Source organism: Elaeis guineensis, chromosome 9, assembly GCF_000442705.2.
Source record: "Elaeis guineensis isolate ETL-2024a chromosome 9, EG11, whole genome shotgun sequence".
Taxonomy (NCBI): domain Eukaryota; kingdom Viridiplantae; phylum Streptophyta; class Magnoliopsida; order Arecales; family Arecaceae; genus Elaeis; species Elaeis guineensis.
This window is the reverse complement of record NC_026001.2, coordinates 31676731-31820909: the sequence shown is the minus strand read 5'-3', so window position 1 is coordinate 31820909 and position 144179 is coordinate 31676731. Positions and strand designations below refer to the sequence as shown.

Here is a 144179-nt window from a genome sequence, read left to right as displayed (position 1 = left end):
ATCTGATTTTATATTAGATCATATCTAAAATTAGATCATAATACATCTCATGTATTACTAAATCCAGATTTCAACTCTACATGCATATATGTTCATGTCATAATGAACCTTCACTCTGATATCATTTGAAGGGAAGCATGGTAGTTTTGTATATATATTTTTAAAATTTTATAGCAGAATATATATAGATTAAATAATTTAATCTACAATACATATATAGATCAAATCTAAAACTACCATATAGAAACTATGATATGAACTAATATGCTTATATGTAAATCTGAAATCTAAATTCAGCAAGTATGGATTATATCTATATGTAATTAGATCATATCTAAATATAAATTAAATTTAAAATTTCATATCTGAGTATGGATAGCAGATCAGTACATTCAAAATTCATGATAGTTGGTTCTTTATGATGCTCGATCACCGCACACATGTCCGGCCTCTACAGGTATCCACACGAAGCCCTTATACTGATCGATGACCCAAGAGTGCTAGCTCGTGAAGAAATCATGCTTTGGACGATCCAAGAGAAACATGAAGAAGATGAAGAATAAGGAGACCCTCTTCTTTTCTTTTTGGATCCATACATCAAATCTCTACGATAGAGATCAAGAGAAGAATCTTTTCTTCTCAAGTCTCCTACACACAAGAGAGAACCTTTCTCTCTTCCTTTCACACCTTTAAAAAGAACTTTTCTTCTCTAATTTTCTATGATAAAAATTAGATCTAATATAATTTTTATACTAAAAATAATATGGATTCTCATGTTCTAGAAAAATCCAAAAGAGAGATCCAAGTGTAGAATCGTTCTTCTCTCTTCTTCTCCCTTTTTCTCTCTGATCTAGAACTCTAGGAAGTCCCAAACATCAACTAGAATTTTTTGATATTTCTTCTCTAAATTTTCATGTTAAAAATTAGTTCAATTTGATTTTCACTCTAAAAAAAATAGAAAAAAAAATCTGAAAGAAGAACTCCTTCTTCTCCAAAGCTGCGCACAAGAAAGAAGACCCTTCTTCTTCCTTCTCTTTCTCTCATCGGGAAGAACCTTTCTTTTCCAATTTTCTACTATAAAACTAGTAAAGGAGCCTCTCTTTGATGCTTAAGAACCAGTAGCAAAAGCTCTAAAAAATCTCTTCCAAAGAGATATGGAGAAGAGGCCTGGCATGTCGGTGTTGGGGCGTCCAACTCTTGGACACCCCCTCTTTATTTTTTTTGCAACATGAAGAAGAGAGGGATGCCTCTTATCTCACGCATGAAAGAGAGAAGAATAGGGATGGTAAAATCGACCCGATCCGATTGGTATGCACCCTATCCAAACTCGATCAAACCCGAAAAATAGGGTTTGATCAGATTTGAGTTCGGGTTTGGGTAAAACACAAAAATTATAGCACGAGTATGGGTAGGGTATGGGTAGTACTATTTTCTATTCAAACTCGAATCCGAAGCCAATTCAAATCTACAGATATGAATAATATCTGAATCCATATCCGAATATATATGTTTATAATTCTATTTTGATAATTCTATTTTAGTTGATAATATGTATAAAATTATTTTGGTTATTTATATGTTCTATGTTGAATTGTAATTCTATTTTTATGTTTGATTTCTATAAATCTGAACTTATAAATTATATTTTATATTCAATTGATAATTTTGTATTGATTGATAATATATATATAATTATTTTGATTGTTTATTTTTTTTGAGTATGGGATAGGCATGGTGTGGGTATGGGTGGGTATGGGGAAATGGGTTATCCGTAGGTATCTCCAAATCCATTGGATATGGAGATGGTATCTCTTTTCTTATCCAATCAGATATCAGGTAGGGTTTGGGTATAGGATATTATATTTGAATTTGGGGATGGGTAGTACAATACCCGACCCAAACCCTACCCATTGTCATCCCTAGAGAAGAAGGGGTGCGCCATCTGATTTTGGGCATGAGGAATTCACGATGAAAGCTGTGGGGCATGAGGATTAAATAGATGGGTGGTTTAGGAGTTGGTTCATTCTTATTTCAAATAGGATTCAAGAATTTTGTTTCAATTCTAACTAACCCTTGGACCCAATCCTAACCAATTTAGGAATTAGTTATAACAAACTAACTAATTAGGTACTAGCTCAATTATGAAACTAATTAGATTCCAATCCAATTGAAAATTAGTTAGAATAAAATCTTATTAATCCAGAGATTATTTCTTAATGGATATCAGAAAAACTATTTGATAATAGAGCTTGATCCAATTAAGCCTATTATCCAACAAGATTTGATCCAATCAAAATCTATATAAAACTAATTGAATTCTATTCAACTTATAATTTCATTTGCATCCCTGAGATCAATTGAAATAAGTCTTGTTATCCAACAAAATGCATCCAAACTATCCAAAGCCAATCTAATTGAATTCAATTTAATTAGATCTGATCCAAACCCCATTGCTCAATCAAATTGAGCCAATTAACAATCATATTATTAATTAATTATTATTCTAATTTATTAACCATTAGTAAATAATTTATTGTAACTTTTGCACAGGATTAATTATCAATCAAATTAATAATTAAACCCTTCAACGATTCATAATCGTCGATCAGTTATTTGATCAGACAGGTACTTCTATGTATGTGACCTCATAGGTTCGAATCTAAGCTGGTAGCATAAGAAAAATTTTTGTACTAATCGATATTATGATCTAGCAATAATTTTCAATATCCAGATAGGCTGAATGTATGCCCAACAATACTCTAAAATTCATGTGGATATAATTATCATATACTTCATCCCTTTGACACTCGATCCTCAAGGACGACTTAGGGTTCAACTATCAACCCAAAAAGAGTAGTCCATATTGTGCCTCAACTTCAAAAATTTTGTGACTTTTCACTAGGACTACTTTGACCAAAATTTTGCTGAATTGAAATATAGTGATGTGTCATCTTCAATTTTACTTAAAGCAGTCAATCCCATCTTGACTCGCACTCAGACTTCACAAGTACTTGATGTACCCAGAAACTTTTCATCATCAAATTAAAAATTTGGATAGTCTGACACCAAAGCACAGTGAGTTACTTGCAAGTCATCGAGACAGCTTCAAGTCAGAGAAATACTTATATCCATATCCCATCAGAGTGACTCTGGACAGTAGAGTGCTCCAGAAGTGGTCACGCTCAGTAAAATATACTCCTACATATCATCCATGTACCATATCTATTCACAACATGCCTTGATTAAGAGGACAACCAACTAATATGGCACACAACGACCTACACTCGATACAATTATCGTTCTTGTAATAATTATATTATTTGATCGCAAGCAGGATTTAAGAACCACATAATAAATCCTTCTTTATCATTTTGAAGTAGCTCTAAGGACTTCATCATAACATTTGAGTTTTATTTAAGAAGATGTATTTCTTGTGATAAATTTATTGGATAACATTTATCATTTTATAATTTATATATATGTATGTAGCACAATCATCTATAACCTAGATGATTGGCTTTAAGACATATATTCTAACAACTTATTTATGAAGGGATCAAATGCAACCTCTCCAATTAAGGGCTCAGATTAGAAGATAAGGAACCAAGTATGAATGCAATTTAAATATCAAGGGTTCAGATTAAAAGATAACTCTTTATGAAGATCCAAGTGTGAACACTGCTTAAAGATCAAAGGCTAAGAAGCAAATCCTCTCAATCCAAGGGCTCTCAAGACATCACCCAACAAAACCCTGAAAGAGAAGGCTCCATCTCATCCAAAGCCTTTTTGATGTGCCACCCCAATCAACATTTCTCCATGTTAAAGACTCCTAATGCAAGAAAAGAATTCATGCACCCTTCTCCCTTCATGCTATCTCATGCACCTAGCGCCCCATTCTTAATTATTACATGCTAAACTCCTTGCCCTTTCTTTCTTTCATGTGATACCACAAAACCCTAGCTGCCCAAGCCCCTCACGCTTACATTCCTTCATGTATCACAACTCCTCACACCCCTCCTTTTCTCTCTTTTCTTTCTTACATGCTAAACCATAAAATTCTAGCCCCTCTCTCTATAAGGAAGCCTTAACGCCTCTTTCTCTTCTACTGAATGCAGTTGCTAGTTGACTTATTTGGGTCTCTAGCTTAGTAATGGATGTTGACTTCAAATCATTCTAGCACTTTCAGAACCTTCTCCTTAAAAGCTGAGCTATGACCAGTGGTAGACAGTTGAGAAGCATTTTAGAACTCATGATATGATCCGTGCTTATATATTGGGTCCTGATAGTTGGGTCTAGGTATAGCAGGGCCAACCACTGGTTGTGGTCTCCAGAAAAAATTTGGGTGGTTTCTCCAGTCGGGGTTATAAGTATTCAAATATACATCATTTCCTAATCTACGAGCTTGCTGGCTTGAGCTTGCTGGACTTGCTCATGCACAAACTCAAAAAATTGAGGTGCAATTGGGCATTCACTAATAAAATTGGTCAGGCTTGCACATAATGTACAAACATCTTGGATTAGATTAGGTGGAATCAGGGAGTGTTCAGTATTTAGAAGATGATCTAATTTTTGAGATAACTCATCTACCTTACTGTAGATATCCATAACATTTTCAATTTGATAGATTCTACCTCTTTTCTATTGAGGCATGTGTTGTTCTTCAGAGGGTGGAGACATGTGATGCAGGAAGTTCTCACTAAGTATTTCAAAGAGCTGTCAAGCTTTGTCCTCACTTTTTAGCATGAATGTCCTACCACACGATGCATTAACCATTTATCAGTATTTCTCCGATAGACCATCATAAAAATACTGAACAAGTTACCATTTGGGGATAGCATGGTGTGGGCATTTACGAATGAAGTCCCTTAACCTTTTCCATGTCTCATGAAAAAGTTCACCATCCAACAGAAAAAACTAGTGATAGCTTTTTTAATTTGATTTATTTTTCTAATTGAGAAGTATTTCTTGAGGAACTCTTTCTAAAGAAGGTCTCAAGTTGAAATAGTTATGGAATCTGAAGAGTTTAGCCAATGCTTGGCTTTGTCCTTAAGTGAGAAAGAGAACAGTTTAAACCTAAGGGCATCATCAGAGAAGTCTTAAAATTTTACTGTAGAATAAATCTCAAGAAATTCATCCAAATATTTGTATGAATCCTCATTCGACAGTCCATAAAATGATAGTAGCATTTGAATAATACTAGACTTGATTTCATATTATGCCACCTCCATAGGAGGAGGCTGGATATATGGTGAGTAAGTGTAAGATGGAGTAAAGTGCTCTCTCAATTATCGTGATGGGTCAGTCTCCTGGTTTCGATCCATGTTTTGGGTCTGTTGGTTCCAAGGATTCTTGCAATTTTAGGATCTAACGGTTGAATCTCGAATTTCAATGAGTGACGCTCAAGCATAAATTCTACAATTTATACCTTAGAGCAAACACAGACAATTTCAATTTTTTTTTAAGATTTTTAAATTTTAGGTTATCAAAAAAAAGGATGAAAGAAATTTTAAAGATGATAGCCTATTGAGTCCTAAATCTAAGAAGTAGATGCAAAAAATTTAAGTTAGGTTAGATATTTTTAGTTAGCAATCAAGTGGATCAATCAATCCGAGCTACAGGTTGTCCTAGTTCTAAATAGCTCCTAACTGTCAAGGTCACCTTTGAACACTTCAAATAAAAGACTAGCTACTCAACTGGTCAAGTAAGTGGAAGGTTGCTGGGAGTCCCCTGTTGCTTTTCTTAAACATCAATTAAAATTGGTCAGATAAACGAACGGAACCAATTAATGAATTACCTTCCTTCGAAATGTAATCCTTGAACCACTTTTCTAGACACCAGTTAAACTGATCAACTTTGCTCTGATCCAACTCTTAGAGTTGCTTGTCCTATTGACTCGAGAGTCTTTAGGGGCCAGCATCTAATTAACTTTAATTAAGAGGTTTAGGTTAATGCAAATCTAGGATGGTGATTTATGGGCTAAGAGAGGATGATGAAATCTCTATCTTATATTGTTTATGGGTTATGCCCTTAAGATATTTTATAAAAATATGTAATGCAAAAAGAGAGGATGTCCAATACAAGTAAAAAGCTTTTAGGATTTAATTAGTTTTTTCTATTTTAGTTAAGTGTTATGAGATGTCTTTATTTTTTTTTATGTTATATTATATAAAGTAAAAAAAATAAAAAATAGTTTTAAATTAGATTAATTAGGTGTGAGAAGATCTAGAGAATCTAAAAAATTAAATTAAGTTAGGAATATAAGGCAGCTAGATATCCTACAATTAAAGCAAGCAATCAAATCTACTATTCAAAGTAGTCAATTAAAAGACAAAATATTTTTTTTCTAGAAAATTTGTTAGAAAAGAAGTAAATTATTCTAAAAATAAAAGGCAAGTCTAAAATAGATAAGAAGTCAAATCTATATAAAAAATAAAAAATTATATTACTAGAAAGGCAGTAAAGTAATCTAAAGTAAGAAATAAAGATCTAGAAAGTAGTAAAATATAAATTTTTTTTATTTTATAGATTTTTTTTTATTTTTTTTCAAAGCAATCGCATCAAGATCTCCGATAATGATATCAAAATTTGATGCGTGTCATAGTACATCAAAATTAACTCTACTCACTTACTATATAAATAGGATGAGTCGGGATCGTATCCATAGAAATCTTAGTTGATTATTTTAAAAATATCAAAAAAAAATAATAGATTGAAAAAAACTAATGAAAAGATAAGATCATTGTAACAAAAAGATTTTTCATTAATCAAATAAAGCTTACACAAAAGAAAAGAGAAAGTTGCGATACAAGACAATCAATTCCAAGTTGAATCTTCTAGCTACGCCCGATGGTGGATGTGCCTCTTTGAATTCTTCATCTTCCTCCATACAGACAGCAGCAGGATAGCTGGAAAGCTTGATCTAAAAATTCTAAGAAAGAGAGGTAGATGGAGGTTTAAGAATATAGAAATGAAGGATAGTAGCACAAGGATTAGGACCTCTCCTAGATTTGATGGAAGGTGCGTTAGGGTTAGGACCTCCCCTAAACTTCTTAGGATGTGAAAAAGGAATCTATAGAGGAATATGATGGTGGCAAGAAAGAAGAAGATGGATTTTTAGGGTTAGTACCTCCTCTAGACTTATGAAAAAGAGAGGAAGAGGGAGAGAAAGGGAGCGGCAACTTGAAAAAAAACTTAGGCGTTGGCTTGATGGCGAAGAGAAGGAGATGTTGAGGCTTATTTATAAAGAAGAGGGCTAGGATTTTATGGTTTAGCATGTAAGAAAGGAAAGAGAGAAAAGGAGGGGCATGAGGAGTTATGGTGCATGAAAGAATGAAAGCATGAGGGGCTTGAGCAAGTAGGGTTTTATGGTATCACATGAAAGAAAGAAAAGGCAAGGAGTTTAGTGTGTAATAATTAAGAGAGGGGTACTAGGTGCGTGAGATAGCATGAAGGGAGAAGGGCACGTGAATTCTTTTCTTGCGTGAGGAGTCTTTAACATGGAGAAATGTTGGTTAGGGTGACACATCAAAAAGGCTTTGGATGAGGTGGAGCCTTCTCTTCTAGGGTTTTGTTGAGTGATGCCTTGATAGCCCTTAGATCGACAGGATTTTCTTCTTAGCCCTTGATCTTTAAGCTATGTTCACACTTGAATCTTCATAAAGAGTTATCTTTTAATCTGAATCCTTGATATTTAAGTCGTGTTCACACATGGTTCCTTATCTTCTAATCTGAGCTCTTGATTGGAGAGGTTGCATCTAATCCCTTCATGAATAAGTCGCATTCATACTGGAATAGGAGCTGGTTGTCTGGTTCACTCAAATCTGATCTGATTTGAGTCCAATTTGAATCATATGAACTCAAACTTCTAATTACCTATAAAATAGACTATAGAGTATTATATTTGTAATAAATAAATAGCAATTAAATAAAATTATGTGTCTCTAATGATTTAATTCAAGTGTTCATCAGACATGGCCCTTTCTCTCTCTTCTCCTTTACAGATATCCAAGAGTTGGATAAGTATTTCATCTCCATAGATGTCCAAGAGTTGGACATATTTTCTCCATCATGATCAGTCCAAGAGTTGGACGAAAAGGAAGAGAAAATAGATTGGATCTCTTATTCTTTCTTTCAAGATTTTCTTCTTTCTTTTAAGAAGAGAAAGAGAAAAGAAATCAAATTAGATCTGATTTCTTGATCTTCTTACGGATCTCTTTGATTCTCTTGAGAAGAGAATTAAAAGAGATCAAAGATTCGATAATCTAAGAAGTGATCTCTGTAAGAAAACTAGCACCCTGGTGAGATCAGGATCTCTTGATCAGATCAGCCTCGTGTGGATACTTATAGAAGCTGGACACTTATGCGGCTTCAAAAGAACCTTGAAGACATCCATAAATTATTAGATCGCAACTTCAACAAACCATAAAAATATCCACGGATCATCAGATCGTGGTGAACATCTATCCATGCAAAGGTAAAAATCAAATTTTTATTTTTACTTGAATCTTAATCTTATACATATGATGATGCTTAGGTTATGTTGAGTATAATCTCTATATATATGCTTGATTAGATTAGATCTAATTAGAGATTTGTTTTAACATCGTTTTGACATAAGGTTGGTCTGACATAATGAGGGTTATTATATTGTATGATTGTCCTAGAATGATGTTGAAAAATTTTTAAAATTTTTTTCAATGTATGTTTTAAATTTTTGAAATCTCTACATGCATACCGGATCGCCATGTGATGGCATTTCCTAACAGTGGTATCAAAGCCATCTCATAATTGCAACATTAAGATTATATTTTAATTCTAAAATTATTTTTAAATCTAAAATTATGAATAATTATGGAAAGGAGATAAAGTTTTAAATCTAAAAATTATTTTCAGATCTGAATATTTAAATGATTAAAATTTATGTGATGAATTTCATGATCTGAAAATCTATTTTTCGATCTAAAATTCATATTGTTTTATAGTCATGCATTGATTTCAAGATCTAAAAATTATTTTAAGATCCACAAGTCTGATTTCTTATATTCATGCATCCATAAATTCGGTATCTAATTTCTATGTGATGAGAATCCTATTAGATTTGAATTTATCTTTATTATATGTTCATGCATGAGATAATGTTCATAGATAGAGATTCATCTTGATGTGATCTGTGATGATATGGATGTTTTTCAAATTAGAGTAATTTGATTGAACATAGATTTTATAAATCAATCTTAGATCATCCTGATAAGGTTGCCTGGCATAATGAGGATCGTTATATGGTATTGTTATCCTAAGATGAAAATAGATTGATACATAAAACATCATAAAAAATTAGCATGAACATAAGGACTATGTGATAATCATGCATGTATTTTCATAGATACATGTGGTGATCTGCATGAATCACTACAAACCCTAAGAGTAGAGTGTAACATGGATACACTTTAGATAGTTGTAATCTCAATCTGTGGTAAGGAACCAAAAGCTAAGCCTAATTTGGAATAGGTTGACCTATTGGTATCGAAGGCAAATGCTTTGTATTAGAATTTCATGTGGGGTGCAGCTTATGTGTTTCAAAATTTTTTTTCTAAACAATATAGCAGAATTAAGATTAAAATACCTTCTTAATCTAGTACATGCATGTATAAAAATAAAATACACAAGGATCTACTTCATATGCTGAAATTAATAGATGTTGAATTTTATACTAAAATTGCATATATGATCAAATCACAACCTGATTCGCTTATCTTTTCTTTAAATCTAGATCTGAAAAAAGGTAGGTTCTTCTTTAGCCATGCAAGTGCTCGACCTCTATGGATATCCACTCAGGATCAATCTAGAACAGCCCTCTATAGTATTGATCTTTCTTCTCTAAGAATGATTATTCTATAAATCTGAACGAAGTCTGGATCGTGATCAACTCGTTGATCCTTTTTTTGATCTTTTTTTTTTCTTTTTTTGATCTTTTTTCTTTGATTTTGTAGCAACCAAGGTCTAGAAATTAGCAACCAAAAAGGTACCACCCAACTCCTTTAGGAATTGGAAGATGGAAGACACCCAACAAGCTTGGGCATTGAAATCATAAGGGAGGAAAGAGGGAGGCGTAGGGGCTGGTAGGAGGCTTGGAGCTTGCTGAAAATCTGATACTAAGACCCTTAGGGAAGGACCCTTTAAATAAAGGAAAAGTTTGAATCCTATTCAAAACCAAACAGCCCCTTAGTGTGAGTCTTACTTGTATTAGAAATCTTTATAGCCCTCTATTTTTTACCACGCCTAGGAGAACCATGTGTTGGTGCCCTCTAGCCCTCTCTCTCACACCCCAACTAGGGCTTAAGGGATGCCCTACCTTGGTCCATCATGTCACTAAATAAGTGGGTATGTCCAACTTGATCAAATCAAGTAGCATCCCAGCAATTCAATCAAGTAATTGATTAAGGGTTTGAATCCCTAATTCACATGATCCAAAACCTTAGGCACCCAATATTTAGAGCCCAATGAATCTAATTCATTTAGATTCTAAGCAGATGATAAGTCACATATTTTTATATTTATTATAGATATTTTTGATAATTTATGGTGCTAATATCTTCTAAAAAATCTAATTTCATAAATAAATTAGATTTTCTTATAAAATAAATAATTTTGAAAAATATAAAATTAGAGCATATTTATAAAAAATAGATATCAAGTTAATTGAGCAAAATTAAGCACCAAAATGATAAAAAATTAATAAAAAATTTAATATATATTTTTTTCAATTTTTCAGGCACAAAATCGAAGCAAAAATCAAGTCAAAATATCCTAAAAATCAAATTTTATAGCCTTCGATGCACAGTGGATTGGTCGTTCGATCCATGGATTCAAAGGCACAGTCCATAAGAAAGTATGCAGTCTTTAGCGTGGTCTACGATGGATGAAAGCATTTTCATGCGATCGAACGGTGGAGATTAATCCAAATACGAGATCGGACAGTCCAAAACACGTTACCATATCCAACGGTGGTGGCCCACTCCCAAAGTGCGATCCGATGGTCCAAATTGGTTTGAAACGAGATCCAATGGCTGCCGTTCGTTACCGGTTGAAAACTAATCAGATGAAGAAAATTCAGTGTGCGATCGAATGATCGAAATTCCATCCGATGGCTGATCCGATGATTGAAAATCCATCAAACGCCTGATCGGACGGCTGTTATCGTTCTCATCATGATAAGGATTTAAAGAGAGATTTTTGGGCTAATCTGGGCAGTCCAATGAAGATTCAACAGCCAGAATAAATTGATACAGATATAATATATTTTTTAAAGATTTTAGGACTCTTTTTGCTACCAGAAAAAGGTGAAAAATTCACCTATAATAAGGGTCCGAGAATAACAAAAAAAAGAAGAAAAAATCAGTGGAAATATAAAAAAAATAGAGAAAAAAATTAGATAGATTTAGAGATCCAAGGAAAAGAAGAAGAGAAGCCAGTTTGCTCTATGAAGTATGAAGAAAGAATGAGAGGTCATCAACCATCTTTCCAACGAGGCTGCACTGATCAACTTCAGATCTTTGTTACAGTTTTATTTTATTTTATTATTCTTTTTAAATTTTTTATACTTGAATTTTAATTTTAATTAATGTAAAATTTATTTTCTTACACTTTAAATTTATGTCTTTTATTTTTATTACAAGTAGTTGCTAGGATCTAGTTAGTAGATCTTAATATCAATTTATTTTATGCTCTTTAAATTTTTATTATTTATTTTTATAGTAAGTAGAAGCTAAGATCTAAATAGTAAATCTTAGTATCAAATTTATTTTTCACATTTTAATTTTTATTTTTTGACTTAAATTATTTTTTTCAAAATTTTATTTTTTATAAAATTAAAGATTTCAAATTAAAATCCTGTCTTCTCTGTGGATTCGATCTGACTCACTACTTTGTACGTGTTTTTAATTTTCATTGAAGTTAGAATTAATTTGATAAATACGGTGTCTTAACAATAACATCACGAGCTATCAGCAGATAATAAACTTGAATTAATTCTTATCACATAAGTAATTTAAGTATAAAGAGAAAATTAGGTTCAATCTTGTGCTAGCAAGATTATCCTGAACCTAATAGAATTTTTCTAAACCCAATTGAGACTTCATAAGCTCAATTGCTTAATCCAGATCTAATCTCTTTGTTGTGTGACCTTATAGGTTCAATTCTTTCTGATAGTGAGATATACCATGATTTCTATCATAGTATTATTGAAACTCTTTTCAATGGATCGAAATGATTCCACTCTAACTCAACGAGGATCGTCGATCCTGAGCAACCTTAGTGAGCTCTCACAATCCATCAGCGAACCTAGCAGTACATAGTGGCAAACCAACAGAACAAAAAAGAACTTCAAGGTATAGTTTTCATGTGATTCAGTCTCTTTATCGTGAGTCCAACTAGATGGTAGGTTATGGATAAATCGTCAAATCTCATCATCAGTTATATGATAGATTTGATTAGCTCAAGATCAATGGTGATTCTTATGAAAATTCTTTTCTATCAATCACACTGCTGTGGCCACAGTCTCACAGACGTAGCCTCTCAAATTTTATAGGACTTCTTCTTTCTATCCAGATTGATAGATTCTATCTAGATGTGCATCCTACTCCTATAGTAGACCAACTATCATCAACATCCACAACAAAGACTCAATGAGGTCATATTTATGTGTCAATCAAACTCCAACAGCCTCACTATGAGCAACCATGTCATTGTGGTCAAAGGACTACTTACATAACTATAGCATCGAGATGATCACTGATGATTGAGTAGAAATCTACGGATCTCTCACATGGTCACGCTCAGTACTAGTTGTTCTCTAACAATTATTCACACTTGTCGCTTAGTGTCTCTACACTATAGATCAGAGACTCATCTATCTCGAAGAAAATGATCTATGCACTGCTTTATTCGGATTGATCACCATTCTCATGATGATACTATGATCAAGAGCAATTTAGATATTAATTATATATGCCTCTAATTCTTAACACTTTGAGAATATGTATCGTAAGTATTAATTTCATGAACAATTCAAGGGCACATCACACTTGAATAAAAATAAACTTACCCTTTGATTAATCAAATCAATATTTTAAGTATAAAATTATACCTTAGAGTTATTACAATGTATCAACCATATTGGTTTTTAAGATATACATCCAACAATTTTCCACTTGGACTAAAGTCAATTGGCTATTAATCTAAGTACCATCTTCTCAAGGTGGACTTCATCTTTGGCTGGCTCAATTGCTTTATCAGTGGGTCTGTCATATTGTCTACGAAATCTACTCTTCGTATCTCAATATATTTTTTTTCGAGATAGTCGCATATAATATAAAATCGTCGTTCGATGTGCTTCGATTTCTGATGAGATCTCGACTCCTTAGTAAGTACTATGGCTCCATTATTGTCGCAATACAGTGGTATGGCATCTGATGTCATTACTCTAAACTCTGCGATGAACTTTTTAAACCAAAAGCCTTCTTTTGTAGCATCCAAAGCAGTGACATACTCAGCTTCTGTGGTCGAATCCACTGTGATGGGTTGCTTGAAGTTCTTCCAGTTGTCTGTGCCACCATTGCATACGAACACATATCCTGATATAGACTTTCTATCATCAGGATTAGATATGAAATCTGAATCAATGTGACCCTCGACTCGTAATACAGAACCTCCTCCAAAGATAAAGAACAAATCCTTAGTTCCTCTCAAGTACTTAAGGATGTTCTTCATAGCTATCTAGTGCGTCTCATCTGGATTTGACTGATACATGCTCGTGACACCCACAACAAGGGCAATATCAGGTCGAGTACATAACATGGCATACATGAGGCTCCCTATGGTCCAGGCATAAGGAATCTTACTCATGCATTGAACTTCTTTAGATGTAGTCGGACACATTGTCTTGGAAAGATGAATACCATGCCTAAGAGATAAAAGTCTTCTTTTAGAGTTTTCTATGCTGAACCTCTTTAATACTTTCTCTATATACAGCTTTTGTCACAGGCCTAGAATCCTTTTAGATTTATCCTTATAGACTTTTATTCTAACAATATAGAATGCTTCTCCTAGGTCTTTCATAGAGAATTTCTTAGACAACCATCTTTTGACCAAGGTCAGTATGGGAATATCATTCTCAATGAGGAGAATATCATCCATGTACAATACGAAGAATATTATTGTGCTCTCACTGATCCTTTTGTATACATAGGGTTTCTCTTCATTTTTGATGATACCAAATGATTTGATCGCATCATCAAAACAAATTTCTAACTTTAAAAAGCTTGCTTTAATTTATATATGGACCTTTGCAGCTTGTAGACTCGATGATCATCATCACCAGATGTAAATCCAAAGGCTACTCCATATAGATATCTATTTGAAAAAGTAATTTTCACATCCATCTGCCAAATTTTATAATCATAGAACGCTGCAACAGTAAGTAGTGTATGGATGGATTTGAGCATGGCTAAAGGTGAAAAGATTTTTTGATACGTAATACCTTCGCACTGACTATAACTTTTTGCCATGAGTCTAGCTTTATAGGTCTCTACCTTACCATCTGGATCTATTTTTCTTTTGTAGATCTATTTGCACCCAATAGGTACTATACCCTCAGGTGGATCCACTAAGATTCATACTTGGTTTGAGTATATTGAGTCAATTTCTGACTTCATTGCATCTAACCATTTTTCGGAATCGATGTCAAACATAGCTTCGTCAAATGTATTAGAATCATCTCCATGATCCTTATCTCCCATAAGGAATATTTTCTCTACTTCCTCCGTAAATATACCCATATACCTTTCAGGAGGATGGGAGACTCTACTAGTCTATGAGGTGGTGGAGGAACATCAACTACTGGCTCATAACAATATATTCCTAAGGATCTATAACACGTTGCTCTTCAGAAACCTTCTCTTCAAGCTCAATTAACCTCCCACTGCCTCTTTCTTTGATAAACTAGTTTTCTAAGAATTTAGCATGACAACTCACAATCATATTGTGATCTAGTGGAAGATAAAAATAGTATCCTATGATTTTTTTTGGATATCTAATGAAACGAGCTATAATAGATCTATCATCTAATTTGTCAGCCATCTATTTTCTGATATAGGTCGGACATCTCTAAGTCTTTAGATAACCTAGACTCGACTTCTTACCGTATCATATCTCATATGGTATGGTAGAAATAGATTTTGATGTAACCCTATTCAATAGGTATATTGCAATTAATAAGGTATATCTCCAGAGATATAAGGATAAATCAATGAAGCTCATCATAAATCTGACCATATCTAATAAGATCCTATTTCTCCTTTCAAATACCCCGTTGAGCTGAGGTGTATTTGAAGGAGTCCATTGAGAGACTATGTCATTATCCTTAAGATATCTTAAAAAATTTTAATTAAGATATTTACCTCCTCAATCAGATAGAAGAATCTTAATGAGTTTATCTATTTGTTTCTCTACTTCATTTCTAAATTTTTTAAACTTTTCAAAGACTTCAGATTTATGTCTCATCAGAAACACATACTCATACCATGATAGATCATCGATAAAGATGATGAAGTAGCTATAACTATCCCTGATCTACACATCAAATAGTCCACACACATCGGTGTGTAACAGGGCAAGTAGCTCAATGGTTCTTTCCTCATATCCTACAAAGGGTAACTTGATCATTTTTTCTCGAAGATAAGATTCACAAGTTGGGTATGACTCAAAAACAAAAGAGTCAAGGATCCCACCATTTTTCAAATTATTTATCATGTCCTCTCCAATATGGTCTAGTCTATGATGTCACAAGTACTTTTGGTTAATTTCATCTCTGGATCTCTTTTAACCTACGGCACTCACTACTTGCTCATTTATATTCACATTCGCATCAACATGCAAGTGATAAAAACTGTCAATCAAAAGACCACGTGCAATCAATTAATTTTATAAATAAATAAAATAAAAATCTTTATTGAAATTGAAATCAAAACCATTATGTGCTAGCATAGATATGAAATTAAATTCCAACTAGTTATAGGTATAAAATAGTAGTCTTTTAAATCTAATCTAAACCCTAATGATAATTGAAGAGGATAACTGCCAACGACTTCTGCAGTAACTTTTGCTCCATTATCGATCCGAAGGATCATATCACCTTTTCTCAACCTCTTACTTTTTATTAGACCCTACATTGTAGTATATATATAAACACTAGAACCAAAATCCAATATCCAACTAGAACTAGAAGAAATCATTAGGTTAGATTTAATTACGAGCATACTTGATATACCTTTCGAAGGTGTGTCACCCTTCTTGGTCTTCAGGTTCTCCAAGTAGAGTGGATAATTTCTTCTCCAATGGCCATCAGCATCCAGTGGAAACTCTTTTCCTTCGCTGCAGTCTTCTTCGAAATGTCCTTCTTTGGCTTGCTATCCTTCTTCTGTTTCTTCTTGGGTTTATTCTTTTTCTTCTAACCAGACTTTTTCTTGGATAAAGAAGTCCGCTTCATAGTGAGAACAGTGCTCCTTGAATTTTTCAAAGTTTTCTCAGTAGTGACAACATATTGACCAGTTTGGATACGGTGCAATCGAGTTTATTTATATAAAAATTTATAATAAATTGATTATATAACTTATAAGGGATTGAACGATCAAATCCATCTGTAATTCTTTTTACATATTTAGCTCAAGCTTCTCAAGCTCCTCTACATCTTTGATCATTGTCATACAATGTTCATAGACTAACTGCCCTTCGTGTATCTTTATATTGAAGAGTCTTTTGGATACTTCGAAGTGCGTTGTGCAACTCTGCTCATCATACAACTCTTGTAGGTGAGTGATCATAGCCTTGACAATGGATATATGCTCATACTGGCTTTGCAACTTGTTTGATATGGAAGTCAGTACATAGCACTTAACCCGACTGTTTTTATCCATCCATTTATCATATGCTGCTCTCTGCTCAATACTAGGATGGTTTGGTAACACTAGAGGATCCGGATCAAGTACATATCCTAATTTTTTAAAAGTCAAGACAATCTTAAAGTTTCTTGCCCAGTCTTTAAAATTGGTTCCGATCAAATGATTGGATTCAAGGATACAGGCTAGAGGGTTTGAAGATAATGTGGTTTAACTATAAGAGTAAAGATTCAAGTTAGATTTTTGTACTTTAAATTTTATATTTATTCTAGAGATTTGAAGAAGCAAACAAAACTTTCACTATTTTTTCGGATCCCTACACTCTCTGGGTGGAAAGTGAAAACTCAAACGCGACAACTAGATCTCTAATGGGTGCCACGGTCCCATCGATGTCATGCACCTCACCTGATAGATATTGATAACATGTACATCGATGCATGAATAACTCCTTGTCTAGATGCTTCTCTAAGCATGTTACAGCTACTTGGTCTCTAAGTCATGTGGGCTCATCTGACAAATATTGACCACACTCCTTAATTAAGCCCGACCTACTGTTCACTAGCAGGTACAAAGCTGTTATTGGATCCCTCACCTGATAGATATTGGTCCAGTCCTATCCGTACCTTGGAGCACCTTTTTGCTAATAGAGTGATTGCGTGTTTTTAGTGCAAGTAAACCACTATGAGCAGCCACAAACAATCAATACCAATAGCACGTCTGCCCATCTACAATGGTGGAAGATCTCTAAACTTAATATTTATGAAAAGATTTAAGTTTAGATCTTATCTAATCAGTCATCATATGACTGATCTAATTGACATGGGCTAATCTAAACTGCCAAGCAACCATATTGAAGACTCAATCTTCTAAATTGGTTAAATAAGTTGAGATCGATAGAGGTCCCCCCATTGCTTCCTTAGACATCAATAAATTGGCCAGATCAATGAACAAAATCAATTAAATAACCACCTTTTAATTACTTGTCTGAGACACCAATAGGTCAATTGGTCCAAATAGATCAACTCAAGCGAATCAGGCTCAAGCCATCGAGTAGGATTAGGTTCTTAGGTTAATCGGTTCTATATATAGGATTTAATCAATTTGATCAATAATAATTGTATGATCTAAGATTTAATTAACCTAATCCTAATTAACACTTGACTCGATTTGATCAATTACTTAATTGAATTAGACCCATTATGTCTAAATCAAAAATGCTAGATGTAATCTAATTACATGACCTAATTTTTTATTTATTCATGACCAAAATCCTTATGCACAAACATAAATTTTAGGTCATAAATTTAAATTTTAGATCTAAATTTTTTGCATAAAAGATAAGTTTTAAATCATGAAACTAATTTTTCAAATTTAATAGACAAGTATATATCTTTTATATATATATATATATATATAATATATATATATATATATATATATATATATATTATATATATATATATATAATTTAGATCTAAACAAAAATTCAGATCTTATCATGATATCATATATCTCATATACAAATCATTAATCAAATTTAAACTAATTTTTAAACCTAAATAGGCAATCATACATCTCATATCTTAGTTATAAATTAGGTCTTAAAAATTTTTAGATTTCATGCATACAAATATATATCATATATATGAACTAAAAAACTATCTTGAATAATTTTTTAGATTTATGCATGCCATCATAGATCCCATATATGAACTGAAAATTAGATCTAAAATAAATTTTAGATTCAAATTAAATATTTATATATCTCATGTATAAAAAAAAATCAGGTTTTGAAACTATTTTCAAAAACATACATATCAATTTCATGTATATGAAATCCATGGCTTTGATACTACTGTTGGAATTTCATGTGAGATGCATGCATGTGTGTTTCAAAAAAAATTTCTAAATAACATAATAAAATTAAAATTAAAATATTTTTTTAATCTAGTACATGCATGCATAAAAATAAAACACACAAAGATCTACTTCATATGCTAAAATTAACACATACTAAATTTTATACTAAAATTGAATATGTGATCAAATTACATATCTGATTCGCTAATCCTTTCTTTAAATCTGAATCTAGAAGAAGGTAGATTCTCTCTTAGCCGTACAAATATCCGACCTCTATGGGTATCCACTCAAGATCAGCCTGAAATAGCCCTTTATGGTATTGATTTTTCTTCTCTAAAAATGATCATCCTGTGAATCTGAACGAAGCCTGGATCGTGATCAACTCTTTGATTCTTTCCTTGATCTTTTTCCTCTATTCTTTTCTTAATCTTCTTCTCTTGATTTTGCAGCAACCAAAAAGGTGTCGCCCAACTCCTTTGGGCATTGGAAGATGGAGGATGCCCAACAAGCTTAGGCATTAGACCCAAGAAGGAGGAAAGAGGGAGGCATGGGGGCTAGTAAGAGGCTTGAAGCTTGCTGAAAATCTGATGCTAAGACCCTTAGGGAAGGATCCTTTAAATAGAGAAAAATTTAAATCCTATTCAAAATCAAACAGCCCCTTAATGTGAGTCCTACTCGCATTAAGAATTCTTGTAGCTTTCTATATTTGACCATGCTTAGGAGAACCATGGGGATACCAACACTTGGTGGCCTGCAGCCCTCTCTCTCACACACCAACTAAGGCTTAAGGGATGCCCTACCTTGGTCCATCATGCCACTAATAAAGTGGGCATGTCCAACTTGATCAAATCAAGTGGCACCCTATGCAATTCAATCAAGGAATTAATTTTGAACCCCTAACTCATATGATCCAAAATCCTAGACACCGAACATTTGAAGCCCAATAAATCTAATTCATTTAGGTTATAAGTAGATAATTAACTCAAATTAATTTTATCGCATAAGTAATTCAAGTATAAAGAGAAAATTGAAATCAACCTTGTACTAGCAAGATTACTTTGAATCCTATAGGGTTTCTCCAAATCCAATTGAAACTTTATAAGCTCAATTGCTTAATCCAAGTTTAATTCCTTTGTTGTATGATCCCATAGGTTCAATTCTATCTGATAGTAAGATATACCATGATCTCTATCATAGTATCCTTGAAACTCTTTTCAATAGATCGGAACGATTCTACTATAACTCAAAAAAGATCATTGATCCTGAACAATCCTAATGAGCTCTTACAATCCATCAGTGACACCTAGCAGTATGTACTGACAATCTAGCATAATGAAAAAGAACCTCAAAGTGTAGTTTTCGTGTGATTCAATCCTTTTATTGTGAGTCTCGACTAGATGGCAGGTCATGGATAAATCATCAAATCTCATCATCAGTTATATGATAGATTCGATTAGCTCAAGTCCAATTATGATTCTCATAGAAACTTTTTTCCATCAATCACATTACTATAGTCACAGACTCACAGACTTAGCCTTTCAAATCTCAGAAGACTTCTCTGCTCTATCACGATCGATAGATTTCATCTAGATGCATATCCTACTCCTGCAGTGGATCAACTATCGCCAACATCCACTATAAAAACTCAATAATGTCATATTTATGTATTAGTCAAACTTCAGCAGCCTCACTATGAGCAACCATGATATTGCAAGTCAAAAGATCATTCACACAATTAAGTATCGAAACGATCACTGACGATTGAGTAAAAATCTACGTAATCTCTTGTATGATCATGTTCAGTACTAATTATTCTCTAACAACTATCTGTACTTATTACTTAGTGTCTTTATACTATAAATATAGACTCATCTATTCTGAAGGAAGCAATCTGTGTGTCGATTTATCTAGATCGATCATCATCCTCATGATGATACTATGATCGAAAGCAATTTAGAAATTAATTATACATTCCTCTGATTCTCAACACTTTGAGAATATATATCATAAGTATTAATTTCATGGATGATTCAAGGATACATCACACTTGAATAAAAATAAACTTACTTTTTTATTGATCAAATAAATATTTTAAGTATAAAATTATGTCCTAGAGTTATTACAATGTATTAGCCATATTAGCTTCCAAGACATACATCTAATACTTTGAAAGGTGGTTAATTAATTAAGACCATTACATCAGCAGTGGGGAGCCTCCCACCAATCATCACTTATCTGACCAATTTGATTGACCAAATTCTAATTTGGGATGCTTGCTGAGTTCACCACGATTGTGTTACACCATGAGTCTGGTCTTGATGAGTCAAGATACGATCTTAATCATAGATCTAATATAATTATGGATTTACATGCAATGTAAATAAATAATTAAAACCTAAGAAGACCTAAATAAATCTTTTCAATTAGATATTAAGCCGAGCGATCTTTCACTGTTGTAGATGTACGGGTCCTTCCGGATATTAACTATTCTCGACTGGTCACGGTGGTTCAGTTGCATCAAAGAAGATGCAACCACTTTATAGCATGAGATGCTCTAGGGTAAAGATGGGATTGGACCCAATAACTATCAGGTGAGGGACCAATGATGGCTTTGCACCTACTGGTAAGCGGAGGGTCTGACTTAACTAAGAAATAAGGTCAATAACTGTCAAGTGAGACCTTAGGACTTAGAGATTGGAGATTGCTGCAACATGCTTGGAGAAGTATTGGGCAAGAGTTGTCCACTCATTGATTAACACATCTATAATAACTGTCAGATGAGGTGGTGTGTCAATCGATGGGACTGCAATACCTACTTAAAATCCTAATCATGAAAGATTTCTATTTCTCTACCTGAGGAGTGTATGAGATTCAAGAAAATAGTGAGAGGCATATTTATTTTAAAAGATCCTAGAACAAATATTAAAATCAAGTACGAAAATCTAACTAGAATCTTAACTCTTGATAGAATAAATTATCAACTTTAAATCCTTTAGCTTACATATTAGACCAATTTACTAACCAAATAAGTTATAAAGACTGGCTCAAAAATTTAAAATAGTTTTAGGTTTCGAAGGATTAAGCTTATATCATCTTCAAGATATCCCTATGTTACCAAACTGTCCAATAATTGATCAAAAGATAATCAGTTCATGATTATTATTTGACAATGATTAAGGACTTGGATGAGCTTGAGAAGCTCGACCATGCACAAAAAATTATGAATAGATTTGATCTTGTAATCCCTTACCAGTTTATATGGGTAGTTTATAGTAAACTACCATATAAATTAAATCGATTGCACTTGGTTAAAATATTGAACATCTTGGTGACTCTCGAAAGGACCTCAAAAAGTTTAAGAGGCAGGGTTCTCACTATGGAGCGGGCTTTTACTTTTAAGAAAAGGTCTACTTGGAAGAAGAAAAAGTCTGTGAAGAAATATAAGATCGAGAGCAAGTCAAAGAAGATAGTATCCTATATACCTAAAAAGCCTAAAGAAAAGAAAGGGGACATGCCTTCAGAAGACATGTTGGGTTTGCTCAATATCGGTATCTAAGTAGATAGTGAGTGTCATAAGATCTGAGAGATCAAGAAAGGGGACATGCCTTCAGAAGACATGTTGGGTTTGCTCAATATCGGTATCTAAGTAGATAGTGAGTGTCATAAGATCTTAAAGAAAAGAAAGGGGACATGCCTTCAGAAGACATGTTGGGTTTGCTCAATATCGGTATCTAAGTAGATAGTGAGTGTCATAAGATCTGAGAGATCAAGAAATGAGATGAATTTAAGGTATATGTGAAACTTCAAGATTGGTCGTATTAGAGAGGATAGAATAAATAAATTAGAATGACATGAGCTTTTAGGCTCATCAACTCTCGAGTCATTTTCGATTTGTAAATTCAGCCTTCAAGGTTAAATGGCCGGACTATCTTTTATGGGACACAAGATAAGGACTACTGAGATACTTGATCTAGTACATACTAATGTATATAGTCTATTTGATGTGCAAGCCAGTGGTGGTTATCTTTACTTAGTTATTTTTATCGATGACTTTTCATGATATAGGTACATGTGTGAGACACAAATCTAAAGCCTTTGAAAAGTTTAAAGAATTTAGATATGAGATAAAGAAGCAAACTAGAAAACTCTTAAAGTTCTTTGATGAGATAGAAGAGATGTATACCTTAGTGGGAGTTTCTAATCTATCTCAAGAAAAATAGTATAGTTTCACAATGGACTCTTCCTGGTGCACCTCAAGGAGTGTAGGAAAAAAAGAAAAAGACCCTATTTGATATGGTCTAATCCATGATGAACATCACTGATCTTTTCTTATACCTTTAAAGATAAGTTTTACTACTAAATTATTTCTTCTAAGTTTATTTCTATCACGTCGTATGAGATGTGGCACAATGAGGATGTCCAACCCATGTCAAGCGATAACAGGTGGATAAGTTAGAGGTTAGGTCTATGAGAGCTCATTTCTAAGGTATCCTAAAGAGTTTAGAGATACTACTTTTACTTTTCAAAGGATTACAATGTGATTGTGATCCGAATTGCTATTCTTGAAGAAATAATTAATCCAAAATAGAAATAGTGGAAGAAAAATTGAGCTCAAAGAGAAAGTATATTATCATGTATATGTAGTACTTCCTTTATCTCATAGGTAAAGTAAAATCTTTCATCCTGCTGAAAGATCTTAGATATTCTAACAGAGGTTGTAGAGAAAATATTCTTCATGGGAGATAGAAAATATGGAGATGATCCCAAAACTACTATGAGTCGACATTAGACCTCAATTTCAAGAAGTGGTTGAATGTAATGAAGCCCAAAATTGATTCGATACATTCTAACCAAGTATGATCCTTAGTGGATCCACCAACAGGTATAGTACCTATTGGATTTAAATGGATCTATAAAAGGAAGAGCTATAAAGATAGAGACCTTTCAAGCAAGTATCTCGAAATAAGGATACTCAATGCAATCAAATAGTTTGATCTCATCAAGAATAGGAGGAAACATGTGTTTATAAGAAGGATCAATGGGAGTAATGTTATATTCCTCGTATTGTATGTGGATTTCATCCTCCTGATTGGGAATGTTGTTCCTATACTGACTATGGTTAGAATATGGTTATCTAAAGAAATTCTTTATAAGAGATATTTGGAAAATATCTTATATATGTCTAAAATAGATATAGGTCTATGAGATAGATCTATTAGGATGCTAGTTTCACAAAAGATGTACATAGAAGAGGTGCTGAAGGGATTCAGCATGAAAAATTCTAAAAGAATTTCTACCCTTTGGGCATGGGATTAATCTCTACAAGAAGATGTGTGGGACACATTTATGGAGATATACTACATGAGCTAGATCCCTTATATTTCAGCTAGTAGGAGCCTTATATATACTATGTACATGATCTGATATATCTTTATTATGAGTATCACGAGCAAATATCGATTGAATCCAGATGAGAGTACTGGCTAGCTATAAAAATATTTCTAAGTACTTGAGAAGCACTTAGGATATAGTCTTTCAGGAGAATTAAAATTGAGGGTAAAAGAATACAATGAATCAGACTTTATGTCTGATAATGATGGTAGAGTCTCTACATCAGGCAAGGTATTTTCTTATGCAATGTATATGCGGTAAATTAAAAGAATTCTAAACAATCAATCATTATAGATTTATAGAAGCTGTGTATATCATTATTTATGAGTTGCTAGAGAAGTCTTCTGATTAAAAAAGGTTTATTGCAGAACTGGTATAATATCATCGGATGGCACAACATTATATTACAACAACAGAGGCACCATTGCTTTAGCTAAGGAGTCTAGGTCTCACTAGAATTCCTAGCACATAAGAACAATATTTATTCGTGACTGTTTCGAAAAGTAAGACTTCGAAAATCAGAGTATATCCCATGGAAACATGATGAATCCACGGACTAAACCATTTTATCAGTAGAAGATCAAAGCACATCTTGAGAAGATGGGGCTTAGGTCTATGAAAGATTGACTTTAGTGTAAGTGAGAGATTATTAGATATATACCCCAGAAGCCAATCGTACTGACATATTAATTCTTTCTAGTATATAATTTTATACTTGATCTAATTATTTAGGATAGTTAATAATTATTCATGTAGTGTATGTATCCATAAATCATCCAATAAATTAACAAGATGATGACACATATTCTTAAGAGTTAAAAATTTGAGGTATGTATCATTGGTAGTTAATTCATAAACTATTTTTGATTATAGGATCATCACGGAGATGGTGATTGACCAGATAGATTGATGTATGGATCACTTTCTTATGGATAGACGAGTCTCAAGTCTACAATATTGGAACACTGAGTAAGAGTGCAGGCGCTTGTTAAGGAATAAGGATGCTGAGCGTGACCAATACAAGAAGTCACTTGGATGTCTACTCACTCGTCAGTGATATTCTCGATACTGTAGTAGTGTGAATAGTTCTTTGATCTGCGGTGCCTCGACTATTCACAATGAGATTGCTGTAGTTTGACTATACCATAACTGGATCTCTTAGCTATACGGAGTCTTGAGATATATGTCAGCTGCAGTAGACTCATTGTAGGAATAGGATGTGCACCTATATGGGATCTATTGATCTTAGTAGAAGAAAGAGAAGTTTTTTGTGATTCATGAGACTGAGTTCAGAATATCTTTGACCAAAATAAGTGTGAATATTGAAAAAAAAAATTATAAAAATTCACAAGTAAACTCGAATCGAGCCAATCTTGCATATGACAGACTATGGGATTTGATGAGTCTTCCATAACCTCCATCTAGTTAAGACTTATGATAGAAGAACTGAATCACAAGATAAATACACCTCAAGGTTTATTACTTCTATTTTGCTGGGTTGTCACTACATACTGCTAGATATCATTGATGGATCGTGAGACTCATCGAGCGTCATCTTAATGATCGATGACCCTTAATGGATAGAATTAGAATTGTTCCAATCCATTAAAAGAAGTTTCAATGATATTTTGATGGAGATCAAAATATATCTCACTACTAGACAGAATAGAATCTATGGGATTACACACAAAAGAGATCTTAATTGATCGAGATATCGAATGGTGATTTTGAATCACAAAAAGATCAAATTATCAATTTGATTGATGATTAGACTAACATGTAAAAGTTACATGAAGGACTTGTTAAGAGTTAGTAAGTTATAGAATGACTAATATTGCTAATTATTTAATTTGATCAAATATGGACTGAATTAAATTAGATTGGATCTGATTGGATTTAGTTTAATTTGGGTTTTCTAGTCCAAATAGGATTTGGACTTAATTTCTAATTAGGTTTGACTCAATTTAGATTCAAATTAAATTCGAATCGGATTGAAATTAAGTTAGAAAACAAGAGTTCTATTAGACTGGGACTCTCTCCCCTTATCCATGCCCAAAAGGGATGCCTAAGTAGGTTTTTACCATGGGTTTTCATGATCTTTGTGTGGAGAAAGTTGGTGCTAAAGAGGAGGGGTAGCAAGATATAAAGTTCTTCTCTTTTAAGGACTTTAACAAACCCTAACAAACCATAAGTGATAAGGTTTAAAAGGGGACGCCTCCTTGAAATCTCTCATGGTGGTTATGAGAGTTTGTGGCATGAAAAGAAAGGAAAAAAAAAAGAGAAACACATAAAGTGTTTGGCATGAGGTTGTTGGGGCCTCTCCTTTCTTTCTTACAACCAAGAGTTTGTTGTAAGGAAGGCTCTTCTTCATCTCTCTCATTTGTCCAAGAATTGGACATGGCCCTTTCTCTCCCTTCTCCTCCATAGATGTCCAAGAGTTAGACATGTATTTCATCTTCATAGATGTCCAAGAGTTAGACATGTTTTCTCTTCCATGATCAGTCCAAGAGTTGGATAGAAAAGAAAAGAAAAAAGATTGGATCTTTTATTCTTTCTTTCAAAATCTTCTTCTTTCTCTTGAGAAGAAAGAAAAAAAATCAGATTAGATCTGATTTCTTGATCCTCCTATGGATCTTTTTGATTTTTTGAGAGAGAATTAAAAGAGATCAAAGATTCGACAAGTCAAGGAGCAATCTCTGCAAGAAAGCTAGCATCCTGATGAGATCAAGATCTTTTGATCAAATTAGCGTGTGGATATCTGTAGAGATGAATACTTGTACGACTTCAAAAGAATCTTGAAGATATCCATAGATCATTAGATCGTGGCTTCAATGGATCATCGAATTATGAAGATATACCTGCGTAAAGATAAAAATTAGATTTTTATTTTTGTTTGAATCTTAATCTTGTACATATGATGATGCTTAGATTATGTTGAGATATGATCTCTATATGCATGCTTGATTAAATTAGATCTAATTAGAGATTTGTTCTAATATCATTATGATATAAGGTTATCTTGACATAACAAAGATCGTTATGTTATATGGTTGTCCCAAAATGATGTTGAAAAAATTTTGAATTTTTTTTTTACTACGTGTTTATAATTTTTAAAATTTCTGCATGCATACTAGATCGCCATGTGATGGTGTTTTCTAGCAGCATATATATATAATTATATTTTATAAAGATACTTTTATTAATTTGCGGTGATATACACCATTGAGTTTCAAAAATATAGTTTGCCACATGCTCATATTTTAGTCTTTCTGCATGCTAAGGATAACTATTCTATTGATGAAGACATCAATAAAATCATATCAACTGAGATACCTGACCAAGAGACTTATCCAAAACTGTATAAACTTGTGAATATTTTTTTGATTCATGTTCCTTGTGGTGCTTCCAATTTACATCCTGCGTATGAAAGATGGAAGATATTTGAAATATTTTTCTAAACAGTTCAAAGGCCACACATCTGTTGATGAAGAAGAATATCCTCTTTATAGAAAAAGGGATAATGGTAGAACTGTAGAAAAGAATGATATTATTCTTGACAATAGATATGTCATTTTATATAATCCATATCTTCTTCTGAAGTATCATACACTTGTCAATGTTGAATGGTGTAATCAGTCAAGATTAATAAATATTTTTTTCAAATATATTAACAAAGGTCATGCTTATGTTACTGTGGCTTTTTATCAAAGTCTTGAAAATCAAGAAGCAGATGAAATAAGTATGTACTACAATTATAAGTACATATCTCTATATAAAGCTGCTTGGAGGATTTTTGACTTTGATATTAATTATAAAGATCCTCATATTAAATGGCTATCCTTCGATCTACTAGATGAGTAAATGATTATATTTGGTAATGATGATCCAATTGATTCTATTCTAAATAAATTTGAAATCAATCAGTCAATATTTTTGGCATGGATGGAGGCCAACAAAAAGTATTCAGAAGCAAGAGATTTGACTTATGCAGAATTTCTTATTAAATTTGTATAGAAATAATCTGAGCTTCAACACTAAGAAAGTATGGGTTCTCTATGATAAAGTATTTTATGTCCCTTTTGGAAGTAAAAAAATATACTACGAAAGGATCTTACTTAATATAGTAAGAAGTGCCACGTATTTTGAAGATATAAAAACTATCAATGGTATTAGATATACTTCATTTAAAGAGGCTTGCTATGCATTAGACTTGTTTAATGATGACAAAGAACATATTGGTGGCATAGCGGAGGCAAATTTTTGAGATACTGCAGATTACTTGAGGAGACTCTTTGCAATGTTATTATTGTCAAATTTTCTATCAATGCCTGAATTCGTTTGGCAAAAGAGTTGGCAATATTTAATGAACAATATTTTTCAAAGATAAAGGACTCTTATATGTTACGACAGTATGGTATTATCTATTTTTTCGTTCATCATTTTAATTACTTTAAAAATTTACTTTATATTTTTGTTGCTATGATTATATGGTTACAGGGGGAAAAACTTAATATTGTTGCCATACTGTTTAAAAGAAAATGTGTTCTTTTACTATTTTAGGTTTGCATCTAAGTGATGACAAATTAAAAAATTATGCACTTATAGATATTGAAAATTTTATTTGAAGTAGTGGTAAAAGTCTTCGTGATTACTCTCCAATGCCTTTTTTAGATGAGATGATCCTTTCAGTTGCTCATAATTAGTTTATTCATGATGAGCTTCGTTATAATAGATTGTCTTTAGTTAAAGAATACAAAAAGCTTATTTTTAGTCTTACAAGTGAATAAAAAGGAACCTATGACATGATTATGAATGCTATTGCTAAAAATGAGTATGAGATTTTCTTCATTTATGATTATGGTGGCATTGAAAAAATATTTATTTGAAAAATTCTATTTGTTGTTTTGCAGTCGAAGGATGAAATCGTGCTCACAGTAATATCGAGTGGAATAACATCTCTACTTTTTGGAGGAAGAATGGTATAATCCAGATTTGAGATCTCTTTGAATGCAAATGAAGACTCAACTTACAATATTAGATAGAAAAATCCATTGGCCGAATTGATAGTTAAAACTAAGCTTATTATCTATGATGAAGCTCCTATGGTTCATAAATATTGTTTTGACATTTTAGAAAGAACTTTAAGAGATATTCTCAGATTCACTAATCCAAAGAGTATAGAAAAGTCTTTTTGGAGTAAAATTATTGTGCTTGGAGGTGACTTTAGATAGATTTTTTCTATTATTCCTAAAGGTAGCAAACAGGATATTATACTCGCTACCATCAACTCATTGTATCTTTAGTCTTTTTGTAAGGTGCTGACTTTAACTAAGAATATGAGGCTCCAAACAAGTAGTTTTAATTCTGATTCAAAAGATATGAAAAAAATTTCAAATTGGATATTGAGTATTGGGGATGGGTCATTTGCTGGGCCTAATGATGGTGAAGCAATTATTGAAATCCTAAATGATCTTTTGATAAAAGAGTTAAATAATCCACTTGTAGCCATGGTAGAAAGCACATATCCATCCTTTTTGGAGAAGATGAAGGATCCAAACTGTTTGTAAGAAAGAGCAATACTTGCTCCTACTTATGATATTATGGATTTGGTTAATGAATTTATGCTTACTTTGATTTCTGATGAGAAAAGAATGTATTTAAGTTCTGACACTACTTGCAAAATAGATGAAAACGATATACCCTTGATGATAATAAGTTCATATACCTGAATTCTTAAATAGTATTAAATATTCTGATCTTCCAATTTATTGTCTAAAGCTCAAATATGGGGTTCTTGTAATGCTGTTAAGAAATATAAACCAGCCTTCTGGATTATATAATGGCACCAGATTGATGATCACTCAATTAGGCACTCATGTAGTTGAGGCCAAAGTTATTTCAGACAGTAATATAGGACAAAAGGTCTTCATTCTTCGTATGACTTTAACTTCATCAAACTCAAGATTACTTTTTAAATTTCAACATAGACAATATTCCTTGACAGTTTTATTTGTTATGATCATCAATAAGAGTCAAGATCAATCTCTTTCTTATATTGGATTATATCTTAGAAGAGCTATTTTTAGTCATGATCAGCTTTACATTACAATTTTTAGAGTTAGAAGTCGAAGTGGTTTGAAAATATCAATCTGTGACAACAAAAGAAAGATTTTATATAATACAACTAATGTAGTGTACAAAGAAATCTTCCAAAATTTAAGATAGGTAAGTATCTTCTGACACCTCTATTAATATATTTTCACCACTTAGTTAATTATGTAATCATTTCTAAGAAATACTTTTTTATTATTTATTTGTAGGTATATTCTTCTAATGTTTATAATTATAGACATGTGATGAAAACATTCATCATCATAGTAAGAAAATCTTTATACTTCATACAAATTTTTCTATTTCGAGTTTTTTAAGTTGAATTCATACCATCTCGCTTGATTTAACTTGATCTACTATTTGATTATTTCATGTAGTATCTCTCAATTAAAAATTTAGCTACTTTCAACAAGATAACTGTTAATTTATTGTTTGAAATTAATAACATTATAATACGGCAGAAAAGAGTATGTTGAAACTATATTATTATTTGAGAGGTTATTTCATCGAGACATTGACTATTTGAGATTTTGACAATTAGAGATTCCAAGTTGATCTTTGGTGAAGAAGATGATTGTGATAGTATTCAATGGCAATAATATTATACATCACAATATTTTACCATATATGGTGATCTATCCTATTTGCGCTATTACCAGCTTGGTTTTAACAGCTCAAAGTGATATATGTTATACCTCCAATATCTATTTTATATGATAACTTCAGAAATAATTTTTTTTATTATTTTTCTAATGTATGTATGCTAACAACTTTGCAGAATGATGATCAGGAGTCAGTTATTATCAAGTTAGAAAATTGAATGGTTTACAATTTAAACCGTAATAGCTTTCTCAATAACTATAATCACTTTTTTAATAACATCTTTGTGCAAAAGTATTCAAAGATATAGGTCCAGTTTTTCATTGAACTATCTAAATATGAGAAAGGAAGCAAAAATCGGATGTAGTGCAATGTAAGAGCAGTGCAATATATTCAAATCTCTCATCTTTTATTTTTGATTAGCAAGAATAAAAATTTCTTCTTACCTATTTTTCATGTAGATTTCTTCTATGAAGGATAAAACTACGTCTGAACCTTCTTTCCAAAGGTTTATTTTGGCAATCTATTAAATGATAATGGCCTTCTTGAGTAATATCTTGTTATAGCCTTATTTATAAAAAATGAGAGAGAAAATGTGATTTTCCAAGTCTCTGGTCTAGGTCTTTTTTTTAGAATTCTTAGTAATTCTCACTCATCTTGGTGGCGGCGGCCACTAGAATAGATTGTAGATCATAAGTTCAGTTATGTACCATGCACATTAGAGTTGAGAAATTTCATTCATAGCTGTCCTAGGGGTCTTTTGCTATAAATTGAAATTTTTTTCCTGCATCATTGGTTGGAAAACAGATGTATAAAATACCAAAACCCAATAGTATTTCTTTACCTGACATATTTGCGTGCTATGTATTCTTTTATCAGATAGGTTGATTTGATAATATTGCAATTACTTCCCTTCATTTGTCATTTGATCTTTAAGATTAAAAGACATAGGTGATGTTTTTGATCATATTTGTAAGATATGTCATAAAAAATTTATTTTCGAAAAAAATTATATAATATTGACAAAAAAGATATTCAACATTAACCAAAGTTGAATTGTTTCTTTTGTTCGATTACCACTTATTCAAAGTTAATTCATATTTTTTTAAAACCTATGTGTGTTCTTTGTTCTATGTGTATCTACCTATTATTATTATTTTTATATTTTAAATATGCCATAAAAAAATTTTATTTTCAAAAAATTTTTTGTATAATGTTGACAAAATTTTTTTAATACCAACCAAAGTTGAACTATTTCTTTCGTTCTAATGATTACCACTTATTCAAAACTAATTCATATTTTTTTTTAACTTATGTGTGTTCTTTGTTCTATATATATCTACTTATTATTATTTTTTCTATATTTTAAATTTAATATATATGAATAAAATTTATTAAAAAATATTAGACTATGTACGAATAATTGTAAAATCATTAAATTTATATAAATCATAAAGCAAAACAAAACTTCATCCGTGCTGGACATGGGTGAATATCTAGTTAGTTATAACAATACTAGACACTGATAGATGGTTGGGGCACCATATAATGAAGAAATAGATTTTGAGGATAATTTTGAGATATAAATAAAAATTATAAAAAATTAAACATATTATAATAATTTTATTTTATTTTATTTTAATTTCATCAATAATATTTTTGAATCAGAGTCAGTTAATCTAACATCCTGGTAATGCCAAACGAATGGTCCTGATCATCAAATGCCAAACGAATGGTCCTGATCATCAAATGCCAAACGAATGGTCTTGATCATCATGCTTACTGCTAGAACGGTAATAATACAACAGCCGTTCCGGACCTATTCAGCTTTGCCCGAAAGAACCCAGGCCTCCGCTTTCCACACTCCCTCGCTCCATCACCCTCCCATACTCCCCAGTCCGAAACCCTAGAACGGAGGCGAAAAGCCTGAAAGTTTGAGACCCTTGGATGCTCGGATTCTGCGACTCTGAGGCGATTTCACCATGGGAGCGAGCCGGAAACTCCAGGGCGAGATCGATCGGGTCTTGAAGAAGGTCCAGGAGGGCGTCGAGGTCTTCGACAGCATTTGGAACAAGGTTTTTCTTCCTAAATTTTTTTGATTTTTATGGGTTTTCGTATGATTTTTTTGATTTTTTTAGATAATTCATTGGATCTTTTGGTAGGTTTATGACACGGAGAACGCCAATCAGAAGGAGAAATTCGAAGCGGATTTAAAGAAGGAGATCAAGAAGCTGCAGCGATATCGAGATCAGATCAAGACATGGATCCAGTCGAGCGAGATAAAGGACAAAAAGGTGAGGCTTGTATGTTAATCTAGGGATTTTTCGTTGTCAGGGTTTTCATCTTTTAGGGGTTTAAAGCTGGGAAATCATTGTGAAGCTCTGTTTCGAGCACATTTGTAATGTGCCCGAATTCTTTGTGCATGTGTTCTAGCCTTTTTTCTTAACAAGTGTTTGTAGTTGTTATTCGTAGATTTCTTGGCAAATCATTCAATATTAGTATTATGGATGTACGATAGTTTAGTTTGGGAAGAATAAGCAGATAGAGTTCGGTATGCCAGAAATGGAGGAGACAGGCTTTTTTTTGCCGCATTTAAGGTTACAGTTAAACACGAGCAGCATTCCATTGAAGCCAGTGAAATAATCAAATAAAAGAACTGGATTTCCCAACCATCAAGATTGGCACAGTTATTCATATGCCATTTTAGACTTATTACCTTCCATGGTGTGGCCAACAGCACAGTGCAAAAGGAGCTATTTGAACATGAAACGTTGTTTACCCAAGTACCTGCATTTCTAGCTTTGTTATCATAGTAAGATGCTTATAATTCCTTAAGGCAGTTACTTCTAGCATCACCTAATCCAGGTTCAAATCTATCCAAATGTTAGTCATTTTGTTGGTGGAAGATCTCAGTGGATTCTAATTGAGATATCATTAGGGGAATGTCATAAAATTTCCATATTATAAAATCCGAAGAGAAAATGCTTGGAGTTATCTTTATTTTTTGCACAAATTTCCAGCTTCCTAGTCCAATCTTCAAAATTTTTAGGATCTATTACTGGAATTATTGTTGTTTATTTGAGTCACAGTTTTTGCAAATTTAACATTTTCATCCATGGCATCCTGAATAGTTCTTGGCCCTGTTAGGTTGCTTCTTCCTCCTCTAACTAGTTTCTTTTAGCATCATAGCAATATAAATTCTAGTTTTATCCAAACATTTGTAACTTTTTTATAAGGTCCTAGTGGATTCTTATTTTGATACCATTTGGGGAAGCTTTATTGATTGCTGTAAAATTTTGCTAACTCTATGAAAAGCTTCAATAATATGCTTTGTAACTTGGTGACGAGATCTCCACAGATGCTGATTAACATGTCATTCGGGATAGCTTTGTTGAATATTGTAAAATTTGTGTAACTTGGTTGTATCTTTAGAGAATGTTTCTAGAATCATTGCTATTCTACCTGTGATTCTATGTCTGCCTTCTTAATATTCCTTTGAATTTTTTAAGATTTAGTACTGGAATTAATGATGTTAACATTAGTTAGAGGGTAGAATGTTGATTATCCCAGAACAGCATATTGCACAAGAAACTGTTTTGTAACTAAGACACCATGATCCAAGTACCAAAACTTCTAGCTTCCTTGCCCTACTAAGTTGCTTCTTCTTTGTTAAGCTAGTTTCTTCTAGGATTGCCTCAACAAAGTTTGAACTTTCTGAACGTTTCTAATTTGTTAGAATATATATTGGAAATATTGTCAAGATAAAGGATTATCAAATGATGTAAACTGTACTACAGCTTTATGGAATATTCTGAGAAAAAATGCTCAAAATCACTAGCAATCTACCTTTAATTTCTCCACTCTCCTTATAAATTAAACATTCTTTGGAATTTCTAAGATTAATATTTATGTGCCATACATGTGAAAGGAAATATACAAATGGCATGTGATTTGTTGACATGAAAGAAAGGGTAACTTGCCCAATTTATTGAGAGTGGAAGTAGTTCCAAATAGGAGTACTCTTTGACAAAAGAATAGGCCAAAGATGATTTACTTATGGCTAGTGAAAAAAAACTGAATTAGATAGAGCTGTTTCTCAATCTTTCTAACATGCTTCTATGGAACCACCATTGAAAGGATAGAAAAAGTTAGTCATTTGCAATTAATGATAATGGATTCCTTAAAATGTTAAAGATCAGTAATCCTTTTTAGAGATCAATTGATTTAGTTTATACATATGTGAGAAAGGTTAGGAGAAAGTGGCAAGGATAAGAAAGAACATAAAAGGAGAGGTAGTAACAAAGAAAAACATAGTAAGAAGAAGGGAGAAAACTACATTCACACTCTTTGAAAAATAATGTCTAAATTTGTTGTTTTGTAGAATCGACTACTCATCTTTAAAAGGATCCATGATGCTCTTTGAAACTACATTTTGATCAAAGGCATGAACTAACTTGTATCTCAAGTTGTGACTATTGTTGCTCAAAACTTTAATACAATGTACAATTCTAAGGCTAATACAACTTTAGGATAAAATGCATTGTACATAATAAAATACTTTTGAGATCACAATAAAACCAACTATGCTAATCTACTGTAGAGTTTGTGCTGCTTCAACGATCACCAGATCCCTGAAATTGCTTGTTGATTCCTCTTTGTTCACAAACCAGCCCTACTTGTACAAATCAATTTTAAAAGTTTAATGATAAAGATTGGAGTGAGTAACATAACTCAATGAGTAACTTAAACATAATCTAAGGAATTTAAGTCTAATTTAAAATCAAATAATATTCAGCATATACTTCATAAATCAGATATGTAGGAAATGCCAGATAAAGGTTCAATGAAACCATTTCAAACAAAGCATTGAAAGAGTCTTCTAATTAGAGATTCATGTACTAAAAAGAGATCAAGAAGCAGTGAAGGAATATCTTAACATGGTTTACATAAATCACATTTTTATATAATGAAAGTCATATCTTACTCTTTTACCCTTAGGTCCACATAAATCCTTCTTGCTATTTAGAGAGGGGGCCATGTGAAATCCTCCCTGGCAAACTAGATCAGGACACCTCAATCTTCACGATAAATGTGTATCTTGGATGAGGTCACATAATCCTCAGGTTCCACATATACCATTAGGCCAAGAGTTTCACATAAATCCTCATGCATAATCTAAATGAGGCCACATATACTGGGACCATACAAATCCCACTGATAGTTCAAATGGGGTTGAATATATCACCCAGGTAGAGGTTTACACACATATCTTTCATGTATTATATTTTATTGTGAAGGGTTTTCACCAATATGAATATAACATTATTAGAAAGTTCCAAGTAAAGGTCACAAATGTATAAAATGTTTTCATAAAAACATATTTTCAACATGTAAAGGTCACAAATGTATAAAATGTTTTCATGACAACATATTCTTAATTCCATAAACATATAGTTTAAAACATCAATCAGGAGGACCAAATTGTAATGCCAGATTAACAAGTATCAAATGTTCAAAAAGCAGCAAGGGGGCTTATAGTTTTGAAATTCGGGAATACCTTTAAGTTCTGAAGTAAATTATGGGGTCCAAAATCCAAAAGAAGCCCTGACTGCTAACTACTTTTATAGTATTTGAAAATAACACCAAATTCAAAAATGTACAAAACACAAATCTTCTTGTAAGATTGACAAGCAAAACTGTGAAAGAATTCTTGGTCTCTTGGGTTTCCAAGGACATTTTAAAGGTTCCTGAGTTTTAGGTTTTCAAGGGGACATATAGTTTTGAAGAAACTTGAATGTAAGGTTGGAAGAATAAAATCTAACTTGGCTTTAAGTGGTGGTCCATAATTACAAAAAAGAAACCCTAGAATATGAAATTTGACTTGAGATTGGAACACACAAAAGGGATTAGAAGCTTACAGAACATGTCATGCCCCCAGCCCGAGATCGCGAGCAGGAAGTCGTGGCAACCGCCGCATACTTATGAAGAACTCTCTCCATAAGCATACAAGGCATCTCATCACGATATCAATGCATCACAGCGGAATAAATTCAAATAATTATTATTCAACTTTAATTCAAGTATTTAAAATAAATATCTTACATCCAATAAAATTTTACTAAAAATAAAACAATAGATCTAAGTTCAATGAAGTTGACAATGCTAAATCTCGCCTCTAAAAGCTTTGTCCCAATATTTCTTCCCACGCTCGAAATTAATTATCTGAATCTGAAAAATAGAAAGAAAGGTAATGAGCTAGACAACCCAGTAAGTAATAAATATCTCAACTAGATATTTCAGATATTATCTAATTTTCAAGAACAATATTGCAAATAAACATAAAAATATATATTTCATGCTGATTTAATGCAAATCCAATATTTTCAAATATTCACATATAATATAATCATAAATCCGATTCGATTCAAAACATTCGTAACTCAACAGCCTCGATTATGACCAATGTTTAACCCCCATTGGCGGGGTCCACAGAATACCAGCGCACAACCCCCACTGGCAGGGTTCACAAACACCAGCGCACAACCCCCACTGGCAGGGTCCACTGAGTACCAACGAATAATCTCCATTGGCGGGGCCCACTGAAACATAGTTAGGCTGAGAGCATAAATCCGATTCTGTATCAAACACTTTGTATCATAATATATCATAATTTTTCACTGAACGTGTGCATAATCGACATACCATAGTATTTCAAAAGCACTTTTCTTTCAAAACATAATTTCATAAATTATGCATTTTCAGAGAATAATTATTTATTTTCAGAATAAATATGAAATATCTCGAGAAGATGATTCATTACTTACCTTTCACGGAGCACTGAATGAACAGATCGACTAACTTCTAGGAGATTCTTCCGTGCCTATTATCTAAAATTATATTTTTACATTAATTTTAATTCAAAATTAAATCTAAACAAGTCCCAAATCAAAATCTCATTTAAAATCAGACTCTTCCCTAAACTAGATCAAAATCATCAAATGAAGCTTTACACTATGCTAATCCTAGAGGAATAACTTTAGAGAAGAAAAATCCATCAAGAGAGAGAAATAATCTAAGAGAGAAAATTCTAGAGAGAGAAAGTAGAGAGAGAAAGTCCAATTTCAGAGAGAGAAAATAAGGTTCGGATTGAAAGAAGAGAGAGAAGAGAGAGAAACTCTCTCTCTCATTTATTTATTTATTTATTATATATATATGTATATATATATATATTTTATTATTATTATTATTATTATTATTATTATTTTATTTTTTATTTCTTCTTTTTCTTCTTTTTTTTCTTTTCTTTTCTTTTCTTTTCTTTTTCTCTTTTTCTTCTTTTTCTTTTCTTTTCTTTTCTTTTCTTTTCTCTTTTTTTCTTCTTTTTCTTTTCTTTTCTTTTCTTTTCTTTTCTCTTTTTTCTTCTTCTTCTCTCGGGCTCCTTCCAGGCCGAACAGGGGACCGGCAGTCCCCTCCTTTGCTGGGCCGTTTAGGCCGCGGCCGCCACGGCGGAGGCCGGCGGCAGAGGGGGGGCCACTCCCCCGGTCACGGAGAGGCATGGCCGGCGGTCGATTGCGATCGCCGGCGCCGGAAAATCCAAGGAAAAGAGGCCAAAACAGGGATTCTTTTCCGACCAAGAATCGGCGACTCCCGTCGCCGGCAGCCGAGCACAAGGGCATGGAAGGAAGGGGAAGGAAGAGAGGAAGAGAAGGAAAACTCACCTCGGCCTTCGGAGACCCCACCAGCGAGCAATCACGGCGAGAACAAGAGGAGTGTCCGCGGCTCCAAATCGAAAAATAGGGAGAAAGAGAGAGGAAGAGGGCCGATGATCGGCTTCTAGGGAAAGGGGGGTCTTCTTATAGAGGGCCCTGGGACTTCGAGAGGTCCTGGGACTTCCAATTTGCCCGGGTCTCGCCGGAGAAGAAGACTCCTATCGGGAGTCTTCTTCCCGATTTTTCCTCTGTTTTTTTTTTCTTGGGCTTGGGTCTTGCTGGATTGGGCTTGGGTTTGGACTATGACAGAACATTACTTAAATTCAAAACAAAATGGAAAAATCACTTACCTTAAAATGCAAACAAAGCTCCTTAGTCTCTTGGCCATGCTTCTCTTCTCCTGCTTAGCTGGTCTGCCACCCCTTAATTTGTGGGCAAGTTAAGTCAGTTCCCAAGGTCACAATGGTAGTTGGTTGGGGCAAGGAGCTCAAATAGGTGATGACCGAGTGGGGAAAGGTCCTTGTTTTCATTTTATTTTCATTTCTATTTTCATTTACTTGAGACATTGCATGTAAAATAAGGAAGCAACACCTATGTGATTAATATTTATACTCAAAGTCAAACTACAGATTTTTAGCATTGGGTCAAATTCAACTTTAAAATGTTAGGCTGTTTCTTAAATTTTTAAGACTTTATAAATTCTAATATACCAAATTATTATTGGAATCTGGAAGTCCTGTAGAAACAGTCTTATAGATAAGTCTCTAAGATACATCAGTTATTTCAGTACCATTCAACGCTTAGCTTATTGAGATAAGGTGCTATTCAGTCTTGCACGCATTCAGACATATGTTTATGAATTCTAGATTTTCCAACAGATAGAACTAACTGAGCCTCATCTAATCTGAGTTTGTTTTCTTTTTTTTAGGTTTTTGATACTTAATGGTAAACAATAGCTTGAGTTTATCGCAAATGTCTCTCATTGAGGGGCAATCAAGATATACAATTGATTGTTTCCACTTGGAAGTCGCTGAAATAACAACGAGAGTTGATGTTCCAACCCTTCTTAACCAAAGGTTAACTGTGCTGAGATAGGTTTTTCGTACTGGCCATATGTAGAGTTTAATTTGCTTAGGGGCTGAATTTTTTTATAGAGAAAAGTAAAAGGGACAAATCAAACCACTCAGTTCAAAAGTGAGAAGAAGGAATGAACAGAGCAATTTTGAGTTGAATCAGTTTTCCATTTAGGTATAGCAGGGTCACAATAGAATAGAAAAGGGCCAGAATTTTGATTAGTTGATTTCATTTGGTCTCTTCCTCATGATCTAGAGACTAGAGGTCTTGTCACACCCACATCCCCAGCACTGCTTCTACATCATGTGGAAGCCACGAATACCCTTTTGTTGACACAAGATGGGAGATGTTGGAATAGAGAGAAAAGAGGAATATCCCCAACCTAAGCATTCTTCTAATATCTGATCGAATGACCATCACCCAAAATGAAGGAAATGCAACACCAGAATGGATTCCGTATTTGGCAAATGTCATGCCAAATAGGATATTTTTTGCTCTGGGGACCAAATCTTTTTTTGCTATAATAGCTGATGTAAAACATATCAATGTCTGCCTTGTTTGAAAACTTTCTCTAGCAGACTTAATGAATAAGGCTGTAAGTTATCATCCGAATTCTTAATGCCCAAATTTCCTTTTAGCTCTATAGGCATTTTCCAATCCACTAAGCAGGAGAAGCCACTGTAGCCAACATGGCTTGCAATTTCCCTATTTGATCAAAAGCACTTTATTTATTATGTGATTTGACAAACAAACTACAACTTTTGAGAAATGTATTTCCCTTGTTTTTCCTTCTTAAAGTGGAGGTATTTAATGAGATTGAGGGTAGTTTTAGAGGTGGGGAAAGTGGTGGTGGGACTTGTTCGATGTGTTCTTGATGGTCCTAGATTGTATCAAACATCTGTTCGGATGAGAGGCTTTCACATTATATGTAGTGATAGGCTGATAGCGTTGGCCATATGCCATGCATATTCAAGGATATATGGTTATATGCATGGGCTTGCGCAATGCTCATGAGGGTCAACTCTCTATTTGATTAAAGATTTTTATCCTTAATTATCTATGTCTATTCAGTTACCCAACATTTTTGGATGCTTGTGAGAGCAAGCATAAATGGATATGATGTCCATTGGCTAATATAGTTGGGACCTGTGTCCCCGCTTGATAGGTTCCTTAAGGAAAGAAATAATATTGCATTAGATATAAAGATGGGTGTAAAGAATGATTCTTCTTTTCGTGATTCCCATGCAAGGAGATGTAGGACCATTGAGCACTAAGAAAAAGAAACAAATGAAAGCACTCAATTTTTCTCCGCTTTCCCAATGCATTGATGCTAATAGAGGATGACCATAAAGAAGGAAGAGGAGTTCAGCTAAAAAGAGGGGAGTCTAGTCATAAGAGGCTTCTCATTTAAATGATAGATGTACTTTTGGAATTAACGATATTACTTTTGTCAGAGGCTTTGGAGGTCTGATTAACATTCTTATCCACAATGTTTGCTATGCTTATTGCAAAAAAGACTATTTGTGAACAAAACTTTGTGCACTTGAGTACTTGCACTTCTAGCTTCTTTTCCTTCCAATTTGCTTGTACTTCCTTAAGCTAGTTTCTTCTAGCACCGCATTAACATTGTGATCTTTTGTGAATATTAAGGTGTAAATCCAATTGAATAATTACTTTTACCTTGAAGAGATCAATAAGCACTTTAACACTTGGTTTTGGGTTGGATGGCTATCCTAATTCCTAGGATTGGGATATGCTACTTTCATATTGTTAAGAGAGGAAGATAATCATCTCACCAGGAGGATTGACAGTCCCAAGCATTGTGGCTGCTGATTTAGAGCAAACAAAGGTTTGGGGAAAGAAGATCTTGAAACAAGAGAAGAGCAATTGAGACCTCTTCAAGCAAGCAGGAGTTATCTCTCTTTTTATCCATGGAGGCAAGCTTGTGGGGAAGTTTGAATATTACAGTGACGTGGCTTAAGAATTGTTGAAAGGAGAAATTTATTTCTCAAAGGCTGAAGCATTATTGAGGAATCAAGCACAGTAGCAAACTTGCTGAGAAACTCAATACTAGAAACATACAAGATCCCTAGGAGGTCGAGATCATAACAGCATTAACATCTCAGTCCAAGCCCAAACTTCATCCAAATGTTTGTAATGTTTGAAGATCTTAGTTGCTAATTCACATATTATTAGGAGAAAGGTTTATTTGGTGTGGTAAAATTTGTATGCTTATGTTGGAATCTTCCAAAAAATTGAACGGAATTGTTAGTATTCTACCCATTATATTTTTCCTTGCCCTGCTAAACATTCTTTGAAATTTTTAAGATTTGTTGCTTGGAATCTTTGATGTTTACTTCAGTTAAAGGGCTTAAGTTTTGATTAACATATTCAAATGGACCTACATTGTGGAATTTGAATGTAATGTCTTGTTGCATTCTTGTAAAATCTTCTTTTAGCTTGTACTTTGTAGGGTGTATGATGATTCTATCATAATCTTTGGAATTCTTGTTTCACCCATTGTACTTCAGTAGAGGGAGAGCATTGGTGCAATAGTAAGGTCGTTCCATTGTGACCTTAGTGTCAAATGTTCGAAATATGGAAATAGTTTCTCTACATGTAGGGATAAAGCTGCATATATTTGACCCGCCATAGCCCCCACATTGATGGGAGCCTTGTGCATTAGGGCACCCCTTTTTATCCATTGCATGTCTATGTTTTTCATCACAGAATTTGATGTTATTTTTATTAAAATTATGATTTACAAAGGCTTATTGCTGTTTTTCTGTTGCCAGTGAATTAAGAAAAACACTACCAATTGTATACTTGGGGCATGTTTGGCTATTCCTGTAGGATTGGGCTGAAAAGCCTGTATCAACCAAACTCTGCAGCACAAATTTTGCGAGAAGGAAAAAAAAAAGACCCCCATAGGTCTTTTTTTTTTTTTTGGCAGCTTAAAAGCCAGGATCTAGGTTGGGTTAGGACCGTTTCTAATAAAATGGAAGCTAGATTGGCCAATCAGCTTGATTCCTATAGGATTTTAGTCTAAGCCTGTAGGAATATCGAAATAGGCCCGGGGGCTTGTTTGAATGACTGGGCCTAAAATACCATAGGAATCATGGGTTTAGGCTAATACAACTACCTAAATGAGGTTGGGCTAGGTCTATCTTTATAATGCCCAGGGAACCGTTGCAGTGGGTTGGCTTGAATCCCATAGTGAGGTCTTTTTTCCTCCCTATGGGATTCAGGCTGGCCCACTGCAATAGTTCTCTGGGTATTAATAAAGATAGGTTGGGCTATGCTTCATTTAGATAGTTGTATTGGCCCAGACCCATTATTCCTATGGGATCTTGGGCCTAGTCATCCAAATGGACCCTTAATATGCTAATTATCCTGGGTTTCTAGCGGTAGTACCTTGAATTAGTGGGATTAAAAGCATTGGTGCAAGTAATTTCATTGCTAAGATATTTTGTTGATACTTCTCTCATTTGTGATCAGTCTAAGAGGATTTCTCATGTGGCAATTAAGGTTTTATGTCCTAATGGGATGGGGGGAATTCCGATCGTCCTGTCCTATTTCTGTGAGAAAATAGGATTAGGATGGGGTTGGGACTCCGAAACCTATCTATGTGGAGAGAGAAGAAAAGAAGGAAAGAAAGGAAGATGAAAGGGAAAAAGTGAAAGGAAAGAAGATAAAAAAAGAAAGAAAAAGAGAAGAAAAAGAAAGGAAGGAAAGAAGAAAAAAATGAAAGAGAAAGAAGAAGGGAAAAAAGTTAGATAGGAAGGGATAAGAAAAAGAAGGAAAAAAGAAAGGAAAGACAAGAAGATAGAACAAAAAGAAAGAACAAATCAAAAGAAAGAAAGTAAAAAGAAAAGAAAGAAGAATGGGAGAAAGGTGGAAGATATTTATTGGGATGCATGATCAGAATAGTTGTCGGGATAGGACGGGACAGTGGGGCATCTCGTTCCATAGAGATATTGGGACACCTCCATCTCACGGGATTTAAAATCTTACTGGCAGTCATGATAAATATGATAAGATAATGGTGAGAATTATAAATTCGGGGAGACAACATAAAAAATAGTAGAATCAATGACTAAAGTGGTTTGAGATAAAGAAGGTTGAAGTTACTGAGTGATGGCTTTTGTATCTGATTGTATTCTTAGGTGAAAAACTGAGAATCTGAGGATTACGTAAGAAGTGATTTTCTTTTTCCTTTTTTTTTTAACATGTTGGTGCACATTAGGTTTTTCTTAAGAGAAAAAAAAGGTATATAATGCAACTTAAGAACTACATATGCTGTATTGCATTCATTATTAGATGCATGAATGTTTCTTTTTTTTCTCTTTCAAACAGATATTTTTTTAAAAGGGTAATATCAAGATTGGAAAAACCTGCTAATTATGAAATTGAACGTGCGCGGTTCATGCTATTTCACGGCAAAGTGTTTTTGTTCTTGCTGGCTAGTGGATTTCTTTTGAACTTGACTGTTGAATTCATGTACCCTTTGCTTCTTGATAGTTTGCTTATTCTAAGAATTACGTGCATACTTTTGACCGAAATATGTGCATTTGAAGTTTTGTTCTTAATGCTGGTGACACTTCCTATTTCGCGATGAAATCATTCATGATAGGTTTTTTGATATACTGTGTTTATGTTCCAAAATGTGCATGATCTCTGTTTCATTCCAATAATTTTGCTTGTATGCTCACATATTATAGGACTCAAATGTCTTATTTCCAAATGTATGTGTATTTATTTCATTTATTAGCTATACATCAGTTGATGCCGAATAAATGATACTCTTCTATAAATGTAGGCTCATGACTCTTGGGTTGACAATCAATTTTGTGATATATGTTGACATAGGTTAGTGCCTCTTATGAGCAGGCTCTCATGGATGCTCGCAAGGTTATTGAGCGTGAAATGGAAAGGTTCAAGGTCTGTGAAAAGGAAACTAAAACAAAAGCCTTCTCCAAAGAAGGGTTGGGCCAACAACCGAAAACTGTAAGTGGCACTTTATCTTTTACTTCCATGCTTTGATTCTCATGAATAAAGGTATTTTGTTTTTTATTGAACAACAAAATGATTTCAATATGTTAGTTTTGCTATTATCAACTACATAATCTCCAATATTGCAAGTGCAACAAGTGTAGTTTTCATTTCTCAGAGGTCCATTTACAGTTTTTTTTGATAAAGATTGCCAAACAAATAGATGCTACATTTACTGCTTTGCAGAAACATTTCTTATGATAATGTGTTCGTTTGATGCACATTGGAAGAGGAGATGGTGAGAATTTGGTTGGATGCTTTTGACAGCATGAAGTGGGTTATGGGACAGACACGACATCTCAAGCTCATTGTTATTTCATACTATAAGCATGACATGTTGCTATTTTGAATTAAGATTTTGGAGGTTTCCAATCTTGGGGAAAGTAAGATTCTACGTGTTGTCCAAAAAAAAAATTGAATACAGAATTTTCTAGATTTTATCAAAAAAGGTGAAAGGTCGAACGGGGGTCTACCTCGCTGATATGTAATAGGTATGGATGATAATCATGGATAAATCATGCCCAGCTCGCTGCAAGTAATATAATTATGGCATAGAAATAACCCTGGGATTATCAAAAAACTCGAGAACAGAGATAAAATAAGTTCAAAAACTTGCTTTCAGTTCCAGTTTGATCGGGCCAATCATGTTGATTTGGGCAATTTTTGTATGAGTTTTGAGTTTTAAGGGAAAAATATAAAATCCAAGAGAGCCTATGAAAAATTGCAAAAAAAAAAAAAAAGAAGTAACGCAAGCCAAAAAATATCTATCATGAAATTTTTAGAGCATCTTGTATTGAAATCATTGGTCATAGTTTTTGGTGTTTTCAGATTGAAAGTCTAAAGTGGTGAAACTTTTCATGGTTATATTAAAAAAAATTAAAATGTTGAAAAAAAATCATGTTGGGCATCACTTTGAAGCAAACATTATTCAATTGTTTACTAATGGTCTCGTTGTTCAGTCTATCACCATATAGTTATGTATGATAGTAAAATATACAGATACAGAACTACCTATAATTGCACCTAAACTAGTAATGTAATTTATAAAATTTGAAAACAATACTGTGATTATATATGGTTCATCTAGCTATTTCTGATATTTGAGCTTAGATCCTTTGAACCCATCCCTCTATTTGTGTGAGGAGGGTTGTGGGTGGTGACTTAATCTTACTTCATATGGGCTCTTTTCTTTTCATTACTTTTGAAACATATCTATCAAAACTCAAGAAGCGTCTTCAGTGTAGAGATAGGTCCATCATCTCTTGTCCTTCTTGGACTAAACTCCTAATTTGTTCCAAGTTCCAAAATTCTTAACAAGGTGAAGATACTTATGTTTTATCTTTAGAGATCACCAGCAGGCAAAATAGTATATTTAGTTGATTTTTGGTTAACTTTATTAAAATTAAAGTGTTCATTTTAGTCACATACTTGCTTTTCTTAATGCATTAAACTAAACATTTGAAATCATGGTTTTCACATATCCTTTTCTTTTATCCTAGAGAAATTTTTAATTAAACGGCAATTATACATGTAAGTGATTAGTAATTTTCTTAATCATATCCTTCTGAGATGTAGGAGAATGTTTATTTATTTACATATACTTATTAACCATACTGAGTGTATTTTGGTAAGTGTTGGATAATCAAAATATTAGTTGAACAAGTAAATTAGACATCCAAAGAATAATAACTATGAGTTAAATCATATTTTTTTTAACTCAATATCTAGTTAGTAAAACCAAATTGGCTAGCCATACTGGAAAATCGGTGAGCTAATCACTATCCAATTTGGTTTCTTCATCGGACTAGAAATGCAATTGACCGGGTGAAAATGAGGTTGAAGCAGACGGTTTTTGTGAAAACAGGTGACCTGCTGGGCGAAATGGGGTAAAACTAACTTTTCGAAGTTAGAAAGTTGGAAAAATAAGTGGAGATTTGATCTCCTAATCTCCTATATGCTTCCAAATCTTAGCCATCGAGACAATGTTTCGTGCTATATTTTTTTGATTATTAACTAGTAGTTACACTTACAAGGTATATATATCATTAGATGAAGCTATTATAAATATCAATAATTTTTCTTTTTCATGAAAAGATAATCAATTCTTTTTGCCTTTGGTGGAAAATCATTTTACTTTTGGATATTTTCAAAACTTTACTAGCTAAAATAATCAAAAATATCAATAAGTTCTACATATCTTCCTACATTATTTATATTTTACATTTTTTTTTAACGGTTAGATGATTCGTGTTTTCCTATTTATGCTGCAATTACAGAGCAGTGTAGAATGTATATCCATATGCTTTTAAGAATAGTATTTAAAATAGAAAACTTGTCAATAGTTATGCATATTTTTTTTACGTATATAATTTTTCTATATTTTATCGAAACTTTTCATATAAATTAAAATAGAGTTGGTCCAATTAATTGAGTTGGCTATTGGATGAAATGGTGTTAAATAAACTAAATTGAATTGAATTGCCCAAATGGTGTTAAATAAACAAAATGTCATAATTTTTTATTTATCTAATTTTTCCTTTGAGCTGAAACATAAATTGTTGCAATTGAAACTTATTTGGTTTGGCTGAATTTAGATTGAGACAATGTCTTCAAGACATCCTCTCACAGGTTGAATCACTTCAGTTTTAGGGCCTACTTGGATACTTTTTGGTTTTCATGGCATTCGGTGGAAATTAGACTTTCCATAGGAGTCTTAAACAATGAGGAACTTTGTCATAAGCTGTTTGGATGAGATTTTGCCATTTCAAAATGCCATTCATGGGGATGACCATGTGGGAATAATGAAACCCACAAATTCTCTTTCTTTCTTCCCATGTTTTTTCTATGTAAGATGAGAAGCTCTTGGCTCCTTTTGTGCATTTCTCAACACAACTCATCCTTCTTGTTTGCCCCTTTCTTTCTTTACTGTTCCTTTGTTCATCTTCCATCCCTAGTGTGTCCAACCAGTCTGCATCAGCTCTTTCCCAGCAACCATCTTAACTTAACCAATGAAGATAATATGCTCGCCTAGGATGAAGTTGGCAGAGTGGAGGAGGGCAGTGGCAAGGTCATCAAAGATGAGGTGGGTGGTGGCTTTAATATTCGAAGAGTGTAGAAGATCAGGTCAGGAGAGGAGTGGTATGGGAGAAAGTAGGTGCTTGGAGAGGAAGCACTGAGCAAGAAGATTGGGATTTTTGGGCTAGTCACCACTTGTCATGTAGATTGGGAAAGTCTGCAACATTCTTAACCGTTATTGAAGTTTTTGACGGCATCCAAAATTTTTGGAGACTTCATCCATCTTCAGCACAATCAATTATCCTGTCTACAATTGACATTCTGGATTTGGCATCTAATTTTGATGACTTCAGTTGTGGCTTTAATTGTTGGTTGGTGATGCTTTTGACATGACTATCCTTGATGACTTTGTCAACAATTAACATCTTTGATGGCCTCAGATATGGTCAGCCACATTTTCATTAGTAACCAATATCTTCAAGATCTCATTCGTAACCGTAGTATTCAGTGACTTTGCCTGCAATCAACAACTTTGTCTGTGATCGTCATGACTCAAGTCTATGATGACTGTATATGTTTATTTATGATTTTGCTGTCTATGAGAAGCTTCTACCATCCCTTCTTCGATGATCAACCTGACAATAAATTCATTCATAACATCAAGAATCCACTTGCATTAAAGATGTTTGCATTGCTAAAACTACCTTCTCATAACCACCTCATTTGATGAGTTATCATCAGATAGCCTGTGACAATATTGATAGTCTATGATGACTTGTAGTAACTATTCTGAAGATATCTTGATAGCCTATGGAAGCTACATGTAACCACCTCTTTGACAGCCTATGACCTTGATGGAAATAAACATTACCTCTTCGACCATAAAAACAGGGAGCATTTGGCATGGGGCAGCAAGTAACAATGAGGAATTAACATCAAATCTCAGGGATTTTAGCAGAATTTCCTGCACCTTGAAGATTTTTGAAGATACTAAGGGCATATTTGTGGAAATCCTACTGGATCTGGCAGGATCAAGCAAGAAGGGCCAGAGATAGAGAAGAAAGGGAGAGAACGGGAGAGGGGGAGAGACTGCAGAGGGGGGTCGCAGGATCCAACCCTCCTCAAGGTCTTCTTTTTCATCTTGCAGTGATTGGGCCCCACAAACACACACATGCTTTCCTTCCCCCTTTGAGTTTAGTTCCCTCCCTAGCTCCAGGCTTTGGAGAGGATGAGTATTTGCAGATTTCAATAGTAAGTTTGAGTTAATCCTGGTAAAGAAGTAAAAGAATCTAAAGACGAGCTTTAAAGAGTTTTTTGAGTTTTGATCCTTACCTCACCATAATGATTATGTGCTGAAATCATGCAGATAACTGCTTAGCTATAGTCAATTTGCTTGCAAACTATAAAATGTTACAACATGATCGAATTTTAGAAAAGGGGCATAAACAATACCTTTTAGTTTAGGTTTTCCATCCCCAGGAATTCAGATTTAAATGAAGAAAAAGTTGGTAAGTTATTTCTGATGTCATTCCTTCTGAATAAGGTTAACTGTTACTCAGAAAAAAATCCTTGTTTTGTGCTTACTGCCAAACGAGTTGAATTAATTGGGTTTTTCACAAATAAACACCCTCGAAATAATATCTTTGCTATGCTAAGTTATAGTCAATATTAAAGATCTGTAGACCACCGATGCTTTGCACATTGCTACTGTAAATATTGTTTATTGCTTTAATGGTTGAGAATCATACTTTGAATTCTTAATGTTGTTATGTTTTCACCAAGTCCTTTTTTTGTGTAGGATCCAAAAGAAAAGGCTAAGTCAGAGACAAGGGACTGGCTCAACAATGTGGTATGCAAACATTCTACCCCATCTTTTTGTCCCTTTGGACTGGTGCAAAACTTTTTATCATAGCTTTGATAATATTATAAACTCATTTACTTCAATGTCATGTTCATCAATATTCTCAAAAAAGACAAACTTCAGCCAAGGTTCTGATGACACCAGTCGTTTATTCAAATGTAGCAGTATTACGAGTTTTATCTTGCATCTTATTTTTTGTGAATGACTTTCTTCAATCTTGAACTCTAATAATTTATTGTTTTTAGTGTCTCTGCATGTGTGTGTGTGTGTGTGTCTGACACACACACACACACAGATGCCTACAAGCAGTGTTTTGAACCTTCATCAATTCACACACAGAGAGAGAGAGAGAGAGATGCCTACAAGCAGTGTTTTGAACCTTCATCAATTGCTGAGGGATGTAGATACAGTTGCACCAAGATGCTGTAACTAGCTATCTTAGAATATTATGTATGATTAACAACTTCATTTCTTTCATTGTGTTATAACTATCTTTATGACCAACTAGTAGGATGCTGTGACATGTTGAACAAAAGCCTGTATATATAGAATGTCTTTTTTAAATTAGGCATTGTTTTGTGACTTGATGATTTTGTGGAGGATAGGAGATTGTTAACAATTCATTTCCAGTTTGAAGAAGGTACTAGCAGTTAAATTTGAAATCCCAATTGGTACTTATGTTATTAAATAATTAAATATAATCTAAATTTAAGTGCTATTTGGAGATTAAAACTTAAAAGTGAATTAAATTAAAAGTTTGAGCTAAATTTGTTCCTTTATGTATTTTTTACGTAACTGATAAGCTCTAAGATTTGTTTGAAGATGGACTTGTTCATAAAAGTAATTTCTGAGAAGACAAAATTGTTCATAAAAGTGCAGATGACGTGCTGCTTTTTATTTGAATTTGCTTGTGCATTGATTCATCATCCAGAATTAAGAAATCAAATTAAGGATCAGATTGCCTTTATGTTATATTTCTCGTGATACATGAAAGACTGGCCAGGTTGTTCTAGTTCATGCATATTTTTTCCAATCTTTTTCTTTAATGCTTGGGCTAGAATTTTACATTTCCTTTTGTTTATCCTTTTTATATTAGTTCTAATGGAGTTGGAGGTAGTTGTTTTATATCATTCTACATCTTTCCTGTAGGTTGGAGATTTGGAAAGTCAGATCGATAACTTTGAAGCGGAGGTTGAAGGGCTTTCTGTAAAGAAAGGAAAGACAAGGCCACCTCGACTGGTATGTTCAGAAGGAAATATCTCATGTTTTTCTGTAATAGAACATTATTATCTAGTGTCAGTTTGTTTTGTTACTTTCCTCGGTCTCTTTTATACATCATTTGGCCATTTATTATATTTATTTCAGACACATTTGGAGACATCTATTTCAAGGCACAGGGCTCATATAATAAAGCTGGAGTTGATCTTGAGACTGTTAGATAATGATGAGTTGAGTCCTGATCAGGTCAATGATGTTAAAGATTTTCTAGAAGACTATGTTGAACGCAATCAGGTCTGTCTTTGTCAATTCTGTTCAAGAATGAACTCACATCATTTACAATTAATTAATTTTTGAAAAATTGACTTTGTGAATACTCAACTGCCTGTGAAGGAGGATTTTGATGAATTTAGTGATGTCGATGAGCTCTACAGCACTTTACCCTTGGATAAAGTTGAAGCACTTGAAGATTTGGTGTCACTTGGTCCTTCCAGTCTTGTTAAGGTGATCTCTATTTACTGGTTATCTTCTACTTACTCTTTCTTGATTTTCAATATTTCTTGTTCTGAAAATTGGGCAGATAAAATTTGAGTGGTCCTATATTCATAAGATTGGGGTATTGCCTGTCAGATGTCGCTTTCCGTCATCAAGGAACATTTTTTAAGGACTTTTAATTTGGTTTTAGCTATTTTTTGAAGATGTCATCGTTATTCCTAGAATGTAGCCCTCATCATCTTGTTATCGTACTTTCTTTCCACTTTGATATATATGTGATTGTTGCATCCTGTACCTATCATTTGTCATGTTTAATGTTCTGTTGGCAGCCTCTGTAACTTTCAGGTACTTTTTGATCTTTTTGTTACCATGTACATTTTTAGTTTTGGACCACCAAACCATTTGATGCATTTCTCCAGCTGCATTTACATGTCATTTTTTTCAAGATAAATGTTTCTTAAGCATAATGACTACTTACATTTATTCAATGTGATAAGTATGTTAACATGCTAGCATCTTAAGATGCTGAACAGCTGGAGTTGAACCACAGCAACTCCAGTTACGGTAATTTGAGTTAAACTCAGTAGATATCGCTGGCTGCCCTTAGCTGCTTGAAATCAACATACTGGGCATATTACGTATACAGGGAACCATGCATCAGGATTTGGGCTACTTTATATAGTTGGAGTTCATGTGGTATTGCACACAGGGTATGATATGACTTTCAAGTCTGATTTTCAGGAAGCTTTTCTTTGTCTGTATAAATAATTTGATTTGAATTAAGTTTGTATCTGCAAGCGACTGAAAAAATAAAAATGTTGAAGTCTAATTTGTTAGATCCACGCTAGCCTAATCTTTTAGATCCTCACTGCACTTTGCTTCACAGTCTTCTGGATCTTGTAATGCCTGTCAGAATGATTTTTGAACAACTTTTGACGTTTCTTCTTGTACATTTTATCGCACTGTTATGCATACTGTTATTTATGATCAGTATCATATCTATGCTGAAACTTATGGACCATCTATCGTAGGGATTTAATAAAGAATGTTTTGTCGAACAGTTGATTTTCTATATGTATATAAATTTATGCGATAGTAGCAATCTTCTAGCATCACTTATGAGCTTTACACTGTTAACTAATACTAGCTCGGACCACATTGAATGTTTACAGGTGCTTTTGTGATGTACTCTATATTGATTGAAGTCTGAAATTAGGTTTTTAGAAGCCTGTTATTATTTTAAAATTTGTATGAAATTATCTTTTGACTATAGCGCAACAAAAATCACTCCAAAATAACAAGAGCAAAAAGGAGAGACAGGAGAACTGGGCATTTTAGAAGGAAAAAGGAGAGAAAAATTGAAGACTGTAGATCTGAAAGGAACTAGAAAACTTATTCTTTCTTCTGGAACTTTCTTAGTCTCCTAGCAATGTGAAGTCTTCTATACAAAGCAATCTGTTAGCCAGAAATATGGAAAAAACCCCTAAGATGCCCCTTGCTAAAGCCAGCCACTTTAGAATCTATAGAGGCGAGTTGTGTGGATGCCTAGAGGGGGTGAGACATCTGTCCATCCTTTACTCCCCTTGTCTTGTTTATTCATGGATCAGCTCCATGAATGGCCTTGCTACTTCATTAATGCTGATGTGGCAGTCATTGATTACAACATTATACGTTGATTTCAACCATCCAAAATCAAGAAAAGACTTGGTGATCTCTATCAGCCATTATAACTCCACTATAATGGAAAATAATGACTACATACTGGAATACAAAAACTAGTCGGAGACAGTGGGGAGCCTAACATCAAATATTGTTGGGGGGTGGGGTTTGCAAAGTAATAATTTATTAATAATTTTTTAAATAAAATAATTTACAATAAATAATAAAATAAAGATATATACCCCAAAAATATTACAAAAATATCAATAAATATTTAATTTTATGTATAAACAAAGATAAATAAAAAATATTATCTTACGCCATCTGCAAAATGATTTTGATTGTGTAAAAATCGCAATAATTTCTTCTACATTGATGCTTATGCTACGTACAACAAATAAAAATTTTATTTTAGTATCTAAATAGACAAAAGAAAAATTAAAAAAATATCTTTACTTGAATTGTATGCGACGTTCTTTTAGATCCACAAAGTCATCAAGTATTAAATCTGAGCTAAAAGCTTCAGTAATTTCTTTTTCTATATAAATAACTAAGTTATTTGCAAGAAATTCATCTTTCATTTTATTGCGAAGCCTTATTTTAATGATCTTCATAGCCGAAAATGCTCTTTCACTTATTGCTGTAGACACTGGAAGAGTTAACATAAAATAAACTTATTTATCAATAAGATAAAAAGTCTTCAACTTTCTTGTTTCTGCTAATTTTTGATATAATTCTGAGAGAGACGATAAATTTTGAAACTGTGGATGATTTGCTTTGTCAAATCAAAATGTTTCAATTGGATCTCAGACTTATTTTCTCTTGATCAATCAAATCAAGAGGATAACATTTTTTTGCAAGATTGCAAACATCATCAATATCAAAGAATTTATAACCATCTCTTGGATCCAAAGTAGAGCGGAGAGTCAAAAGTTCAATAGTCTGCTCATTAAACCTATTGTTCAATTCCTGCAATTGAAAATCTATAGTAGCATTGAGTATATCAAAATGATAATGGTGCTCTACAGTGATATGATCTCGTTGGTGATGACCTCCACCTTCAATATATTGAACATCTAAATTAGGAATATCAATATCATATTTTTTAGAAAATAATATAACACTATCAAAAAAATTATTTTGACCATCTTCTCTAAGTTTTTGAATGAGGACTTTTGTGCTTGAAACTAAATGCATAGGATTCAAAATATTTTGGGATTTTTGTTGTAAAGCATGACAAAGAATATCAATAATGCCCAAAATTTCTTTTATCATATATAAAATAAAAATAAATTCAAAAGATGTAATCATTTTAAGAGCTGCATTAGCATCCCCCTATTGAGCATAAGTAGATCCATCTTGCTTTAAAAGTTCAAGCATAGAATAAGTTGCACCAAACATATTTATAAAACTATAAATAGAATAAAAATGAGATCCCCAACAAGTATCACTAGCTTATTTTTAAAGTGCTAATTTGATTAGCATCTCTTCTAGTTTCAAGTTCATTAATAGCCAACTTATGTGCAATTTCAGCTGCTTGAGAAGCTTGTAATTCATCATGTCGCTTACATGAAGAGCCAACAATATTGACAATAAAAGTTAAATGCGAAAAGAACTCATGGACAGAAATTATCTCTTTAGATGCTGCAACCAAGGCCAATTGTAGCCTATGAGCAAAATAATACACATAATATGCATAAGGACAATCATTAAAAAATAAAGCTTGTACATGTTATTAGCTCTATCATATCCTTGATCATATATGTTTTGAATATCAAGACAATGATGAGAAAGAATAGAAGATATTTTGTTCTTAAGAGTCAATGGAGATGTGTTAGTGAAATGAACAATTCAAAAAAACGTTCTCTAATCAAGCCATTCTTAGCAACAAATCTTAAAATTAGAGCCATTTGCTTTTTTTTTAGACTCATCGCGTGCCTCATCAACAATAATACAAAATTTAGAATCTCCAATATCCTTACGAATTTTATTAGGCACTTTATTTGCAAGAACATGCAAAATCTCTTTTTGAATATTATGTGAAGTAGATTTAGTTACAACAAGTGCATTTTTTAACACAACATTTGTAACTTTATCATTGTATGAAGCTAAAAGATTAATCATCTTAAGAAAATTTTCTTGATTTTTTGAGCTAATAGTCTCATCATGAGCTCTAAAAGCACAACCTTGAAATGCAAGTCAACGAACAACATCAATAGAAGTTTTAACTCGCAATTTATTATTTTGAATTTGTTCAGAGTACTGAGCATGCATAACTTTTCTATGTCTAGATTGATTCATTAAATCAGCACAAGACTTTAGAGCATTATTATGCGGTGAGCAAGGATCCTCTCCAATGTGATTAAGAAAAGCATATCTTTTCCTATCATTTATTTTTTTTCAATTTTTAAAATCCTTAGCTATAAATACATCCCAACCAGGTCGTCCACTAGGTTTTATGTTAAAAGATAACAAGGAAGACAAAATGCAGGATCTTTACTAGGAGAACATTCAAGCCAAGAGGAAAATTGTGTAAACCAAGAAGCTTGAAAATGACGGTGTTGCTTTTCAGATAATGGATAATTGGGTAGTCGAGGTTGGTATAGTCCAAGTCTAAGATAAGCTCGTCGAATTTCATTAGATATTTCTACATTTGTGGACGTAATTCAGGATCACATTCTAAACAAGCAATGTCAAATTCTTTAAAAGACCGATCATAACTATGTTCAATTCTAGGAGATTCAGGAGGATGTCCTTCAGATTCTGAAATTTTAATATTGAAATCTAATAATCTGTTATCTTTATTCAACTGAATATCTTTCTTTTTAAAGAAAGAATCATGACTTTTTTGTTTTCAATGAAACTTACGATACTTAAAATTAATCTACAAATTAAAAAATTAAAAAAATCACAATAATAAGATAAAAAATTAATTAGCAATAACCACAATAATTAAAACATAGAAAGATAAAAAAGAAAAAGAAAATGTACGACTTGTTTGCGACGGTCTAACCTGTTTCTAGCCCAGAGGACCAGAGTTACAAACTTATACAAGCAAAGAAGATTTTGATCTTCTTTTAGGTTGAAAGCCAAGAAGCAACCACTTCTTTGGGAGAGACTAACCAGCGTCTAGCCCAAATGATCGGAGTTGTGATGAAATGCAACAAGTACCCCTAAGTTTGTAACTTTATAAGTATTCGAAGGATTGCTACAAAAGAAACTTTGTAGTATTCGAAGTAACTCTATCAAAAACTCTGCAGAAGTGTAACTCTGTAAATATTCGAAGGTTTGCTGCAAAAGAAAATATGTGAAACCACTGTTTAACAAGGGATATTTAAACAGAAAAGGTTGAAGAATAAATAAACAACGGTTATTTGTTTAATAAGTTTACCATTTTCAATAAAGAATTAATATAAAGGGTTGAAAAATAAATAAACAATGGTTCTTTCTTTAAAAAATTTACTGTTTTCAATAAAGAATTAATATATAAATTAATTATATAGCCTTTTACCAAACTGGTGGATTCGTAATGTGTGTAAGACTAAAATGTTGTTGGGGGGGGGGGGGGGCACCATATATATAAATATATAGGTAGTAAATATTTTAAAATTTTTTAGGAGGGCAGTGGCTCCCCCTGGTCCCTTTTACCCTTCGCCACTGGTTGGAGATCAAAGCCTAACAATCAGCATGCATCACATCATAACCAAGTAATCAACAATTTATCGTGTATTTGTTACCTTCACTCTGAGTTGAAACTTAAAACTGAAATTTGCGTCTGATGTTTCTTTGCTATTCTTCTGCAAAACTCTGAATTTTTTGTAAGCATTTTTCTCCTACTGATTTGCAGGCCACATTTATGGACTCCATATAATCTTTAACATAAAGGCCTGATCTATATTCTCTGTTGTTTCTCCAGGGGCACCACATAATAATAGGTTTTTATCTGTAAATGTTTTAACATGTTTGTTGTTAATCTTGCTATTCTAGTTGTTTTCATGCTTGACAAATAAAGCATAATTTTTTTTTATTGGATGTGGAAAATAGTAACAAGTTGGACATGCCACCCCTGATTAGTTTTCATGTCCTCTGTAGGTCTATTCTGTACTTTTATATTTTCTGTTATAAATAACATTTGTTATTTGACCTTTGTGCCTCGATTGCAGTTCTCTTTTTGACTCATGAATATCTTATCATACCCCATAGTGCAGAGAACTTCCAGTTTTTCTGAAGTTACCTATCATTCTTTCTCTCTCTTTTTGGCAGGGTGTCAGTTCTGTTTCTGTTGCTACTGCGGTTTTAGGTTCGAAGAATTCTGTTGCAACTTCCTCTACTCAGGTACCTTTAAGTTTTATTTGTTGACTGAAATTGTACTAATCTTAGCATCTGTAGCTTATAACTTGAAAAAATTGAATCTGCTTGCATTGTGGTTGTTGAATGATTATTGCCAGTTGGAAAAAATAATTGAGTCTCCAATGCATTATAATGGATATTGTTTATGGATAACTTGTTGCGGCTCGCAGCATCTGATGTACGCTTCGTGCAGTCTATATGCAGACGTAATAGTTTTGTCTCCAATGCATTATAATGGAAATTTCTTATAGATAAATTGTTGCAACTTGCAACATCGTGCCATTCAATGCAGTCTGTGTGACATAATTTGTTGGGAAAACTTTTTCATTCACAACCAATGTTCCATATCTTTATGCACTGGAATTTTAATTGTGAATTTTTGTTGCATGTGCAACTTTTTTGATGAGATGAGCAACTTAGTGTGAAGCTTCATTCATTTTGCATATGGTTTTGCTCTTTGTTTGTTCTGGAAATACTTTTTATTCTGATTTTATGTGTACATATATGTATATATATAACTTTTTATGCATGTATGTATGTTTGTATCTATGCATTTATATAAACTTTGAATTTTATTTTTATGAAGCATCCTTCTGCTTTACTGTTATAGTCCTGCAACCATGTGTAGATGATGTCTAGCATTTACCTTTTCTGTCATACTAAGATGCTGATAAATCACCTTATAACCCACTAGCTTGCTGATTGATGTCTAAATCCGTCTTGAAGCTTGATAGCTTATGTTTATCTAGTTACATACTTTGTCTCATTGATGACTAAACCATTTCTTTGATATTGTATGATTTTGTGTGCTATTTTCCACCAGGCTGCTCTGTCATCAACTGCCTCACAACATACTGCTCAGGACCAAGGTGAAGAAACAGCTTCTCAGGACAGTAATTCTGACACAGCTCCTAGAACACCACCTTCCAAAAGTGGAGCCATGGGATCTTTGGTATCAGCAGCTTCCCCGAGTATCAGTTCGGGGACACCTGCAGGTCTTACTTCTACTGCCACTTCTAATGTTTCTGGAAGGCCCTTGGCTGGTGGGCCTACTGTTGCAGCTATACTCTCTGGTCCACCAAGTGCTCGAGGTGTTACAGATAACTCATCTGCAGCTACGTCTGCATCTATTACTACATCAAGTACCGTGAAGGAGGATGATAACATGATCTTCCCTGGTCGTAGATCATCTCCAGCCATCCCTGAAATTGGAATTGGGAGAGGTATTAGCCGAGGGATATCCAATCAAGTACCCATTACTGCTCCAATAAGTTTAAGCTCTGGTAGTGCTGTTTCAGGCAATGGAGCACTTGGTTCAGTTCCTGCAGTCTCTGATTTGGCTAAGCGGAACATGTTGAATGTTGGAAGTGGCAGTCTTTCACAGCCATTAGTTTCTCCTCTAAGTAACAGAATCCTATTGCATCAGGCTTCAAAAACTAATGATGGAACTAATTCAAATGATTCTAATAGTGTTAGTGAGGGTGCAGTTATTGGTGGAAGAGTCTTTTCACCTTCAGTTAGTGGAGTTCAATGGAGACCTCCAAGTGCAACTTTTCAGAGTCAGAATGAAACAGTATGTTTGCTTTTTTTGCTTATAAACAGTTTACTGCTCCCTTCTGAGAACATTTTTTTCTTTCTAATTTTTCTTCCCATATGTTCACATAATTTGTCATTACGAGTTATTCATTTCTTATAAATGCCAATAATTTCTTGGAAAAATATTTTCATCCATACCTGTGATAACTTTGGAGAAGAAGCAAAGGGCAAACACATAAATGCTAAGAGAATAATTATGTCCATCAAATTGCTGGAAAAACAAGGGATAAGCTGTAACTGGAATGTAAGAGCAGAATCATGTGTTGGTAGAGTTGTCAGTTCGTCTGCCTCAGTTAGTTCGTCTGCCTCAGCATTTATACCAGAAAGAAAATGTTTGGTTGAAGATGCCTTTTATGTCCTTCCTCAGATACATATTCAGGCATTATTGATATCATAAGTGTGATTCTTATATTGCTGGGCGTGGCTTCCAACCAAGAGACAGAGACATGGTTGTCATTGGAATCTGAAGGTTGCTGCTGGATCATGGATAGAACTTGGAAAAAAATTTATGCTTGTGGTTGTTTTGCGGATCATTTGTGGAATTATGGTGCAGGATCATATCTTTTGAATCTCACTTATTTTTTATCATTATGATTTACAGTTTTCTTAACATTTACCTAACTCACATAATATCATTGATGAAACTGACCATCCACTTTGCATCAATTTGTTGAATAAATATATTTTATCCTCTTGAGCAATGATTCAAGTACCAGAGCATGCATGGTTTAATACTGATAAAAAGTGTGCGTGTCACTTTTGTTGTGTTGGCACCTTTAGGCACAGTGTGTATCGGCATGGTGGTGTAACACTTATTGGTACAAATCATATCAGTAGGTGCCAGTACCAGTACTTTCAAGTCTTGCAACCTTTGTCCTTGAGCTTTTATGTTGAGGAAGTTTAACACCTAAGAAAGTTTCACATTGATAGTTTAACACAGTTTATTCCAATGAATACAATGTTTAGACAGTATAAATTTCAATTCTGTTTTTGAATCTAAATCAATCTGTATTAAACTTTTATTAATGTGGTTTTCTGTTGCCATTCTTTTACATAGGGCCTAGTTTTATTTCTATGTTTATTTTTGGTTCATCATATGTAGTTAAATGTTAAATAATAATTATTGCAAAGCTTGGGTTCCCACTAATCATGACCACATTTGGATGCTTCCATAGAGCATTGTTTTTTGGATTGATCAAAGGATGAAAGGCTTATGAATTTTATTTCATTATTTGCACATTTAACAGGACAAATTCATCAGGAGAAATGGGGAGTAGATAAACTTGTTGCTTTTTACTGCATATTGTAGTAAAATATTCTTGAGGTGTCTGCCTCGATGCTCATCTCAATATCCATTGGCCATTGGCTCCCTCATTGCATTGGTTGAATGTCTGATATATGATTCTTGTCTGAATGAGAAGCCAAAAATTTAACCAAATTGGGGTCTTTGAAGAATTGTATGTTCATGGATATACAATTGTTATGTTTTATCTGAAACTTAGATTCTTCAAACTATATGGAGTTCATTACTAATTAGGTGTTATGTAGCATAAATGCTTGTCCAACACATCATCATCCCTCTTTTTTTCTTTTTTTTTTTGATAAAGTGAAAAAATTGGACCATTTCTTGATTTGTGCACGCTATCTTTGCGCAGTTGCCATGCTATCTTTGCACTGTTGCCATGCTAGTCTTTTCTGTATCGTTCTAATTTTGTCGGATGCCTCCGAAGAGACCATCCCTCGCATTAGAAGAAAATTGTAAAATGATTAGCATTTCACAAACATGATTCTTCCTTATTTGTGTATGGAGTGTGTACGCCGTGCATCAAAGTAAGCTACTGGATGGGTTTCTTCCAGTATGCATTGAAATTTTGAGGTTACTGATGGCAAGGTAAATCCATCAGCATCAAAATTTGCTAAATAAAAGCTCTCAAATGGATGTTGTAAAATTAATTTCTGCTGTTCTTTCATCTGTTTAAAGTAATGTATTATATAATTTATTAGGGATTAGTTTGATCTTATATTAAGAAAACTTTAAGTTAGTTTGACTTTAATCAGGAATACATATTTCTTTTATTATGTGTATTAGTGCTAATGGTTCGTGGCTTAATACAAGATCCATTCTCTAGAAAAGAGACAGGTTCCTTAGTTCTTTGACTTGGTGGATTCAAGATATCTTTTCCTTTGTGGGTCTCAGATTTTCGTTCTTCTTTCTTTTGGTCTTTCTTTCTCTTTAGTTTTCTTTTATATTTGCCTTACCCATTTGTGTCCTATTTATCTCATGATTTTTTGAATATACTATTGTTAATGTCTGCTTAACTCCAAGGGTGCTTGTTCACATGGGCAATTTATTGTGATTCATGATTGTGGCTTAGTTCCCAAAACATTTTCTCTATGCAATTGCTAGTCACATCAGTTTTGAGATAGTGCACGGGTAGATATAATTTTAAGCGATATGACTTGCAAAATATTGAGGAGTAAAAATTCATTGATCGATGCTGTGGTAATATTATAATCAATTGGTGGAAATAAAACTGCTCCTAGATTTGAATGTTTGACGTAATTTTTCAGGAAACTATGAACTAAATTTGTATAGTTCATATTGCTAATAAGTTTCTTCTTCCTATTGGAGTTACCTTGCTTTTCAAATGAAGGAGAGAAAAAAATAGAGAAGAAGCAAAAAGGGACAGGGATTGCCATCATCTATGTATTCTGTAGAACTTTCAGAGTTCCTTTTTAAAATAATATATTTTCCCATATCACAATTTAGCATAAGTTTTAAACTTAAGTGGATTGATTGTTCTAATTCAAGATACTTCTGAATAAGCTTTTAGAAGCAATTTGGCTGGTTGCTTGATTTTTGCTGTTGACATGTTGATTTACTTTATTTTTCTTTTTTGTTTTCTATTTGTTCAGCTGAATTTAGGCCTCAAGTTAGTCTTGCCCTGGATGAACATTTATTTCATGATGTCAACTATGACTGAGCTGCCATGTTTTGCCTTTGAACTAGAGCACCCTGATTATCATCCATGTTTTAGCAACTCTGAACTCCTTTTTGAGGCATAGTTTAAGAGTTTGATACAAGATCAATAATGCTGGTTGCTTGAGAAGAATCAATTTTTGGTTTTTTTCAGGGACAGTTTCGTGGACGACTGGAGATTGCTCCTGACCAGAGGGAGAAATTTCTGCTGCGACTGCAACAAGTGCAGCAACAAGGCCACAGTCCCCTTCTTGGTGGTCCACATGTTCCCAGTGCGAATGACAAGCAATTATCTGCACAGCAGCAAAGTGTACTTTTACAACAGGTCCTTACCTTCTTGAACACAGAATTCATCAAATCTTATGTTATCAATCAAGGTTTGCCATCTTGGTACTGGACCTTTTACCGGTACCATCCTTTTACAATGCTGATTTGCTCAGTATGGTTTTTGGTGTGTTGGTACGCCCTCTATACTATGTATTGGTCCAGTACTGATATAATATGGTACAGTTTGTACGTACCGGTACGGCAAACCTTCCAATAGAATTGTATCTTTAGTCTTATGATTTACATATAAGAGGAGGCTCCAATACCGGTTTCAGAAACTTCAAAGAATTATTTCTTTATTGAAATTACTTTTCTGTTTTTGAGAAGGTTTTCTTGGTTTTGAACTATGGCAGCCCCAGAATAAACATAATTGGTCTTGAAAGTTAATCCTGTCACGATTTTTGTGGCTGTGTATATCTTCAATTGCTAGATAGTTTTTCCCTTTTTTGGTTATTGCCATTCCTAAAAGAACATAGCTTTCTGTCTAAAGTAGATTAACATAAAGAATCATAGCATGGAGTTTTTAAAGCAGTTGCATTATTTTTGGCGTGTTAGAATGTTTTAGTGGCTTTAAGCGTGGAAGGCCCTTTGGTTGCAAGATATACTAGCCTTGTACTGCGCCCTAGGAAAATGTGGATCGATAAAAGATTTTTGGCAAGAATAGCTAGAATGAGCAGTTTAGGGTCCAGTTTCATCTAAAACTTCAGACGAAATGCGGCAGAAGTATATAGTGGGAAATGTAGTGAGAAATTGAGAATGTTTTCGAGAAAATCTTGAATTTATCCATGATTCTTTCCTTGGCAGAATGATTTTCTGGATTATCCTTGGATAAAGAATTGACCTATTACTATTTCACCAATTACATGATACTCGAATAGAGTCTTGGCTTATACTGGAGATATTCATGGGCTAAATTGTCTGCTGCTGGTGGTGGTGGTGGTGTTTTGGCCATTGTTTGATGTTCTTTCCTCCATGTTTTCTTTTACCCTAGCAATCTAAAAATCTATAAAAGGCTTTACATTCCCTTACGCTATTGCTTTTCTGTTACTGTTTTATTATTTGAGTTCTTTCTGAACCATAGTGAATTCTCTGCATTTTTCCTGAGACTAAAGTTATGCCCCTAGTTGACTTGTTCTGAAATGCCAAACTTGTGGATATGGTTGACAGGGGTAGTCCTGTACTTGTGTGACTGTTGTCATTATTAGGGCCATTTTTTTCAAACTCAAATTCTTCAATTGATGTTAGACCAATCCATGCTATGCTGTTCATGATTTAATAACATCAAGGCCCTGTATACATGAAGCAGGCTTTGGCTTATTGGATGTGGTTATGAATATGAAAGATGAGCATCATACTTATTGCTTAGTGTGAATGTCAAGGATAAAATGCCTATGTATTGGCATATTGGAGTGGATAGGTATTTTGGAACAACATCTTGGTTTTTGCTCTTTGGTTGTAACCTAAACATTATATCATGTTTAGAAGGTCAAAGAAAATGGTTCTAGCTGGAGCCTAACATAATGTTTCTTGTCTCAGTACTTTAAACATGTACGCTTGTTAGATTAAATCCTATTCATTGATGAAAGTAAGTGCTAAACCTTATAAAAGAGGAAAAATTTGGAAGTCTAAAGAACAATAGCTTATACCAATGATTGCTAAACTAGTATTAGGTGCTGTACTGGTTAGTGGCTAGTACGGTATGGTATGGGTACATATTGTACCGATAGAATATGCCGTGGTGTACTAGTTTAGTACTAATACACATTCTTATTTTTTTTTTTATTTTTTCAACCACTAGTGTTATGGGGGATCATTTTAATAATGTTTTTCTGGTTTTAATGCAATTTCGATGTTTTGGGTGATTATATTAATGATTATTGTTGTTTTCATTACGATTTTAATGCCATTTTGATGATTTTTTATATTTAATTGATCTCAATAGTCCATATAATCAATTAATGAATTTGATTTTAAGATGATTGACATAGAGAATGCGTGAGTACATATTATTGAAAATAGGGTTTGTTGAACCGCCCTGAATTGGCCGGTTCAGATTGTGCTGAACCGTACTGGCAGCTAATCGGTGTGGTTCGGGCATTTGATTTGCAACGTTAGCAAAGATGGAGAGAGGGAGAAGGAATGAGAGGAAGAGAGAGAGAGGAGGGAAGGAAAGTGGAAGGCTGGCGGTGGCCCACCAAAGGGCTGTCGAGGCCTCCGAGGCTTCTGGTCCTCAGTTAGATGCGAGAAGAGAGAGAGAGATAGAGAGAGGGGAAGGGAGAAGAGAGGGAGTGGAAGGCGGTGGGGAGGCCACCTAGCCCAAAATAGCCCCGCAACCGCTGCGGTTTCGAAACAGGGGTTCGCCTTTATTTCATCATGTTTTTTAAAAAACACGATACATGGTGAAGCCCAGCTGGTAATTCCACCTCTGTAAAAAACACAATACACTATTCATGTATCAGGCTGCCAAGATATATTATAATTGATTTTTTAATAAATAAATAATTGTACATAGGTCTTATTTTATGAGAATAAACAAGTTTCGAGGATTGCGTTTGGATAACCAGCTAGATGTATGTCCCTGCTCAGCTGGTAATCCCACATCTGCTCAATGATGTTGATGTACTAATTAGTATGCTTTGGATTTGCTTCATTGATCTCAGTCTTAGCAGTCATCATTATGGTATAAGAAGCTTATTCGGGGGTATCTCTTGCTATGCACAACCCTAAGCACTCAATGTAGTAGTGCAATTGCTTTAACCATTCTCGTGGCCTGCTTTCAAAACTATTGACTTGTCACTAAGCCCTTGTTGAGATGGCCTTCTGGCTTCCACTATGAGCATGTCTGTTCTCCTGCCACTTGGCACTTGTGAATATTTGATGCAAGCCTATCTTCTTTTTAATAAGGCTGTCGAGTGCAATATAGTGCGTGGCAAAGTGGGTGATCACTAGCTCAGTATCTCACCCTCAGTGTGCTTTCTCATCAAGGACAAATTCCATATGTTATTTATATGAGTTTTATGATGGCCTGTGTTGTCTCCACCACCTGCTTGACTCTACGGATCTTGCCATTGTCCTTCAGGATTGGGTCTATGCAGTGGGCTGCATATGAGGTCCAGAAAATGCGGGGCCTTATGATCATTATAATGTCCCTTGCAACCTTGTATGTGATCCATTATGTGTAATCACCTTATGGCATGCTGCTCTCTTATCTGATCAGTTGCTTGTTCCATCAAGTTGAGGGTGTACTAGGCATCGTGCACCTTATTCGAAGCATTGACTGAATTATGGAAGAATATCTTATCATAGTATGTCAAGAAATTAACGATGCTTTACTTGTTAGGTCTCATCCACCGTCACATATCAGTCAGACTATAGATGCTCATTTGCTCTAGTATGAGGCCATCTATCTCCCTTGGCTGCTTCCTGTTATTATCAAGCAGCTCACCTATGTGGCCTTTGACTCAGGAGGATCTATACTTTGACCAGTTCTCTAAATAGGGCTGATAGGATGTGTCGTCTACGACATATGCAAGGATGTGGCCGAAATGGAACTAGGAAGCTAGGCTCTGCACACATCTTTTTTCTTATCTTTAACTAGTATCAATCCTTTGCTACTTTGAATCTCTAGTAGAAAAGGCATGTGAATCTTGGTCATGAATGGTGACCCTTTTGGTATCTTTGTGCATCTTTCCTTTCTTGCTGGCAAAGGGTCCAAACATGGAGGCTATCTGCATGCCATCTTTTCCAACAAGCTAATTGATCGGCTCCTATTGCTTAGATTTGCCTTGGCAGACCAGGAATCAGAACTTGCCTTGTACCATGAGGCCCCAAATTGAGCCCAGTTCTTGGCAACCTCCTCTCTGTGTGACTATTCATTCAGGTTATTTGTATGGAAGCTTGGATCTGAGCCTCTTCCATGTCATCTGGATTCGATGCCTCATAGTGCTCCGGATCTCTCTAGAGAGATGGTGGCTTGGTTGCTTGATGCTTGATCTTTGCTTGCTTCTTTGCACTATTTTGCTTGCTCTCCCTCAAAAACAGCAAAGTGCTTTTAACTTCTGGCGGATCTCCTATTGATGTTTCTTATAAGCATCCATGTTAGGATGGTTGCCGACTAGATGTTTCTTCAACCTCGTTACCCCTCCCAGTTTGCATGACACCGCTTGCATCTTTAGTGGTGCTGACCTAAAATCATTACATTGTGGTACTGATTTATGGTGGATGACCATTCATTAAGGAATTTTGGTGTACTTATGTTAAGCACAAATATAAAAATAAGAAAATTTTAACCTATGCCATTCTCCCTATCCTCCTTTCTTGTTGGATTCATTTATGCAAGTTTGACAAATGCTTATATATTTTTAGTGATAAATTAATTATTTAGACATCAGATAATTTATATTATAATACAAAAAAGGGCTGAATTGCTTCAAAAATACTTCTACATTATTTGTACAAAATACTATTTTTCATAATTATATAATTTTTAATTTTTTAATTAATTTTTAAATAATAAAATAATATTTAGTTATAAACAAGGTTTGCTATACTGGTTGGTACCATACTATATAGGCATACTATACTGGTATCGATCTAGAATGTTGTCTTCTATTGTATGGGCACTCAGTATGCTGTTTCATATCGTCTCGAACCGCATATCGACATTATAATAGGATGGTATCTGTCCGGGGCTAATACTAAGATGGTGAACCTTTGTTATAAAATTTTTGAAAAAATTAATTTTAATTCAGATATATCTGGAATACTACCAAGGGGTACTATAAATATGTTTTTAACTCATGGTATGCGCTAGGTACTACTTATTTTTCAAATTTATTTGAATTTGGGCTTAGGCTTGGGTAGCCATAATCATGTTTAAATTGTAATAAATTGCTATCAGATTAAGATAGCAAGTACCATGCATGCCCTTAGACATGCTACTGATTTTACAGAAATTTTTTGAACATTATTTTATTAACTATTATTTTTAATCCAAAGATATATTTTTAATCTAAAAAGTTATATGGTGAATGAAAAATTATTATTTCTTTGATGTATAAAATCAGGCCAAAATACAAAATTTTGGCATGATCTTCCATCAAATTTTCCATTTTTGCTAATTTCTGGCATGGAAAAGGAAAAGGGTGAGATGATATGGGAGGAAGGTATTATACCACGAGAAGCGAAGATCTTTAATACTAATTGGTGAAAATTCAAAATTATCTCATCCTTGAAACTCAAAAAAAGGAAAGAGGCAGAGGAGGCATAAGAGGCCTTCTCAGCCTCCCCACTTATAATTGATGGTGATATAGGCCTGAACCGATGAACCACCCAAGCCGAGTGAATTGTTGACTTATTCAGAGACCTCAAAAGGTCAAGTACTTAATATATAAAGGGGAAGAAAACTGGCAACCAAGTGTATGGTGTTAATCACAAGCTGACGCTTTGTAAGGTGTAACTTGCTGTCAAAATATATTAAACCTGTCTATTGTATCCAGTCAAATTGTGTGGGAGCAATGGATTTCTATACATAGCCAAATATTTTCACAATAAGAAAATGAAAAGCAAAGTTGAAGTTGACCATGTAACCAAACACCCCACATACAGCTTTTTTTGGGTTTTGTATCATAATGATAGAAGAACCTAGGAGTTGGCTATCTTGGATGACACGCGAGAAGTCATTTAGTATAAAATTTATCTCAATTACCTCAGTGACAAAAGGCCCATTGCGCTTGTTTATCTATTTTTTGTTTCATGTTTTTGTATGTCTGCTTAGAAGGATTTCTTGACCAAAGTACTATTCTTTTTAGATTAGGAATTGATCGAGCAATTTGGAATAGCATAAGTTATTTTAAGGAGACACTTCATGTAAAGATAAAATCATGTAGAGATGTGAGATTTACAATTTTGTCCTCCTGTAAAAATAATCAGTGAAAATCCTTATGCCACTAGGATCTCTTTGCTATATGGACTTTTGATATCGAATGTGAGAGTAGTTTCTACCTAGTCCTAGATTAAATTCCTCAATATTATCTCCCTTTGAACTTGATTTGTTTTTTCTTGTCTTGAAAGAAATTTAAACAAAAAGAAGCTTGTTCTGACCCCAAAACTCTTAGTCCTAAGGTCGAATCTTGTGAAGCTTGACATAGGATGCTCACATGGTCTACCTTGTCTTGTTTCCACCTTCGAATGGTAGAAAATTTGCCTTTTTCCCCTATTGAAAACCACTATCGAGAATTGCTGGGCAGTACTTCTCGATCTGGCATTGGTTTGATCCTGATTCAGGCAATTTGTAGGCCGTTCGAGTGGTTTGGGCAATATTTGCCTGAAACAACTGCTATCCCCCATATATCTAGTCTTGCTTTAGAGCTAGGTCTCGGCTCTAAAGAAAGCTTGATCCGAAGCTAAATGAATCAATCTTGAACCAGCAGTCTAGGCTCCCAACTAATTTCAAGCTGAGCACCTGACTCGATCAGGCTCAACTCAAGTAGGCTTAAAAGTATGCATTGTAAGTTTAGATGGTGCTGCTGGATCTTAGATCCTATGGTCCATATTATTATGGTTGTTTCAAGAATGAATGCTTATTTATTTCTTAACCCATTTAGTGTAAATTAAGATTTGAATCAAGCTTGAAATCTAGCTTGGTTCAAGCTTGATTGAGGATTTTCAAGCTGATCAATTATGCTCATGTTTGGCTAGGTTCAGAATTAAGCTTGGGATGGTGGTAAACAAATCAAGCTTAATCTCAAATTTCAAGCTCAAAGTTCATTTCAAACCAAGCTTGTTCAAGATTGGCTTGATTGCACCCCTGAGTGGGGGTTCTAGATATGTCCTTTGATTATCTGGCTGTTGGTAGTGCTAAATCCATTTTTGTATGTGGGTAAGGACCAGTTCACCAACCATGCACATCTTTCTAATCTTTGTAGACGCTCCTGTTTGATAAATACACCCTGTTGGTTCACCTTTTAACCCTGGAATGTGTGTTTATTTTTGTAGTGGGTTTACATATATTTTTTCCATGGAACTTATTAGATGGAAAATTGTACTACTGTTTTGGTTTTCTGATTATAACATATTCATTAAGTGAGTTCAATGAGTTGTATTTAAAGTTAGACACCATGCCAAGGTTAGCCAAGTGTGATGTAAAATAAATCTAGGATCCACAACTAGGTCTTTTAGACCACCTTCAAGAAATTTATAGCCCTGACTTAACATTTTAAAATCAAGTGGAATGCAGGTTTCTTGTTGAAGGCATTCCATCATAAAGTGTGGGATAATGAAATGTGTACAAATCAGCTTCATCACGGCTTATATGTATTTGAAACTCTGTTTCATAATATAGACAATTTCTGTGTTCCACATTAATTTGGTTTATGCTTTCTGATTTTGGACATTTCTCATGACCGAAAATATTACTTTGGCTAGGGCTGAGGTTTGGTGTCAACAGAAATTTTAAGCAGGAATTATTGGACCATAAATATGAAGGTTGAAATGTTGTTTTATTTGTCAATGCTACTTGTTCAGTGTGGGTAGACTGCTGATCATACATGTAATGCCCATTGTGTTCTATTTTATGCTTCTACTTGGACTTCCACATTGTTTTCTGGTGATATTGTGATTTTAGTCAATCATAGATGAATGTTGTTTCATGTGACATGGGATAAGTTATGCTTATCTGAAGGGATTTTCTAGTTCAATGGGCCTTTAATTCCCATTTATTCGGTTAGAAGGGACTAAACTTTTATGCTAATCTTTTTCATTATAGTATTACAGACTTTTCTTCACTCTTTTTTTTTTAGCCTTTCATAGGCAATGATTTTAGTATTACAACATACTGCCTTCTAAATACCAATATTTTGGTGAAAACTATATCATCTACTTAAGAAGTTTTTTTTTTTCCATATATATCTTTTCTCTAGTGTAATCAGTTTCTTACTGTTTGAGCTCTTTTAGTACCTATTTTAACTTAAATGCCCTTTCCATAGTTTGAGACATTATGAGTAGGTTCTATATAGATGACCTGCATCAGAATGTTCCTGGAAATTTGCTTTTCCACTTCCTAAGCACCCACTTTTAAAGCACCCCCACCTGTTTCCATTCCTGATTCATGTAACTAAGGCTGAGATTGTTTATCCTATGAAGAGTTTATTTATGTTTTCACTTGACTGCTCAAGCCTCTGAATGATGGTTTCAGAACACTTTCCATAAACTGGCTCTTTGTAAGTTCAGTCAAGATCTTTGTAACAGAAGAATAAGTCTGTTGTGGTATGCATTGTTTTGACAATTGCAACAATCTCTTGGTTTGACTGTGAGTGAATGTGTTTACAATGGTTGAAAGATTTCTGTGGCATCGTTCTGTCAACTTTCACCGGTATATTTTAAATTTAGGCCCTAGGTTGCTCAGTAATACCTATGGTGATGTCATCCCCAGCATTTGAAGACCTATGACCACCTTAATATCTCATGTTAGATTTCACTAAACATAAAAACTTCTTTGTGAACATCCTAATATTTTGGCCGCATGATGCCAACAAACAAAGAAAATCTTTGGTTGGATATTTCTACGTTGTCTTTTAAACCTTTTCATAAAAACTTACATCCTCATTGTAGGTAATGTTATCGGTACACCATGCTAATTTACTTATTAAAAAGGTTGCTTTTGGGGAAAGCCTCGAATTACCTTTTGTTAATATGGTTCAAGAAGTTGATTTCTGAATTTTGAGGGATACTATCTTGCATGAAGCTTGCATATCGACTTGAAAGATCATGGCACCGAAGTCCTCATTCATAAACTGTACTTACCATTCTAAATCTCTTATGTTGATTGAAAAACATTTAAAATCAGTTATCCAAATGATGCCTAACTTGAAATTTTTTTATACAGCTTAATTCTCAAGGCTCTTCTATTTCACCTCAAGTTGGTTTAGGACTTGGTGTTCAGGGACCAGGCCTTGTTTCTGTTTCATCAGCCTCACAACAGCAGGCAACGTCAATTCTACAACAATCTTCCCCACATCCTGTGATTTCAACCGGACCAAAAGATGGAGGTATATTTATTATTCTTTTTATGAACTTGATGTTTTTACCACAATCAGTTATCAACCATTTTTCATTTTGTAATGCAGATGCTGGACACCTGAAAGTAGAAGACCAGAACCTGCAGAATTTGTCTGATGATCTGAATATTGAAACTGCCACAAGTTCTGCTTTCAACAAGACTGTTAATGATGAGGAGTTAAAGGCACCATACATGGTAGAGACTCATGAATTTTTAATATATAATCTTTGAACCTTCCTGGTCATGCTAAATTTAAAACCTCCAATTCGGATTTATTTCATTGTAAAAATATCTGATTGGGACTGAAATTTGCTCTATCAGATTTCAATGTGATTTATGAAGAAATAGGATTCCTGGCATTGTCCCTTCTTTTTGTTGTTATTTGTTGGAATGATAAGTCTAACATTAATGGCAAATACAGACTCCTTTCACATCTGTCCAACTTCATATATCTATTGAACCAATTTCTGCTGGTATGAACTGGTTTTTCTGCCTTTAAAGTGTCCGGATCAATTGAACTAATTAAGTTTTTTGTGTTCCTTCCAGGTGTGATATTCTCCCTGTAATTATCTGTCATTTGCATTTGCTATTATTATTACATCTAGGCATAATTTTCTTTGCCAGTGAAGCTTTCACCACTTCTCTTTTGGAATCCTGAGGCAATTTATTTGTTTCCTGAATTATAAGGTTGGTTGTAAGTTCATAACCCTTCAATAGGTGTAGTAGGAATCCCTTGGTAAGTGTTGAAATTGGAATCTGTGGATTTAAAGGCGGCTATTTTGTATGCAGTAACTATGTACCTGTTATTTGCTTATCCTTAAATTAAAAAAAAAAAAAAGTAAAGAAATCATAGCATATAAAAAAATCAATTGTCAGAAATTCTTCTTAATGGTCAATGCTTTTTATAATATTTCCTTGTTTCTTGGCATTTGTAATTTCTGAAAACTGTGTAGATGTAAATATCTTTCTTTTTTTTTTTTGATTTTCCCAGGGCACAGGTTCATCCTCTTTGACTGAAGGTAATCAGTTACCCAGAGATACTGATCTCTCACCTGGGCAACCATTGCAACCCAGTCAGTCTTCAGCTAGCCTTGGTGTAATTGGTCGAAGAAGTGTCTCTGACCTTGGTGCCATTGGAGATAACCTTGGTGGATCAGCTGGGAATTCTGGCGGAATGCATGATCAAATCTATAACATGCAGATGCTTGAAGCTGCATTTTACAAACTTCCTCAGCCCAAGGATTCCGAACGTGTAAAGAGCTATGTTCCGGTAGGGAAACTCTGCCATGTATCACTGTATGATCATAATATAATGTGTTTTAGTGTCCCTGTATATTATTTCATTTTCACGTGAGGATCTTCCTTTTCCAGAGGCACCCTGCAGTGACTCCTGCTAGCTATCCTCAAACTCAGGCTCCAATCATAGACAATCCAGCCTTCTGGGAACGAATGGGTTTTGAGGCGATTGGCACTGATACCTTCTTCTTCGCATTTTACTATCAACAGGTATCTTGTGCTCTTTTTTAATAAGTGAATATATGTTACTTTAGGTGCCAAGTTCTGAGTCTGTCTAAATGCCGAATATATTATTACAGAACACTTACCCGCAATACTTAGCTGCAAGGGAATTGAAAAGGCAATCATGGAGATATCATAAGAAATATAACACTTGGTTTCAACGGCATGAGGAGCCAAAAGTTACAAATGATGAATATGAGAAGGGAACATACGTGTACTTTGATTTCCATATTGCAGATGATGGTTCCCAGCATGGATGGTATGCTCATATATTTAATTTTTTTTTTCTTTTTCAAGAATCTGTCGTTTGTTCCATACAAAATATGATAATATTACTTATTGTGTACAATTTTTCTGAATATACGAAATTTGCATTTCTCATTTTGGCTTAATTATTATAACAAAAAGTTCATTTTTAGTATGGCCTCTTGGTCACTTTTTGTTTAAGATCTGTTCTTTTGTGAATAAAATATTTATCTAAAAATTTATATTTTTTTAGATAAATATTTTCAAGCAATATTTACATAAGAAAATAATTTATCTTTGTTTTTTTATGTATAGGACAGTGGTTTCGAAATCTCTTATCTATATTTTTTTGCATTACTATTTTCTTGGATAAGTTGTTAAAATTATCCATATTTTTTATAATATCCTTTATATTTTTATTGAGAGAAAATGGATGACTGAGTTATTGGGCATTGAATAATGGAGGTATTGAAAATAAGGATTGGATATTTTAGGAATAAAATTAAATATCTATTTTATTAATTGATGGAAAAATGATTTAGCCACTTCCTAGATAGATAAAATTTTTCTTCATTTCATAGATAAATACTATTTATGGGAAAGTAACTTATCTACTTTAAAAAATATGAAAATATAAATAAGTTGGTTGATGAAAATGTTGATCAATTTTTTTACGATATTTATCTATAAAAGAACGATCCTTGGTAGTAACCTTTGAAGCACCAACTAGTTATTGCCTGTAGGCCCATGAAAAATGATATGATTGTCACTCTGAAAGAAAACACATGGAAGAATGATTGTTTGATGGCCTTGATGATTTGTTGGTCAAGCTAACTTTATAGTTAAATATTTGCTTGTTTTAATTGAGCATGAAAACGAAAAATTGAAGACATTTGCTAAATATCAGTCTTTGATGAAACTTGCTGAAATCCTTTTTGTTGTTTTCAAATGTACTAACATGTTCCTGTTGGTTGCAGGTGCCAAAGGATTAAGACTGAGTTCACATTTGAATATAATTATCTTGAGGATGAGCTTGTTGTATAGGCACACTGAACTGCATTGTATCAACAAATTAATTTCATGTCTTTCACTCATGATCTAAGGGTTGTAATTCTTTAATGATCGAATTTTGGAACCAAGTTTTATAGTCCATCTCTTTTAGTTGATCTACAAGCAAAAGACCATGCAGTGCATGCAAGGGTTGCACTAATGGGACAAATAAAGTTTTATTTAAAAAAATAAAAAATAGAATAATCTGATTAGGCACCATGAATTCGCAAGTTTAATGGGTGATCTAAAATAAGCAAATAATTTGATACTAAAATTCAGCTCCATGAATTAAGTACTCTTTTTTAGTGTAAGCTTTGAATTTAATTTGCTTGGTTTGTGGATTTATTATAGTTAAATTCGACCAATTAATCTCATGCACAATCAAATCCAACTTAAAAAGAAAATCTTGTAAATTAGAGGCACAAATAAAATAATGAAATATTATGTATTATGCATTAGATAACAGATTATGTGGAAGCTTGAAGTTATTTTTTTTTTCCTTCTTGTAGGTTGTGCCAAATAAATGGAGTTTTCAAGCCATCTATAAGGCTATACATTTGATCTTGAATTTGATGTGGAGTTAAAAGTGGGGCTATTTTGGATGTTATCAAAGTTTTTTGGAATGATACGGCTTGGCTAATGTGCTAAAGCATATATAAGGCTGTTGCTGAGCCAAATACAAATGATCTTGCATTTGATGTGGGGTTGAAGTGGGGCTATTTTGGATGTTATCATTGCATTAATAATTATTAGTAAGCTTATTTCTTAATGTGCTAAAACATATTTGAGGCTGTTGCTGGGACTCGTAGTCCTTTACCCATGCCAACCACTTTGAGACTTAGCCCGGACCTACAGGCCAAGAAGTACAGGTTCCAAGAGAGGCCACATAATTGTTTGGGTTTAGGAGTGGGTCCAAGAAAAGTTTATCAATCATAAATTTAGGTATCAGTTTGAATTTTATGAATCTTTGAACCATCCTAGACCTAGGTCACAACCATGCTTTATAGTTCCCTTGTTGTATAATGGATAGTTTATTCCTATATCTTAAGCTTCTTAGAGAACTTATTAGTTAATTTATCGAGTTTATGTCATTATTGAATAATTTGAGGGTACGAAAATGGTTGACTTTCCAAATAACGGCACCTGAAAAACCGGACTCGATTAATGCCTGATCCAACTTAAACTCAGACCAAATTTGTGCGTGGCCCAACCTAGAACTAATCTCATTATGATCCGAACCCTATGTGACCCAACCTACACCTGACTGGGTTTGGGAAGGGAAGAGTTTGGATTCATGTATGGACTGAACCTCTCGAAGTCTCGATCTTGGTCTTGGTGTTTCCCTCTTTTAATTGGGATGGATGGAAAGAGGATAACGACTTTATTTGCCGGGCTAGATAATTTTGCCGATGTGCCATCGATTTGTCAGCCGAACTAAGAGAAGGTGCTGGGGTTCAAATTTGAAGGCTTTTTAACTATTGCAGTGCTAACTAAATATTGATAAATTAAAGGATAATAAAGAAGAAATACTGAAAATAAAAGTTCATCGATAATGATGTTTGAAAAGATTCTTCTACGGCAATGACCTACTATTTATCGGTGGCTCCCATTAACTGGTCAGATGGGTGCCACGACTTGATTTTGACATTTGTCTTTGTTACTATATACCACAGGCTACCACATAGGCAATCATCTCTGGTAGGTGGTGCCATCCATCTCACGTTCTATGTAGTGGAAAGATGAGTTGCGTTACTCATTTTGGATAATTGTTTTTGCTATTGCATGTCATATGGGTTATTATTATCCTGCAGGGTAGATAGTACTATTTTTTCTCACATACTCTGATTAGTGGAAAGATAGGTGCCACTACTTATTTTGGACATTTGTTCTTACCATTGTTTACTAGATGGGTGATTATTGTTATACTTCGTGGTTGCCTCCCATCCACCACTTTTATATTTTAGGCAGTCTGATCTTTTTTTTTTCACATCATGAGTATTATTAATTGCTAGTTGGTCATCATCTTTAGACTCCGCTGTATTAAGACTTTATTCTAAGTTGATGACTCTTATTCTTAGATCTACAATCTAGTTAATGAATTTGCATTTTGAGTGTTTTGACCTGCACCATTGATGTATTAGTCGGCACTTTTGGTGTGTTCATTTGCACTCTTGATGTATCAATTTACATCCTTAATGTATTGATCTGCATTTTTGGTGTTCCAGCTTTTTTTTCGATATTTGGTTTGTGGTTGGTATTCTTCTAGTAATACTTGACCTACTAGCCATATATTTTATTCTACTATTTGAGTACTTTAGCCTACTAACCAATCAAGTTTTATCTATATCTTAATATTTGATCAAAGTTTGATATCCTTTCAGAATCTCTTATTTAGATTTCAAAAGATATTCCTTTTATTCTAGTATATTATTTGATCTTGAAATTTTCCTTCACATTATGCTTTTATTTTTCTCTTATTTTTCCTTGTGTAGCTGAATTTTTTATTTATTTTAATATGATTTGTTTCATATTTTCTGAAGCACTATATTTAACCTATAATTAGTTATTGTGCTTAAATTCATCAAAGAGGGCTTGAGGATGAAAGCCATGCTTGGCACCCTGCTTCTTGTTTGAGGAGCTCAAAAGTTGGCATGACATATGGATCACTTAGTATGTGCCTTTGAAGAACATAGATCTCTAATGCACCTAATTCTCTCTTTTAAGAAAAAAGTTGCTGGTGGTTTGAAGGAAGACAAGAGAGAGTAATTTTGTATCTATTAAAAAATAATAGCACACCATTCTCAAGGAGCAAGTAATTTGGATATATATTAAATATAGAATTATTAAGGGTATTAAATATTGAGTATGTTCATTTTTGGGTTAGGTTTCAAATTTAATATCAGATTTGGTGTTGGATTTGGTTCCGGGTCAGGGAGTCACGAAACTGAAATAGAAATTGAAAGGCTTTTAATTTTCAAACCCATGACCCAAATCATCTCAATCGATTTCAATTAAAATTGCATCTCTTGATTTAGGGATGGGTAATATAATTAGGCATCTATCCTTTTTGACATCCCTTATGATATGCCTCAGAACCAACCATAGCTGATGTGGTACACCAATTAATCAGAGCATGCCTGGAAGCCTTCGTCGGATTAATCAATGCTGCCACATAGTTGATCCAAACATGCACAAAGTCCCTTAATAATCGATAGCTAGGCCACGATCATGAAATATTTTCATAATTGTAGTGCGAGGTAGCTATGAAGCCTCGAAGAACATAAGCAGCATCGTTGATTGCCTAGCTAGTCAAATACACCTATAGAGTCCGATGGTTGTCTACAAAACCCCGAAGAGCTCTACCTCTATTAGATCCACAAGCGGTACTGATGGTCATCGTCAAGTAGTTCCAATACTTGTACAGCAAGTTTAGGCACCAACTATAGTCGTCCAGAATCTACAATAGATGATCACTAACTAGCAGTAACAGTAGTAGCAAGCTGGGTGACAATAGGGTTCCGACATAGCCGAGCCATCACTCCCATCCTTAGGGTGGAGCCATTGCTTCTACCCCTAAAGACTAGGGAGGGCACCTCATAGCCATCAGTCTCATCTTTGGGGCCAGGGTGAGCTCCACATAGCCACTGTTCTCATCCTTAGAGCTCGAAAATGGCCACTTATAGCCTCCACTTTCATCCATAAAGCCTTGAACAAGATGGGAGGAACCAAATGTTGATTCGCCAGTTTATCATCTTGGGAGGGATCAACATCTGATCACTCCTCTCGCGTCGGTCTAAAAGAGTCTCCAAGAGGGAGGTTGATATCGACTGTAAGCTTGAGGCAATAGACCACCATCTTGAGGCCTTGTGGTAGTATCAAGTCCATCTCAAGAGCAACATGGAGTTTACCATCAGCTTCATTTTTGGTGAATATCATAGCGGAGTCTATTCCTCCTTGCTTTTAGATACTATAGCTCGAGATCTATGATAGAATTGGGACCCCTTGGATCACTAGAGTACTTCAAAGTTCTCATGATGCTCCAAGGAGCTATTGACTCAGTGATGTTCAAAGCCTTCCAGCCATCCTTCAAATGGCAGCTTAGATGAGGCATGCTAGGCATCAGTTGAGCTCCTCAGTTTTTTGAGGAGTTCAATAAGATGTTCGCTGCTCACTTCAAGAGTAGCTAAAAGTAGTGCAAGAATTCTAACACACTTTTTGCCATTAGGAAGAGAAAGGATGAATCTTTTGAGACTACATTGATTGCTTCAACATGGCTACTTTAGAGATCCATGACCTTAGCCACTATGTCGTGATGTCAGCCATGGGTAGAGGGTTGAAGTCTAGCTAGTTCTTTTTCTATTTAGAGAAGAGATTTCTGAAGGACTACACTGAGCTCTTGGCCTGATCAGACAAGCATATAAATGTTGAGGAGGCTATGATAGATTAATGTAGTGAAAAAGTTGGCAAAAAGAAGAATAAGTTGGCTAGGGATGATCAAGATGAGCCACACAAAAAGTCTAAAAAAATTGGAGAGAATTTGATCGAGCAGTCCTCCTCTAAGGTTCAAGAGGTACATACCTCTCAGTACCTCCCAAGGATAAATCCTCATGGAGATAAAAAATTGGGGTCACATCAAGTGGCCCTGGAAGATGAGGCCAGTTCCTTGTAAGGATATGAGCAAATTTTGTCAATTCTATCGAGACTATGGGCATGATATCGAGGACTATAATTAACTAAAGAATAAGATCAAGACCCTCATCAAATGAGTCTCTCTTGGTGCTTATATCAAGCACCCATAGGACTAGGTTGATATTGGGGAGAGGGTAAATAAATTAATTAACTCCTCGAGTCTGGTAACAATTAGTCTTATGTACCTGATTTTATCTTGATTGAAGTTAATCAAACAATTTAATCAATGATTGATTAATGATCCAGAGAATTTTTGAAATATAAAGGATCCAATTATTAAGAAAATCAATAAATGGTTAAGTCTAGAACAAAATAAATTTATGAGTAATTCTAAAACCTTCTTCTAACCTATATCAATAAAGAATCTACTTTGTATGGATATGAATAGAAAATATCAATATATGACAAATACTTAACTAAATAAAAATAAATTTTAACATTATCTTATCGAGTAATCGGATCTTTCTGTCTAAGCAAGCGATAAGTCTCGCATAAAAAAGTAGAGATGTAAAGAAACTCTATCATATAGTCAGTCTTGACTTATAGCCTGTTTGACTCGAGTCAGTAAGTCTGAAGGGTGTTCTATACCTAATGTTTTAAAGCCAATTGGTTTGAAAGTCATTGGCCCAAGACTCATGATGAACACTTAAATAAAGTCACTAGAGATACATAATTCTATTTAATTACTCTTTATTTATTAAGAATTTGATACTTTCTAGTCTATTTTACAGGTGATTGAGAGTTTGGGTTCATACGATTCAAATTGGACTCAAATCAGATTAGATTTGAGTAAACTAGGCAACCAGCTTCATTCCAGTGTGAACATGACTTATTCATGAAGGAATCAGGTGCAAGCTCAAGATTCAAGAGTCTAGATTAAAAGATAACCCTTCACATGGAATCAAGTATGAACATGACTTAAATCTCAAGAGCTCAGATTAACAGATCATTCTTCATGAAGATCCAGTTTGAACACGATTTATTGATCAATGGAGAAAAGCAATATAAAGATCTAAAGATTCTTATTCATGCTCCCACCTCTCTTCTCATAAAATCTTAGAGTCTCCAACATCGAAACCCCTCTTAAATCAGCCGACTCCCATCTTAAAAAAAAGATGTGCCACCCCATCCCAATTCTCCTTGCCATCCTTTCTTTATTACAAGCCACAATATCTCTCTTTTATTTCTTACATGCCAAAGTCCCACATTTTCATGTGCCAAGACTTCTATATGCTGCCACAAACCCTAGCATGCGCCTCTCCTCTCTATAAATACATGCCTCTCTTCTCTTTCAGGGGAACATTAGCCCCCTTTGGGGATCATCTCTCTCCCTTCCATCCCTCTCTCTCTCTCCCTCTTTCTTTCCTCCATCAGAACACCTCCACCTTCCCTTCTTGTTTCACCCATCTAAACATCAAAGAGAGGTTTAGGTCTGAAGTCTAGAAGATCCAGTGGCGAGAAGAGCACCTTCAAGAGGCTAAAGATATAGTAGATTTCAGTCTTCAACATCTCCTCTATGCACGGCTAGTTCTCTACATTCTCAAAAAATCACTGTAACTTGTCTAGATAGTGTTCTTCTTTTTTAAATCTTTTATATTATCTTTTTGATATACAATAAAAAACTTATTTTTTTTATTTATTTTACATATGATATGAGTTTTTGAATAGCTTATGACTATATAGAGATGGATCGTGATCTAAGGATACGATCTGTGCTCAGCGAGATAGGCTATACTTGAAAATCGATCATAGATTTATTGACTTATGTATCTAAACAATTTTGATTAACTTATAACTTTAAGAGATGTGCCATGATCTAAGGGTACGGGCCGTGCTCTCTCTAAGATAGGTTATATCTTTATTGATTAGATATCAATCCATGGGTATATTAAGAAGGATATCAATTGTCTAATAAGAAAAAGTTGAGATCCTGAGAAACCTCTCTCATACTTGAAGTTAATCTTTAATTAAGTTGTTTATTTCCTTGCTTGCTTATTTAGTAGTCTTCTAATTAATCAATTTTTACTCTTCTTCAACTCAAATCCAAATCACTCAAACATAATTAACACGATCCCTGTGGATACGATCCTGAGTCATCCTAACTATATAGTAGTGAATTAGATTTATTTTTGACCATCTATGATAGCGATTAAATTTTGACATCATTTTCGAAGATCGTATTTCAGTTGCTTTGAGTTAAAAAAAATAAAAAAAAATTATTTCTTATTTACTGTTTTATTTTAATTGTATATTTTTACTCTCTTTAAATTTCTACCTTATATTACTTTTCATATATAGTGGATTTATTGCTTTCTAGTTAGAGTACTTTAAAAAAATTTTCTGCTTCCTATAACATAGTGATTTACTACTTTTTATAACTTAGAATAATTTACTGCTTTAAAAGTAGATTTGATTGCTTACTTTATTTGTAGGAGACCTAGTTGCCTTTTAATCTTAGCCTAATTTACTTCCTATTTAGTTAGATTATCTAAATCCCCTTAAATCTAATTAACTTAATTAAAATCTACCTATTATTTTTCTTACTTTAAATAATCTATTGTAAAATGAAACAAACCCTACACCTCATAATACTTAATTAATATATAGAAACTAATTAAACTTTAAAAGCTTCTTACTTGTATTGAACATTTAGTGTGTTTGCATTGCATCTTCCATAAAATACTTTAAGGGCACTTGACCTAATTAAACAAGATAAGATGAAGATTTGATCATCTTTTTTTAGCCCACAAACCATCATCTTATATTTTGTATTGATCTAAATCTTAATATAAAATCAATTAGATGTTAACCCCTAAGGACTCTTGAGCTTAATAGGATAAGAAATCCTAAGAGTTGGACCAGATTAAGATTGATCAATTTAACTGGTGTCTAAGAAAGTAGTTCAGAGATTACATCCCGAATGAAGGTGGTTCATTAATTGGTTCGTTCGCTTATCTGACTATTTAATTGGTGTCTAAAGAAAGCAACGGAGGGGGGGGGACTTTCACCAACCTTATATTTATCTAACCAGTTGAGTGGCTTGTCTTTTACTTGGAGTGCTCAAAGGTGCCCTTGACAATTTGAAGCTATCTAGATTTAGGACAATCCTTAGCTAGAATTAATTAACCTACTTGATTGCTAATTGAAAACATCTATAACCTAAATTAAATTCTTCACATTTATCGTCTCTAGGTCTAGGACTCTCTTAGAGTTATGATCTTTAGATCTTCTCTCTTTCTTCCTCTTCTCTTCTTCTTCTTCTTCTTCTTCTTCTTCTTATCTCCCTCTTCCTTTAAATAAAAAAAAATCAGAGCAACCCAATTCTACCATATGACTTGATGTATGCGATGTTGTCATTAGGACATCGTAATTATCAAATTAAATCTGACTTCTAAAAAATTAAAAACACATACAGAGTAACAAGTTGGGTCGAATCCATAGAGAAGACAGTACTAATTTAAAATTTATGATTTTATAAAAAAAATAATTTAAGTGAAAAAATAAAAATTAAAAGTATAAAAAATAAATCTGGTACTAAGATCTACTAACTAGATCCTAGCTTTTATTTGTAATAAAATAAATGATCAAAATTTAAAAGTGCATAAAAATAAAATTTTCATTAATTAAAAGTAAAATTTAATTATAAAGAATTTTAAAAAATAATAAAATAAAATAAAACTATAACAAAGATCTAAAGTAGATGGGTGCAACCTCATTGAAAAGATGGTTGATGATCTCTTCTTCTTCTTTCAAATTTTTTTGGAGCAAACTAGGCTTCTCTTCTTCTTCTCTTTGGATCCATATAATTTTTTTCTATTTTTTTCTTATTTTTCTATCAATTTTTTCTATTTTTTCTACTTATTGTCTTATTCCTAGACCCCCTTATTTATAGGTAAATTTTTTTTGATAGAAAATGGAGTCCCAAAATATGTCAAAATCGTGTCTATCCCATGTACCCTATTTCTGGCCGTCGAATCTTGCATCAATGCTCTAGATAAGCCTAAAAAATTACTTCATCAAGCCTTATCTCCATCGAAATCAATGTCAGCCGTTTGATCGCTTCATCAGATTTGTTTTGAGCCATTGATCAGTGCAAAAGATCTCTTCTATTGAGTTATCCCGATCGACAGCGACCATAACCGTCGGATCTCCCTCTAAAATCAATCTGGGCCATCCATCAGTGCATAGAAGCCAGTCAATGCCCATACTCCATGATAAAAGTTAAAAGCCACTATTCCCCTGCACCATGCATGAACCCGACGTTGCACGGTCTATGGATCGTGCCGTAGACCCCGTCCTATTTCGTGAGCTGCTTGTGGATCGAGTGGCCCATCCACCATGCATCGAAGGTTATTTTAAATTGATGTTTAGGTGATTTTGCTTGATTTTAGTCCTATTTTGCTTCATTTTGTCTTGCCGGATAGGAAAAAATATAAATTAAATTTTTTATTAAATTTTAATGAGTGTGAACTTATTTTGGTGCTTAGGTTGATCAATCAGCTTGACATCTATTTTTTCATAAATATGCTATAATTTTATTTTTAAAATTATTTATTTTTATAAAAAAAATTAATTTATTTATGAAATTAGGATTTCTAGGAGGTGTTAGCATCATTAATTACCTAAAATACTTAAAATAAATGTATAAATATATGACTTATCATACCCCCCAACATACTCATTGCTAGTCCCTAATAATGCAATAAAAGTATCACTATGATTCATTAAGATCTTTCTTTACAAAAGTAGATCTATAATTTAAAATCAAAAAATTTTAAGAAGTATTTACTAACTAAGTATTGAGTTTCAGAAGTAAATTTCATAGTTAGTACAATCAAAATTTTTTTTAGAATACATCTAAAGATCTATAGCACTTGTATTTATGATGACTAACTTAACATTTGGATGCTACTTGTGAAGGACAAATGTAGCTTCTCTTATCACCTATGTTGGTTAATTTTCTATACACCCCCAAATTAAACTCATGAATTAAGATAGCTTTCACACTATTTTTTTTTCTTTTTTTTTCTAGTGTTGAGCATCCTGACCTTTCTTTCATCGTTTGACGTGAACCTCCACACTTGACTTAGGTGTAGAGATCTGTTTACTAAGCTTAGGATAATCCATATATACTCTATATTTTGTATCTTTATTTTATGTAGGTAGCTCTTTCCTTAAATTCAAGTTTCTTTAATTAGGATGTATATCAATTATCAATTTTAAGTGATAATTGAATCCATAGTTGGCCTTACAATCAACACCTACTTTGCCTTATTAGTATTCATGTGCAATTGGAAGTGCTGAAAGCCTTTAAGTGACCTAAGTAGGCTACTAAAAGTCTGACCAACTAGTCTACTCCTTGACTCACTACAGTCATTAGCAAATACTTTCTAACTTTATCATTTTTTTTTCCTAATCTATTTTGCTCAAGATTTTCTTTCTTAGCATATGGTTTATTCAAGAGAAAAGTTTTCTTTTAAAGTTCAAAAGATTTTTGCAAAGAATTTTTCAAAATACTTTGAAAAATTTTTCAAAAAATTTTTCAAAAAAATTTCCTACCCCCCAACTAAATACCATTGTCCCTAATGGTATAAACAAATTAAAGAAATAAATTCAAATCATGAGAACAAAATGAAAGGTATAGGGAGAGAAACAACCTAAGAAGAGGAGATCATCATCAATATAAAGGCTACAATTTTTTTTTAATGAAAGAAAAAATAAAGATTGGGTTGCCTCCCAACAAGCGCTATGTTTACCATCTTCAGTCAGACACAAGTTGGGTTTCTAAAAAAATGAAAAGAAAGATGAAAGTAAAATGCAAGGATCTGGGTTGCCTCCTAAGAGTGTTAAATTTACCGTCTTCAGCCAGACACAATGCAGCTCAGTTCAGTATGGGTCTATTAATGCTACTTGATCAATGATTCAATTTAGTGATATCTTTTCAATATATGATTTCAATCTTTGACCATTTACCTTAAAAAAAATTTTAGATTTAGGATCATAAAGTTTGATTACACCATGTGGGAATACTTGATTTACTATGTAAGGTCTATCCCATCTAGATCTCAATTTTTTTGGAACCAATTTTAGTCTTGAATTAAATAACCAGACTTGTTGATTTGGCTCGAAGATTTTTTTGAAATGTGTTTGTCATGAAAGGCTTTTATTTTCTCTTTATAAATCTCTGAATTTTTATAAGTCTCTCATCTCAATTCATCTAATTTACTCAATTGCAACATTCGGTTGGAGCCAATTTATTTCAAATTAAAATTTAGTTGCTTGATTGCCCAATATGCTTTGTGTTCAAGTTCTACCTGAAGATGACATACTTTTTCATAGATCAATCTGTAGGAAGATATTCCAATAGGATTTTTATAAGCTATCCTATAGGCCCATAATGCATCATCTAATCGATCTGACCAATCTCTATGATTGGACCTAATAGTCTTTTGCAGGATATTCTTGATCTCCTTTTTGGATACTTCTACTTGGCCACTTGTTTGTGGATGGTATGGTATAGCTATCTTATATGTGACCTCATATTTTTGCAGTAGTGTTTGGAACTGGTAGTTTGTGAAGTGGATACCTCCGTCGCTAATAATAGCACGTGAAAATCCGAACCTAAAAAAGATATTCTTTTAAATAAATTTTATGACTATTTATGATTATTGGTTCGTGTTGCCATTATCTCAATCTATTTAGAAATATAATCAACGGCCACCAAAATGTATTCAAAACCATTGAAAGGTTGAAAGGGTCCCATAAAATCAATTCTCTAAACATCAAAAATTTCAACTACCAAGATGGGGTTCAAAGACATCATATTTTTTTTTGAAATATTTCCTAAAACTTGACACCTAAGGCATTCTTGGCTAAAAGTATAAGCATCCTTAAATATTGTGGGCTAGTAAAAATTACTTTGCAATACTTTGGCCATAGTTTTTCATCCAGAAAAATATCCTCCACAAGCAAGAGTGTGACAGAATTGCAAGATACTCAATTGTTCAGATTCAGGAATACACCTATAAATGATCTGATTAGTACAAATTTGAAAAAATTTAGGATCTTCTCAAAAATAATACTTGATTTGACCAAAGAATTGATCCTTTTCATTCTTAGATCAACCATTAGAAATTTGTCCAACTGCTAAGTAATTAACAATATCTGCAAACCAAGAGGCCTTTGTGTGTGAAACTACTAGAAGTTGCTCATCCGAAAAAATTCTCCAATTGATATAGGTTCACAATCTTCAACTAGGATCCTAGATAGGTGGTCTGCTACAACATTTTTATATCCCTTCTTGGCTCAAATTTCAATATCAAATTCTTACAACAGTAAGACCTATCTAATCAATCATGGTTTAGTATTTTTCTTTGAGGGCAGGTATCTCAAAGCCGCATGATCCAAATAAATCATAATTTTTGATCCTAACAGGTATGATCGAAACTTCTCTAGGGCAAATACTATAGCTAGTAACTCTTTCTCAGTTTTGGTATAATTCATTTGAGCTTCATTTAGAGTTCTACTATCATAATAAATCACTATAGGATATTTGTTTATCCTTTGGCTCAAGACAGCTCCTATGGCAAAATCTGAAGCATCGCACATGATCTCAAAAGGTAGTGACCAGTTTGGAGGTTGGATGATTGGGGCTTTGGTCATAGCTTTTCTTAGGAACTCATAAGACATAAGTCATTCTTTATCAAAATTAAAAGAAACATCCTTAGCGAGCAGATTACACAAAGGATGGGATATTTTGAAAAAATCTTTGATGAAGTGACGGTGGGCCAAGGAAAGATCGGATTTATTTGATAAAAGTGGGTGGAGAAAGTTTAAAAATTAGTTCAATCTTTGCTCTATCAACCTCAACCCTCTTTTTGATATAATATGCCCTAAGATGATTCCCTCTTGAACTATGAAATGGCTCTTCTCTCAGTTTAAGACTAGATTGGCCTCACTGCATCATTTTAACATTCTCTTCAAATTATTGAGGTAACTCTCATAGGATTCTCCAAAGATTGAAAAATTATCCATGAAAATCTCTAAAAAATCTCTTACCATATCCAAAAATATTGACATCATGCACCTTTGAAAGATCGCGGGTGCATTGCACAGTCTAAAAGGCATTCTACAAAAAGTAAAGATTCCATAAGAGCATGTGAATGTGGTCTTTTCTTGATTTCCTAGGTAGATTGCTATTTGATTATATCTTGAGTATCCATCTAAAAAGTAGAAATATTGTTGGCCAGCTAGTCTTTTTAGGATTTGATTAATAAAGAGTAAGAAAAAATGGTCTTTACGGGTGGCTGCATTGAGTTTTCTACAATCTATATAGATACGCCACCCAGTGGAAAGTCGTGTTGGCACTAGATCCCCATAGTCAATGCAGACAATCGTGAGTCCAAATTTTTTTGGAACAACTTGTGTGGGACTCACCCAGTGGCTATCAAAAATAGAATAAATGATACCGGCATCTAACAATTTAATTACCTCCTTCTTGACTATCTCCTGCATATTCGGGTTGAGTCGTCTTTGCATCTCTTAGGTTGGTTTGGTATGGTCTTCTGTATCAATGTGGTGCATGCATATCGACGGATTAATATCTTTCAAATTAGCAATGATCCAACCTATGGCCTCTTTATGTATTTTCAACACATTCAGCAATTGATCTTCCTACTCAGGAGTTAGGTCAGAAGCAATGATTACTGATAGGATTTTTTTAAATCCTAAAAATACATACTTAAGTGATTCAGATAAAGATTTCAGTTCAAGTTGTGGTGGGGCCTGAATCGAAGGATGTACTGATTCAGTTTCTAGCTTAGGTAAGGGCTCAATTCTCATTGACCAAGATAGTGAATGTAATGAGTGAGGTGAATCAAGCAAGACATTCACCTCCTGATTTTGGATTTCTTCAATGGACTCATCCAAAAAATCATCTTTCATCAAATTTAAGGAGGAATCGAACTCAACTATCTCATCTATCAGATTAATTACCGAATAATTTTTCTCTTTTTGAGCATACTTTGAGGCATTAAAAATATTAATTCTCATCTTTTAATCTTCAAAAGAAATATCCATGGCTCCTATTTTATAATTGATATTGGCATTGACAATGGCTAGAAATGGACGATTTAGAATTATAGGATTCTAATTCAGCTCTTGAGATAGTTTTATATCAAGTATGAGGAAGTCTACTGAAAAATAACATGTGTTTATTTTGAATATGACATCCTCAATCCGATCATATTGCATCTTTACAGATCTATCAGCTAGTTACAAAATAACCGACGTGGGTTTTAGTTCTCGTATCCCAAATTATTCATAAATCAAGGTTGGAAGTAGGTTTACAGTAGCTCCTCAATATAATAAGGCTTAGTCAAGGGTGATGCCTCCTATAACACATGAAATCAAAGGAGCATCAGGGTCTTTCATTTTTTGAGATAATGGGTTCAACAGGACTGCACTTACATCCTCAGATAGCATAACTCTTTTTATGGTTCGCGACTCATACTTTTGGGTACAAAGTTTCTTAAGAAATTTAGCATAAGCTAGAACATGTTGAATCACATCAAGAAGGGATAGATTAATCTAAACTTGCTTAATCAATTTCATTAGTTCCTTGTTGCATGCTCTTTGCTTTTTACAGAAAGAACTGACTTCTAGGGGCTGAAGAAAATAGGACTCTAGGTTTATATATTTCGGATAACTCATTCACTTTCTTCTTTCCTTTATCTTTCTCACTCAGATTGGAACTAGCATCAGTACCAATTTCGGACTCAGATTTTTCTATATAGTTAGTCTCAGTACTAACCTTTTCTTCTAAGTTCTCATTTTGGCTAGCATCAGTACTAGCCTCCCTCACTTGGTCTTGATATGGGTTCTTAAGAATCCTATTGAAATGAAAGAAAACTATTTCTCTTCGGATGACCCAGATTACATCTAATTTTTTTTTATTAATCTACATGAATAAGGATCGAATCCTTACCTGATTAGCAATGGAATCAGAGATTAAATCTTAAATAATCTGATATAAATCTTCGCAGAGGTTTGGATGTGGAGACCCTTTACTTCGTATGCACACCAGACGTCATAGAAAATCAGGATGAACTCTGATCTTCACAATCCAATCAAATGAGAGAGGAGATGTGCTCGTGTGATATCTCACACCAGTAGGTGGGATGCCCAAGGAGGGCCCATGCCCAAGGGAGAAGAGGTGGCACCAAAGGGGAGAGGCTAAGGAGAAGAAAAAGAGCTTCTCTCTTCTCATGCCTCTCTCTCTTTCTCTCTTCTCTCAATCTGATTGGTTTGCTATGCATCTATAGTAGAGACCCTCTCTATTTATAGATGAATCTCATGACCCAATAAGTATAGGAGTTCTAACTCAAATCTGATTTGAATCAGTCTAATACTCATGAAAGAAGGATTCCTACATGAGATAGAATTGCCATCACTTATGACAACTACTTTGCACCCACTCCCTCACCCACATGGGATGTCCCAAACCAGCACCATTTCAGGTGTTGGTTGATCCACATGAGAGAAGAATTCCAATGCAAGTAGGATTTTTCATATCTCATCCAAAATGGATCCGATTCGAATCCAATTCGAAGCTGGTTCGAAATAATTTCGAAAGACTGTCAATCCCAAAATCTTTAGAACTTTTGTACCAAGTTTAACTTAGATTTTTGGACCCAATTAAGTTTAATTAATTCAGATCTAATCTAAAATCAATTAGAATTTAAATTCAATCTTTCATATGCTCCATGGATCATAGATCAGAAACTATTCATCTCCCGAGATCAAACCTGAATCTCATGTGTAATGCTAGCTAGACATAGTCAACTCTTCAATCCCGTTTGATCTATAACTTAATTTTCAATCAAGTTAGTTCATATGTTCAATCAAGTCAAGTAGTTCTAAATTAGATATATAAACATAGGCTAATTCCTTCTTACTTTGTATAACTTTGTATAACATAGGTTCAAACACTAAGCCGATAGCATAGGAATCAATTCTGCACTAATCGAGATACCATCTAGCAATGATTCTCGATGTCTAGATAAATCAAATTATCGTAAAAAAATATTTTAAAACTCATACATATGGTTACTGCATAATTCATCTTTTTGACCCTGAATGCTCTAGGATGGTCTCAGGTTAACTGTCAACCAAGATTGCTTCATCCATATTGTATTTCAATCTTTCAAATCTATCTCATGGATTGTTAAATTCAGAGTTTGAAGCATGCATACGGGTTTCAAAACTTAATTTTTAAATATCACAGTGAAAAATAAGATTAAAATATATTTAATCTAAATTTTTATACATAAAAAATATAAAACACATGGATCTATTTCATATACTGAAATTGATATATGCTGAAATTCAGATTGTGATCAAATCACATACTTGTTTCGCAATCTCTTTCTTCAAAACTAGATCTGAAATAGAAGAAGCTCTCTCTTAGCCGCACAAGTGTTTGGCCTCTACAAGTATCCATTCAAATTAGCCTAAACAGTCCTCTTTAATCTGAATTTTGATTCTCCAAAATTCAATCTGCTGAATCTGAATGAAGTATAAATCGCGATCAACACTTGATCTTTTTCTTTGATCTTCTTCTTCTCTTCTTCTTTAGAGTTTCTCCTTGCTATGTGCTACTACCAAATATTAGAACTAACAATAAGAGGCACCCAAACTCTTTTGGATATGGAACTCTTTGGGATGCACGTCCCAAGGAAGGGGTGTATAGAACACCCAAGAGGAGAGAAAGGGAGAGGAAGAGAGGGCATGGGGAGAGCCTTTGGATATGAGGGGCTGCTGGTTTTTATGCTCTAGAAATCTTAAGAGAAGTCCCTTTAAATAGGCATAAGGATTGAATCCTATTCAATCTCATAATACAAGTCCTACTTGCATTAGGATTCTTATTAACTTAAGTTATCCAACTTACATTAGGAAGTCCATTAGGCGCCAACTATTGGAGCCCTTGCACCCATAATTAGACACCCTCTTTTGCACCCAAGAGAAATTCCGTATGAAAATCAAAGATCCTCTAATTAATGGACATGCCCAAATTGATCAAATTAAAGTGGCACCCTATAATAACTATCAAGAAGATTCATAAGGGACTTACACCCTTAATTTATGTGACCATAATCTTAGACACCCAATAATTGAAGTCTTATGAATCTTATTCATGTAGGTAATTAAGTTAGAATTAACTTATCAAATAAGTAATCCCAACGAAAAAAAGAATTGGGTCCAACCATGTGCTAATTAAGTTAGAATTAACTTATCAAATAAGTAATCTCAATGAAAAAAAGAATTGGGTCCAACCATGTGCTAGCGAGGTTACCATGAACTCAATAAGTTTTTCTAAACCCAATTGACACTTCATAAGCTCAATTACTTATTTCAGACCTAATTCCTTTGTTGTGTAACCTCATAGGTTCAATTCTATCTGGTAGTGAGACATACAATGATCTCTATCATCGTACCATTGAAACTTTTTTCAATGGGTCGAAATAATTTCACTCTAACTCAACAAGGATTGTCGATCTAGAATAACCCTAGTGAGCTCTTACAATCTACTAGTGACACTTAGTAATATGTAGTGGCAACCCAATAGAACTGAAATGAACATTAGGTGTAGTTAACATGTGATTTAGTCCCTCTATCGTGAGTCCCGACTAGATGGCAGGTCATGGATAAATTGTCAAACCTTAATATCAGTCATATGATAGATTGATTAGCTTAAGTCCATATGTGATTCTATGAAAACTCTTTTCTATTAATCACACTGCTATGGTCATAGACTTAAGGACTCAGCCTCTTAAATCTTATAGGACTACTCCATTCTACAAGGATCAATAGATCCCATCTTGATGTATATCCCACTCCTACAGTGGATCAACTGTCGCCAACATCCACTACAAGAGCTCCTTGAGATCCATGTTGATGTGTCAGATAAATTTTAGCAGCCTCACTGCGAGCAGTAGTATCATCTCAGGTCAAAGGACCAGTCATACAACTACAGTATTGAGAAAGTCACTAATGAGTGAGCAGACATCCATGTGACTTCTCGTATTGATCACGCTTAGTGCTAGTTGTTCTCTAACGACCATCTGTACTCTCACTCCAATGTCTCTACACTACAGACTCGAGATCCATCTATCCGAAGAAAGCGATCCGTGCATTGGTTTATTCAGATCAATCACCATTCTCATGATGATCCTATGACCAAGAGCAATTTAGGAATTAACCATCAATGACATATGCCTTAAATTTTCAACTCTTTGAGAATATGTGTCATCATCTGTTAATTTCTTGGATGATTTATGGATACATAGACATGAATGATAATATAACTGCCCAATAAGTACAAAATCATGTCTTAAAGATATGAAATATGTCAGTCAAGATTGGCTTCTAGGATATACATCCAATAATCTCCCACTTACACTAAAGCCAATCTGTCATGTACCAAGTCCTATCTTCACAAGACAGGCTATAGTCTTAGGCTAGCCAAGTGACTTACCAGTGGGTCATCCACATCACATGTGAAGTTTGCTTTCTGTACCTCTATATATTTCTACTCGAGGTAGTCACGTGTTCTGCTATTCTATATGCTTGGATATCTGGTGAGACCTAGGCTCCTTAGCAAGGGCTATGGTACCATTGTCTTTGTAGTATAGTATCACGGCATCTGATGGTATGACAACTAATTCTGTAACTAACATTACAATCAAAATGCATCCTATCCATCTACAGTGTACTCAGCTTCCTTTGATCGATTATTTGGAATCCTTCCAAGATATCGACATAGAAATACATCCATAATGTAGACATTCTATCATTAACATTAGACATAAAGTCTGAATTAGTTTATCCTCTCACTCTTAGCTTTGATCCTTCTCCGAATATGTCCTTAGTTCTTTTTAAGAGTTTAAGGATATTTTCACAGCAATCCAACGCTCACAGCTTGGATACAACTGATATCTACTTGTGACAATTACGATATAATCAGGTCAAGTACTTTATGGCATACGACTATATCCAAGAGGGTAGCAGACCCCTCTCCGAGATTTTTATGCTGAACGCTTTCAGCATTCAATCTTTGTACTTTATCTGTGAAAACACAAGCATTCAATTGCATCTATCTCTATAGATCTTTAGGATGCTCACTTTATGTCTTTTACGAAAAAATCTTTATTCAATCATATTTTAACCGATGTCAGTATTGGACACTCCCACTGACCCTTTTGAAATCTATAATTTCTCATATCTGATTAAACAATTTGATCATATCATTGAAATGAATATTCCAACTCCAAAGATATTGTGGTCTTTGTGATCACCTATCACAAGAAGTAAAATCCATAGGCTATTCTATATAGAAATCTTCAAAAGATCTTTATTCAGGAAAGCTATTTCACATTCTTTCTTGAAGTCGATGTCTCACATCGCCTCATTGTAGGTTCTGGGATCATCTCTATGTTTCCTGTCTCCCATGAAAAATAATTTTCTCTACATCCTCTGTTAAGCATACTCAAGTACCTTTCGAGAGGATTGGAGATCCTACTATGTGTATGAGGTGGAGGAGGAATACACATCTACTGGCTCATGATTAATATGTTCTTAAGGTCCCAAGGCTCCCTGCTCTTCAGATATACTCTCTTAGAGCTTAATTTTCTCCCACTGCTTTATCTTGGTTAAATAATTTTTAAGAAAATAGCATTGAGTCACAATCACATTATAATTCCTTCGGAAAGTAATATCCCAAATTCTTTTAAGAAGAGCTTTATAGACCTATCCTCTAACATATCCACCTGCTATCCTAGACACAGGCTGGACATCTTTGAATCTCAAAATAATCAAGATTCAGTTTTCACTATGTAATATCTTATATGGTGTGGTAGGAACAGATTTAGAGAGAACTCAATTTCATAGAAATAAAGCATGTCCCTAAAGAAATATAAATAAATCAGTGAATTTCATTATGGACCAGATCATATTTCATATAGTCCCATGACTCTTCTTATCTCATTGAGTTGAGATTTACTAAGAGGAGTCCAATATGAAATAATGCCATTTTATAAGATAATCAAAAATTTTTTCAATGGTATTGCATCCTCGATCCGATCGAAGTATCTTCGAAAATTTTTTAATTTATTTCTCTACTTACATCTGAATTTTTTAAACTTTTCAAAAATTTTAGATTTCTATCTCATATACAAAGTAGAGATAACTTCTTGGTTAGCACATCACATGGGCTACACACATCAAATGTGTACAAGGATAAGTATCTCAGTGGTCCTTTTTCTCTTATCCCACAAGAGTAGCTTGATCATATTTTTTCAAAGAGATGATGCACAAACTAGATTTGACTCAACAGTCAATGAGCTCAAGTCTATATTTTTCCAGTTTGTTAATCATTTTTTTCCAATATGACTTAGCTATATGTTCCACATATACTTTAAATTTTATCTCAATTTTGGATCTCTTAGATCCAATAGCATTCACTGATTGCTCAATTAAGTTCATATATGCATCAACATACAAATGATAGAGACTGTCTCTAAGAACTAAATCCAAACGATGATCGCAAAGGATAGATACCCATGACCGTAGTAGCAACTGTTACCTTATAGCCAATTCAAGGATTATTTTCTCAGCCCTCTACCTTTCTATCGACTCTATACTAGAGTCTTTAGCTCAACTAGGAGAAGAGAAAATTGTAAGGATAGTATTGAGTAATTTCGACATACCTACTCTAGGTGTGTCTTTGTTTCTTTAGGCTTTCTAAGTATTTACCTCTGAACTCTTTCCAAGTTCTTTTATTATCAATACTTTGATCAATTTAGATAAAGTACCATGATGGTCTTTCATATGGTAGTTTACCATAAACTATCCATATAAACTAATCAGGGATCGCTTGATTAAATCCATAAGCAATTCCTTATGCATGGTCATGTCGAGCCTTTTAAGCTCTTTAATATCCTCGATCATTATCAAATAACGATCATAGACTGACTGTCCATCATGCATCACATACGCTGTGTGACCCTGATCACCTCATAACACTTGTAGATGAATTAACATGTCGTTGGCAGTATACATGTACTCATGCATAGCACCTATCTTTATTGTCATTGTCCATCCACTCATCAAGTATAGCTCGTTGACTATGAGTTGGACGGGTTGTTAATATTAGAATAACCTGATAGAAAATATTGCTTAATTTTTTAAAATTAAGAATAATTCTTAAGTTTGTAAGTCAGTCTATGTACTCGATTTTGGTTAATCGATTGATATCTAGAATTCAAACTAGAGGGTTGGAAGCTGACACAATGAACAGTAGAGAGCAAAAATTTAAATGAATATTTGTATTTATTTTATAATTTTATTCTAAAAATTTTTAGATGAAAAAAGAGACTCCCACTATTTTATCAAAAATTTCACACTCTTCGAGTGGAGAAACGAAAATCGTAACATGACAATTGAGTTTCTAGTAGGTACTGCGGTCCCACCGATGTCGTGCACCTCACCTAATAGTTATTGGTAATATGAATAAACATGATGCTTGGACAACTCTTTACCCAGATATTTCTCTAAACATATTGTAGCCACTTGGTCTCTAAGTCATGTGGGCTCACCTAACAGTTATTATCCGTACTTCTTAGTTAAGCCAGACCCACCGTTCACAAGCAGGTGCAAAGCCATCATTGGGTCCCTCACCTAAAGTTATTGGGCCCAACCCCATTTTTACCCGGCAGCAACTCTTTGCTAATAGAGTGGTTGCGTATTTTTGATGTAACTGAACCACTGTAACCAATCAAGAATAATCAACACCGGTAGCACGCCCGCACTCTACAATGGTGGAAGATCTTGGACTTAATATTTTACGGAGAGATTTGGGTTTAGATCTCATCTAATCAGTCATGAGATTTGAATTTAGGTCTCATCTAATCAGTCATCACATGACTGATGTAATTGATATGGACTAAATCAAACCATCAAGCAACCATATTTGTGTCTCAATCTTTCAAATTGGACAGATAAGTGGAGATTGGTGGGGGTCCCCTCATTGCTTTCCTGAGACATCAATAAATTAACCAGGTAAGCGAATGAAACCAATTAAGTAACCACTTTTCAATTACTTGCCTTAGACACCAATTGGATAATTGATCAGAATTGGTTAGCTCAAGTGAATCGGGCTCAAATCAGCAAGCCAAATTAGATCTTTAAGTTAATCGATTCTACATATAGACTCAATCGATTTGATCAACAATAATTATATGATCATTAACTTAATTGATCTAACTCAATTCAATACTTGACTTGGTTTAACCAATTACTTAATCGAATTAGACCCATATGTCCCAAATCAAAAATTTTAGATGTAATCCTATTACATAACCAAATTTTTAATTTTTTTCATGACCAAAACCCTCATACATAAATATAAATTTTAGATTCTAAAATCATATTTCAGATTTAAATACTTTACGTAAAAGTAAGTATTAAAATATAAAAATAATTTTCAAGTTCTAACATACAAACATATATTACATATATATATATGCAAAATCAGATCTAAACAAAATTCAGATCTAAATATGATATCATATATTTCATATACTAAATATAGATCATATTAAAGTTAAATTTATAATCTAAATATATAATCATATACCATACATATGAATAAAAATTCAGATCATAAAAAAATTCAGGTTTCATACATGTATCTATTTCACATGAACTAGAACTCTTTCTAAATCAATTTTTAGATCTATGCATGTATCAACATATCAACTATATATTCTAGAATTAAATCTAAAATTAAATTTTAGATTTAAAGATCTATCCATACATCTCATGTATCAAAAAAAATTAATTTTAAACTTTTTAAAAATATGTATATTAAAATTCAGCATATGAAAACCTGTGGCTCTGATACCACTGTTGGAATTTCAGAGTTTGAAGCATGCATATGGATTTCAAAACTTAATTTTTTAAACACCACAATAGAAAATAAGATTAAAATATTTTTAATCTAAATTTTACATGCATAAAAGATATTGTTGGTGCAAAAATCCGCCTGCGCCGGAGAAGCTGGAGTCGAGGGAGTCACGGTCGCCGTCGGGACCTGCAAAAAAAGTCTAAATAGGAGGTGGGGTTGCTCCGGCAAGACCCTCCGACACTCAAGTCAGTTCTCTGCCTCAACAAGAATGGAGTGCTCGAACAAAAATTTTAGCAGAGTTTCTAGGTAAAAATGAGAGCTTAGAGAATAACGTATTGGGGTCCCCCTTTTACAGGCGGAGGGAGCAACAGACTGATAGCGATGTCTGTAACCATCTGCATTGGGCTGCCCAGAGTCAGGAGGAGTTTGTTGCGAAGAGTAGTGGGGTGGAATCATGGCTATCATCGGGACATGCCACGTGGAGTCTGTCGCGGGGAGTGGAGCGGCGTCCGTTGTCGCGACTTGCCAGAGGATGGAAGAATCGCACAGTATCCATTGCAGGAAGTGGAGCAGGATCGTGGGCATCATAGCGGTCTGCCAGGGAGTAATGGAGCCGCACGGAATCCGTCGCAGAAAGTGGAGCAGAGTCGTGGCCGTTATTGCAGCCCGCCAGGGAGTGATGGGGCCTGTCGGCTGAAGTTCGGCTGGAGTGTCTAGCGGAGAGAGGTGGTTAGCTACCCGCTTGAGAGGAGCCCGGAGTCCGGCTCCCGTAGGAGTCCGGACGAAGTCTTCCTTCAGCCGAAGTTGGGGACGAGGTCCGGCTCCCGTGAGAGTCCGGACGGAGTCTTCCCGCAGCCGGAGTCGGAGACGAGGTCTGGCTCCCGTAGGAGCCGGGTGAGGTCTACCTGCAATCAAAGTTAGGGGCGAAGTCCGGCTCCTGTAGGAGTCCGGACGAAACTTACCAGCAGTTGGAGTCGGGGACCAAGTCTGGCTCCCGTAGGAGTCCGGACGAAGTCTGCCTGCAGCCGAAGTCGCGGGCGGAGTTCGGCTCCCGTAGGAGTCCGGACGGAGTCTTCCTGCAATTGGAGTTGTGGGTGAAGTCCGGCTCCGTAGGAGTCCGGACGGAGTCCTCCTACAATTGGAGTTGTGGGTGAAGTCCGGCTCCCGTAGGAGTCCGGACGAAGTTTACCTGTAAGTGAAGTCGTGGGCGGAGCCCGGCTCCCATAGGAGTCGGGCGAAGTCCGCCTGCAGCCAGAGTCGGAGACGAGATTCGGCTCCCGTTGGAGTCCGGATGGAGTCCTCCTGCAATTGGAGTTGTGGGTGAAGTCCGGCTCCCGTAGGAGTCCGGACGAAGTTTACCTGTAAGTGAAGTCGTGGGTGGAGCCCGCTCCCGTAGGAGTCCGGGCGAAGTCCGCCTGCAGCCGGAGTTGGGAATGAGGTCGGCTCCGTAGGAGTCCGGATGAAATCTGGTAGTTGTAGGAATCTACCGTTGGAGAAGTTCAGCCGTTGACGAAGTCTGGGGTAGTTCGGATTGGAGTTGAACCTGGCTGGAAGAAGTCTGGAAGGGATTCGGGGAACAGCTGATAGTCGTAGAAAGTCGGCTGGCGGCGGAGCTCGGTGAGCACTTGGGGCGGTTTAATAGATGACTGGGGGAACTCATGTTGAAGGAGCTCGGGTGGTGCAGTGGGAGTTCGTCCATCAGGGGAATTCAGTCAGCACTGTGAGAATCTGGCTGTTGAAGAAGTCCGGAGAGATACTATCTGCGGTCGAAAGTCGGAGGAGTCCTGGGAGGGTCAATCCTGTCAAGAACTTCGGCTGAGGGTTTTTATACCCAACACCAGTCCCCCTACTTCGAGTTCGAATTTTGAATGAATGAAGTATGGAGAGATTGTCACAGCCGAAGTTGCTCCCTTGGTGTCTGTGCGCAATCGTCCTCAGATATTTTGGCATTCAATGTACATGCGCTGGAGTCTTTTCAAATCAAGGCGATCCGAAGAGGCTCTTTTGGAACCTATAGTGGAACGTGCTCAAGGCATGATGCAATAAAGGCTCTGTCAGTCGTTTGTCACTTTTAACCGCCCACTGTGGTGAGTGGGACACGCGGCGAAAAGAGACCGGTTAGAGGGGATTCACAATCATCATTATGTTGGATCTCGGGGCCTATTTAAATCCGCACTCCTCCTCCAAGAGTCCCGCTCTATCCGACGGTCTCGTTCTGACGCCCTTCTTCTCCCTGAGAACTCCGATTTTTCTCAGTGCCCTATCCAGCCTTAAGCGTTCCTCGAGCCGTCCCCATTTTCGCACCTTCGTACCTCTCCGAATCGCTTAGGTTAGTCTCGAACTCCTTCCTCTTTTTGTTCTTCCTTTTGCCGTTCGATCTTTCTTCCTCTTGCTCTGTACATCAGTCCCCCGAGACCTTGTCCGTGATTTTCCCCGATTTTTAGGGATTTTGCCTCTGTAAGTGGTCTTCGTGTGATTCTAGATGTCTTCCAGGGCCTCTTCTTCTAGCGGCTCTAGGAGTTCGTATGTCTCGGTCTCCCAGAGTTCTCAGGCGGTAGATGAACCGGTAGCTAGAGCTGAACCTCGTTGATTTTTGCATCGGACGCCATTCCTTGTTTTCTGACTTCGGACGAACTCCAACTGATAAGAGTTCAGTATGGGGTTCCTCCAGAGTACGAACTGAAACTTCCTGGCCCATCCGACCGGGCTAGTGCCCCTCCCCCCGGTTGCTTCTGCCTGTACCAGGAGGCCTTCCGTGCCAGACTTTGGCTCCCTCTTCCGCCTTTTGTCATTGCTCTTTTTCGGTTTTGGATATTTCTCTGGCTTCGGTTGTATCAAACTCCTTTAGGTTTTTGATAGGGTTCCTCTCTCTTTGTCATATAGTCGAAGTCCAGCCCACCCTTTCCTTGTTTAGATACTTCTACACCTTCAAGCGTCATCCCACGGTGAAGGACTGGTGATACTTCTCCCCACAGTTCGGTAGAAAGGGGTTGCTGAAAGGTGCCCCCTCCTCTATCCATAATTGGAAGGAGAAGTTTCTTTATGTTCGGTGCCGATCTTGAGGCTAGAGTTGCCCCCTTGGGGCTCCCCGAGGGACTCCATCCGTCGGGCGCCCAGTCTGGGGGGGGACGATCATCAAGCCTCCTAGAAACTTCTCAAATATCCAACTCTTTCTCTCCCCAACCTCCTGAAGGAGCAGTTTCTGTTCAACATCGGCTTGAGCCCCCTGGATCCCGTCAGTATTTCATCTCTCCTTTTCTTTTCTTCTTTTCCTTTCCTTTCCTCTCTTCCTCCTACTTCTCTTCTTTTCTTCTTTTTCACGTCCTCTTTCTCTTTTTCTTCTTTTTCCCCCTTCTCTTTTTTTTTTTTTTTAGGCATGGACGCCGAAGAAGCATAGATGCTTGCCAGGGGCCTGAAGGCTCTCAAAAGAAAGGGCGCCGCGGCCTCCGGGCTGGCGAAGAGGACCAGAGTGGAGGGGATGAGTTCGGCCACGCCCGCCCAAGCGACCACAGCTGCCGACGTCCTTGCAGACACTGAGCTTCCAGCCGCCCGGGCTTCCTCGAGGGGTTTAAGTCCTCCTACTGAGGTCCCCGCTTCGGAGGCCCGTCCTAAGGAGGTGCCAGGGGGTGAGAGGAGGAAGACCTTGGCCCGCAGGGTCGGCAGTCGTCGGGCTGCCATCGAAGAATCCCGCGGCTCCGAAGAGGAGCAGGGAGATGATCCCTTTGGTGACAGGGACCTAATAAAAAAGCTGGTAGACGGGTGCTCACTGCCCGAAGTCGTCCAGAGGATCGTCCGCGTCGATCCCGCACAACGGTCTGGGACTCACTGGGGGCCTTCCTCGAGGTAAGCAGATTCATCTTCCTTTCTTCCTTTCGCTTCTTCATTTAATTAACTTCTCAGCTCCCATTTTGACCCTCCGATCATCCTTACAGCTGGGCACCAACTCCTCACCAACATCGAGACGACAAACAAGGCGGTGGAAGGTCAGCAGGTTGAAGCTGCTCGCCTTAAGGAAATAGCCCTCGAGGCGGCCGATCTCCGAGAGGTGCTTGAGAGAGAGAGACGGACCTCGGCGGAACAAAAGGCCACCTTGGAGGAGATGGTGAGGAGGGCGGAGGCCGAGGTTGCCAACATGGCGGGACAGATCCCGACCCTGGTCTCGGAGGCCAGGGGTCAAGCGGTGGAGGAGTTCAAGGCTTCCACCGAAATGAAGAAGTTGAAGGTTGAGTTCGGCCAAGCCACATTCAATGAAGGGTTCGAGCTCTGCCAGGAGAAGATGATCGTAAAATTTTTCAAGCTCGACCTCAGTTTCTTGGATGAGGCATCCGAGGATGAAGCCGGACCCTCCACCGCCGTTGCAGCCACCGCGGACCACCCCCCAGAGGTGCCGGTCCCATTGATCCAGAGGCCCGAGACCTCTAACCTTGTATTCTTCCTTTATTGCCATTTTTCTTCTTTTTTTTTCTTCAAGAAACATTCAGTCAATAAAATTGGTCTCCTCCTTGTGGGGGACTTTTCTTCTCTTCTTTTTCTTTCTTTCTTCTTCTTTGTAATGAGCTGCGTCTTAATGCACTGACCTCCCGATGGCAGCGCCCTGCCGAAGCGCTTCCCTTACCTCAGGAGATTTCACTGAAGTCTACAATCCAACGGCTGAAGAAGGAAGTCCTCCATTTAACAAAAAGGTCGAAGAAGACGGAAGGCGAGCTTCGCAGGTTGAGGGAGAGTCATTTCGAAGCCACCACGGAGGCCACCTACTTTCAGAATCTCCACATGAAGGGGATCATGGAGTACAGCCGGAGGAAGGCAAACTTTGAGAAGGAGCTTGAGGAACATAGAAGCGTGCCAGCGATCAAATTTGGGCTCAAGCCGCCAAGATCAGTTCCCTCAGGGTGGAGCTGTCGGCTGCCCAAGAGAGGATTGGCCAGCTGGAGGGAAGTTCATCCCGGCTTTTGACCCGGGCCGACAGCGACTGGGAGTGGTCGAAGAAGGTCTCCGACCTCCAGCAACAGCTCCAGGATGCCGAGGCGAGCTACGATACGTATCGGGCCGGCTGGCGCAAGCAGGTGGACGAATACAAGGGGAGGCTTCGGATGGCGACCGACGAGGTTGCCCGCCTTCGAAGGTAGCTAGCTGAGGGGGCTCAATCTGCCTCCGCTCAGGATTCCGACGAACTCCAATCCTTGAGGAGAACTGCAGAAGAACTATCCGTCGCTCTTGGAGAGGGGAAGGTCGAGCTGCAGCAATTGAAGATCCAGCTGGTATGCGAGCAGTAGGCCGTCAAGGACACGGAGGCAGAATCTGAGGTCCTAAGAAAAAGGCATCGAGAGGCGGAGAACGAAAGCCAGCGATTTCATCAAAGATACATGGAGATATTAATGAGAGAGAGGGAATTGGAAGCAGAAGTCGAACGTTTAAGGGGTTCCCTGGCGAGGGTCGAAGTCGAAAGTTTGAGGTCGGAGGAAGTCGGGTCCCCTTAGGACTCTTTTTATCCTTTGTTCCTCTAAGTGTCTTCTTTTATCGCTCGTCTGTTTGTCGTCGCTGTTGCTGTCATTGTTGTTTTTGTTGTTTTGTTTTTGTTCCTTTAGCCTCCTGGGCTTTGTAGTATATATTTCGCGAATGAAATGAAAAGGAAATTTTGTGTTACCTCATCCACGTATTGTATTAAATTATCGTCCGTCGAACTTCTCTTGCCTTTTGACTTGTTCGACGTTGATGTCGTTTGGAGGTGCCCAGTTGTCGCTACACTGATTTGCTTTTCTTGTCGTCCATGACGTGGCTCGAGCTCGGTGGTCTGAACTTCACATTACCTCGAAGAGTCATTATTTTCTCGACCTGTATCGAGAGCCCTCCTGAAGATCAGGGGTGTCTGATAGAAACTCCCATCTTTGGGAAGATGAGGTCCCCTATGTCTTTGGCGTAGTTTGTCTTTCATTTGTTGCCGATGTAATTCATCACTTTCCTTTTTAATTTTCCTCCTCTTTTCAGAGTGAGGGTCCTCCCCTTGCTTTCTGTGGGATTGCGTAGAAGTGTAGAGGTGCCACTGAGGGGCCTTTCCCCTTCATCTGGTCTTGTTGGGCAGTCGGATTTTTGTCACCGTCAGGACGAGGTTCTCCTCCTGTTCCTGACGTAGTCGATCTCAGCTCAGGTTAGGACGAAGTTCTCCTCCTGTTTCCAACGGGGCTGTGGGGGCACATAAGGGTCGTTACAAGGGCCTCTCCCCCCATTCGGTCTAGAAGGATCGGGCCTTCGACTTTGCTCATGTCAGGACGAGGTTCTCCTCCTGTTCCTAACATGGCTGTGGGGGTATATTAGGGCATTGTAGGGCCTCTCCCCCCATCCGGTCTAAAAGAACCGGGCCTTTGACTTTGCTCATGTTAGGATGAAGTTCTCCTCCTGTTCCTAACATGGCTGTGGGGGCACATTAGGGCGTTGTAGGGCCTCTCCCCCATCCGGTCTAAAAGAATCGGGCCTTTGACTTTGCTCATGTTAGGACGAGGTTCTCCTCCTGTTCCTAACATGACTGTGGGGGCACATTAGGGCGTTGTAGGACCTCTCCCCCCATCCGGTCTAAAAGAATCGGGCCTTTGACTTTGCTCATGTTAGGATGAGGTTCTCCTCCTGTTCCTAACATGACTGTGGGGGCACATTAGGGCGTTGTAGGGCCTCTCCCCCCATTCGGTCTAAAAGAATCGGGCCTTCATTTTATTTATATTAGGACGAGGTTCTCCTCCTGTTCCTAACATAGTCATGGGGGCACCTAAGGGCCGTTATATAGGCCTCTCCCCCAATCCAATCTTAAAATAATCAGACTTTCATTTTATTTATGTTAGGACGAGGTTCTCTTCCTGTTCCTAACATAGTCATGGGGGCACCTAAGGGCCGTTATATGGGCCTCTCCCCCAATCCGATCTTAGTATAATCGGACTTTTATTTTATTTATGTTAGGATGAGGTTCTCCTCCTGTTCCTAACATGACCTTGTTTTAATTGTTTGAAGGGGTTATCCCCAGTCATGACAAGCCCGTGCAAAGTCAAAAAGAATTTTAATTCAAAGCAAAGTCGTTAGTGATACATTTACAGGCTTTTCGAGTCTCGCGATCGTGGAAGGTCTGCTCTCCCTTGGGGTCCTCCGGCGATGGAGTTGATGATCCCAATTGCAGGCCGATCTCTGGGTTGCTCTTCCCTCCTCGGTGGCTCGGGCTGCGGCAGGGCCCTTGGCGATCTTCTCTACCCTCAGGTCGGTGTCGAATGAACCTATCGAGTCGACCTCACCGAATGAGCTCCTCGATCTCATCTCGGAGCTGGATGCATTCCTCCGTGTCGTGGTCGTGATCGGATGGTAGAGGCAGAACTTGTTGGGATTGTGCTTCCCGGGGTGTGTGCGCATCCTCTCTGGCCTAGGGAGCTACTCTCTGACCTCCATCAGTACTTGGGCTTTCGATGCGTTGAGGGGGGCATAGTTGCGAAACCTTCCTGGGGGAGAGCCCCGCCGAGCTCGACGTTCCGGGCTTCCCTACCTGCGTGCTCGAGGAAGGTCTGGGCGCGCTTGTGCCCGGGAGGAGTTCGAGAATGTGGCCGAGCTTCTCTCGATCCTTTTTCGATCGCGGGCTTACTCGAGTCTCCCGCCTGCCACTTTCTATCGGTCTCCTCATCCTTCATCCTGAAGGCTTCTTCGCTCGGGCATACCCTTCGGCCCGAGCCAACAAGTCAGCAAAATCCTTGGGGTACTTCTTCTCCAGGGAGAACAAAAGGTCGTTCTTCTGAAGGCCGCCTTTCAAAGCGGCCATTGCTACGACTGGTCCAAGTTCGGACCTCCAGCGCGGCGACATTGAAGCGGTTGATGTAGGCCCGAATGGACTCCCCCTCCCTCTGCTTGATGTTGATGAGGGACTCCGAGCCCTTCCGGGGATGCCGACTGCTAACGAAATGTGCCACAAACTGGTGGCTCATCTGATCAAAGGAAAAGATGGTACCCGACTTTAGTGTCGAGTACCAGTTTCTCGCCGCTCCTTCAAGGTGGATGGGAAGGCTCGCATAGAATGGCGTCGGGCGTGCCATGAAGCAGCATCATTGTCCGGAAGGCCTCCAGGTGGTCAACCGGGTCCGAAGTCCCGTCGTAGCTTTCGAATTGAGGGAGCTTGAAGTTTGCGGGATTGGCTCCTGCATGATCATTTGAGAAAAGGGAGGGTCAGTACAGATGTCCTCACCATAAGCGGGGGAGCGTGGTAGAGTTCTTCGATCCACCGATTCATCTCCTGAAGCCTCCGATCCAGAAAATCCTCTCGACTACGGGTCTCGAGGGTCCTCTGGCAGGACGGAGGCAAGGATCTTCGGGGGTGGAGTCGTGGTCCGATTGGGGGCTTTCCACCCTTGGATTCATCTTCCCGGGAAAGACTGGGCGGCTAGCCCAAGTGGCCCGTCCCACCATCGGATTTTGTAGTTCTGGCGATGCCCTTTCCTATCGCACTGATGCCTGCGGCTGCTGCTGCTGTTGCATGGCCTGCACAGCTTCAGTGAGGCCCCTGACCTGCTGCACCAGTAGGTCGAATTGCTCCATGCCAACCACCGTTGTCGGAGGAGGGGGTAGAGGCTGGGAGACTGGAGGTGAGGCCAGAGCCTGAGATCTGGCCCCGGAGGCCGTGGATCGCCGTGTGGATGCTTTGCGGGGAGGCATCGGGTGAAGATCGAGTGGGGGAAGGAGGAGTAGATGTCGGAGAAGATGACCAGAGGCGGTCCCGTTGAGCGCTCCTTTAAGAACAAGGGTACCGCGAAGGTTCAAGCGCCCCTTCCTCTAGCGTCAATCCTGTTGGTGCAAAAATCCGTCTGCACCGGAGAAGCTGGAGTCGAGGGAGTCGCGGTCACCGTCGGGACCTGCAAAAGAAGTCTAAACCGGAGGTGGGGTTGCTCCGGCAAGACCCTCCAATGCTCAAGTCAGTTCTCTGCCTCAACAAGAATGGAGTGCTCGAACAGAAATTTTAGCAGAGTTTCTAGGTAAAAATGAGAGCTTAGAGAATAACGTATCTGGGGTCCCCTTTTTATAGGTGGAGGGAGCAACAGACTGATAGCGATGTCTGTAACTGTCTGGCAGTGGGCTGCCCAGAGTCAGGAGGAGTTTGTTGCAAGAGTAGTGGGGTGGAATCGTGGCTATCACCGGGACATGCCACGTGGAGTCTGTCGTGGGGAGTGGAGCAGCGTCCGTTGTCGCAACTTGCCAGAGGATGGAAGAATCATGCGGTATCCGTCGCAGGAAGTGGAGCAGGATCGTGGGCATCATAGCGATCTGCCAGGGAGTAATGGAGCCGCATGGAATCCATCGCAGGAAGTGGAGTAGAGTCATAGCCGTTACTGCGGCCCGTCAGGGAGTGATGGGGCCTGTCGGCTGAAGTTCAACTGGAGTGTCTAGCGGAGAGAGGTGGTTAGTTACCCGCTTGAGAGGAGCCCGGAGTCTGGCTCCCGTAGGAGTTCGGACGAAGTCTTCCTTCAGCCAAAGTTGGGGACGAGGTCCGGCTCTTGTGAGAGTCCGGACGGAGTCTTCCCGCAGTCGGAGTCGAGACGAGGTCTGGCTCCCGTAGGAGCCCGGGTGAGGTCTACCTACAATCAAAGTCAGGGGCGAAGTCCGGCTCCCATAGGAGTCCGACGAAACTTACCAGCAGTTGGAGTCGGAGACCGAGTCTGGCTCCCGTAGGAGTCCGGACGAAGTCTGCCTGCAGTCGAAGTCACGGGTGGAGTCCGGCTCCCATAGGAGTCCGGATGGAGTCTTCCTGCAATTGGAGTTGTGGGTGAAGTCTGGCTCCGTAGGAGTCCGGACGGAGTCCTCCTACAATTAGAGTTATGGGTGAAGTCCGGCTCCCATAGGAGTCCGGACGAAGTTTACCTGTAAGTGAAGTCGTGGGCGGAGCCCGGCTCCCGTAGGAGTCTGGGCGAAGTCCGCCTGCAGCCAGAGTCAGAGACGAGATTCAGCTCCCGTTGGAGTCCGGATGGAGTCCTCCTGCAATTGGAGTTGTGGGTGAAGTGCGGCTCCCGTAGGAGTCCGGACGAAGTTTACCTGTAAGTGAAGTCGTGGGCGGAGCCCGACTCCGTAGGAGTCCAGGCGAAGTCCGCCTGCAGCCGGAGTTGGGAATGAGGTCCGGCTCCCATAGGAGTCCGGATGAAATCTGGTAGTTGTAGGAATCTATCGTTGGAGAAGTTCAGCTGTTGACGAAGTCCGGGGTAGTTCGGATTGGAGTTGAACCTGGCTGGAAGAAGTCTAGAAGGGATTCAGGGAACAGCTGATAGTCGTAGAAAGTCGGCTGGCGGCGGAGCTCGGTGAGCACTTGGGGTGGCTTAATAGATGACTGGGGGAACTCTTGTTGAAGGAGCTCGGGTGGTGCAGTGAGAGTTCGTCCATCGGGGAAATTCAGTCAGCACTGTGGAAATTCGACTGTTGGAGAAGTCCGGAGAGATACTATCTACGGTCGAAATCGGAGGAGTCCTGGGAGGGTCAATCCTGTCAAGAACTTCGGCTGAGGGTATTTTATACCCAACAGATATAATATCACATGGATCTATTTCATATGCTGAAATTGATATATGTTGAAATTCAGATTGTGATCAAATCACATATCTATTTCGCAATCTCTTTCTTCAAAAATTGATCTGAAAGAGAAGAGGCTCTCTCTTAGCCACACAAGTATCTGACCTCTATGAGTATCTACTCAAAATTAGCCTGAAATAGTTCTCTTTAATCTGAATTTTGATTCTCCAAAATTCAGCCTGCTGAATCTGAACGAAGCCTGGATTGCGATCAACACTTGATCTTTCTCCTTGATCTTCTTCTTCTCCTCTTCTCTAGAGTTTCTCCTTGCTATGTACTGCTACCAAATATTAGAAACTAATAAGAAAGAGGCATCCAAACTCTTTTGAGCATGGAACTCCTTCGGACGTGCATCCCAAGGAAGGGGTGTATAGAACACCCAGGAGGAGAGAAAGGGAGATGAAGAGAGGGCGTGGGGAGAGCCTTTGGGTATGAGGGGCTGCTGATTTTTATGCTCTAGGAACTTTAAGGGAGGTCCCTTTAAATAGGCATAAGGATTGAATCCTATTCAATCTCATAATACAAGTCCTACTTGCATTAGGATTTTATTAACTTAAGTTATCCAACTTACATTAGGATGCCCATTAGGCGCCAACTATTGGAACCCTTGCACCCATAATTAGACACCCTCTTTTATACCCAAGAGACACCCCATATGAAAATCAAAGGCCCTCTAATTAATGGACATGCCCAAATTGATCAAATCAAAGTGGCACCCCATAATAACTATCAAGGAGATTCATAAAGGACTTGCACCCTTAATTTATGTGATCCATAACCTTAGATACTTAATAATTGAAGTCTCATGAATTCTTTTCATGTAGATTATTAGCAAGTAATTAAGTTAGAATTAACTTATCAAATAAGTAATCCCAACGAAAAGAGGAATTGGATCTAACTATGTGCTAGCAAGATTACTATGAACTCAATGGATTTTTCTAAACCCAATTGACACTTCATAAGCTCAATTACTTATTCCAGGCCTAGTCTCTTTGTTATGTGACCTCATAGGTTCAATTCTATCAGGTAGTGAGACATACAATGATCTCTATCATCGTATCATTAAAACTCTTTTCAATGAGTTGGAATAATTTGACTCTAACTCAATAAGAATTGTCGATCCAGAGCAACCCTTGTGAGCTCTCACAATCTACTAGTAACACATAGCAGTATGTAGTGGCAACCCAGTAGAACTAAAATAAATCTCTAGATATAGTTAACGTGTGATTTAGTCCCTCTATCGTAAGTCCCGACTAGATGGCAGGTCATGAATAAATCGTCAAACCTCAACATCAGTCATCTGATAGATTGATTAGCTTAAGTCCATATGTGATTCTATGAAAACTCTTTTCCATCAATCACACTGCTATGGTTATAGACTTAAGGACTCAGCTTCTTAAATCTCATAGGACTACTTCCTTCTACTAGGATCGATAGATCCCATCTTGAACACACCCCACTCCTACAGTGGACCAACTATCGCCAGCATTCACTACAAGGGCTCCTTGAGACCCATGTTGATGTGTCAGTCAAACTCCAGCAACCTCACTGCGAGCAGTAGTATGATCTCAGATCAAAGAACCAGTCATACAACTACAGCATCAGAAAATCACTAATGAGTGAGCAGACATCCATGTGACTTCTTGTGTTGGTCACACTCAGTGCTAGTTGTTCTCTAACAACCACCTACACTCTCGCTCCAGTGTCTCTACACTGCAGAATGAGACCCATCTGTTCGAAAGAAGCGATCCGTGCACTGGTCTATCTGGATCAATCACCATGCCCATGATGATCCTATAATCAGGAGCAATTTAAGAATCAACCATCAATGACATATGCCTCAAATTCTCAACTCTTTGAGAATATGTGTCATCATCTTGTTAATCTCTTGGATGATTTATGGATACATAGACATGAATAGTAATATAACTACCCAATAAGTAAAAAATGATGTCCTAGATATATGAAATGTGTCAGTCAAGATTGGCTTCTAGGGCATACATCCAACAACCCTGACTAAGACTTTACTAAATTGAAATACAGCAATACACATCAATTTCAATAATTTAGAGGGATCAATTCCATTTTGATCACATACAGACTTCACAAGTACTTGATTGTACCCTATAGCCTTCCGTCACTGCAGTCCGACATCAAAGCATAGTGAGTTACTTGCAAGTCACTATAGTGATCTCAGGTTTGAAGGATATTTATACCTATGTGTTTTGCGAGTAGCTCTTGACAGCAGAACGCTCAGCAGATGAGTCACTTGTTCAGTGATGATGTACTCCTACATCTTACCTATATACTATAATAGTGACACCACACTCCTTGGTTAAAAAGATAATCAATCCGTATGGCACACAATGACCTCCACTCGATAAACGTCATCATCTTATAATGACATATCATTTAATTGCGAACATGTTTAAGAACCATACAATAAATCCTCTCTTTATCGTATGCTTGTATAGTTCTAAGGACTTCATCACAGTATAAGAGTTCAAGGAAGATGTTACTTTATGATGAAAAATATCAGAATAACTTTTATTCAATATTCAATAATTTATATACAAAGAGAAACTCAATCGTCATATGATTGATTTTAAGACACAATTTTCAACAACTTTCACTTGGACTAAAGTCAATCAGGGCAATATCTTATACCCATCTTCTATTTGAAGTCATCGAACTCTTTGATCTCGAGAGCTTTAATGAAGGGGTCGGCTAAGTTCTCCTTTCCATCGAACTTTGAAGCTCGATATCACCTCGGTTCATGATCTCTCGCATCAGGTGATAGCAGCGCAAAATATGCTTGGTGCGATGGTGCGATTTTGATTCTTTCATCTGAGCTATGGTACTAGAGCTGTCACAATACAGCAGAACAGGAGCCTCAATAGAAGGTGTAACTCCTAGCTCGATGATGAATTTTTATAACTACACCACCTCCTTTGCAGCATCTGATGCAGCAATGTATTCCGCTTCATATACAAAATGGCCACAATATATTGCTTGAAACTTTTTCAGCAAACAGCTCCTCCATTCAAGGTAAATGCATAGCCCGACATGCTTCTACTGTCATAACAATCTGATTGAAAACTGAAATCAGTATATCTCATAAATTTCAGATCAGTGTCTGCATAGATAAGCCATTGATCTTTAGTATTTCTCAAATACTTAAGAATTACTTTCGCAATCTTCTAATGCTTCTCATCTGGATCAGACTGGTACCTACTCACTACCCCTAGTGAATAGGTCACATCGCCCTCGTATATATCATAGTATATATGATAGATCCCACTATCGAAGCATATGGTATTTTACTCATGTGCTCTCTCTCTCAGGAGTTATCGGACAATCTTTCTTGGAAAGAGTAATTTCATGGCCTATCAGAAAATAGTCTTTCTTGAAATTATCCATATTGAACTGCTTCAATAAGGTATCAATGTATGTGGATTAGTATAATCTAATCAACCTTCTAGATCTATCCCTATAGATCTTCATCTCAAGGAAGTAGGATGCTTCTCCAAGTCTTTCATGGAGAACTGTGATGATAACCACAGCTTCACACTTTGAAAAATCAGGATGTCATTTCGTAGTAACAGTATATCATCCACATATAGCACAAGGAAGATGACTATAGAATTAGAAGCCCACTTGTAGATGCAAGGCGCTTCTCCATTCCTAACGAAGCCATACGTTTTGATCATCTTATCAAAACATATGTTCCAACTCCTACATGCCTGCTTAAGTCCATAAATAGACCTTTTCAGCTTGCACACTTTCGACTTATCTGTGGATGTGAACCTTTCAGATTGTATCATATACACCTCTTCGTTTCAGCTCTCCATTGAGGAAAGCAGTTTTGACATCCATCTGTCAGATCTCATAATTTAAGTGTGCAGCAATAGCAAGCATAATCCGGATGGACTTGAGTATTGCCACAGGAGAGAACATCTCATCATAGTCAATACCATAATGTTGACTGTAACTCTTGGCAACTAGACGGGCTTTATAGGTCTCTACCTTCATGTCTACTCCTCTTTACCTCTTAAAAATTTATTTACACCCTATAGGTTTTATCCCTTCGGATGGATCAACTAGTGTCCATACACTATTGATCTCTATGGACTCTATCTCAGACTTCATGGCCTCAAGCTATTTTTGAGAGTTGGGCCTTTGCATGACCTCCATATAGGTGATCGGATCCTCATCGTTCTCATCAAGTTTGATGGGATCACCATCTCGGATCAGAAAACTGTAGTATCTATCCAACTGATGTGGTACTCTATCGGATCTCCTCAATGGTGCCTCTACTAGCTCCGAATTTGATTCACCAATCAAATCTAATTTTATGTGTGTCAGTCCTTCCACCTTATGAACTTCATCAAATTTAATTTTACAGGCATTAGCTTCTTCACCATGGAACTCCTTTTTCAAAAAGACTGCCCGACTATTTATAAACATTTTTGTTCTGCAGCGAGGTAGAAGTAGTATCCTTTAGTTTTTTTTGAGTACTCTACGAACAAGCATCTATCAGACTTAGGTCCAAGTTTATCTATCTTTAAACATTTGACATAAGCTGGATACCCTCAAACCCTAAGGTGTGAGAGCACCGGCTTACGTCCAGTCCATATCTCATATAGAGTTTTATTGACAGAATTGCTGGGCACCTTATTCAAAATGTAGCAGACAGTTTCTAGAGCATATCTCTAAAAGGAGACTGGCAAACTCCCAAAGCCCATCATGGATCGAACCATGTCTAACAAAGTTTGATTCCTCCTCTCTGACACCCAATTATGTTGTGGTGTTCTAAGAGGATCCATTGTGTGAGAATCTTATTCGCTTTTCGATATATTAGAAACTCACTGGTGAGGTATTCACCTCCTCGATCTGACCAAAGGGTCTTAACATTTTTTCCAATTTATTTCTCTACTTTAGTATAGGATTGTTTGAATATTTCAAATGATTCTGACTTATGCTTCATAAGATAGACATACCCATACTTCGATAGATTATCTGTGAATGTAATGTAGTAGTATCCTCCTCTGGCACTTATGTTCATAAGTCTGCATACATCTGTATGTATTAGACCTAGAACATCGCTTGCTCTTTCACCTTTTTCCTTAAAAGATGACTTAGTCATTTTACTAAGTAGGTAGGATTCACAGGTAGGTAATGATTCACAATCATCTATCTCAAAGACACATTCCTTGATCAACCTGTCAATCCTACTCTTGTTCATATGATCAAGTCTAAAATGCCAAAGGTAGGATTCACTGATATTATCTAACTTAGGATATTTATAGGCTGTGTACATTATACTAATAGACCGTGATATTATGTATATACCATATTTTAATTATCTATGTATAATTGTAGTATCATTCATAATGATATCACAAAAATCATCTTTTATTATAAATTTGTAATCAAGTTTGGCCAAAAGGCCTACAGAAATGATATTCATAAAAAAAGAGGGACAATAATGATAATCATCTAACATGACACTACTAAACTCGAAGACAAGCTGCAAAGTTTCTAAGGTCAGAACTGGAACAAGACTTCCATCTCTAATGCTAAGGAACCGCTCATTCTCTCGAAACTGTCTACTTACCTACAGTCCCAGCAATGAATTATATATATTAATAGGCCTTCCAGGATCCAATATCTAGGTAGTAGTATCACAAACAAAGAAATTATAAGGAGTTATCATATAAGTACCTTGTGAAGCAACATTTGTTTCTTTTTTTTATTTTTAGGCCTATTTGGGTTAAGGGTAAGCTATATAAGCAGGATAATTTCTTTTTCAATTACCCAACTTCTTACAGAAGAAGCACTCTATCTGGCTCTTATCAACTTTTGATAGTTTGCTTTGCTTAAGATCAGCGATAAAGGATTTCTACACCTTTTTCTTCTTTTCTCTTCTAAAGGATCGACGCCGTGCAGATGAACCTCCCACTAAATTCACTAGCTCCTTCTAAAATTGGTGATCCTTCTCAAAAGTCTACAGTAACCCTAGCAAACTATGATAGTTCACTGCAGGCTTTGTCATTCTATTATGACTGAGAAAGGGAGATAGGATTTCGATAGCGAATTGAGGATAGCATCCTTACCTAACTGTTCATGCAACGAAAAACAAGTTTGCTAAGGCATTCAATCGGCTCAATCATGTACAATTCATGATCAATGATTGAGGCCCCCTCTCGCATATGGGCTTTGAACATTGTGCAGGAGTTTTGTGTCTCTCCACATCCTCAGGGGTGTCAAAGGACTCATTCAATATTTGAATGATCTCCTTTGACTGTGCATCTTCGAACTTATGACTAAGTTTGTCATTTATAGCTATCCTCATCACACAATGCATAGTCATGCGGTCATTGAGCCACTTCATGTAAGTATCTCTCACAGCATGAGAAGCATTGGCTATAGGTTCTTTAGGTGCCTCATCCATAAGGACATATAAAATCCTCTCGTACTCTAAGACATCTTTAACTTTCGATACCAGTTATCGAAGTTGGGTCCGATGAGCTTGTTACTGTCTAACAGCGAATGGAGGGATAGTGTGTTGGCTATAACTGAAAAAAATTATATTAGCCTATTAGTATATGAATTATTTTTAATCTCAAAGACATGGACGTTAGTCTAATGGTCCTCCTACTATTTTTATAATTGGTTGTTGGGAAATATGTCCCAAAAGTCAATCGTCAACCTGTTGACGGTTGAGCAACATTGTATTGTAATTGATTTGTTAATAATTTTTGGTATTTTCATCATAAGTTTTCATCTTCTAATGAACTCCGTTGTTGTGATGAAATCTTTAGGACTATTTAGGTTTGATAAAGAGAGGATTTATCGATTAGTCTTTAAAATGTTCACGATCAAATGATAGGCTATTAATAAGGATGACAGCTTCTATCGAGCATAGGTCGCTGTAGGCCATGTGGGCTGGTTGTCCTCTTAACCAAGGAGTGTGGAGACACTGGTATGACATACAGGAGAGATATAAGGGTACATCATCATTAAACGTTACCAACTCCAAGCATTCTACTATCAAGAATGTCTCTGATGGGATCTAGGTATAAGTGTCTCTTAGACCTGAGATCGCCTCAGTGACTTGCAAGCAACTCACTGTGCTTTGGTACTGGATTAACTGAATTTCTAATTCAGTGATGGAAGGCTTCTGGGCACAGTCAAGTACTTGTGAAGTCAGAGTGTAACCAAGATGGGATTGACACTCCAAGAGTTGGAGAAGAATGAGTCGTTGTATTTAATTTAGCAAAATCTTGGCCAGGATAATCCATCAGATGGATTTGATATTTTGAAATACAATGTGGACAATCTGATCAGAGTTGACAGTTGAACTCTGAGGTGTCCTATGAGTATTTTGTCAAGGGGATGAATTATATAGAAACTATATCTGCATGGGTTCTAAGGATGTTGTTCTACACATTTGACCTATTCGACCGTCGAGTACCATTGCTAGATGATCACTTCGATTAGTACAAGAATTTATTCCTATGCTATCACTTAGGTTCAGACCTATGAGGTCACACACATTAAAGTTCATGATCCAATCGGATGGTTGATCAATGATTAAGAATCATTCTAGGGTTAAACGATCAATACGATTGACATTTAACCTAGTGCAAGTGTTGTAGGAGGATTGATTAGCAATTCGATTGCTAATTAGCTTAATTTGATTAAGTCAATAGGCTGAAATTAAGTCTAATTGAATATAATTTAATTAGATTTGGTTTGGACTAGATTGGATCAAGTCTAATTGGTTTATTGGATAAGCCAAGTGCAAGAAAAAATTAGTCCTAGTTCAATTAGACTTGGGTCAACCTAATTTCTAATTCGATTAGAAAATTAAATTAGATTTAAATTTAATTTAATTTGATTAAATTAAGTTTTTAATTGGGTTAAGATCTATTTTAATTAGGTTATTTAGTTTTGGTTTGATTTGATTTGAGAAACCAAATTTGAACAAGTCATAGATTGAATCTTAGTAAGACTAGGATTCCACCTTGTGCCACCTTAGCCCCGCAAGCCAACTCTCTCTTATTTTGTATGACAAAACTTTCTCTCCCAGGCCTTCACGCACACCCAAAGATTTTCACTCTTTCTATCTTACAAGGAATGTGGTTGTGGATCAAGTCAAAGTAGAATTAGTTTGGATTTCAAATTCTATGAGATAGAATTTTAGGAAACCAAAACTCTTTCCTTATGGCATTGATTTTACCCAAAGTTTTTTTGAGATTTTTGTAGATTTTATAGCACATATTGTATGCTTTTTGCTGGTGGTCCATGGCAGAAAAAGAAAGAGGGGGGCACCCATGAGTTGGGCACCCCTTGTATTTGACCTAGACAAGGATTCTTCATATCTCTTTATTTAAGATGAATTTTTTCTTAAAATTTTCATGGATTATAGAGCATTGAGAGATCTTTGGGGCATATGAAAATTAGAGAGAAAGAGTATTAGAGTATGAAGATATAATAGACACAAAACTAGTATCTGGGTTAGAGCAAAGAGAAGAAGAAGAGGGTCTTCTTCTAGGGTTGCTGAGTTCACCTCTTTTTTTCCTCCATCTGTAAGTTTTCTGAAAGTGTCCCATATCTAAAACTCCTTCTCCTATTTTCATCTTTAGAAGAGTCCAAATCAAGAAGAAGGAGGCATCTGATTGACCATCGAAGAAGGATCAGCGCAGTACTAGCATACTGTGCTGATTTTCTGGACCAGAACTTCTGATCGTGATTCGTAGGCTTGTATGGATGACTCCTAGAGGCCGGACGCATGTGTGGCTTGCAACATCATCCTCAAATTTGGATCAGCAAAGTTAGAACGTCTAACTTGCAAGGTAATAGATCAGATCTATTATATTTTACATACATTAGATGTTGTATAGGAACATATTGATATAATCAACATATAGTTCTTGCTCTTTATATTTTAATTTTTGATTTAATACTATGTAATAATCATGTAATAGGATCTTAGATCTAGAGATTCTCTAATTTTATAAGATAGATTTTGATTTATTTTAGTCTTCCACTGCCTGATCTTGAAAAAATTTCAAAATTTAACCATAAAATCCTAGATCTGGTTCCTTCAATTTGTATCAGAGCCTAGGTTATTTATTACATGATTATTTATACATACTTAGATTATTTCTTAGATTAGATCTAATTTATAATCTGATTGTTAAATCTGAAATTAAAATTTTTAGATTCATCACGAACTATAGGTTGTCCTGCTGTAAGGTTTACCCCTTACAGTGCAAAGGTTGTCCTAGTTCGTGTAGATCTATCTTGATGTAAAATTGACTTTTTTCTTGTAGGATCTTCAAACCTTAGTTGAAGAAAAAATTAGTTTTTTTCATGTAGGATCTTCCAGATCTAATGAGATCTGAGGCGAAATATTTCAAAAAAATTATCCTATGATATTTCAGATCTAAGATCTATTAGATCTAATTTCTATTATCTGATATTAAATCTAAAATTAAATCTAAAAATATGAGGAATAGAAAAATACCTCTAGCGTAACTAGATTACCCTGTAGATGATCGCAGCAATTTTTGAGGTTCTAAAATAGCCATGCAGTCGTCTGGCCTCTATCGGTATCCACTCAAGCTAGACATTTGGCTCAGTCGAGATAGAAAAGATTACACGAGGAGAAAGTTAGGCTCAATCGTGTGCTAGCATAATTTTTTTGAACCTAATTAGATCTAATCCAAATCAATCAAACTAGGCTAGCTCAATTGATGACATCCAGACCCTAACTCTTATTTGTGTGACCCAGTTAGGTTCATTTCCGTATGGTAGCGAGACATATCGTGATCTCATCATCGACATCATCGAAACTCCTTTCAATGGATCAGAACTCTTCTGATTCAGATAATTAGAATGATCGATCATCAAGATTATTCTAATTGCTCCCAAAATCTACCAGTGACATCTAGCAGTATATGGTGGCAATCCATCAGAAATAAAGATGAACCTTTCGATACAGCTACCTGTGTGATTAAGTTCTTCTATCATGAGTCCCAACTGAATTAGGATTAAGGTGAACTCGTCAAACCCAACATCAGTCATATGAATCAATCGATTGATCCGAGTCCGATGTGAAACCCCAATGGAAAACTTTTTTTCATTATTTCACTCTGCCATGGCCATGGACTTAAGGACTTGATCTTTCGATCATCATAGGACTACTCCTCTCATCTACCGAGGTTGATAGATCCCATCTTGATGCGATCTGGTTCCTACAATGAATATGCTATAGCCAACATACACCTCAGGATTCTGAATGGCTAGGAGACTGAGTTATGGTGTAGTCAAACTATAACACACTCAAGGTGAACTGTCGATGTACCTCAGATCAAAGAACTAGACACACAGCTACAGCATCGAGCTAGTCATCGATGAGAAGGTAGACTTCCTTATGACTGCTTGAGGTGGTCATGCTCAGTACTCTCATTCTCAAGAATATGTGTACTCTCGCTCTGATGTCTCCACACCGTAGACTCAAGATGTATCTACCCTAAGGAAGCGATCGTACACCAACCTTCCGGATCGATCACCATCCTCGTGATGATCCTATGGTCAGGAGCTGTTTATGAGTTAGTTATGTAAATTCAAGTCTTAAATTTTGAACTCTTAAAAATATGAATTAACATTCCTACTAACTCAAAGGATGTATCACAGACATAATGTACACAATGTGATAGTAGAATAACCTTTTTATTTATTTATAGTCAAAATTATAAATTTGCCCTTAGATTTGTACAGGAATGTGTCAGCCAATCTGGCATCTAGGGCACACATCTAACATGTATAGCTTGCAACATCATCCTCAAACTTGGATCAGGAAAGTTAGAAAATCTAACTTACAAGGTATTAGATCTGATCTATTATATTTTACATACATTAGATGTAGTATAGGAATATGTTGATATGATCAACATGTAGTTCTTGCTCTTTATATTTTAATTTTTAATTTAATACTATGTAATAATCATGTAATAGGATCTTAGATCTAGAGATTCTCTAATTTTATAAGATAAATTTTGATTTATTTTAGTCTTTCACTGCCTGATCTTGAAAAAGTTTCAAGATCTAATCCTGAAACCCTAGATCTGGTTCCTTCAATTGGTATTGAAGCTTAGGTTATTTATTACATGATTATTTATACATGCTTAGATTATTTTTTAAATTAGATCTAATTTATAATCTGATTGTTAAATTAAAATTAAAATTTTTAGAACCATCACAAACTATAGGTTGTCCTGCTGTAAGGTTTACCCCTTACAGTGCAAAGTTGTCCTAGTTCGTGTAGATCTATCTTTAATCATAAATTTGTTAGATGTGATCTAGATTAAATTTATAATTTATTTGATTTAAAAAATATTTAAATCTAAAATAAAATCTCTTTGTTAATAATTTTTGCATAAAGAACCATCATATATTTATCTGAAAAATTTACGCAGTTTAAAGTTGAAATTATTTTATTTACATGAACCTGTTTAGATTAGATCTAAAGTAGTTTCATGCTTATTTCACTTATATTTTGACTATGAATCAAACATGCAACTTGGTTGGTAGAACCATGTTGTAAAAATATTTTGCACGGATCTTATATATGATAACGGATCCTGCACCTGAGGAGCCAGCTGCCAATGCATGTGGAACAGCCAGAGACACTTATCAGAAGTGGCTCAGTGATCAGATCATGGTGCACTGCATCATGCTGGCTGTCATGAGCAATGAGTTCAGTCGCAGATTTGAGACGGCTCAGTCAAAGGACATGCTTCAAGTGTTGGAGGATGCCTTTAGCATATCCGATGACGTGGAGAGGCACAAGACTAGTTGTGCCATCTTCAACGCCAAAATGCAGGATGGTGCCTCTGTTACTGATCATGTATTGTACATGATCAAGCTGATGGAGCATTTGAGCAAGCTCGATTTTTCTTGCATGAGCAGCTTGGGAAAGATGCAATACTGAACTCACTGCCCAAGTCTTATCTCCCATTCCTCACTCATTATAGAATGATAAAGCCTGAAGTAAACTACCATGGGTTACTGGGGTTGCTTTAGAACTTTGAGAAGGACCACCAACTCCACAAGGAGTCGGTGAACTTAGTGGGAGGTTGGTCTTCTGGTTCTTGACCCTTTAAGAAAGGGAAGAAGAACAAGAAGAAGAAAGTGAAGAAGGTACAAGTTCAGACTGGGATATCAGTATAGGGCCAAACCAGAAAGATCAAGCCCGATAAGAGTCAAACTGAATGCTTCTTTTGCAAGAAGTGGAGGCACTGAAAGAGGAACTATCCTTAGTACATTGCCTCCCTAGATCCAAACAGGCAGAGAAAGAAGCAAGCTGTTGCTGGACAAGGTATTTATATGATAACTCCTTATAATTTCTCTATTTGTGATATAACTGACTGGGTATTGGATACCGATAGCCCTTACCATATTTGCAATTCGTTGTAGGGGTTGCAGGTCAGTAGGAGATTCGAGCAAGGCGAGAGGTTCCTGGATGTTGGAGATGGAAGACCAGTTTCAGTTCTAGCATTAGGAATCTTGAAACTTGTATTTGAGTCCCATGCCATTGTTCTTAATGATTGTCATTTCTGTCTTAGTTTCTTTTTAAATGTTATTTCTGTAGGCCTTCTGACCAAAAATGATTATGAAATTTCAATAAAGAAATAAGTTTATAATATCATTATGAATGGTGTTATTATTTTTTGTAGACATTTGAACAATGGTGTGTATATGTTATCGCAACCTGTTAACGTAATCTATTTTATTGGCAAGCACCCTAGATTAGATAGTGTATCAGATATCTACTTATGGCACTGTAGGCTAGGTCATATAAACAAGAACAGGATAAACAGGTTGACTTAAGAGGGAATCTTCGAAGTTAGTGATTGTGAATCATTTTCAATCTGTGAGTCTTGTCTTCTTGGTAAAATGACCAAGTCATCTTTTACTGAAAAAGGTGAGAGAGCTACTGAGCTCTTGGGCCTAGTACATACTGATGTATGCGGGCCCATGAGCACAAGTGCTAGAGGTGGATATTTCTATTTCATCATTTTCACGGATGATCTATCCAGATATGGATATGTCTATCTGATGAAACATAAGTCAGATTCATTTGAAATGTTCAAACTATTCTGAAGTGAAGTAGAAAAACAAACTGGAAAGAGTATTAAAACTCTTCGATTTGACCGAGGAGAGAATACCTTTCTGGAAAGTTTCTCATATATCTAGGAGAGAATGGGATTCTCTCTTAATAGACTCCTCCAAGAATACCACAGCATAATGGTGTGTCTAAAAGGAAAATCAGACTCTGTTAGATATGGTCCGATCCATGATGGGTTTTGCCAGCTTGCCGATATCCTTCTGGGGATATACACTCGAATCGGCCTACTATTTGTTAAATAAGATTTCAAGTAAGTCAGTAATTAAGACTTCATATGAGATATGGACTGGGCATAAGCCAGCACTTTCACATCTTAGGATCTGAGGGTGCCCGGCCTATGTCAAACAGTTAGTTACAGATAAACGACCTAGGTCTGACAAATGCACATTCATAGGGTACCCCAAAGAGACCAAAGGATATTTTTTTTACCATGCTGATGAACAAAAGGTGTTCGTCAGTCTTAAGGCAACCTTTTTAGAAAAGAAGTTTCTTGGTGAAGGAACCGTTGCCTCTAAGGTTGAACTTGATGAAGTTCAACAAGTAGAAGGACCGACACCAATAGCTGAATCTGAGTCGAATTTGATTAGATCAGATTTGAAGCCCAATGTACCTGCATTATTAAGACGATCTGATAGAGTACCACATCAATCGGATAGATATTATGATTTTTTGATTCGGGACGGTGATCCCATCGAACTTGATGAGAAGATGAGGATCCGATCACCTATATGATGCAATGCAGAGATCTATTTTGAGAAATGGCTTGAAGCCATGAAATCCAAAATAGAGTCCATGATGGTCAACGATGTATGGACATTGGTTGACCCACCTGAGGGGGTTAAACCCATTGGGTGTAAATGGGTCTTCAAAAGGAAGAGGGGCACAGATGGAAGGTGGAGACCTATAAAGACCGTCTGGTTGCCAAGGGGTATCATCAACATTATGGTATTGACTATAACGAGATGTTCTCCCCTGTGACAATGCTCAAATCTATTCGGATATTGCTTGCAATAGCTGCCCATCTGGATTATGAGATCTGGTAGATAGATGTAAAGACAGCTTTCCTGAATGGAGAGCTGATCGAAAAGGTGTATATGATACAACCTTAGGTGTTTACATCCACAGATGAGTCCAAGATGTGCAAGCTTCAGAGATCCATTAATGGATTGAAGCAAGTTTCTCGGAGATGGAACATGCATTTTGATAAGATGATCAAAATGTATGACTTCGTTAAAAATGAAGAAGAGCCCTGCATCTATAAATGGGCAAATGGTCCAGTTGTGGTATTCCTTGTCTTGTACGTGGATGACATTCTCTTAATCGAGAATGACATCCCCGCACTACAGGGAATAAAAGTTTGGTTATCATCGTAATTCTCCATGAAGGACTTGGGTGAAGCATCCTACATCCTAGGGATGAAGATCTATAGGGATAGATCTAAAAGGATACTTGGGTTATCCCAGTCCACGTACATAGACGCTGTGCTGAAGAGGTTCAGCATGGAGAATTTCAAGAAGGGCTATCTACCGATAGGCCATTAAATTTCTCTCTCTAAGAAGGATTGTCCGACAACTCCTGAAGAGAGAGAACGTATGAGTAGAGTCTCATATGCTTCGATCGTGGGATCTATCATGTACGTCATGACATGTACAAGGCCAGATGTGGCATACTCACAAGGAGTAGTGAGTAGATGTAGGAACCAGATCTAGGGTTTCAGGGTTAGATCTTGAAACTTTTTCAAGATCATACAGCGGAAGACTAAAATAAATCAAAATTTATTTTTTAAAATCAAAAAATTCTTAGATCTAAGATCCTATTACATGATTATTACATAGCATTAAATCAAAATTAAAATATATAAATATAGCATGAACTACATGTTGATCATATCAACATGTTTCTATACTACATCTAATGTATGTATTAAACAATAGATCAGATCTATTACCTTGCAAGTTAGACATTCTAACCTTGTTGATCTGGCTTGAGATGATGTTGCAAGCCGCACATGCGTCCACCTCTAGGAGTCATCCACACGAGCCCACGAATCTCGATCAGAAGTCCTGCTTCAGAAATCAGCACAGTATGCTAGTACTGTGCTGATCCTTCTTTGATGGTTGATCAGATGCCTCTTCTTATTGATTTGGACTCTTCTAAAGATGAAAGTAGAAGGAGGAGTTTCAGATCTGAGACACTCTCAGGAAACTCAAGATGGAGGGAGGAAAGATATGAAAACAAAAACCCTAGAAGAAGACCCTCTTCTTCTTCACATTTTTCTCTCTAGACACCCAAACTTGCATCTTTTATATCTCCATGACCCAAAGGTATTTTCTCTAATTTTTAGATGGCACAAAGGTCTTCAAATATCTGACTTCTCCTAAAATTTTATGAAGAAACTCATTTATATAGAGATATATGATAGAGTCCTTGTCTAGGTCAAATACCTAGTCAAGGCTTATCCAAACATGGCAAGTTAAGGGACGCCCAACTCTTGAGCACCTCCTTCATATTTTTGTGCATGGATCACCAAAAAAGGGTGCACAATTATACCCTAAAAGCATGAAAATTTCAAAAAAAATTTGGATAAATTCGATGAAAAATTGAAAGAGTTTTAGATTTCTAAAACTCTATCTCATAGAATTCGAAATCCAAACTTATTCCTTTTAGATTTGATCCAAACCACCTTCCATGTAAGAAAGAAGAAGGAGACCTTTTGTGAATGTGGGAGAGATCTGGGAGAGGGCTTTTGTCATAAAAAATAAGTGAGATTGACGTTGAATAAGAGAGAGGGCGTGGAGAAGGATTATGTGGCGCAAGGTGGAATCCTAGTCTTACTAGGATTCTGTCTTATGACTTGTTTTAATTTGATTTCCCAAACCAAATCAAATCAAAATTAGATCAACTCAATTAAAATAGGTCTTAATCCAATTAAGAACCTAATTTAATCAGATTAAATTAGATTTAAATTTTGATTTAATTTTCTAATCAAATTAGAAATTAGATTGACCCAAGTCCTAGTTGAACTAGGACTAGTTTTTCCTTGCACTTGGCTTATCCAATAAACCAATTGGACTTGATCCAATCAAGCCCAAACTAAATCTAATTAAATCATATTTAATTAGACTTAATCTCAGCCCATTGGCTTAATTAAATTAAGCCAATTAGCAATCAAATTGCTAATCGATCCTCCTGCAACACTTGCACTGGGTTAAATGTCAATCGTATTGATCATTTAACCCTAGAATGATTCTTAATCGTTGATCAACCATCCGATCGGATCATGAACTCTAATGTGTGTGACCTCATAGGTCCAACTTAAGCCGTAGCATAAAATAAATTTTTATACCAATCGAAGTGACCATCTAGCAATGGTACTCGACGATCGGATAGGTCGAATGTGTAGAACAACATCCTTAGAACCCATGCGGATATAGTTTTCATATAATTCATCCCTTTGACCAAAATGATCATAGGACACCCCAGAGTTCAACTGTCAACTCTGATCAGGTTGTCCACATTGTATTTTAAAATATCAAATCCATCTAATGGATTATCTGGCCAAGGTTTTGCTAATTGAAATACAGCGACTCATTCTTCTCCAACTCTTGGAGTGGTCAATCCCATCTCGATCACACTCTGACTTCGCAAGTATTGACTGTGCCCAGAAGCCTTCCATCTCTGAATTAGAAATTCAGTTAGTCCAGTACCAAAGCACAGTGAGTTGCTTGCAAGTCACTGAGGCGATCTCAAATCTAAGGGACACTTATACCTATATCCATCAGAGACATTCTCACAGCAGAATGCTTTGGAGTTGGTCACGTTCAATGATGATGTACCCTTACATCTCACCTGTATGCCATACCAGTGTCTCCACACTCCTTGGTTAAGAGGACAACCAACCCATATGGCCTACAGTGACCTATGCTCGATAGAAGCTGTCGTCCTTATTAACAGCTTATCATTTGGTCGTGAACAGTTTTAAGGACTAATCGATAAATCCTCTCTTTATCGAACTTAAATAGTCCTAAGGACTTCATCATAACAACGGAGTTCATTAGAAGATGAAAGCTTATGATGAAGATGCCAAATATATTTTATTTATTAACAAATCAATTACAATACTTGGTTGCTCAACCGTCAACAGCTTGATGATTGCTTTTTGGGACACATTTTCCAACAACTCCCACTTGTCCTAAAGCCACTCGGCACAGTATCTAATACCCATCTTCACTTGTGGTTGTCGAACTCCTTTATCGCCAGGGCTTTAGTGAAAGGGTCGGCTGGGTTCTCCTTTCTGTCGATCTTCTGAAGGTCGACGTCACCTCGATCCACGATCTCTCGGACTAGATGGAAGCGGCGCAAGATGTGCTTGGTCCGCTGATGTGCTTTGGGTTCCTTCACCTGAGCTATGGCACCAGTGCTGTCGTAGTAGTGCAGGACTGGACCATCGAGGGAGGGTGCTACTCCGAGCTCGGTGATGAATTTCCTTAGCCACACAGCTTCCTTCGCGGCATCCGATGCTGCGATGTACTCGCTTCACAAACAGAGTCTGCCACAGTATGCTGCTTGGAACTCTTCCAGCAGATGGCTCCACCATTCAGAGTAAAGATATAACCCGATACGCTCCTGCTGTCATCATGGTCAGATTGGAAGCTGGAGTCTGTGAACCCCACAAGTTTCAAATCTGACTGTCATAAACCAACCATTGGTCCTTAGTATTTCTCAAATACTTAAGGATGGCTTTAACCACTTTTCAGTGATTTTCTCTAGGATCAGATTGGTATCTACTCACTACTCCTAGTGAGTATGCCACATCTGATCTTGTACATGTCATGGCGTACATGATAGATCCCACGACTGAAGCATATGGGACTCTACTCATACTCTCTCTCTCTTCAGGAGTTGTCGGACAATCCTTCTTAGAGAGAGAAATTTCTTGGCCTGTCGGTAGATAGCCCTTCTTGGAATTCTCCATGCTGAACCTCTTCAGCACAGTGTCTATGTACATGGACTGGGATAACCCAAGCATCTTTTTAGATCTATCCCTATAGATCTTCATCCCTAGGATGTAGGATGCTTCACCCAAGTCCTTCATGGAGAACTGTGATGATAACCAAACTTTTATTTCCTGTAGTGCGGGGATGTCATTCCCGATTAAGAGAATGTCATCCACGTACAAGGAATACCATAACTGGACCATTTGCCCATTTATAGATGCAGGGCTCTTCTCCATTCTTAATGAAGCCATACGTTTTGATCACCTTATCAAAATGCATGTTCCAACTTCGAGAAGCTTGCTTCAATCCATAAATGGATCTCTGAAGCTTGCACATCTTGGACTCATCTGTGGATGTAAACCCCTCAGGTTGTATCATATACACCTCTTCGATCAGCTCTCCATTCAGGAAAGCTGTCTTTACATCCATCTGCCAGATCTCATAATCTAGATGGGCAGCTATTGCAAGCATTATCCGAATAGATTTGAGTATTGCCACAGGGAAAAACATCTTGTCATAGTCAATACCATAACGTTGACGATACCCCTTGGCTACCAGATGGGTTTTATAGGTCTCTACCTTTCCGTCTGCGCCCCTCTTCCTTTTGAAGACCCATTTACACCCAATGAGTTTAACCCCTTCAGGTGGGTCAACCAATGTCCATACATCGTTGACCTTCATGGACTTCATTTCGGATTTCATGGCTTCAAGCCATTTCTCAGAATCAGATCTCTGTATTGCATCCATATAGGTGATCGGATCCTCATTATTCTCATCAAGTTCGATGGGATCACCGTCCCGGACCAAGAAACCGTAGTATCTGTCCGGTTGACACGGTACTCTACCAGATCGCCTTAATGGTGCAGGTACATTGGGCTCCGGATATGATCTAATCATATCAGACTCAGGTTCAGCTATTGGTGTCGGTCCTTCTACCTGTTGAACTTCATCAAGTTCAATCTTAGAGACAACGGTTCCTTCACCAAGGAACTTCTTTTCTAAAAAGATTGCCTTAAGGCTGACGAACACCTTTTGTTCATCAGTATGGTAGAAAAAAAATATCCTTTTCTCTTTGGGGTACCCTATGAATGAGCATTTGTCAGACCTAGGTCCAAGTTTGTCTGTGACTAATCATTTGACATAGGCCGGGCACCCCCAGACCCTAAGGTGTGAAAGTGCTGGCTTACGTCCCGTCCATATCTCATATGGTGTCTTAATTACAGACTTACTTGGAACCCTATTTAACAGATAACAGGCCAATTCGAGTGCATATCCCCAGAAGGATATCGGCAAGCTAGCAAAACCCATCATGGATCGGACCATGTCTAACAGAGTCCGATTCCTCCTTTCAGACACACCATTATGCTGTGGTGTTCCTGGAGGAGTCCATTGGGAGAGAATCTCATTCTCTCCTAGATATGTGAGAAATTCATTAGAAAGGTATTCTCCTCCTCGATCAGATCGAAGAGTTTTAATACTCTTCCCAGTTTATTTTTCTACTTCACTTCGGAATCGTTTGAACATTTCAAATGAATCCGACTTATGTTTCATCAGATAGACATATCCATATCTGGATAGGTCATCCATGAAAGTTATGAAGTAGAAATATCTACCTCTAGCGCTTGTGCTCATGGGCCCGCATACATCAGTATGTATTAGGCCCAAGAGCTCAGTAGCTCTCTCACCTTTTTCAGTAAAAGGTGACTTGGTCATTTTACCAAGAAGACAGGACTCACAGGTTGGAAGTGATTCACAATCACTGACTTCGAAGATTTTCTCTTGAGTCAACCTGTTTATTCTGTTCTTGTTTATATGACCTAGCCTACAGTGCCATAAGTAGATATCTGACATACTATCTAATCTAAGGTGCTTGCCAGTAGAATAGACTCTTATCGGGCTTGATCTTTTTGGTCTGGCTCTGCACTGATGTTCCAGCTTGAACTTGCACCTTCTTCATTTTCTTCTTCTTGTTCTTCTTCCCTTTTCTTAAAAGGACGAGAACCAAAAGACGAACCTCCCACTGAGTTCACCGACTCCTTGTGAAGTTGGTGATCCTTCTCAAAGTTCTGAAGCAACCCCAGTAACCCATGGTAGTTCTCTTCAGGCTTTGTCATTCTATAATGAGTGAGGAATGGGAGATAAGACTTGAGCAGCGAGTTCAGTATTGCATCTTTCCCAAGCTGCTCATGCAAGGAAAAGCCGAGCTTGCTCAATCGTTCCATCAGCTCGATCATGTACAATACATGATCAGTGACAGAGGCACCATCCCGCATTTTGGCGTTAAAGATGGCACAACTAGTCTTGTACCTCTCTACGTCATCGGGTGTGCCAAAGGCATCCTCCAACACTTGAAGCATGTCTTTTGGCTGAGCCATCTCGAATCTGTGACTGAACTCGTTGCTCATGGCAGCCAGCATGATACAGCACACCGTGTCCGGTCACTGAGCCACTTCTGGTAAGTGTCTCTGACTGTTCCACATGCATTGACAGCTGGCTCCTCAGGTGCAGGATCCATTATCACATATAGGATCCGTTTATGCTCCAGGACTATCTTCAACTTTCGGTACCAGCTACCGAAATTGGGTCCCACCAACTTATCATTGTCCAACAATGATCGGAGCGATAGCGAAGTGGCCATATTTGCACAAAGGAGAACCATAACCTAATTAGTAATTGATTCTTTAAACCTAAAGATTTGGACTTTAATCAAAAGGTTTCTCCCACTATTTTATTCGAATTGGTAGCCTCTACCTCCAATTCGAGGAATTACCCTAATTCCTTAGCGGGTACTAGAATCCACTTAGACTGCACACAAGCCCAACTTTGGTTGGTCAACCCATGTACATCTAAGGGTAGGTTCATAACCAATTGTTTCTCTAAATAATTTCTAGTAATTTTAATTTTACCCCAGAAACCTAATCAGTAGGCTTTGGCCTCCACTGTAAGGATCCGGTTAGGCCCAACCATTAACATGATCATACTTGGTGTATCTAACCAACGAATGATTAAGCCCAACTTTGGTTGGCTCACCTAACCACCATTAGAGAGATACTTCCAAATCATCATATGATGAGTGATAATTCCATTAGTCAACAAGCACCAGGCCTTTGGGTCTGCAATGATTATTGAGTTAATGGACTCATTATCAAACACGTTAATGGGAGGCTATGACTCAGTTATCTCCATAACTTTATCATTTTAAGGACCTAATAATTTTAGAAGATTTAAATAATTTAGAGGATAAGGTCAGATGAACCAGCTTATCATGATCCTCCCACTGGCTTCACCAAGTCAGCTTAAGGGAGACCATTAAAAGGGCTGGTCTAGGAGCACCTAAATCAGTCACACTGATTTACCTAGCTGACATGGGTCAGCTCGAATAGTCAAGTGATCTGATCAAAACATAATTTCACCAAGAGGCCAGGTAAGTTGATCAGTGGGAGGGTTTGCCAAAGCTTGCCTTAGACACCATCAGAAATGGCCAGGTAAGCGGGCTCCCAATTAAAAACCACCGGTCTGGTTTACCTTAGACACCAACTGGTTTAATTAGTTTCGATTAGATCAACCTAACAGTTCATGCTAGATCGCTTAGTGAAGAATCAAGTCCATTTGGTTCTCGTTAAAGACATGGACTTGACCAACTACAACTATTGTAATTGATCTAGAGAATCCTTGACCTAATCTAAGACAACAATTGATTAGATTTAGTCAATTCTCTAATTAAGTTCATCTTCAATCTAACCATAGGTCTAACCTAATTAATGGACCTAATTCCCGCTAACCCATTAACCCAATGTGTTATGGTTTGTGTCTTAGGTTCTTCAATTCACAATCCTAGAACCTATTCAAACAACTTCTTAATTCTTAATTAAGTTTTGGGCTGAGGGTTGGGTTTGGCTTTTCAAAAAATAATTTTCATATTTGTAAAATAATTTTACAATATGATTCTACCAACCATATTGCATGTTTGATTTATAATCAAGATGCAAGTGAAATAAACATGAAACTACTTTAGATCTAATCTAAACAGGTTCATGTAATTGAAACAATTTCAACTTTAAACAATTTTTTTTGCACAAAAATTATTAACAAAGAGATTTTATTTCAGATTTAAATATCTTTTAAATCTAATAAATCATAAATTTAATCTAGATCATATCTAACAAATTTATGATTAAAGATAGATCTACACAAACTAGGACAACCTTTGCACTGTAAGGGGTAAACCTTACAGCAGGACAACCTTGCAGTTTGTGATTGATCTAAAATTTTAATTTCAGATTTAATAATCAGATTATAAATTAGATCTAATCTAAAAAATAATCTAAGCATGTATAAATAATCATGTAATAAAGAACCTAGGCTCTGATACCAATTGTAGGAACCAGATCTAGGGTTTCAGGGTTAGATCTTGAAATTTTTCAAAATCATACAGCGGAAGACTAAAATAAATCAAAATTTATTTTTAAAATCAAAAAATCTTAGATCTAAGATTCTATTACATGATTATTACATAGCATTAAATCAAAAATTAAAATATATAAATATAGCATGAACTACATGTTGATCATATCAACATGTTTCTATACTACATCTAATGTATGTATTAAACAATAGATCAGATCTATTACCTTGCAAGTTAGACATTCTAACCTTGTTGATCTGGCTTGAGGATGATGTTGCAAGCCGCACACGCGTCCGGCCTCTAGGAGTCATCCACACGAGCCCACGAATCTCGATCAGAAGTCCTGCTTCAGAAATCAGCACAGTATGCTAGTACTGGCTGATCCTTCTTTGATGGTTGATCAGGTGCCTCCTTCTTCTTGATTTGGACTCTTCTAAAGATGGAAAGTAGAAGGAGAGTTTCAGATCTAAGACCTCTCAGGAAACTCAAGATGGAGGGAGGAAAGATATGAAAACAAAAACCCTAGAAGAAGACCCTCTTCTTCTTCACGTTTTTCTCTCTAGACACTCAAACTTGCATCTTTTATATCTCCATGATCCAATGGTATTTCTATTTAATTTTTGGATGGCACAAAGGTCTCTTAAATCTCTAACTTTTCCTAAAATTTCATGAAGAAATCATCTTATATAGAGAGATATGATAGAGTCCTTGTCTAGGTCAAATACCTAGTCAAGGCTTATCCAAACATGGCAAGTTAAGGGACGCCCAACTCTTGAGAACCTCCTTCATATTTTATGCATGGATCACCAAAAAAGGGTGCACAATTATACCCTAAAATCCACAAAAATTCAAAAAAAATTGGATAAATTGGTGCAAAATTGAAAGAGTTTTGGATTTCTAAAACTCTATCTCATAGAATTCGAAATCCAAACTTATTCCTTTTAGATTTGATCCAAACCACCTTCCATGTAAGAAAGAAGAGAGGAGACCTTTTGTGAATGTGGGAGAGATCTGGGAGAGGCTTTTGTCACAAAAAATAAGTGGAGATTGACATTGAATAAGAGAGAGGGCGTGGAGAAGGATTATGTGGCGCAAGGTGGAATCCTAGTCTTACTAGGATTCTGTCTTATGACTTTTTTAATTTGATTTCCAAACCAAATCAAATCAAAATTAGATCAACCTAATTAAAATAGGTCTTAATCCAATTAAAACCTAATTTAATCAGATTAAATTAGATTTAAATTTTGATTTAATTTTCTAATCAAATTAAAATTAGATTGACCCAAGTCCTAGTTGAACTAGGACTAGTTTTTCCTTGTACTTGGCTTATCCAATAAACCAATTGGACTTGATCCAATCAACTCACTGTGCTTTGTTACTGGACTAACTAAATTTTTAATTCAGTGATGAAAGGCTTCTGGGTACAGTCAAGTACTTGCAAAGTCGGAGTATGATCAAGATGGAATTGACTACTCCAAGAGTTGGAGAAGAATGAGTCGCTGTATTTCAATTTAGCAAAACTTTGGCCAGGATAATCCATCAAATGGATTTGATATTTTGAAATACAATATGGACAACTTGATCAGAGTTAACAGTTGAACTCTGAGGTGTCCTATGAGCATTTTTGTCAAGGAGATGAATTATATGGAAACTATATCCACATGGGTTCTAAGGATGTTGTTCTACACATTCGACCTATCCGACCGTCAGGTACCATTGCTAGATGGTCACTTTATTGGTACAAAAATTTATTTCTGTACTACCAACTTAGGTTCAAACTTATGAGGTCATACACATTAGTGTTATGATTCGATCTGATGGTTGATCAAGATTAAGAATCATTCTAGGATTAAACAATCAATACGATTGACATTTAACCTAGTGCAAGTATTGCAGGAGGATCGATTAGCAATTCGATTGCTAATTGGCTTAATTTGATTAAGCCAATGGATTGAGATTAAGTCTAATTGAATATGATTTAATTAAATTTGGTTTGGGCTTGATTAGATCAAGTCCAATTGGTTTATTGGATAAGCCAAGTGCAAGAAAAAACTAGTCATAGTTCAATTAGGACTTGGGTCAACCTAATTTCTAATTCTATTAGAAAATTAAATTAGATATAAATTTAATTTAATCTGATTAAATTAAGTTTTTAATTGGATTAAGACCTATTTTAATTTGGTTGATTTAATTTTGGTATGATTTAGTTTGAGAAACTAAATTTGAACAAATCATAGATTGAATCCTAGTAAGACTAGGATTCTACCTTGCGCCACTTTAGCCCCCCACGCCCACTCTCTCTTATTTTGTACGATAAAACTTTTTCTCCCAGGCCTTCACGCACACCCAAAGCTTTCCACTCTTTCTCTCTTACATGGAATATGGTTGTGGACTAAGTCAAAGTAGGAATTAGTTTGGATTTCAAATTCTATGAGATAGAATTTTAGGAAACCAAAACTCTTTCCTTATGGCACTGATTTTATCCAGACTTTTTTTGAAATTTTTATGACTTTTATAGCACATATTGTGCACTCTTTGCTGGTGATTTATGATAGAAAAAGAAAGAGGGGGCACCCATGAGTTGGGCACCCCTTGTTTTGCCCTGTTTGGATTTTTCTTGACTAGGTATTTGATCTAGACAAGGATTCTTCATATCTCTTTATTTAAGATAAATTTCTTTTGAATTTTTATGGATTATAGAGGATTGAGAGACCTTTGGGGTATGTAAAATCAGAGAGAAAGAGTGTTGGGGCATGGAGATATAATAGACACAAAACTAAGTGTCTGGGTTAGAGCAAAGAGAAGAAGAAGAGGGTCTTCTTCTAGGATTGCTGAGTTCACCTCTTCCCTTCCTCCATCTGTGAGTTTTCTAATAGTGTCTCACATCTAAAACTTTTTCTTCTATTTTTTATCTTTGAAAGAGTCTAAATCAAGAAGAAGGAGGTATCTGATCGACCATCGAAGAAGGATCAGCGCAGTACTAGCATATTGTGCTGATTTTCTAGATTAGGACTTCTGATCGTGATTCGTGGGCTCGTGTGGATGACTCTTAGAGGCCGGATGCATGTGCGGCTCATAACATCATCCTCAAGCTCGGAATAGCAAAGTTAGAACGTCTAACTTGGAAGGTAATAGATCTGATCTATTATATTTTACATACATTAGATGTAGTATAGAAACATGTTGATATGATCAACATGTAGTTCTTGCTCTTTATATTTTAATTTTTGATTTAATGCTATATAATAATCATATAATAGATCTTAGATCTAGAGATTCTCTAATTTTATAAGATAAATTTTGATTTATTTTAGTCTTCCGCTGCCTAATCTTGAAAAAATTTCAAGATCTAACTTTGAAATCTTAGATCTGGTTCCTTCAATGGTAGCCTCTATCTCCAACTTGAGGAATTACACTAATTTTTTAGTGGATACTAGAATCCACACGGACTGCATTCGGGCCCGAGTGTGGCTCGACCAACCCTGATGCATCTATGGGTAGGTTCATAACCAATTGTTTGTCCAAACAACTTCTAGCAATTAGGTTTTGCCTCTGGCATCCCTTCAGCAGGCGTGTGGTGCCTCCACTAAGAATCTCGATTAGGCCCAACCATTAACATGACACACCAAATGCATCCAATAAATAAATATTCAGGCTCGAGTGTGGCTTGGCCAACCTGAGCATTGATCTGAAGGTGCATCATGATTGTCATATGATGAATGACAATTTCAATACGTAATAGACACTAGATGTGTGGTGCCTCCAATGCCTATTTGAAATATTGGACTCATTATCACACACCTTAATGTGAGGCTATGACCAAGTTATCTCATAACTTTATCATTTTATGGACCAAATAATTTAAAAAATTTGATTTTATTGATTTAAGAATAAGAGAAGAAGATGACCTGCAAGTTGCAAATCTTTCATTGACTTCATCAAGTCATGTAAAAGATTAGACATGGGCTGGTCTAAAGATATCTAAATTAGTCATATTGATTCACCTTAATGGTATGGGTCTGCACGAATCGACTAGTGACCTAATCAAAACATAATTTACCATGTTGGTCAGGTAAGTGAGATCAGTGGGAGGGATGTGCCCTTAACTCACTGTAGATGCATCAAGGTGAATAGCTCCCAATAAAAAACCACCTGATCGAATCTGCCAAACTTATCTTAGACACCAACTGATTAATTAGTTTTGATTTGGTTCACCAAAAGATTTGGGCTTAATCACGGAGCTATAATCATGGTCCATTTATTTGGATCAAACACATGGACTTGATCAAACTTCAACTATTGAGATTGATTTAGAGAAATACTGATCTAATCTAATTCAATACTTGATTAGATTTAATCAATTTCTCTACTTGATCCATATGTATTTCTAATCCTAGGTCTAACCCATTAGAAGGACCTAATTTATGCTAACTCTTTGCCCATCGATTTATGTGATGTCTTAATGATCTTCGATTCTCAAATCTAGATCATTCAAAACTTAATTCATAATTAAGTGTATGAAATGTATGTTTCAGTCTGTAGAACTATTCTACAAAGATTTCAGATGAAGCATACCATATATTTTAATTCATAAAATAAATTTTTATAATATATTTAATAATTAAATATGCATAGATATGATCTAAATTTCATACATACATCTCATGCATCATGATAACTTTTAGATCAATATTGATTACATCTTATGCAATGTATAATTCAGATCTAAAATAATTTTATATCTAAATTTTATCTTATTGTAATGAATCATAAATCACTTTAGATCTAATCTAAATATATTTATATCAAAATAATATATAAAAATCTATTTATTTTTTTTTATGAAATCAGATCACAATGACACCCCTATACGTTATAAGAGAATCCATCGAATAGGTAAAAAAGAGATTAATCTCTTCAATCTTCTATGACCGTATGATCTAGTCATCTCATCAATCCGAGTACTAAGCTACTAGGATATGAAATCTAATTTTATATATAATTACATCAACATATAATTATTGATAAAATAATTTTATGTCATGAACATATCTTTGATCTTATCAATTATATTCTTCATCTAATTTAATTAGATTTGATGTATCATATACATCATATCAGATTCGAAACATATCTTATACTGATTATAAATATTAATTTTAGATTTGATATCATATAAAAAATTAATTAGATGCAAACATGAATGCATGAGGAATAAATTTTTGATAAAATCTATTTTCACATAGTGCTAAATTTTGATAGAATTTAGATCTAAATATCTATCGAAATAGATCTAATTTAGATTTTAAATAAATCTTACTTTATAATTAAAATAATAATATTAAAATTTTATTAAAATAAATTTAAAATAAATTTTAATTTACATTATTATTTCATCAAAAATTTAGCAACAGCAGAATTCTGTTATAACAAACTTATAACAACCTCAATCAATAATTGATTAGGCTCATCTAATCCAATCAAAATTAGATCAAAAATTTTATATAAATAGATTTAAATTAGATTTAATATTTACAAAAATTTAAATTATATCTTATGTAATTAATCTCAAAAAATTCAGTAATGCATGCATATATTTCAGACATGGTCTGATACCAATTGAACGGAAGGAAAATTGTTTCTCTTCAGATGACCCAGGTTGCATCTAAAATTTTTTTTATTAATTTACATGAATAAAGATCTAATTCTTACCTAATTAGTAGCAGAATCAGAGATCAAATCTCAAATAATCTGATATAAACCTTCACGGAGGCCTAGATGTGCAGACCCTCTACTTCGCATGCATACCAGACGCCATAGAAAAGCAGGATGAACTCCGATCTTTGCAATCTAATCAAATGAGAGAGGAGATATACTAGTGTGACACCTCACACTAGTAGGTGGGATGCCCAAGGAGGGTCCATGCCCAAGGGAGAAGGGGCAGCACCAAAAGGGAGAGGCTAAGGAGAAGAAGAAGGGCTTCTCTCTTCTCACGCCCTCTCTCTTTCTCTCTTCTCTCAATCTGATTTATTTGCTATGCATTCATAGGTAGAGATCCTCTCTATTTATAAATGAATCTCATAACCCAATAAGTATAAAAGTTTTAACTCAAATCTGATTTGAATCAGTCCAATACTCATGAAAGAAAGATTCCTACATGAGATAGAATTGCCATAACTTATGACAATCACTTTGCACCCACTCCCTCACCTACATAGGATGCCCCAAACCAGCACCATTCCTAATATTGGTTGACCTACATGAAAGAAAAATCTTAGTACAAGTAGGATTTCTTATATCTCATCCAAAATGGATCCGATTCAAATCCAATTCAAAGCTGGTTCGAAAGAATTTCGAAAGACTGTCAATCCCAAACTCTTTAGGATTTTATATCAAATTTAACTTAGATTTTATTGAAAATTATATCTAAAACCAATCATCAACCTGTTGATGGTTGTGCTTATCATTGTAATTGTATATGAATTGTTGAATTAATAAATGTTATTTGATTTTTTCATCACTGTGTACATCTCATTTTAAACTCCTGTTATGTGATGAAGTCCTTAGGACTATTTGATTCAATATAAGAGGATATATCATTTAGTCTTTAAATTAGTTCATGACCAAATGATATACTATTACTAGGATGATAGACATATCAAGTGTAGGTCATTGTGTGCCATATAGGTTGGTTATCCTCTTAATCAAGAAGCGTGGAGATGCTGGTATGGCATGCAAGTGAAATATAGAGTATATTTCACTGAACGTGACTAACTCTAGAGCACTCTGCTATCAAGCATCACTCCGAAAGGATATACGTATAAGTGTCCCTCCAACCTAAGATCACCACAGTGACTTGCAAGCAACTCTCTATGCTTTGGTGCCGGACTATCTAAATTTCTAATTCAGCGATGAAAAATTTTTGGGCATAGTCAAGTACTTGAAAAGTTGGTGTATGAGTCAAGATGGAATTGACCCCTCTGAATAAGTAGGAGTTAATATATCAATGTGTTTCAATTCAGTAAAATCTTGGTCGGGATAATCCATATGATGGATTTTGAAAATTGAAATACAATGTGGATGACCATATTAGGGTTGGCAGTTAAACCCTAGGTCATCTTGAGCATTTGGGTCAAAGGGATGAATTATACGATAACTATATTTAAATAGATTCTTGAGTGTTGCTTAGCATACATTCGGTCTATTCGGATGTCGGGTACCATTGCTAGATGGTTACTCCGATTGGTACAGAAATCAATTTCTGTACTACCAGCTTAGATTTGAACCTATGGGATCACACACATTAGAAGTTTCTCTTCGATCACTTGGCTAATCTGAAGAGTCTCAGTCAATGAAAACTTTGGTGAAGAGTCTCATTTGACGGGGACTCTGCTGAAGATTTCCACTGGATGGAGACTCTAGAGAAGAGTTTCACTAGACTTGAACTCTAACATTAATAGAAGATTAATTAGTAATTAGATTACTAATTAGTTCAATTTGATTAAGCATTAAGTCTGGATCAAGTCTGATTGAATTTGATTCAATTAGATCAAGTCTGATTGAATTTGATTCAATCAGGTCAAGTCTGATTAAATTTGATTCAATCAGGTTAAGTCTGATTGAATTTGATTCAATCAGATCAAGTCTGATTGAATTTGATTCAATCAAGTCAAGTCTGATTAGGTTATGAGATGACCTAATCGGTAAGGGAGAAATGATCCTGATTTGATCGGATCTATGGCTCAATTAATTTATTGATTTGATCAAATTTAATTAAGGTTATAAAAGCCTTATTATATTAAGTTTATTATATTTTATTCGGATCTAATTGGTTGAACCCTGGAGTCACAAATTAGTAGGACTTTATCCCTTGCGCCATCTAAATTGTCTCACACCTTTTCTCACCACACAAAATTAGCTTGTATATGAGAAAATTAAAAAATAATCCTTCTTTTGTCACCCATTATGGATAAGAATTGGTTGATTTTGATTTGAATTCAAATTAGTTTAAATTTTAACTTAAAACTTTATCCATATCCTTCCACATGTTTGCTACTTTTGAAGGGGTCTATTGTGTATGAGAAAAGGAGGTCTTTCCAATTGATTTTCATGCCCAAGTTTTTTTGATAAGTCCCAATTTAAGTTATATAGGGGTGAGAAAAAGTTGGAGTCAAATTAAAATTCAAAAGAGTTTGAATTGCAACAAACTCCAGTCCTTATCCTGTTTTATCTGGTTTGTGCGACAACCATAAAAAGATCATAATTGTGTGTGCCAAAAGAAGAGAGCTCTTCACCACAAGATACCAGAGAGAAAGAGGGTCAAAAATACTTCTTTAGAATATGAGGATTGGGTGGGTTTCCTTCCTATTTGGCATGAACAAAAGAGAAGACCATTCTCCTCTTGGGTGAGAGACCTAGAACTGTTTTAGGTTTTTGAGTGAGGAAAAAACCAAAGAGAAGAGAGTCTTCATCTAAATTTTCTCCACCATCCAGCATTCTTCTCTGATCCATCTTCAATATCAAAAAAATTGAGATGATCGAAAAAGGAGATCAAGTCAGATCTGCCATTAGAAGTCGACTGTGCGAGCTAGCGCTCCCGTAGAGGGCTGATTGATCCAAGGGGCTTCGTGTGGACCATCCGTAGAGGATGGATACTTGTATGGCTGCTCGACATCAGTGAGAGCTTCATACCATACTTATCAGTAGTGGAGATCATCAATCCATGAAAAAGTGATGAGTTCTGAACTCTACCGACATAATCTAAAGGTTAGATCAAATTCAGGACATCGATGTGATCGATGCAGTTTTTATTTTATTTTAAATTTTATATATAAATTTTTTATATCATAGATCCTTAATCATTGTTTAGATCTAATCTAAGATATATTTAGAAGATTAAAATATTTAATCTTTTATTATTTTACTGTAAAATTTTAAAAATACATGCTTTGAACTATCTATTTTTTCTTGATATGGTATCAGAGTCTGGTTTTTTATGACATAAATTTTTTGCATATAATCTGATTTTAATTTTTTAGATTAGATCTAAATAGTTAATTTTGAATTTGAGTAGTATAGTAATTTAATTGGATAGATCCTTATAGCTGTCCGGTCATAGGAGAAGTCAAGATTTTACTATCCTATTTATCCATTCGATGGGATCTCCTATGGCGGTAGGGGTGCTGCACGATCTTTTCCATGATGATGAACAATGAAAAAAATTTTAAAATTTTATTCTAATTTTGAAATAATATATATTAGATCTGAAATTAAAATTTTGATCATTAAATAATTGATTATAAAAATATTTTATAAAATTAAAAATTATTTTTAAACACCAAATCCGAACCCATATCAGCCCAAAACTTAATGAGAATTAAGCGATCTAGATTTGACAATCAAAGATCTAAGGCATTAATTTTATAACTCATGGGTTAATGGGTTAGCTCGAGTCAAATCCATTTAACTGGGTTGGACCTAGGGTTAGAAATCATTGATAATGGACCTTGTTAGTAATTGATCAAATCTAATTAAAAGTTAATTCTGATTGGGTCAATTTTTTTTCTTGATCAATTTCAATAGTTGTAGTTGGTCAAGTTCTTATTTTTGATTAGACCAATATGGACTTCGATTGTAGCTTCGTGGTCGAATCCAAGTCTATAAGTTGATCAAATTGAAAATGACTACCAGTTGGTGTCTAAGGTGAGTATGGCAGCTTTGATCGATGGTCATTAATTGAGAGCTACTCACATAGATTGAGTCTATGTCCAATTAATAGCATATCTTTCCCATCGATCTCACTTACCTGACCGCTATGGTGAATCATGTTTTGATTAGATCACTTAATGATTGGAGTTGACCCATGCTAACTAGAAAATTAGTATGACTAATTTAGGTGTCCCTAGTTCAACTTATCTTGAGTCCTCTTTATAACTTGATGAAGCCAGTAGGAGGATTCATAACTAGTTGGCTAGACTAGATTATGCTTGATCTTCTTAAATCTGACTTGGTGAAGTCAGTGGGAGGATTAAAATTAACTGGTCAAGTCTCATCTCATCTCTCAATTCAACTAATTAAATCTTCTAAAATTGTTAGGTCTCTAAAATGAAATAGTTATGATGATAACTAGATCATAGCCTCCCATTAAGTTGGGTGATAATGAGTCCAATGGTTTAGATGATCATTGGAGGTGCCACATATCTGGTGCTCATCTGGCTGTCAGAATTATCACCATAATATGTTGTTTTAGTTGTGTCTTTCTAATGATGGTTAGGTTGGCCGAGCCACACTTGGGCCTAGTCACTTGTTTGTTAGATACACTAAATTCTGGCATGTTAATGGTTGGACCTGTTGAAAAATATGTCTCAAAAGTCAATCGTCAACCTATTGACGGTTGAGCAACCTTGTATTATAATTGATTTATTAATAAATAAAATATATTTTTAGTATTTTCATCATAAATTTTCATCTTCTAATGAACTCCGTTGTTGTGATGAAGTCCTTAGGATTATTTAGGTTCGATAAAGAGAGGATTTATCGATTAATCTTTAAAACTGTTCACGACCAAATGATAGGCTGTAAATAAGGATGACAGCTTCTATTGAGCATAGGTCGCTGTAGGCCATATGGGTTGGTTGTCATCTTAACCAAAGAGTGTAGAGACACTGGTATGACATACATGTGAGATATAAGGGTACATCATCATTGAACGTGACCAACTCCAGAGTATTCTGTTGTCGAGAATGTCTCTGATGGGATATAGGTATAAGTGTCGCTTAGACTTGAGATCGCCTCAGTGACTTACAAGCAACTCACTGTGCTTTGGTACTGGACTAACTGAATTTCTAATTCAATAACGGAAGGCTTTTGAGCACAGTCAAGTACTTGCGAAGTCAGAGTGTGATCGAGAAGAGATTGACCACTCCAAGAGTTGGAGAAGAATGAGTCACTATATTTCAATTTAGCAAAATCTTGATCAGGATAATCTATCAGATGGATTTGATATTTTGAAATACAATGTGGACAACCTGATCAGAGTTGACAGTTGAACTCTGAGGTGTCCTATGAGTATTTTGGTCAAGGGGATGAAATATATGGAAACTATATCCACATGGATTCTAAGGATGTTGTTCTACATATTCGACCTATCCGACCATCGGGTATCATTGCTAGATGGTCACTTCGATTGGTACAGAAATTTATTTCTGTACTATCGACTTAGGTTTGGATCTATGAGGTCACACAGATTAAAATTCACGATCCGATCAGATGGTTGATCAATGATTAAGAATCATTCTAGGGTTAAACGATCAATACGATTGACATTTAACCTAGTGTAAGTATTGTAGGAGGATCGATTAGCAATTTGATTGCTAATTGGCTTAATTTGATTAAGCCAATGGACTGAGATTAAGTCTAATTGAATATGATTTAATTAGATTTATTTTGGGCTTGATTGGACCAAGTCCAATTGGTTTATTGGATAAGCCAAGTGTAAGAAAAAACTAGTTCTAGTTCAATTAGGACTTGGGTCAACCTAATTTCTAATTTGATTAAAAAATTAAATCTGATTTAAATCTAATTTAATCTGATTAAATTAGGTTCTTAATTGAGTTAAGACCTATTTTAATTGTGTTGATTTGGTTTTGGTTTGAGAAACCAGATTGGAACAAGACATAGATTGAATCCTAGTAAGACTAGGATTCCACCTTGCGCCAATTTAGCCCCCACGCCTGCTGATAAGTAGTATATTTTTATATTTATTGAAGGTATTTTTGATAATTTATGGTGCTAACATCTTCTTAAAAATCCTAATTTCATGAATTTATTGAATTTTCTTAAAAAATAAAGTGATTTTGAAAAAAATATGAAATTAGATATATTTATAAAAAAAATAGATGTTAATTTAATTGAATAATTTAAACACCAAAAAAAAGAGAAATTTTTGAGAAATTTAATGCATATTTTTTTCAATTTTTCTGGAGTAAATCAGAGCAAAAATAGAGCTAAAATACCCTAAAAAATAAAGAAAATAGCCTCCGATGTACGGTGAACCGGTCGGTCGGTTCACAAAGCCAGGGCGCGGTCCACAGGAATAGTTACGCGGTCCACAGGCACGGTTCACAAGAGAATAAGATCCTGGGCATGATCCAACGGCTGAGATTCAATCCGACCCAGATCCGACGGTTCAAACTCGTTGCCAACTTTGAATAGGACTCTTTTGCACGATCCGACGGCCCAGAAGCAATCCATCACGCGATCCAACGGATGTTATCGCTCCCGACTGTGTCAAGGACTCTTTTGCACGATCCGATGGCCAGAACTTCATCAGAACCCAGATCGGACGACTGACATTTGATCCGACCCTGATAAGGATTATAACTCTGATTTTTTAGCAGATCTGGGCGGTCCGAAGCTGATCCGACGGCCAGGAATATTCCTAAGGAGATTTATACGATTTCTAAGGGTTTTAGGACTCCTTTTCTACCAAAAAATCATGAAAAATTCATCTATAAATAGGGAGTCCGGGAATAAGCTTTGGGGAGGAGAAAAATTGAGTGAAAAGTATAAAAAAAAATAAAAAAAAATAAAATAGCTTTAGGGACCCAAGAAAAGAAAGAGAAAAGCCGGTTCGCTCTACGGAGTACGATGGAAGATGGAGAGATCATCAACCATCTTTCCGACGAGGCTTGGCTGATCAACTTCAGATCTTTGTTATAGTTTTATTTTTATTGTTTCTTTTAAATTCTTGTACTTGAATTTTAATTTCAATTAATGCAAAATTTATTTTCCTGTACTTTAAATTTTTGTCTTTTATTTTTCTTACACGTAGATGCTAGGATCTAATTAGTAGATCTTAGTACCAATTTATTTTTATACTTTTTAAATTTTTGTTATTTATTTTTATTGCAAGTAGATGCTAGGATCTAGTTAGTAGATCTTAGTATCCGATTTATTTTTCACACTTTTAATTTTTATTTCTGACTTAAATTGCTTTCTCCAAAATTTTATTTTTTTTTGTAAAATCAAAGATTTCAAATCAAAATTCTATTTTCTCTGTAGATTGACCTGACTCACTACTTTCTACATATTTTTAATTTTTATTGAAGTCAAAATTTGATTGATAATCACGGTGTCTTAACGACAGCACCTTGATCGCATCAATTTTTGTTAAAAAATCAATCAATAAATGAACGACAGAAGTAACAATATACTTGTCCATATGAAGGTTAATAATTTGAAGATAAAGGTAGAGATAATTTAAAAATTCAGAGAAAAAGTTTAGTGTTCTTAGTTTAACTCTCATATTGACTAGTATTAATACCCCAATGATATATCTCATTTACACTCTACTGAACATCAGTGGTCCTTTTGAAAATTATTTGATGAAATTTGAAACTTTAAGTTAAACGGTACTTAATTCTAAATTCTTTCTTTACTCGAGGATGAGCAAAGTTCAAGTTGGGGAGTGTGATAAGTAGTATATTTTTATATTTATTGAAGATATTTTTGGTAATTTATGGTGCTAACATCTTCTTAAAAATCCTAATTTCATGAATTTATTGAATTTTCTTAAAAAATAAAGTGATTTTGAAAAAATATGAAAATAGATATATTTATAAAAAAATAGATGTTAATTTAATTGAATAATTTAAACATCAAAATGAAGAAAAATTTTTGAAAAATTTAATGCATATTTTTTCTAATTTTTCAGGAGTAAATTGGATAAAAATGGAGCTAAAATACCTTAAAACACAAAGAAAATAGCCTCCGGTGTACGGTGGACCGGTCAGTCGGTTCACAGAGCCAGGGTGCGGTCCGCAGGAATAGTTATGCAGTCCACAGGTGCGGTTCACAGCGAGAATAAGATCCTGGGCATGATCCAACGGCTGAGATTCAATCCGACCCAGATCCGACGGTTCAAACTCGTTGCTGACTTTAATAGAACTCTTTTGTGCGATCCGATGGCCCAGAAGCAATCCATCACACGATCCAACGCTGTTATCGCTCCCGACTGTGTTAAGGACTCTTTTGCATGATCCGACGGCCAGAACTTCATCGAAACCCAGATCGGATGGCTGACATTTGATCCGACCCTGATAAGGATTATAACTCTGAGTTTTTAGCAGATCTGGGCGGTCCAAAGCTGATCCGATGGTCAGGAATATTCCTAAGGAGATTTATATGATTTTAAGGGTTTTAGGACTCCTTTTCCTACCAAAAAATCATAA

The 144179-nt window shown here is 35.9% G+C and overlaps 1 protein-coding gene, 1 non-coding gene and 1 pseudogene across 4 annotated transcripts; 2 read left to right on the top strand and 1 right to left on the bottom strand.

The window, feature by feature from the left end:
* The first annotated feature begins 4831 nt into the window (after positions 1 to 4831).
* On the top strand, positions 4832 to 4936 carry LOC114912927 (small nucleolar RNA R71). The gene has a single exon (XR_003798935.1). It is a non-coding gene; the product is annotated as a small nucleolar RNA R71 (small nucleolar RNA).
* Positions 4937 to 32745: 27809 nt separating this feature from the next.
* On the top strand, positions 32746 to 74211 carry LOC105033549 (uncharacterized). Of its 3 annotated transcripts, XM_019846688.2 has the most exons (17): positions 32746 to 32989; positions 33077 to 33208; positions 44567 to 44704; positions 49563 to 49613; positions 50775 to 50864; positions 50991 to 51137; positions 51237 to 51347; positions 57261 to 57332; positions 58171 to 58570; positions 58646 to 58920; positions 62078 to 62248; positions 71135 to 71297; positions 71376 to 71503; positions 72300 to 72578; positions 72680 to 72814; positions 72904 to 73085; positions 74050 to 74211. In XM_019846688.2, exons 1-17 carry the CDS (start codon positions 32897 to 32899, stop codon positions 74114 to 74116), a joined length of 2634 nt encoding a protein of 877 aa, XP_019702247.1. In that variant the 5' UTR covers positions 32746 to 32896; the 3' UTR covers positions 74117 to 74211. The 3 variants fall into 3 exon arrangements, with proteins under 3 accessions (XP_019702247.1, XP_010906715.1, XP_010906714.1); XM_010908413.3 differs by having other exon boundaries at positions 44588 to 44704; positions 58171 to 58920; XM_010908412.3 differs by having other exon boundaries at positions 58171 to 58920.
* LOC114912926 (U6 spliceosomal RNA) lies at positions 60553 to 60677 on the bottom strand (annotated as a pseudogene).
* Positions 74212 to 144179: the final 69968 nt, after the last annotated feature.

What these genes read in the sequence shown, in the direction of transcription:
- LOC105033549 (XM_010908412.3), top strand. Translation starts at nt 32,897, where the DNA reads ATGGGAGCGAGCCGGAAACTCCAGGGCGAGATCGATCGGGTCTTGAAG. An exon ending in TCGCATTTTACTATCAACAG is followed by an intron (nt 72,815 to 72,903) that starts GTATCTTGTGCT and finishes ATATTATTACAG; the next exon opens with AACACTTACCCGCAATACTT. An exon ending in GATGGTTCCCAGCATGGATG is followed by an intron (nt 73,086 to 74,049) that starts GTATGCTCATAT and finishes TGTTGGTTGCAG; the next exon opens with GTGCCAAAGGATTAAGACTG.